A 144,179-nucleotide genomic window follows, 5' to 3' on the forward strand; every position below is an offset into this window, starting at 1 on the left:
AGGACCCTGGCTGCCCAGCGTCACTGGAGTCCAGGGTGCAGACTTGGCCACTGGACCCAGAAAGTGGCATTTCCATCCACTTGTCTCTGGGGTCCCAGGACCACTCACTTTGGACACAGCTGGGAGGAGGGGGCCGGGGTCGGGAAGGCCGCTTCACAGTGGGGGCTCTAGGGGTCAGAGGAACCAGCTCGGCGGGTAGAAGACGGGGCGCTGCTGGGCCTGGGGGTGCCTAGAAGCAAGCTTGGAGGGTGCCCACGTTCAGGGTGGAGGACGGGAGCTGGATGAGGGGTCAGGGCCATTTGGGTGGACTGTCCTCTGAAGAGCAGCGGAGTCCTCTTCAGAAGCCTGGAGGCGGGCAGACAGGCCCTGGTGGGCAGTGAGGTGGGGGGACTCCAGCCTCTCCAGCACGGCGCGTCCCCAGAGCGCTCAGGCTGGGGAGTGGAGGTCAGAGGGACACCTCCCCAACGTGGTCCAGTTTCCTGGCATAGCTTTGGGGTGGCCCTGATGCGAGCCACCCAAGGTGACTTCCTTCAAGGCTCTGGGTCCTGGAAGGAAAGCCCGTGCCAGGCCTGCTCCAAGCAGTCGCGTGCTGGGGCGGGAGGGAGGGAAGGACAGGGGCGCCCCGAGGAGGCAGCAACTCTGTGGAGGCTCTTCTCCCAAACCAAGCCTGAACTGTGACGCTGCCCCGCCCTGGAAGTGGGGAGCTGGGCTGCGTGTGGTCAGGAAACTGCTCCCACGACTGTCCCCAAGTGGCTTGCCCGTGTGGGGAGGTCAGAGGTCTCCACAAGGTGAACCTTTGGCTCAGGGTTTGGGTCAGGGAGCCAACCTCACCTCTGGTTGGCAGCTGCCACACAGGGCTGTCTACGTTGCTTCTCCACTGCCCACAGAGAGCAGGCGGGACGGGGCGGGTGCTAGGATTCTCCTTAGGGATGAACCATTGAGATCAGCTGATGCTAGGAGCATCCATGTCAACAGATGGGTGGGACACAGAACCCCTCAGCCACCAGCCTCCTGTGAGCCGAGCCCAGTGCGACCAGCATGAAAACCACGGTGCAGGAGCAGCCCTGGTTCAGACAGTCCTTCAGGTCACTGTCCGGGCCGGTCATCTGCACTCTCCGGAGGATGGCCCGCGAGGGCAGGGCGGTGTCAGCACACACCAGACACTCACAACTTGAGGCCACCTCCTGCCCCGCCTGTTTCTTTAGCCCCTCAGTCTATGCCAGCCCCACGCTCCACTCCTTCTTGCTGTAAAATTTCTCCTCCAATGTCTTTGATGCAAGTTATACATCTTCACACTGGTATGCTTTTCTGGATTGTTTGAAGTCTGGCTTGGACTGAGGCTCTTGGGAGGGAAATGCAGAATTCCACTGTCAGAATTCCAGGATGGTCTTCTGGATGCTTTGGGTATTTGGGCAGAAATACAGAGATTTACTGGGCTTCCCAGGTGGCACTAGTGGTAAAGAACCTACTTGCCATTACAGGAGACAATAGAGATTTGGGTTCGATCCCTGGATCAGGAAGATCCCCTGGAGGAGGGAAAGGCTACCCACTCCAGGATTCTTGCCTGGAGAATTCCACGGACAGAGGAGCCTGGAGGGCTGCAGTCCATGGGTTGTCAAGAGTCGGACATGGAGCGACTGAGCAGGCATGCACAGCGACGTGACACAGCGTGCCTGCTGCCCCGATACATTCTCAGCGGACCTTTGCTTCTCTGGTCTTCACCGTGAAGAAGCTACTTTTATTAATAAACCACCAAGGCCATTCTCCTGGCAGAAATCCAACGGCCCCTTCCTCTTTCTGAGTCTCAGGGCCTCTCGGCTCCTCTGCAGAGGCCGACCAGCCCCTTCTCCACGATGGGCTCGGGTCTGGTCTTCAGGGACTTCCTGCTCTGTCATCATCGCTTTCATCTTCCACTGGCATCTAACTGAATTCCTTTCCTGCTTCTCAGCATCTCCTGGCCTCATAGTACTCTTGAATCAACTCTAATCATCTGACCAAATATTTCGGAGATATTCATATTCCTGATACAATCACCCTCATGACCTTGGACCCAATGGCCTATTCTATTCTCTTCAACCAGAAGCTCGAGCCTCACTGATGCCTCGCACCTCCACCACCCCAGCCCCTCGTGCCTGAGTGCTGTGTCTTCTATGGAAAAGGCAGGTCTCGCTGCATCCCAGAATACTCTCCTTGCAGCCCGAATTCGAGCATTCACCCACAGCGCTCGACTTCGTCTTCCTGGACTGGCCCTGTCTGTCCTGCTCACCTTTAACGGGCTGTCCCTTTGCTTAGCAGGAGTTCCACCTCTGAGTTCATCTCATGTCTATGTGCATGGCTTCTAAAAGTCAGTTAATTATGTATTTAAATTGTGAACTGCTATACTGAGGTATGAATGACTTGTGAAAAGCTGTACCTACTTAATGTGTATAACTTGAGTTTGGGCATAAGCATTGTCTGGGATGCGATCAAGGCCACAGACATATCCATCACCTCCCAAAGTCTCCTCCCGTCCCTTTTATTGTCACTGTTGCGGCTGCTATAGCTGCTACTCTGCGGCAAGGACACAGCACAGCTCGGTCCCCAGCCCAGTGTGAGTGCGTCGCAGGGCCGTCAGCCGCGGGCAGTGGGCTCAACACCGACCCCAGGACCTGTGCATGTTCAGCTGGCGCCTGCAGCTGGCGGCGCTCTCTGAGCTTCCCCTGCTCTCCTCCTCCAGCCCCACGGCCACTCTCCTCCCCTCTGCTGTGAGTGTGACGGCTTGAGACTCTGCACACAAGTGAGGCCACACAGGATCTGTCCTGCATCCGCCCGCCTCCCCGGGTTCGAGGTCTGCCCACCTCACCGAGTGCAACGTCCACCATCAAGGTCCGTCCATTATGTCGAGCGGTTCCCATATATGCATATAACATATTTCCTTATTCACTCATTATAAGCATTTTTAGAAATTGTAAGACATTTTACCCACACAACAAATATTTCTGAGTACCTTTAACAATATGCAAGGCACTCCCTAGGCTGTAACGGATCAACTCCCATCTTCAAACAATTGCACTTTAGGTCGTCCCTGGTGGCCCCATGGTTAAGAATCCACCTGCCAGTTCAGGAGACACAGGTTCGACCCCTGATCTGGGAGGGTCCCCCATGCCCTGGGGCGCCTGAGCCCCGAGTGCGCCAGAACTTATGAGCCTGCGCTCTGCACACGCCCCTCAGCACGCGCTGCACAGTGAGAGGCTACCACACGAGAACTCTGCTCCCCACCCTGGAGATAGCCTGCACCCAGCAGCAAAGACCAAGTGCTGCCGAAAATACAAATGAGTAAAGTAATTTACTCCCCCCAAACCACTTGCAATTTAGAGGCTAATGACTAGAGTTAGCAGGGCTGTAGTTGACGGAAGTGTGTGGTTAATGATTATAGCATATTTTAATCTTTGATTTGTGTCTTTGTCTTGTAATGTCTTATTTCCCCCGGGGTTCTGAGGGGAAGGATCATGTTTTCTAATTCTTTTCTTTCTCCAAGGACTTACAATAGTGCTCTTCATGAAGCAAGTTCTCAGGAAGGCAACAAGAATTCAAGAATTCAGGCAGTTTTTCAAATGAGACTAAATTAATTAAAAAAATAAAAGACATCTGAGTTTGCAGTATCTTAACCATCCCTCTCCATCGGCCACACACAGGTGCTTTTCTCTCACGCCTCATTTCATCCCGACAGAGACTCTGGGGCCACGTTGCACTGGACTGGCAAGGCTTCCAGGTGACGCCAAGCTCAGGCCAGGCTCATGAGCTTCCCTGTGTCTCAACCCTCATCATCTGTTTGTTTTTCAGGAGAGCAGATCATTAGAACTTTTCTCTGGTTTCTCAACGTTTTCTTGTCTTTCATGCGCTTGGGCTCATGATCTCGTGGAAACTGTCAGCATGAGGACTCGTCTGGTGTTTCCTCAGCGCAGAGTGGTTGAGGTGATGCATCTCAGCAGGAATCCCATAGAGACGTGCGTGGTCCTCCGCGAGCATCACCGCGGGGCGCACCTTCTCCTGGAGACGGGCCTTCCTCACCGGTTACCACGGCTGCGGGTGCTCTGCACGATACGGACCGTGTGGTTATTCTCTTTCTTTTTAACTGATCAGTCTCTGGGGAGGGATAAGTTGCCTGTCTTATCATAAGAGGCCTCTTTCACAAGAGACGACTGAAACACCCTATTTTTCTCTCAAAGTGCAGTGACTTGTGTCCGCGAGCAGACCTCTCCTGTGGCGTCTTTTCCGTGAGGCTTGCCTGTTGGTGACTTGGCCCTTTCCTCGTGTCTTCCACGTTTGTTGGCTTGGATTCCTGTGTAAGGAGGAGCTGCCTGGCTCTGTCCTTTGTTTATCTGTTTATGTGTTTATATCCATCACTGTGGACTCTTGGACGCTTACTTTGTTCCATAGATTAGGACCCAGAAGTTGTAATCCATGGGTTGGAAGCTCCTGTCTGCTGGCCACTCGCATTAGGTGGGAGGGGCCGGGGATCCTGTCCCGCCACTGTGCTCTCAGCTCCTCCCTCTCTTCTTCAAGCCAGCCAGGTTTCTGGCCCCACGCATTTCGGGTTCCTGGGTAGTTTCCCCCACTTCCCCCACAGCAGGTCATCTTGCTGGAAACAGCCCTTGGGGCGGCAGGGCTTGAACGTGACTTTCTGAGTCTCATTTCACAACCACAGTTGTGCCCGATCCACACCTCCTAGAGCGAGGCCTCCACGTCCGTCCCTGGCAGAGGTGCCCCCAGCCCCCACTCTGACCCTGATCTACCCCTCACCCCCACCCTTGCCCATCCCCCTCCCCCCACTCCTGCCCGCAAATTGCTCTGGAGCCACTGCCCACATGTGAGCCACAGAGTCAGGCTTTTAGGCAGTTCCAGCTTCTGCCAGCCTGGGGAGCCGGAAACTAGGGATCAAGCGTCTCGTGTTTCTAAAAGTAGCTGGTAAGGAAACAATCCAGGAGACAGTAAATCACCCTGCAGAGCTGAGCACTGTCAGAGCAGCCAGGACTCGGGACAGCTGTGTCTTAGGACATCGGGGGCAGGGCCACTAGGGTGCTCAGGCAGCAGGTCATCAGGTCTCCTCTGCATGCTCGTGGGGGACACACCAGCCCATGGGGGAGGCAGGGGTGGTGGTGGTGGTGGGCATCCAGAGCTGGGGGCGTTGAGAGCTTGGGGGCCTCCAGGAGCTGGGGGTGTCGAGAGCTGCGGTGTCGAGAACTTGGGGGTGTCCAGAGCTGGAGGCGTCCAGAGCTTGGGGCATCCAGAGCTGGGAGTGTCCAGAGCTGGAGGCGTCCAGAGCTGGGGACGTCCAGAGCTGGGGACGTCCAGACCTGGGGGCGTCCAGAGCTGGGGGCGTCCAGACCTTGGGGCGTCCAGAGCTTAGGGCATCCAGAGCTGGGAGCGTCCAGAGCTTGGGGGCCTCCAGGAGCTGGGGGTGTCGAGAGCTGGGGTGTCGAGAGCTTGGGGGTGTCGAGAGCTGGAGGCGTCCAGAGCTGGAGGCGTCCAGAGCTTGGGGCATCCAGAGCTGGGAGCGTCCAGAGCTGGGGGCATCCAGAGCTGGGGCGGGCAGCCCCAGGAGTGAGGCGGAGGGCACGAACTGTCCTGAGTGTGGCTGCTGAATTCGCCTACGATGAAGCACTTTTACTTATATCTTTATTATTGTGAGACACTCTGATACCGGACTTCTCAAAAACAAGGCCTGAGTGAACCCTGCTCTGTGTGAGGGTGGCTCCCAGGGCTCCTGGCGGACTCCTGGGTTCCCGGCGCTGGAGGTGAGAGGCAAGCTCATAGGTCACACATCCTGCTCTGTGTCAGCCTGGCTCCCGACTCACTTCAGGAGGTGAAGGCACAGAAAGCAGAGTTGACACCCTGAGTCTCCCCTCGGCCCCCTGTTACTCCCTGCCTATCCGGGGGCATCACTTCATGGCTCAGACTCTGTGGGGCACATGTGGGAGTCTGGAAAGCTGCCTGAGCACCCCGCCCCCCAGACTAGAGGGAGCTCGGAGGCTCAGCTCCACCGGAAGTTTTATCACCCTGCCCCGTCAGTCTTTGACGGGAAGGTGACTTCTGTCTGAATTCCTTCTCTCGCCCGTGAGCCTGTGTCAGCAGCCACCACTGCACAGCTCCCTTCTAGGGGCCAGGGCACTGCAGGGCCAGCTGTGTGTGTTCTTAGCAGATCTTCAAAGGGGTATGCCAGAACTTTTGTCTGTTTTAACACAAAGTTTAAACAAAGGCTTCCCTGGTGGCTCAGACGGTGAAGTGTCTGCCTGCAATGCGTGAGACCCGGGTTTCATCCCTGGGTCGGGAAGATCCCCTGGAGAAAGAAATGGCAACCCACTACGGTACTCTGACCTGGAAAAGTCCATGGATGGAGGAGCCTGGTGGGCTACAGTCCAAGGGGTCACAAAGAGTCGGACACGACTGAGTGACTTCACTTTAGACAAATGAGCCGACTCCTCGCCTAGCCTAGAGAGCGGTAGTGGCCCCTCCTAGAGGTGAGCCGCACGGACACTGCAGAGCCCTGTATGTGGATCTGAGCAGACAGGCCCCCAAAGAACTGTTAGCAAGAGACCGTGGCTGATGGTGGCCGGAGTGAAGAGCAAGCAGACAGAAACGGCGGAGCCCCCTCACCCTGAACACAAGCCTTTTGTCCGCCGCCTTTCCAGGTGAGGGACGTGCAGTGCTAACCTGACAGAGCGGCTGTTTGAAGCGTTGGGGCCACAGGCATTCGCGTCTGCAGCCCTGGACCCCAAGGTGAAGGTGTTGGGAAGTTGGGCCTTGGGGGGTGATTAGTCCTGGGGATGGAGCCTCGGGAATGGGATTAGCATCCCCACAGAGGTGACCCAGACAGCTGCCTCGGCCTTTCTGCCACAAGGGAGGACAGAGATCTGTGAACCGGGAAGGGGCCTCCCCAGACGCCGCGTCTGCTGACACCTTGACCCTGGACTTCTGCTTCCAGACCCGGGAGATGTAAATGCTTGTCATCGCCTGGTCTGTTTATGTTGGGTACAGATTTTAAAGGCCTTTAGTACTACTTCTCTTTTCGGAATTTGTATTTAGAGAAAACTCCGTTCTGATCTCCACTACTTACCAGCTGTGTGGCCCTGTTCCAATCACTCGGCCTCTCTGAGCCTGTGTCCTCAACTGTAACACAGACTCAAGATAACTGCCTGGGGGTGCTGAGTGTGTCTCCACAGCGCTTATGGTCATTCTGAGGAATGTGTGTGTGCGTCTGGGCCGTGCCCATGTGTGCTGTGTGTGCACGCAAGTGTGTGTCGTGTGTCACGTGGCTGTACATGCAGGTGCTTGTGTGCATACATGTATGCATCTGGGCTGTGCCCACGTGCACTGTATGTGCGTGCATGTGTGTGTCATGTGTCTGTACACGCAGGCGCCGTGTGCGTACCTGTGTGCACACCTGCACATGTATGTCTGCATTTGCCCTCAGTTTACCTCCACCACGTAGTTCTGAAGTGAAGGCAAGAGGAGCTGATGAGATCCAGGGGTGATACGGAAAGTCAGAAAGCGGGCAAGCTTCCAGGAGACCCCGCCCGGCCTGCCCCACGCCCTGCCTCGCCCGTGGGGACGCAGGAGTGGCCTGAGGTCTGAGCGAGAAGCCACCCAGGGCGGCGGGAACACACCGTTTATTTGCCAGAATCCCAGAGGCGCCCCTGCTGGGGACGGCTTTTCCACTCGCGGCGCTTCAGTCTCCCCTTGCATTATTAAGTTCCACAGAACTTTGTTTCTTACTCATCACCATACAAAGCTCAAAGGGACCAAGAGACAATTCCACTTCTCGGCACCTCATCCACTTGGGAGGAGAAGTCAAGCAAGGACCCTAGTCTCAGATACAGCAAAGTATTTCAATTCTGGTTGATTTCTTTTCTCAAGAGAGGTGTTAGGCTGGGTGATAAGAACGTCTTCAGTTTTGTTTTTTGGATCTGTTTCTTTTAACTCCTGCCCTCTGTAAACTTCATTCTTTAATGTTAAGAATAACATTGAGATTCAAAGGTCTGGAGAGGAAGTGGAAAAGTATAACCAGAGTAGACAACACTGTTATGCCACAAAAATTATGGCAAAATTTTTTCCTAAGTAAACTTAATGTCCTTTATTAAATTCCTTTATTATAAGCCCCCAACGATTCTTGCAGCTCCTAGAATTTATGCGATACAAGCCACGCCATTTGCCCCTTTTCTGTCAATAAATTTTCAGAACCAAGTTCTACTGAGACCTCAACCAGGAAATGAGAACCGTGTACTCCTCTGCCACCTCTTCCTCCATGGTGGACAATGCAACCTGTCGAAGAATATTTTTGGAGATTGCAAAATTTTCCCAAATGGTAAAAAATAGTATCAGTTTTACAAATGAGTTTATATTTTAAACATACATATAAATTAGACAAACAGCACGTCAATGATACGTGGTACACGCAAAGGAAGAGTCCCTCAGGTGACGCTTGGCTTTGAACATGTGCCTTGAGGGTCAGAGGATGTTTCCTGAGGCCCAACCCAGGGAGTCTCAGCTTCGGCGCCGCTGGCGTGTTGGCAGAGGTCACGTTTGCTGTAAACAGTGTTTGATGTTTATCAGCATCACCAGACTCTCCACCAGATGCTGGGAGCAGCCTGCCTCCACACGTGACAACACGGTGCCCCCAGTCATCCCAGTGGAGAACCATGGGGGAATCCTTAACTCTGGTAAAAGCAAAACAAAACAAAACTAAAACAACAGCTGTTCAATAAAAAGGGAAGAAGCAGCAGCACAGGCTACACCGTGTATGACTCTCAAAAACTTTGTGCCAGGAAGGACACCAGACCCGGAGGCCACACACTGCACGGCCCTGTTTACACGTTCTGCAAGGCAGTTCACAGGGAACGACAGTGCATGGGTGGGCGTCGGGGCGGTGGAGACACGGCGCATCTGGTTTACGGTGACAGCTGCACAGCCAGGTCGGGGTTCTCAACCTCACTGAGATGAACGTTCCAGACAAGGGACATTTATAGTATGTAAATTTGACCTCAATGAAGCTGTCTTTTAAAAATGGAAAAAAACAAACAACAGGAGGGTGAACGCACTGCAGAAGGACGGGCAGCCTGATCCTAGGGACTTCCCTGGACTCTGGGCCGTGGTCTCCCCGGTCCGAGGCCAGACCCCAGCGTGCTGCTGACCGCAGTGATCGTTAGAGCGAGCAAGGTGTTTTTGCCGCTCAAACAGCTGCACCGTCTGTTAGCACCTGATGCAACTCAACGGGCTGTGTAGTCAGTGCTTATGTGTGTCTTTCTATGGAAAACAGTGTGTACGCATGGTCACCCATGTCCAACCCGGCCAGGAAGAAGACAGGCGGCCCGCGGGGTCTGCCCTGTAGGACCTTGTGCATTCTTTGTGTGTGGGGGGGCATTCACAATGGAGCATGCCCACTGTGATATGAGATGCAAAGGGGAAAAAGGCTTGAAACCCCCCAGAATCCCCCGTGGCAGACTCAGACCTCTGCCACAGCAAAAAAAAAAAAAAAAGAGAAAAGAAGCCTATCTCCTTTTCTATGTGTTAAACAGCAGCTACTGTTGCTATTCAAACAATTCTGGGGCCTCTTCTTGGGGGACAGAAATACTCTCCCTTACCTGGAATCCCGGTTATTCCCAGGGCTTTGGAGCCTTCCTGGTGAAGTTATAATTGCCTACTATAAATACCCAATACATATTCGACCCTCCGTGAGGCAGCACTTGACATTTCTAGAATCTTCAGCTCTAATGGACCTGTGAAAAGAGAACAGTGGGTTAGAAATGGAGGCTGTTGGGTAAATTATCCTAAGACCTCATTGTGGCCAAGTTTTGGATAAAGGTGTTGATAGTGAATTCACCCCCCTCCTCCTTTTGCTGGAAGTTGTGGGGACTTTGTGGAAAAGAAGAGATGATTTCAATTTCAATTTAAATTTAACAATTTAAATTTCCCCTAAGGCCTCTCACGCAAAAAGATAACTTTCTGTTTTAATGATTCTACATCTGATATGTTACAAGACGGTGAGATTCTGAGAAGTCCTGTCCCTGCTTGAAGGCCAGCAAACTGAGGACATGGGAACTCACACCAGCCCCGACAGAAGGCGCTCAGAGGAGACTCACCCAACGCCTGCCAGCGTCTCAGGAAAAGCAACTGAGTGATCGATCATTCTGATTAGGCCCAATCTCAAGCGAGCTGAGGGCAGGAAGGATGCTGACCTACCAATTAAATCCCACTGGTTTCCTAGAAAGTGTCATGCAGAATGTTCTCTCTGACTTGCTGATCAGCCACAACAACGGGCAGTAAAAGACAGAGGTTGTCTCACGCATATTCTGTGAAATATGCACAACTGCACAGCAGTGTTTTGCTGAGCAGGGTCCGGGCAACAAACTCATGTCAAAAATAAGCATATTCTAAGACACTGGGGGAGAAGGTGACATTGCTAGAGTAGATCCAAAGTCAGGGTCTTTTTGATAGATACATAAAGGGAAGCTTCAGGAGTAATTCTGAAAGTTCTCTTTCCAAATATTGGCAGTTGTCGAGTGCCGTGACCAGAGTGAGCAGCGTGCTCCTCACGGCCCAAGTTAAGGCAGGTTAAGAGTACAGTGGTGACTCGCTTTCTACGCTTCAAGTTTTAAACTTACAGAAACCAAAGTGGCAGGGTTACCGGTTCAACAACCCAACTAGGTTTATTCTAGCTAAGAGAGTCAGAGATGTAGTCACCACCATACTTAACCACCATCCATGAAAATATTTACCACTGCCTCTTCAGATTGGTTGTTGTAACTACTTTTCAACTGCCCCCTGGTTTCCTTTCGTACTCAAATTTTCTCTTGAAAAAGTCAATTCTTTTCCATGGACCTGGGACCCATTTTTTTTAAGTTTTAGGGTAAAAGAATTTTGGACAAGAGCAGACCATGTCTCTGGTCTTGAAGGTATGTTGAGGTACATCTGATGACTCGGTGTAGACCGAGTTGTGCTGGAGAATGTATGACTCACGCGGAGCCATCCAGCCGGATAGCAGCATGCTGCACTCCTCCTCGGCAGCCCCCAGGACCGCGGGCCATGCTCCTGGTCCGCCCCTCCCCCAGACCAGCCCCCTCCTCCCTGTCTGCCGGTTCCGGGCCAGCTCCCCGCTGCCGCTGCTGCCCCCCTTTAGCTTACGGTCTCTGCCTCTGTCTTGGTTCTCTCAGCAGGTGCCCCCGGCAGACTCCTCTCGACCTGCTGCCCTTCTACCCGCTGGCTTCTCTGGGCCTCATCAGTGGGTCTTTGACAAAACCAGCTCCAGTCTACAAGCCTCAAGACAGTTTCAGAGCCACATTCCTCGAGGAATGACACTTTCTTGTGTGAGTGGATCATGTGGAGACCAGGTAACCGCAGCCTGAGATTCTGCAATTCAATTCCTCTTTACTAAATCATAAATCAATCCGCTGGGACCTGGCTGTGTCACATGACAACACTGCCTCGACCTTTGTGCCCAAATTATTTTGGCGATTGTCTCTGTTTTGCTCACATGGAGAGCCCGTTGGTTCTGATGTGGTGTAGAGCAAAGAGCACTGGACTAGGAGTCGGCCCTGAGCTCCAGGTCAGCCAAACACGGGTGCTGGCCACTGGGCGGCTCTGCTGGGAAAATGAATAAATGTACCTGAAGGTGCTCTCTGCATGGGAGCATTTTGTGAAGCATTGTAGAACTGACCAAACCAAAGTAACTTTCTGAATGCCATTGTAGATGCCTTTCATTGGTGGATAAATTTTCATAATCTCAGGAAGAACCTGTTGGAGAGAAGACCTAAAATGTGGACTTTTCCCTGAGAAACCTGGAGGAAAGGGGTGCTGCCATAAAGCAGGCATGTCTGCACGCGGTGATGCAGTAGAGCACCTCGCAACGAGCCTGGTACGCTCAGCATTCCCGCCGCCGACGTCGTCCGCGTCTTTTCCAGAGATGTGTGTAGTGCCAGGACCAGCTGTGCTTCTCTAGAGAGAAGAAACGTGGCTTTAAGCAACCGTTTCAAGGGGTTCCGTGAACTTTGTCCAGAGCTAGTTTCACAGCAAACAATCAGCATCACCCTCTTCTGAGAAACGAATACGAATTGTGAGAAAGGCGGCGAATGAAGAAATCCAGGAAACAGAACGGGGCTCTCAGACAGCAAGCGCATGGATCAGAGTGAAAGGTGACAAGACGGCGGCCGTGACGTTGTAAGAAATGCGCGGCTGGGTTTAAGAATCCCGGCCACAAGAACGCATCTGCAGTCGGAGAAGCGGCGCCAGGCTCCGGCAGCAGAGGGATCCCGGAGGAGACCCTGGAGCAGGACTTTCTGTGCACAGAGCAGCCTGTGCCCTCGGCGGACCCATGGGCTTGGCTGGGCGGGGGCCTGGGCCAGCGCTGTGGGGCCACTAGTGGTTTTGACTGATTAACTTACATACAGAGAAGATACAAACATGTCAGCAGAATTATATTTTTACCTTGAGAAGCAAAATAAAACAAGATTCAGGTGCTAGGGGTGAGGCCTTGATAAAAATAAAGAGGCTAAGATTCAATTCTCAAAACATTTGACTTTTATGTAGTTATTGCCTAAAGAAAGGGCTCAGAAATGAACGATGTGGGCACAAGGAGGGCTTGACACTCTGGGTGGGCTGAACCGGGTCCTGCTCAGATTCCTGCAGTTCCCACGGTGCTAACTGCATGCAAATAAGGCACTGAGGGCAGTTCTGGGACTGGGCGGGCGGGAAGGAGCAGGGGGTCCTGTCCTCCAATGATGGCTCAGCCCACACTCCAGGAGCGGGGGTGGGAAGCACGGACTGTGCCCTGGGGTCTGGGGACAAGGGGGGCAGGAGCTGGGGCCTGGGGACTTGCTGGCCCGAGGGGAGCCCAAGGAGGGGCTCGGGGTGGGGAGGGGGCAGACTCAAGCTCCTGCTATGGGCCAGGCCCCGCCCCCAAGGAGCTGAGGGTCCCCTGGCCTAGGCTGGTGCCCCTACCTTAGAAATGCACCAGTAAAGGACAACGATTTACCAAACAGCACATGGAACTCTACTCAGTATCTTGTGATAACCTATAATGGGAAATAAATTTTTAAAAGCATCAATATATAAAATTGAGTCACTCTGCTATACACTTTGAAACCAACACAATATTGTAAATCAACTAAGCTTCAATTAAAAAAAGAAGAAATGCACTTGGTAATTTCTGACACAGAGGAAAGGCACGCTTTTTAAATTTTGAAAAAGATATTTATTTTTATTTCTGGATCACCAGGGAAGTCCCAGGAAAGGCATGCTTTATGACTGGTATTCATCAAAGCCTCACAAACACTTAAATTAGGTTCCAACAGCAAGCAGAAGGGCATTGTGACTTTTGCAGTAGAGAAGATAGTAAGTTGTGTGTGTGCAGAATGATTGTATGTCTGAGCCTCTGAAACGCACAGGAGAGACGGCGGTTTTCAGAGGCGCTGATGGCAGAGAGCAGGCCCTTCAGCCTCTGTTCACCTCGTGTGAAACGCACGTGTTTGTGCCTGAGCCTCTTGTGAAACGCACGTTTTTGTACTTGATTCTTTTGTGAAATGCACGTTTTTGTACCTGAGCCTCTCGTGAAATGTACGTTTTTGTACTTGATTCTCTTATGAAATGCACGTGTTTGTACACAAGCCTCTTGTGAAATGCACATTTTTGTGTCTGAGCCTCTTGTGAAATGCACGTTTTTGTACTTGATTCTCTTATGAAATGCACGTGTTTGTACACAAGCCTCTTGTGAAATGCACGTTTTTGTACTTGATTCTTTTGTGAAATGCACGTTTTTGTACCTGAGTCTCTTGTGAAACGTATGTTTTGTGCACGAGCCTCTTGTGAAACGTACATTTTTGTGTATGAGCCTCTTGTGAAATGCACATTTTTGTACCTGGGCCTCTTGTGAAACATACGTTTTTGTACATGAGTCTCTGAGTGGAAGGGACACCGCAGGAGAACACTGTGCAGGAAACAGACAGCGTTCTCTCCAGGGGCCTCAGAGAGCAACAGTACACTTCAACTATCTTTGAAGAAAGGGCCAGAAAAAATAGACATGGGAAAAGTCAGAGACTATTCAGTCTTTTCACTGAAGCCCCTATAGATAATGAAATGAAAGCACGTTGACCATGTCCCAGGTATTAGGAAACATAAAAAAGACAGATCAGAATGGACCTGGCCCCCCATGGGACTTCCACGTGAGCACAGGGCCACACAGCACAGAGGCCAGGAGTCTCCACGTGGCAGCCAGTAACAGCCACAAAATGAGAAAAAAGAATACGGGACAGAAGAGAAACATGTGCTGTAAGAACCTTCCTATTGAGTTTTGCAGCCGTTTTCATCAGCTCAGCTCAGTCAGCTCACCCGCTCAGTCGTGTCCGACTCTCCACGACCCCATGAATCACAGCACGCCAGGCCTCCCTGTCCATCACCAACTCCCGGAGTTCACTCAAACTCATGTCCACAGAGTCGGTGATGCCATCCAGCCATCTCATTCTCTGTCGTCCCCATCTCCTCCCACCCCCAATCCCTCCCAGCATCAGACTCTTTTCCAGTGAGTCAACTTGTCGCATGAGGTGGCCAAAGTATTGGAGTTTCAGCTTTAGCATCAGTCCTTCCAATGAACACCCAGGACTGATCTCCTTTAGAATGGACTGGTTGGATCTCCTTGCAGTCCAAGGGACTCTCAAGAGTCTTCTCCAGCACCACAGTTCAAAAGCATCAATTCTTCGGTGATCAGCCTTCTTCACAGTCCAACTCTCACATCCATACATGACCACGGGAAAAACCATAGCCTTGACTAGACGGACCTTTGTTGGCAAAGTAATGTCTCTGCTTTTTAATATGCTATCTAGGTTGGTCATAACTTTCCTTCCAAGGAGTAAGCGTCTTTTAATTTCATGGCTGCAATCAGCATCTGCAGTGATTTTGGACCCCCAAAAAATAAAGTCTGGTACTGTTTCCACTGTTTCCCCATCTATTTCCCATGAAGTGATGGGACCAGATGCCATGATCTTCGTTTTCTGAATGTTGAGCTTCAAGCCAACCTTTTCACTCTCCTCTTTCACTTTCATCAAGAGGCTTTTTAGTTCCTCTTCACTTTCCTCCATGAGGGTTTTATTATCATGCCATAAGTAAATGGGAACAAAATTAAAATAAACGTGAAATGGATAAAGTCAAAGTGAAAGGTAACGAGGATATAGTAAGGAGGAAACAATCACGGACGAGTGCTTTCAACTGCAATAGAAACGTCTTCTGAAAAATGGGAAACTGCATATACATCTCTGTGTTGGTCTGTCCCATTAATGAGTAATTACAACTTGTTTTAAAGCCTTAACTTTTGCAAATTTGTCGATGATTGTGTCAAAGCTGAATTTCTCTTCGTGTCAGATTTTCATCCTGTCCTTACTCATTGTTGATCACAGACTACTTTTGCTTTAATTCTGAAAATTTTCTTTCATGTTAAGTAACAAACAGGAAAAGTGTTAAAAGGATAAGATTGGGAGAGACTCACAGAAACCCCATTCGATGTCAAATTTCATTAATAGCAAGTCCACGCTTCTCTCCTGGTGGGTCAGACGGTAAAGAATCTGCTGCAATGCGGAAGACCTGGGTTCAATTCCTGGGTCGGGAAGATCCCCTGCAGGAGGGCATGGCAACCCACTCCAATATTCTTGCCTGGAGAATCCCATGGGCAGCGGAGCCTGGTGGGCTACAGTCTAAAACGTTGCAAAGAGTTGGACACGACTGAGCACAACAGCTTCTTTGGGACCAATTCTGGTGGCTTTCAAATACCTCCCAGTCCCGATGTTGTTTAGGTAGGAAAATGTACAGAGGGGCTGCCCTTGATTATTTCATATCTACTCTGCATGTTACAGACCAAATTGCCCCCATGGGGCTCAGATCCCAAGTCTTTCTAAATGTGAGGTGTTAGTGGCTCAGTCATGTCCGACTGTTTGCAACCCCATGGACTGTATAGCCCACCAGGCTCCGCTGCCCATGGGACTCTCCAGGCAAGAACACTGGAGTGGGCTGCCATTCCTTCCTCCAGGGGATCTTCCCAACCCCGGAATTGAACCCAGGTCTCCCACACTGCAGGCGGATTCTTTACTGCCTGAGCCCCCAGGGAAGCTGTTTTCTGAATTTACTGAAAGAGAGAAGGACAAACGAAGTCTGGCCTATCCTCTCTGCGCCCGAGCCGTCTGTGAGTTGGAAGTCCTCCACAGCCGCGTCCATGTAGAAGACGTTGTTAATTACAGGGTGTGTATTTAAAACGACCACCTCTGAGGTTGCCATTGTATTATTAAAACTACAGCACACACAGTGGTTCCTGAGACTTAGAGCGACCACGGCACTTTGGGAGGGGGAGTATCTTAGCACTTGTGTGGTTTAGGATTGCTGGCCCTCGGTGGGAGCGAAGGGCGATGAGCTGTGGTTGTTTATCACTACGAGGCAGTTGTCATTGGTGCTCTGCAGCCGGTGTGTCTTCCCCTCCAGTGGGAGCGGTGGGATCGCGGCCAGGGCACAAGGACCCCGGCTCCCAAGTCCCAGGGCTGGGGGCGGGGCGGGCACTCAGGTCGCCAGGGGCACCCAGTGACCACGCGGCCCGGAAGCTCCAGGACTGGAGCCTGGATTTCGGGTGACGAGTCTCGGCAGCCCTGATGGGGACTTGTGCAGAAGTTCCTCCAAGGGTCACACCTCAGCACCGGGTGACTCCAGGATGCCCCACCCTCTGTCCTGGGTGTCCCCCACCCAAACCTCTGCAGCCCAACAGCCCTCTGTCCACAGGGGCTGCCCCGCCAGTCACCTCTGGCACCCAACGCTTTCTGCTCTAGGGAAGCCAAACCAGCACTGCCTGCCACCATGTCAAGGCGCCCTACCTGCATCCGCCACCCTCCAGGTAGACTGGTCTTTGGGAAGGGCCTGTGGGGTGTGACACCCACCCCCACAACAGCCCTTGTCCCCACCTTTAGCCCACCCTGCCCAGGAGTCACAGCTTCCACACGCCTGCTCCAGGCCACCCAGCCATACCTGTGCCCCCGTCCCCCTACTCCCGCCCTGCGTGCTCTTCACTGCCCCCTCCCCTGGTTTCCATCTGAGCCAGCATACCCTGTGCTGGGGGCTTTCTTGGCCTGCACTTGTGCTTCTAAGCACAGTGTTTCTGGAGTGACTGCCTCCTGTCCCCAGCTCAACTGAAAGGCCTCTGAAGGCAGGGCTGCCAAGCCGCACTCCTCCCCTCCCCCAGGCCGTCCCGGGCACCTGTGCAGGTGGGCACCAGGGCCTGACTGAGGCCCTGCCCCACCTTCGTGGGGCGGGGCACGGTTCCCAGCAGACTGACCCCGCTGGCCTTCCCTCGGAGGGGGTCATTCGTCCAGGTGGCCATGGGAAAGTACAGGTCAGGGGCCTACCGGGAGGCACAGATGCTTCAGGGACAGTTTTTAAAGATGAGGGCGGTGAGTCACAGGCTGGTTCCCGACACCACGCTTCTGGGGCAGAGCACGCAGGCGACCAGGCTCCTCTCTCTGGGACCCACTTTCAGCACCAGCTGCCCACACTCACACTTCTTGGAAGCCGCGGGCATGTCTTCCGTCCTGTCCCGGGGTCTCCACCCTTCCCCTGAGGAGGGCCCGACCGGGGGGCCGGAGTCTGGCCCACAGCGAGCAGGACACCCGCCAGCCGGCTGTGCTTCGGGTTTGGGAGTCAGGACAGGATGCAGCCCTCCGTACTTCTGGACGCCCCAGGTCTCACCAAGCGCTGGCTGCTCCCCACATGGCCTCCTAAGAGCACTCCAGCAGGGATGCCCGCGCCTCCAGGGACGCTGGTATTCAGAAGGGAGGTGACCTTGGAGCCGCTGGTCAGGCTTCAGGGCTCCAGGCTCACACGACCACTTTCTGACTTGAGACTGGGCAACACTCAAGTTCTCTAGAATCTGGCCTCTTCATCCGAAAACTGATGATAATAGTAAAATCCATGTGACGAGACTGCTGAGAGGGTGTGACTTCAGGGAAGCACACACACGAAGGGCTCGGTGACCGCGGACCATCCAGAGGCTGACCATGCTGTCCTCCAGATGGGAGGTGGGGTGCCCAAGGGGGTCCCCAGGGCAGCAGGGTGCCGGCCAGCGCCCCCAGCTCTCCCGGGACGCCTGCTTCACGCCTGTCTCCCTGTGGAGAGGCTCTCCACAGGAGGGAGCTGCCTCCTCGGGGCTTCCCCAGGTGTCCCAGAGACTCCAGGGCCCCGCTGGCCGCTTTGTTTCCAGCCCAGGCCACATGCTCCCTGCCCCATGCCACCGCCACCCCGACTACACATCGGGACCTGCAGCTCCGAGCTCCCAGCAGCAGACGTGGCAGGAGGGGACGCTGTGCCATGGGAACCAGGACACGCCCCATGCCCCCAGGACGAAGCTGGCCTCACATTTTCCTGCCTGCCGGCCTGTCACGGCCGCTGCGAGCTGCACACACGCTGGGGGAACAGAACATCCCACAGCAGGGGCCTCTCTGGACGCCCTTCTGAGGAAGCTGGGTGCTTGCGGCCTCTTGCCATGAAGGGCACACCCTTTGCAAAGCAGAAGGTGACATTTCTCTGGGGCACATGCGGAGGCCTCTTGATTCTTATGTTCTAAACAGGCTGCCATCAGTGCCCTGGGGAAACCCAGAGTGACTGGTGGAGGACGGAGCAGGCCCGTTCGCCAGGGAGCGCGGTTCCCCTTTGTGCCGGCCTGGCCGCGTCCGGGGGCGAATGGACTCTGAGGGAAGTGCACAGCTGTGTGCAGAGCGCCTGAGCCGGGCACCTGCCTGGGTCCAGCTCACCAACCGCACCTGGTGTGACCTGCACTGTCTCCAGAAACCATCCCGCCACCCCGGGAGGGGCTGCTCCCCCAGAGTCAAACCCCCACCGTGCCTGGGTCTCCTAAACAGGCCTGGTACAAAGGACGCCGTCAGGCCCCGTCCACACACGGGCAGCCTGGCTCCCTCACCAGTTGACGCCACCCCTCACATCCTCTCAAACTGAACCAGAGGCTTCAGGAAAGGGAACTGCAGATGGGTCTCTCTTCATAATTGATGTCACCTGGAGCCAAAATACCCCAGACCTGCAGGCGTTCAGCCACGGACGGCGAGCCCAGCCCAGCCCAGCCGCCCCTGTTGAGCTGGGGGCCCCGAGGGCGGGAGAGTGTACTAACCCCGCGCCTGGGGGGCTGTCACAGCCTGTCGCTGCAGCTGGGAGGAAATGAGGGCAAGCGCGCCCCTGACTGCGGCCGCGCCCCAGAACTCAGGCCCCTGACCGCCCAGGGAGGCCCTGGCACATCCTCGGAAGGGACAGGGAACATTCTCAAGCCTCAGGGACAAGTCAGAGACCGCTGTTCTTTTTTCTCCCTTCCTCTGGGCGATGAAAAGGAAAGGGAAGAGGAACTTCCCTCCGAGGTCTCAGTGATTTCTTGTTAAGCACATCTATAAATACAGGCATGTTGAAAGCACATTCTTGATAAAATTATTAATAACTCAGTGTCAGCATGGGAGGGGTCACCTAACGTGGGATCACAGGATTTGGGGTCTTAGTGTTTCCCTGTTTCCAAGACTAGATGCTGGTGTGCAGGGCAGCAAGTCGTGAACAGCTCTGATCTCCCCTTGCTGTCCAAGCTACCTGGACTCGACACGCCCCTTGGCTCTGCACATGTGACTCCCCTGAAGGCTGAGGAGTCCTCTAAACTTTAACAACAACAAGACACTGGGATTCACGGTCTGTCTCTAAGCAGCAGCAACAGGAGCAGCCCCACAAAGTTGAAAGTGGGGGTCCCTACTGGGACAGACCTGGGGATCCAGCCACCATGAATAACAAAGCCCTGCAGGGACGGTCACCAGGGAGAAGCCTGATTAACAAAGGTTAACAAAGGCACCCTGAGAGAGCCAGTGTGGGCAGAGGAGCGGCCAGAGACCTCCGTGGCTGCAGGCTTCGCAGATGCTCCCGGGCGCTATGGCAACAGCATCTGTCAGGACCACCACCCCCGCCCCCAGATCCCAGCCCCACGTCAGGAGGGCAGGGTGATGCCTCAGGACCAGTTCACAAGATGCTTTACTCTTTTTCTCAGCTTTATTGAGATATATTTGACTTAGAGCATTGTGTCCATTAAGGTGTACAGCACATTGGCTCCCAAAAATCCTGTAATGAAAGACAACCTGGTTGGGGGTAAAATTAGTCTTTATTAACCTGGTATTTTCTCTTCCACAATAAATTAATAAATTGGATGTTAATCATCACAAGTCTAGTTCCTGGGAGTCAGTTCTGGGTTCATGGACAGACTTGAGCACCTCATCTCTGCAAAGCTGGGTCCCAGCAGGGGCAGCCCTGCCGACCCCTTAGGCTGGCAGCCCTGTTCAGTCTGCCCTCGACGCTGTAGAGCCCACTGCGGAAAAGGCCGACCCAGAGAGCCAGCATCAAGGAGCAAGCCCCCGGGGGCCCAGACCCTGAGCGGCTGCCCACCCCCAGCCTCCCTAAGCCCCCTCGCTCCTTTGGGTCTGTTCATCTCCACCCACAGCCACGCCCTGGGATCATCATCTGGACAGGACGATCACCTGGACAGCCACGATGGCTGCCCCCTGAGCGGCCCAAACCGTGGCCCGTCCTCTCTCCCCCACACCCATCACGGTGCCTGCTCGCCCAGAATGCTTGGCAAGCCCCCCACCGCGTCCACAGGATGGCGTCCACACGCTTGCAAGGCTCCACGGTGGGACCAGCCCTCCAGCTCCAGAGCTGGTTGAGTCAACCAGTTGCTGCACGGCAGCACCGAGCAGACAGAGATCCCAGGCCTGTGCCTGCAGCTCTGCCTGCCGCCCTCACTGCTGTGCACGCCACGCTCGCCCCGGTCACACAGCGGCTGCACCCTCTCTCCTGCGCGCCTGCTGGCCCCGCCAGACTCCCCTCCCTGCGGGCAGCAGCTCCCGCACCCGGGCTTCAGCCTCTGTCTCTGGGACGCCTTCCCCGGACACGACCCTCACGCCTCACCAGAATGGCCTGTTTCCTCCAGAAACGTGGCACCAGGAGTACCCACAGTAGTGCCCATGGCTCATTTCCCGACTGTCGACACCACCGACCAGCGCTTCTGAGACTCAGGGCAGGTCTGAGCATCCTGCCTGGTCCCAGAGCGCCTGCTGCGATGAACAAGCGTTTCTCAAGCGAACCGGCAAGTGACTGAACAGAGGGAGCAGCGCAGGCCTCCTCCAGCGTCGACTGCGATTCCGAGGCCAAAAGCCCGCTAACATCTGTGGTTTCTGGTGTGCGCCTTGGCCATTACCTCGAGTGAATGAAATATCTGCTCTGTGGCTTACAAGCCTCGTGGGGCAGTGCGGCCTGCAGGGCACCAGTTACCAGGTGGCTGCTGTTGGTGCCACGAGCAGCGGGTCCCAACAGGAGCCTATTTCCCTGCCGCTGTTTCCTCACAGCCTGTGCTCAGCCTGGGCCTTCCGAGGCTCTGCCCCTGCACTTCCCCACAGGCCTTGAGGCCCAGCACCTACACATGGACTACTTGTGCATCCCCCAGGCAGGCCTGTCAAGTCAGAATTAGCATTTTAACACCCATCATCCCACACCTATCAGGCCTGCTCCGGCACAGGGTGCTCTCTGAGCCCATGGCAGGAGTGTGCCGGCGTTGGACACTCAGGGCACGGGCCAAGCCTCCCGCAGTCAATGAGCCCTCGACTCCCTCCATTTAGCCAAACCTCTCCTTTAAGCAAAAATCACATTTCCTTCCCCCCTCACCCAACCCCTGCACCCCCCACCCCCTGCTAGTTAGATGAGAAAACACTGGGAAACTGTCTTAAACTGCTGTCCACACCAGTTAACATTCTTGGGTTGAAGCTGAGCTCGGAATGAGGAGAAGTCCCTGGGGAGCCTGGTTCAACTCCCTCTCCGATTTCCCTCTGCTCGCAGGGCACCCACTGTCTCAGGGAAGGGAGTTCTCGTCTCCTGTTGTCAGTACACCTCCTTCTGGAGGAGGGCAGTGGCCTTAAAATACAGCAGGGCAGCCCCCGAACCCGCCTCATGGTGCCCACGGCAGGAGCATGCGAGCTCCACACCCGGGCTGAGCATGGGGAGGTGCTCGGGGCCACGCAGGCCCTTTACCAACATGCGCTTGTGCACGAGCGAGGGCCACACACCCTGGATGAAACAGCCCGGGAGGCAGTCCCGAGGAGCAGGGTGCGCCCAGCAGGGCCCTGAGACAGCCTGGGGGCAGCACAGCTTCCAGCAAAGAAGGAATTAGGTCAAACCGTTCTCTTGTCAAAGAGGACACACAGCTCCCAACATGGAGCCACACAGGCGCACGTTCATACGTCACGTCTGCACACTTAAACTGAACTCTGGTTGCCTTTTCCTTCCGGTAGCACCTAAACTCTGGCAGTGTTTCAGGTGCGCTACGGTCTTCTGAGAAAGGGCCAGGACTTCAGAATGCCTGGTTCGGCTGTGGAGAAAGAATGTCACAGGTGACAAGCGCTGAAACAGCGTTCCAGGTGCAAGAACGCATCTGGGCATTCACACTGTGCAGACACTGAAGCGTTCGCGCTGATTCCTAAATACTCCTGTTCACATATTCACATTCCTTTTCAGTTCAAGGGAAAAATTACTTTAGAGCAAACTGTCTTGGCTGTTGGTGGGGAACTCTCAGCCAGGCTTCCCTTCCCCACTGTCCAGCTGGGGTTTGCACACATGTGGGGCCCCCGGGGCTCACTGGGCCCGCCCTCTGCATACATGTGGAGCCCAGGGGTTCAACTGGGCCTGCTCTCTGCAACGTGTGAGACCCCAGGGCTTCATCTGGGCCCGCCTCTGCACACGTGTGGGGCCCCAGGGTCTCACTGGGCCCGCCCTCTGCATACATGTGGGGCCCATGGGTTCATCTGGGCCCACCCTTTGCATGCAGGGAAAGCTGTTCTGACTCAGGGTTCCTTCCGTGGTGGGGTTCAGAGAAAGCTTTTTAGGGACAGGCTGAGCATGTTTTTTTGCACAGCTCTGAGTGCTTAAACCACGTGGGTCGACACACAGGGCCACACCCAAGGCCACACTGTGGGTCTCAGCCAGCAGCCAGCACAGCCCGACGTCAGTCACCCACGACCAGGTGCTCCCAAAGCCCGAGTCAGAAGCTTCGAGCAGCCCAGAGATGCACTCCTCTCCCTCTGGCTTCCAAGCAACTGAGACCACACACTTGCAGCACAAGGCTGCAGAGACACCTGGAAAAATGAGAAACAGCTCCAGAAACCATTTAATGAGGTAGCTGAGATCATCTCGCATCCACAGCAGACAAAAGTGCTTAATGAGTTCACAGGCATTTAAACATATTCGTAAATGCAAACTGTGACAGTGCTTAACTGGTCTTTCTTCCCAGATCCCAAAGGTGCATGCATGCCTTGCGAGGAGGCCCAGGGAGAGAGCAGCAGCAGGCCGGGAGGGAGGAGCTGGACAGGAGCTGAGGGCGGGCATCTGGGGTGCTCCCCACGCAATACCAGTGCAGGTGGACAGAGCCAAGCGGGACTCCGAGAAGGGCAGGGTTGAGCGGGGCTGGCAAGAGGGGGGCCCACTCACCCCTCCACACCCCAGAACCACCCTCAGGAGGCTGCCCCCGTGGCCACAGGGGTCTCCCCGCTGTCTGCTCGCAGGCTCAGGCTGCTCCGGAGAAGAGCTTCTCCACAGTCACCTCCCAATGCCATCCAGTGGGTCTCAGACGGGGAGAGGCCACGAGATCAGTCTGGGCAGTGTGGCCTTCATGATGATACCCCAACACGCACACACCCATGTCACACACATCCATGTACACACACACCCGTGTCACATCCACACCCATGTCTCACACACATACCTGTGTACATACACACCCGTGTCACAGCCCACACCTGTCACACACACACCACCACATACCCACCACAGCCATGTCACACACACCCATGTCACAGACACACCCAACACCTGTGTACACACACCTGTGTCCACATACACCACACTCATGTCACACACACCCATGTCACACAGACCCATGTCACAGACACACCCCACACCTGTGTACACACACCTGTGTCCACATACACCACACCCGTGTCACACACACCCACGTCACACAGACCCATGTCACAGACACACCCCACACCTGTGTACACACACCTGTGTCTACATACACCACACCCGTGTCACACACACACCACCACATACACACCACACCCATGTCACACACACCCGTGTCACACAGACCCATGTCACAGACACACCCCACACCTGTGTACACACACCTGTGTCCACACACACCACACCCGTGTCACAGACACACACACACACACACCCTGGCTCGCCCGTGGGCATGACAGCAGTGTCTGGCAGCACAGAAGCTGGGGGGCGGCTGGGGGGTCTTGAGAGGAGCCTGGATCCACTGGACACCCCCTTCCAGTCCTCAGGCCAGGCAGCGACGAGAAGCCGGTGGAAGGCGTCCATGGCGCCGGCTAAGTCTCCGGGGTGCAGCTGTCGTAGGCCAGGGGCGGCGGGCCCCGCAGGCCGGCCCAGCGCCGCGTGCCTGGCGGGGGCTCCACGCGCCGCTGCTCCTTGTATTTACCCAGAATGGTCCTGGCCTCCTCGGCATCCTGCAGCGGGCTCTCGCCATACTCCTCCTGCAGCCATTGGCGGAACTGAGGGAGTGAGACAGCGGGGCGTCACGCGGCGTGGCCCAGCCCCACGCCCTCACCCGGCCTGCCCGGCTCCGCGCCCTCACCCGGCCCCGCGCCCTCGCCCAGCCCCGCGCCCTTGCCCAGCAGTGCGGGCCCGTAGGTGGCCTCAGTGGGCACCGAGCGACAGAGTGACTTCTTCCAGGCTTCGGCCTGAGGACGTGAAAGCCAGCCTGATCCCGATGACAGCACTTGACCCCCAGGCAGAGAAGCAGAAGCTAAGCTGCGGCCTGTGGAAGGCGGGACGGCTGCGAGGGGCTGGAGGGAGTCCATGAGCCCTCCGGCCTGGGGGCGAAGGTGGAGCGCAGTTACCTGGTGGACCTGGAGCTCCTCAAACTCCTGCAGCTGCCTCTGGAAGCCCAGGTTGGGGTTTGCACACGACCTGCCTGCACGCACGGTGTGCAGGGCATCCTCCCAGCCAAAGTTGGTGACCGTCATGATATAGGCGACCACCAGGGTCACGCTCCTGGAGACGCCCGCCAGGCTGCAGGTTGAGAGCCATACGGCAAGGGGTGGTCAGGGGACTCATTTAGGAAGCCGCCTGTCCTCGGCTATGAGTGGAGAGCTAGGCAGTGCGTCCTCGGAAATCACTCAGAAGCACCCGGCTCTCTCTGCGTTACCACACTGGGGTCTTGGGTAATCCTCACCTACACGGCCTCAGTCTCGAATGGTTTTCTGTCGGTTATGGCTCCAGACACTTCGTGTTATGATTCTCTTTCTCCTGACCTCCCCTTTAGATAGTCCCCGCTCCCCAGACAGAAAAGTAGCGAAAGGACATCTGGGAACTTGAAGGCTCCAGGAACCTAGCGATAAGTCAGTTATAACCTCAGCCATTCAGATGGCTTGACACTTTTAAAGTCTGATTTTCTTAGGTACCTCTTCCCTGGTGGCTCAGACAGTAAAGAATCTGTCTGCAATGGAAGAGACCCGGGTTTGATCCATGCGTTGGGAAGATCCCCTAGAGGAGGAAATGGCAGCCCACTCCAACATTCTTGCCTGGAAAATCATGTGGACAGAGGAGCCTTGTGGACAACAGTTCGTTAGATCGCAGAGTCGAACATGACTGAGTGACTGACACTTTGTTAGGTACGTAAGGGTCAAGCCTATCACTTAAAACACTCATTAAATACAGACGCCCTTACTCTCTGCTCTCCTCCACAGACCCAAGCAGAGTACCCGCGTGGCACACTCCACGTGCTCTGGGGGGTGGGGGTGGGGACACTCTGCAGGTGACAATGGCCAGTGTTCTCCAGCAGGCTGAATAAGGGGACCAATTTTAAATGTACATGCAAATTAAGGCGGTCACAGAGAGGTTGTGCTACGTCAGACTTGGAGTGCTCAGCAACGGTTTGAGATGGGGAAGTTTAGCAAATTTCTCATTTTTAGAAAAGCTTATCTTCAGATTGACACAACCAAATGAAACACGAATTCCTAGAATATCAGCCCTGCACTTATTCAAATATAAATAACAATAAAAACCACTCTCAAGTAGTGGTTCTTCCCTTGGGCTGTGTATCAGAAATACTGATAAATCTGTTTAAAAACTCACATCCTCTTGGGGTGCAGCTGGGGAGATGCTCACCCCCCGAAACAGCTCCGGCTGCACTGCAGAGTGCTGGAGCAAATGCGAGCGAACCTCCCAAACCTGCACTTTGTGTTTAGTACACGCCCTGCTCTTTTTAAAAGCAGAATGAAAATCCACACTGTTTCAAGTGCATAAAACTGCAGAACAACACTGTTAAAACAGGCAGTCTACCCAGTGCCCTCTGCCTGACTGGGGGTTCCATGAGGCTCCCCTGGGCCACACGGCAGGCCCCTCATCCCTCTATGGGGCAGCAACAACCCCAGAGGTGGGCCGTGTGTCTCCGTAGAGCCTTCCCTGCAATGGCAACTTCCTTGGGGGAACTCAGATGACTGAGATTCTCTCGTGAACCTAGACTGAATCTTACTCAAGAGTGAAGGGGCCTGTTTGATCCGTGCTTTAATGACAGCAGCCTTCTGCCCCAGAACACCGGCCTCTGGTCCCCTAGATGTGTCACCATTATGAATATCAGCTTATGTTGTGACTGTTAGCCATGTCTTCGGCATTAAGCGCTGGCAGTGATGCAATGAGGGCCCGCAGCCCCTGAGCGCTTGGCTGTGCCAGGCGGGGGGCACTGTCTTTGGGGTCTGCACCCAGCAGCAGCCTTCGTCACAGAACACAGGTGTATGTGTTTATACCACACACATGGTGTGTGAATGCAGGCGACAGCTGCATAGGCCTGCTGAATTCTAAAAGTCTGTTCAGCTCTGCTTAGAGCCAAGTACAAGCTCCAAACACATAAAAGCCCCAGTCTGTAAATGGAGGAGAGATCATTGTTTTGGTGTGACAGAAACGCAACGCTACCCACATACGCAGCCAGAGCTCTCCAGCGAGAAACAGTGCTGTGAATGGCTACTGAGCAGAGCCAAGTTCTGAAAGGGTGTTGGGAGAGGCTGGAAAAGGGGCTCCTTTTTTCCAGTAACCTTGACAGTCCCTGCAAAAACGTAACTGAGAAAGAGAAAACGCTAAGTGACAAGGAAGGAACGACTGTTTGGCTCTCTTTGCACAAAAGCCAACCATGGCTGACATGCAGCCGGGGTGAGGCGGGCGGCTGCTGGACGTTCAGGGAGGCCCTGAGCAGGGCAGAGCAGGCCCTTGCTGTTGGGCAGGACACACGTACCAGTGAACCAGGCAGCCCTCGCCCTGGAGGCGGCACTCATGGATGAATTTAATGCTTTCTTTGAAATGTCGCGTCCTGTGGGGAGAAGAAAAGAGAGGAGTGACCTCTACTTCACTCAGCGTATGAGGAAAAGAAAAGCCCGCTGAGGCTTCTTGAAAAGGTCTTGAGTCCACAGGTCTAGATCCCAGTCACTGCCCAGGGCTTTGAATCTGACCCGCAGTGCTGAGGCTGGGAGGGGATGGCCCATCCACTGGGATTTTGGAAGTTCTCTGCAAGGAACCCCTGAAACGTGCAGGGGCTACACGGATGTTGGGGGCAGGCCCGGCCCAGCCCCACGGTCAGTCTGGGCCCCTCAACACCCAGCAGTGTGGTGACCCCACCCACCAGGTAAGGGAGGTACCCACCCAGTGTAGGCTCCCTAGTTCACGTCTGACCATCTGGGAGGAGGTCCTGACTGCTCATCCTCCAGGCTGGGGCAGGAGAACTGCAGCCCCCAAGCCCGAGGGGCCTGACTGAACGTGTGGCCGTGGGAACATCACCTGCCTTCCCTTAGCCTCACTAGGAAGTGGGAACTGGGCTTCACAGTCCAGGACAGAGAAACACACAGCAATGGGCTTCGCAGGTTCTAAGGTCCCGCGTGACCATGAGACTGTGATCTTTTCTCCTGACCCTTAGCTTTTATGGCTTCCCTGGGGGCTCAGATGGTAAAGAATCTGCCTACAATGCAGGAGATGCAGTTCGATCCCTGGGTCGGGACGATCCCCCTGGAGAAGGAAACGGCAACCCACTCCAGTGTTCTTGCCTGGAGCATCCCATGGGCAGAGGGGCCTGGCGGGCTATGGTCCGTGGGTTCACAAGATCGGACGTGACCGAGCCACTGTCACTGTCACGTTCCAGCAGCCCTCACCTCCTGGTCCGGTTCACGCCCAGCAGTGTTGTCCCGACCGTGCAGCGGGCAGAGGAAAACTCTGAGGGGAGCTGCAGAGCCTGTGCTTTCCCAAGTCTCCTGCTTGAAGTGGATTTTGCCCATGGACTGAAAGCACACCAGCCACTGAGCACTGAGCATGCAGCAGGGACTCTGCTAAGCCTGGAGAGATTCAGAGATGAATAGAACGTGGTTCGCAGCCACACATAGGTCTGCGGTTCCATGAAGGCTGACCAGGTGAACGAACCTCAGAGAAACAGGGGATTCAGGTGGGGCACACAGGCGCAGCCAAGTGTGGACTGCAGAAGAGACTCAGCGAGCTGAGTGTCCTGGATCTGGGCAGCAGGCACAGAGGACTTTGGGGCAGGTACCTCTCACACGGCCTGAGGCTGCCGTGTGCGGAGGGGCCAGGGTCCCAGCCACAGACTCGACTCTGAGCGAAGACCCAACCAGACCACAAGGCAGGGTGAGGTGAGGGGTATTTCTGCTGACCTCCCTGGGCACACGTGCTCCCAGGGTGAGTGCACATGGCGACCCTAGGCATTAAAGCGCCATCCCTAAACCAACGTGGTGTAAGACAGGCAAGGGAAGACGCTGCGGTGACCCCGACATGCAGAGACCTCGGAGCAGAGGCGTGGCAGAGGGCAGGGAGTGGTGCGGTGGCCCCAGGGGTCAGGCTGCCCAGTTCTGAGCACAGCGTCCAGGGCAGGGTGCATCCATCCTGTATCTCAGGTAAAGCCCGGCTTGAGCATGAGCTCTTCTGATGACAAGTGCCGAGGCTGGGGGCAGGGTGGGGGCTCATCCATCGCCACCCACCCAGGCTGTCGGAAACTCCCATCTTCCCTGCAGTTCCAGCTGCAGAGAAGCAGAGGGGAGGCTGGGACGGGGCTCCAGGAGGGCTCCCTTCCTGACAAAAGGAGAGTCTCTGCCTCAGGCTCCCTGCAGGATGCTGGGTGGCCAGCTGGTGTCCAAAGCTGCGCCAGCTGCCCTGTGACCACAGGCGACAGGCCTCAGGGTGCAACAGGGGCTCTGGGAGCTACTGCCCAGACCTGGAGCACTTGCCCTGGATGTCTTAGGCAGGGAGCGAAGTAAATCAATGTCTTTACAACTTAAAACACTGTCAGTCCTTCTATTTACAGCCAAGCACCATCTACCTGACATCAACAAATACAACAATTTAAGGACACTGAGCCTCTCCTGTGGCCGAGGAGCGGCTCCACCTACCATGGTCTCCCCTGCAGACAGGCCAGCAGACGGGCAGCTCTGATTATAGGTCCACAGCCGGGCCATGTGCCCAGACGCCAGGCTCATGCCCGCTGTGGCTGGCGGCTGAGGGCAGGCTCCTGTCTCTCAGGCCAGCCACACTGCGGCACCAGGGTTCCCGAGGGGACTCGCCACACTGCAGCCCACACTCTGTGGTCCTCCATGGGTGGGACGGACCTCCTACCAGCAGAGGAAGAGGGAGTCAGGAGACGGGGCACAGTGGCCCGAGCTCGTGAAGGACACGGGTGGCCTCAGCATACACCACGACGGCCACGCCAGGCCAGAGGCTTGTCCTGGGGACGTGTCGGCTCTGTGAGGTCACCGATGTCTTGCACAGATGACAGCTGAGCCCCCTTCCTGAACCCCTAGGGTGGGGGTGTGGTCAGCAGGCCAACGTGCAGACTGACCTGAGCCCAGAGCAAGTGTGTGAGGGGCCCCAGACGAGGAAGCGAGAGGAGGGTCCCGCTGTCCTGTCCTCCGTCGCCTCTGTCTGCACCAGGCGTCAAGTCCAGGAAAAGCCCACGGACGGTCCCGCCCACCACCGTGTCGGGACGAGGGCAGGAGAGTCAGGACGCTGATGGGGGGCCTGCTGGGAGCCCCGCCGTGACAGCTGACTCACGGACAGGACCGCGCCAGACAGATATTCCTAGAAGCGCCTCTTCTGAGGAAAGCCAGGAGGCAGGCATTCTCAGGGCCCTCGGGGTGGGTCACTTCCAGGGAAGCCCAGACCTGGTCATGCAGTCCCTCCCCCCCTGCGGGAAATCCCCAGGGCTCAGGCCTCACGTTGCTCAATCCCAGATCAAAGCAGAAGCCCAGATGGAAGCACACCCCCACAGGCGGCAGGTTCCCTATTCCTGGTCTCCGCGTTGTCCCTTTACTTCCATGCAGAGACGTGGGGCACACTCTGTCAGGGAACAGCCGGCAGGGTGTATCCACAGGAAGCACGCCCACGTGAGTGTGCCGCTCCGTCAGCGCAGCAGACCTGTGGGCCTGGTGAGCGCTGTCCTCCGTGGGGACAGCAAGCAGCCTGGCAGCAGCCCCCACCCCCGGCTCCTCCTCTGCGGTCAGTGCTGGCCCTCCTTATGGCCAGGGCATCCACCCGAGGCCAAGAGCAGAGCCAGTAGCGTCTTCCTGACCTTCACGGGTCCAGCACAGCCCCACGCCACGCCATGTGCATCGTCTGCACCCGAACAATCACTTCTCACTCCAAGATGGCAGGACCTGTGGGCTGTGGTCCCCACTGAGGGGTCTGTGGTGGGAAGGACCCTGCTTGGGGGAGGTCTGGCTCAGCACCATGTGGGCAGCTGGGCTCCCCCAAATCCAGCAGAGACACACCAGGCTGCTTCTCCTGACCCTCGTCAGAGTCCAAACATGTGTGTGCACAGTATGTATATAGGAAAGCAAAGGAGGAAAAGCCCAGGAAAGGCCAGCATCCTCAGGGGTTTTTCCTCAGAAAAGATGTTGGAAACAAAGCACGTGGGTGGGGCATTCTCTTGGGCGCTGGCTCTGGAGGGTGGGCTCAGATCAGTGAGCTCTTCCTCCTGTAGAGCCTTCCAGCCACCGGCGCCACCCCCGGGGCCCTGCACTGACCGTGCAGCCCTCACCGCAGCCGAGGTGAGCTGGACAGACACACTTCCCCACCCGGCAGACCTCAGGGCCTTCAACACGCTTCTGGCAAGGATTCCCCAGGTCCTACATTTCCCGCACTGTCAACACTTAAGAAAGGTCAGGCGAAGCATGTGCAGTGTACATTTCATTGTGCCAGATAAGGTCATTTTAAAAAGAATTAAACAAAATCCCTCTCTACCACCTACTACCTCTTCATTTCACAGAGAATAGTTTCACCCCCAAAAAGCAAGAAACACAGTCTAAGACTAAAAACTAGGTTTTTAAGTTGAACAGGTGAGATCTCACAAAGAAACACACATTTTCAACACATTTCTCCTTTCTGCTACAAAGTCCTCAGGAGTTACGGATGAGCATTTCTGTCTGGAAAAAGGACAGTACTCCAGGGCCCACCTACCTCTGATCTTGCAAAACTGCTTTTTAACATTAAAGAAAAATGTAAATGAGAGAAAAAGAGAGCTGGAAGTACAAGAGACATGAATAAACTAAAGAAAACAGACACAAGAAGACAGGAGGTGGGACAGGCAAGGAGGGTCTACTGCTGTTTACTGCAAACTCTCTGCATCACTGAAACCTCTTCTCCCCACAAAAACCCCAAGAAATTTAGACCCTGCTTGACTCTCAAGCCTCTGTTGTCATCAAGGCTCTGCTGTGAAGATGCAAACCTGCCAGCTCCTCAAAGAAGACAAAATGATAACCCTTCTCTTATGGTGTCTAAATAGAGGCACCAATTTGAAAAATATTAAAGCAAGAATGAAAAAGCAGTGATACCTCCAACCACTCACTCTCAAGACACACGAACACTCCTTTCCTGAATAAGAGGAAAATGGAAGCGAATTCTCTGGAGACACTTAGGGTCTGTAAACACTTTCACCACCTCACCTAAAGCTACAGAAATTGTGTGAGATAGACATTTCACAGAGGAGAGAACGAGGTTACAATGACTCGCCTGAGGAAGCACACAGAGAAAGCAAAAGCGAACATTTCCAGAAGCCTCAGTTCACTCAACCACCGCACACTGGCCTCTGGCAGGAGGTGTGTGCGTCTGAGACAAAGCCCCGATGCCTCTAATTCTGCAAATCAAGGGGTTGTCGCCACTGTGAGGCCCTGCACTTTCGCGTTTCCTGACTTTGCGAGGCAGGGTAGTTGGGGGAATCGAGCTAAAATTCTGATGTGTTAACTGTCATCTCAAAACAGGCTTCTGCAATTTAAATTCCTGGAAGATCAGAGGGGGAGTTTGTGAGGAGATGGGCAAGCTAGAAAACTGACCTTTCCGGAGCCTTTGCAGTGACTGAAAGCGGTTATTCTCCAAAGGTCACGGCCTTCTAACTGACATTAAGTAGCAAGAAGAATTCCTACAGGGATGGTTTAGGATACTAACTTAAATCCTATCCTAAGTTGGAAACAACTTTTAAATCTGTTTAAATGAATAAGCAATACAGTTTTCTAGAATGTATTTTGTCCCTAAATATAAGAACTCTTAGGCACCAAGAAGAAACTGCTCACCTGAGGACCCTGGTTCTAGCTGGGTCCCAGAACCTGAGGAGGCTTTGTGTCCTGACTGTCTTCACTGGTTGGGGATACAGAAACTGAAGGTTTAAGGCCAGCCTTCACATGCTCCCCTGTCTGGTGAGTAGTGAGCTCAGGGAGGAGGCCACACAGTCAAGGGCTCTGCCTGTCAGCGTCAGTAGACTTGCTGTATCGTGAACTCATGCTTGCCATTACACTGCAGGCTGTGTTTTCCAATGAAACACCTGTAACAGGCAAAGAGAAACTCAAGGTGTTTCATAGGCTGTCTCTTAACATACGAACTACACTCGAATTCCAAGCTTAGCTTCACTATCTTCATAGAACTTCACTAAAGCAAGACACGTTTACAGAGCCATGGATACTTATGCACCCAAAGCCTTACTTGTGTGTAAACTCTGCTATTACTAATGGATCAAAAATAAACATTTCCCCAAAGACTCACCCACATGCCTACGAGCCTATGAGCATAACTCCGTCTCCGATGAATTATGGTCTGGACCCCCTTTTCCAACTGCAGCACCCACCTGCTGACCACCCTCTCACCCAGATACAAGCAAAGAGTTAAAATAAGGCAAACCACACATCTTACAAGACCTCTGTACATGTTTGGGACAGGAGGGAACTAGTTCAAATCTTACGAGCTAGTCCTCTGGGCCCACCCAGGTTGACTGTTGCTGGGCTGGTTTTGCCAGAAGATTTGAGCAGACCCAGGAGATGCCAGAAGTCAGGGGACGGGCTATGGCAGCCTCAGTCCCCGGCCTTCCTGGGGCACATCCTCCTGGGCACCAGACTGGCCCTTCCTGTGATTCTCGGGCCACACCAATGCACTCTGAACAAAAACACACTCTTGTTTTCAAACGTGCTCGGAGGTCACAAAGAAGACTTCCACACATGGCCTCATCTCCACAAATGCTAAAGGCAGGCCTTTGCAGATGAGAGAACTGGGGCTCAGGGGCCTTAGGACAACCTGCGCAAGGCGGATGGAGCTGGCCTTGAACCTGAGATTTCTAACGTCTGCACAGGGAAGGGTCGGGGTCTTCACCCCTGGACATCAAGCCCAGTGCTGCCCCCTCCAAGGCACCAGAGCTGGAGAGTCCTGGCAGGCAGTGTGGTCCAAGCACAGCGGCCATCTGCCCTGACTACAAATGCCCAGGGGGTGTGGCAATCAGATTCCTCCAAACAGAATGCCAATCAGGTATTGACAAGTTCAACAGCATGTCAGAATCTCGGTTTGAGATAAGACCAGAGCGACCATTCTAAAAATAGCCACCAAAACATGGGCAGAAGGTTGCTGTGGTCTCGAGAGAAAGGCAGTGGCTCACTTCCTTCCGTACACACCATGCCCTCCAACCACTTCTGTTTCTTGACACGACTCGTAACCAAGGAAGTTCTCTGATACTTCTCCTCCTCCCATATACAGGCTACTACTGTTTTCCTAGTGACCCTGTAAAGTCTTTCCTCTATCATCTTCAATCTTAAAGATGGACTTTTCCTGTGAAACATGGAGAGTCAGTGTGGAAACACGATCTTGGGTGGGAACTGCTGCCCTTCACCTAGGCTCCCCTGCCCCTTCCTGGTCCGACCTGCACCACCCGCCCTGCCCCAACCCCTGGTCTTCCCCACATCAGCCTATCTGACTATGCTCCCCTTTTCTCCAAACAGATAGGATCTCACAAAATTCTTGTATAACCTGAGATGTCTCTGCTTTCCAGCAGTGGAAAACCAAGGCTGGCTGATGTTCAGCAGTGGACAATCTTACTTCAGAGGGTAAGAATTTTATGGTCTACATTTCTGTCATATAGGACTTGTAGGCAATAGAGCTTGAGAGCCATGAAAGATGAATGCTGACAAGCTTTTGGACTCCCAAATCCTCAAACTACACAGGCTTTTCTTGCTGAAACATAGCTATGTATCATCTGGGAGGGTCCTTGTGTCCGACTGAAAACAGGCAGCAAAAATGAGTTGGTCGATGGACGTTTGGGACAGTCATGTCCTCAGCTCCTGAGCCTCTCAGCTGTCTGGCTCAAATCCAGGCTCAGGAAAAGGTCAACTGGTCCACATTACCTCCAGACACCGAGCAGGGTGCTGTCACAGCTGTTACCTCGTGGGTTTCCAATCCCTATCCCCCATCCACCCAAGCCCAGTCCCACGGGCCTCGTACGACCATGGGGATCTGGAAAGAAGAGTGATTATGACTCTCTCCTTGGATAGAGATGCTTCCAGCTGTGGGAAAGAGAGGGCAGGACCTTCCCAACCAGGAAAGCCTGGTCTCTCAACTCAGACAAGCTTCCCAAGTACTCTGGCCCCTGGGGTAGCCACTGGCCACGTGGGGCTGCTGGACATTTGAGACAGAGCTGGTCCAGATGGAAGGTGCTGTAAGTGTAAACAGCACCCCAGGTTTTGAAGACTTAGTATAAATAAAATGATGTAAAATATCTCATCCTTAAACTGCTGAGCACATGTCACATTGGTAGTACTTTTGAGTATACTGAGTTAAATACAATGTATTGTTAAAATTGTTGTGACCTCTTTCTTTTTAATGTGGCACCTAGAAAATTTAAAATTACATGTGTAGCTTGCATTTTGGCTCATGTTCTATTTCTATTGCACAAAATACAACAGTTTACAGGGAAAGGTGAACATGCTAAAGCATGGTTTGAGACACCCTTTACAAAATCAGTCCCTTACACACACACCGTCAGAGCTGCTCAGTGGAAGGACCAGCCACCCAGAGCACAGACTTGGAGGGCCTCCTGTTCCCAGCAGGGCAGCTGCCAGGCACCGAGGTCCCTCTGCTCTGGTGACTGCATGTCCTTTCCCTTTAACACGTCCAAATAATACAGAAAGAAAACAACTTACAGGTTTTGAGATGGTGAATCCGCTGCTGGAATGCACAGGTATTTAACCCCCTGTGGAATGATAAAAAATATATATAAAATAAAAAGATGACACTCTGCGGAGAGAAATATTTAAAGGAACTATTTACTCAGGTTAAAAAATAAAAAATAAAAAGGAGAAGTTTTTCACTCATCCTTTGTTGCCAAGGAACTGGGGAAAACTCTTTAATTAAGGTTCCTGGTTACCTTCCATGACCATATACACACAAAAAGCGAAATAATTAGAGTACTCAGTAAGTGGCCACTTACTGAGTTTCAAAACTATCACCTCCGATGCGTGTTCTTATTCTTCACTTTTTAAATCTATTTCATTGAAGACCCTGAATGGGAAGAAAGGAAGCGCTGAGAATATGACGTGCTGTGCGTCAAGGACAGGGAGTCTTGAGCCCACAGAAGAAGTACTGGGACCTTCACACACTGGGAGTGATTCATTTTGCTTGTTTTTCAGAACAAGACTTGAAGACTTAGTATGAATAAAATGATGTGAAATATCTCATCCTTAAACTGCTGAGCACATGTCACATTGGTAGTACTTTTGGGTATACCGAGTTAAATACAACGTATTGTTAAAATTGTTGTGACCTCTTTCTTTTTAATGTGGCACTTTAATATAAAAGTTTATATCCAAAACTAATTTTTTTACAAGAATGACTCAGTCTGAAAAAAAATGAACTTCATATTGTTCACTATAAAAATCTATAAAAATGTTTACACAAATTCGTGCTATAAAAATCATGCTGAACTTGAATTTTATTAAAACCTCTTCTTTGAAGGGACTTAAGCTACAGTTCCAAAACTCTACAGTGTCAGGTGAAAGTACAGAGTCCAGAAATCTCAGCAAACTTGGCAAAGCAATATTGCTCCATGAAGACTTATTAATGAATAAACGACTCTTAAACCTTTCTCTCGTGATAGCCTAATCAAACAGAGTACAGCCCCCATGTCGTGGAAAACCAATGGGGGAACATACCAGAAACTAGAGAACACCAACCTGAGGGTAAATGAACAAGAAATACGTGGAACCATGGTGCAGACAGCCACAAGTCCCTCAGCACTTGAGTCATATTATTATTTCTAAGCTATTTGCATTTTTTTGCAGTTGGACACTAAAACTGTAGTGTCAGCTCCCACAATTAGGAACTTTTGTGTTGTATTTGCTAGTATCGCCTTGTAAGGAGCACGTGGTCACTCTGTGCTGTAGATCCCACACTCCAGCACGGAAGCTACGTGGACTGTTTCTCAACCTCTGCTGCTGGGGAGCAGACCTGGGACCTGGTTTTCGTCTGACACACCTGCTCGAGGCAGATTTGGAAACAGGACATGGGAAGAGTCAAACAGGTGAAGAGCACCTGCTCAGCAGGTGCAGGTGGCGACCTGGGTGGGGAGTGCGGGGTGGATGTGGCAGCAGGTCACAGCGGGCGGCTGTGTACTGTGGTCTGCGTGTTGTCCCTGGAGCTTCAGAAGACAGCCCGTCTGTCCAGCTCTTCTGAGGAGACCACAAGCCTGGACTTTTTCTTAAAAGGCCCCCTTCTGCTGACATGGCTCAGAGTGGAAACTGTTGTCTGCAACTAAGGCCAGGGTTCAGTTCAGTTCAGTCGCTCAGTCATGTCCCACTCTTTGCAACCCCACAGACTGCAGCACCCAGGCCTCCCTGTCCATCAACTCCCGGAATTTACTCAAATTCATGTCCATTGAGTCGGTGATGCCACCCAACCATCTCATCTTCTGTTGTCCCCTTGTCCTCGCACCTTCAATCTTTCCCAGCATCAGGGTCTTTTCAAATGGGTCACCAGGGTTAGGGACACAATCCCCTGCCTGTCTCCCACATTAGAGAGGCCAGAAACAACATTCTTCCTGCTTATCTCTCTCTCATACACATATTTTTAGTTGTGAGTCAACCAATGCATCTTTCAACAAAGGCCCCTCTGGGTTTTAAAGGTGAGTTTTATTGCTACTCATCCACAGAGGAGCACATCACATAGGGCCAAATGCCCCATAGGCAAAGGGGAAACGCAGGTCAGCTGCGGGGAAGAACATGAGCCACAGGCTGCCCACCCCCCGCAACGCCTGCTCGAGCTTCGCCTCGTTGCCCGCGTCTCCTGCCTCTCTCTGTCCCCTCTCCCTGGGCTCCTCTGCTCAACTGGAAAAGGTGAGGCAACTGCTTGAAGTTCTAATGCACCTCCTCACCACAGAGGTCTGAGAGCCCAATTTAAAGAGAAGGAAAAGGGAAAAGGAAACGATACTAGGGAGGAATCATTTCACGCCTTCCCTCACCGAGGCCACACAAGCCGTGGTGTATTTACACTCGCTGATCACATCATAATTCTCCACTGAAATGACTCACTCACTCTTTTCCTTTGGCTCCCGAGTGAGGGTTCGCTGTGGATCGGGCCCAGGAGCTTGTGAGATGCCCCCCTCCCACATGCGTCCCCCACTCACTGCTGACCAGTCCCCCAGAGCCTCCACTTGCCACACTCCTGGCTCCGCTGCTCTGAGGGGCTGGCCACCCAGCCACACGTGGAGGGTCCCTCCCTGGGGCAACAGCCCCTCGATTCCAGCAGAATCCAGGGCCAGCCCAGCCCACGCGTCTGGCAGAGAGAAATGGAGCCACGGAAGAGAAGTAGGCGGGTGAACAGCTCTCGGCCCACGATCCGTTTCTCACCATGCTGGCGCGCTGCGCCAGACACACTCTGCTTCCTCGGGGTTCTCTAACGGGATCTCCTTCCCCTCTGTAGTGCCCGAGGTACAAAGGGAAAGGGGCCGGCCCCACATGGCAGGAGAAAACAGGCAACATGGCCAGAGGCGCCCCCTCTGGCCCCACAGGGGCTGAGGAGACTGCTCTTGGCCCCGCGGGACCCAGCCGGGCCAGCAGGGACGGGTGTGTGGCCGCCACGGCATCCTGTCTGAGATGCATCTGCGGAGGAACAAGTAGCCCCGGTCACAAATCTGGGGACCCTCTGTTTCAAAGAAAGGCCCAGAAAATATGAAACATGAGATCTTGTTCTCTCAAAGACAATAACAACAAGAGTAGCCTTCCCTGGAACGATGCCTGGCACACAGCCGGTAGTTACTAATGTCTGGTGAATGATGAGAACACAGTGAAGACCAGTTAACATGAAGACCATATTATAAGCATAGTAGGAGGGAAAAAAGCTATTGTGAGATGCAGGCCTTATTCTGGTGACCACGATAACTAGAGCCACGCCACGCGGGGGGCACACCACACACATGCTCCTGGTGCCAGCCTCCAGCCTGCCTGCCCCAGCGGCTCACCGTGACCTACAATAGGAAGGGAACAAACTATGCAAATGCAGTGAAGAAAGGAGTCAAAATTGCCAAAAGGCTCAGTTGCTCACCACCCAGGACGTCTACTTATCCTGGCTTAGTCATTAACAAAGCACGAGGCGTCTCCTTGGAGGCCAGACTGCAGAACGAGGTGCCTGAAAGAAGGCTTGTGCTGCCTGCACATGTGTACAGTTCGGTTAATTCCTAATTCAGAAAGCAGCCAGGGTGCTGGCAGCCTGAAGGGCCTCAGCGCTAACAAGAAAGCTGGACACACTTGAGATTATCCAATATCAGAGGACAGGGCTCTGCAAATGTTTCAGGATGCGGTGCAATAGACTCTTCATCTGCTTGTGCCTAAACAAAGGTCCACTCTGTAGAGCTGGAGTTCGCAGAGACAGGAGTAAGGACCATTGTGTGTTTAGCTAAGCTATGGAAAGTTAGCAAAAAAGAAAAAAGAAAGGATATCTTATTGTAGGGCAAAATTCTACAGCAATCTGAAAAATTCATAAGTAATACAAACAGCACCTATGTTTCCATTACTATAGCATTCGTTAGGTAGCATTTCCTCCCTCATATTACCCCTATTATTTTAAAAACCCTAAAATCAATTATCTTTTTTGAAATAAAATTCTTACTAAATAAATAAAAATTCAGTATTTCCAAAAAGTGATTGGTGGAAAGGCAATTAACATAAAGCTTTTTTGGAACTGATAAACGTCAAGTTACAGACTCTCAGTGTAGAGAGCTGGCCCTGAAGTGCAAAGACAGAACACAGATTTCTTTGGGCTCCATGACACTTTGAATGTCCTTACATGTCCTGAGAATGGCATCAATACTGACAAAATGGGAACCAGAGGGAGGAAAAGGCAAAAAACATATGTGCTGAATATTCACAACGCCAAGTGACCTTAGGGTGGCACAACGCAGGGAAATACAAGGAAGAAGGAAGAGAGAGGCGGGATTGCCAAGGACAGCTGTTTGGATGAAGCTTCTGTGTTAGGTTTTAAAGAAGCAGGAGTTAGCACTTGACTGAGAAGAAAGTTCAGAAAGCACTCCAGAGGCTCGTCTTGAACAAAAGGTTAGAGCTTTCTAACTCTATACTCTCAAAAGTTCTAATACTTCTCAGTTTTCTGTTTCAACAAGCATAGTAACCACCAGGAGTAGAGTTTTCGCCTTTCTTGGGGCCTGAAACTAAAGACGACACTTAAAATGACACACAGGCAGGTACTTGAAAAGCACGGCCAAGGGTCTGATCTCAGGACTCGTGAAGGGATCAAACTCTCTCTTGTTTCAAGTACAATTTCTAAAACTCACTGCTTTTTTCTTTCTGAAACATCATAAGTAAGAGTCTTCTGAAGAACCTTGCTGACATTTTACTTTTCAAAGGAAAGTCAAGCGCTGCAGAGCTGTCTTCTCTCTCCCAGGAAGACTAATGGAGACCCCTTAGAGAACACAACTCCTTTGTGCCTACCTACAACCTACGAGCAAACGTCGGGGGAGGCGAAGGGGCTCCTCTGGGGCGGATATCAGGGAATACAGGCAAAACGACACAGTCAGAAAACTCAGTTTCTCATTTCTCCCATTCAGTGTCAGCAGCAGAACGGGTGTGCACGGGGTCCCCTGCAACGACCAGGTTTCCTCTGACCGCTCGTTTGGGGGCTGCTCTGCAGTGTCTGAGAAGATAAGCTGAGACCCCAAGGAGAGCTAGCTTCACCACACTCCCAAAACGCTGACTCCAGAAAAGAAACAGAAAATTAAAAAGAATTCAGCTTGGACTGTGTCACACCTGATCAGAAACAAGCCCACTTTTTAAACGTCTGTCTCCTTGAGACACGCACGCTCTCCCGTCGTGTGGTATAACACACGTAACACAGGATTAACCATTTTAAGCGCACGGCTCCCTGGCACTGTCCTCATTCACATTCCCGCCATCTGTCTCTAGAACATTTTCATCTTCCCAAAAAGAAACTTCCCCACTAAACACTAACTCCCACCCCGCCTCAGCCCCTCAGAACCTTCTACTTTCTCTATGAATTTGACAGCTTCTGAACTTTTATATAAACCTAAAGGTAGGTAAAGCCTGAAAAAATCAGTCTGGGCACACTCTTAAAGGTCACAGACCCAAAAGATGGCAACTGCTGACCTGAAATTGCTTACGGACAAACAGGCCAGGTTTGACGGCCTCGCGGACTGTTACTGCTCACCCGCCCCCCAACCCCGACAGAGTCTCACTGTGGAGAAAGCCCACGTGGATGCCCAGATCATTCATACACATGGAAGCCAGACCCAAGTCCTGGCACGTTGATTAGTATTTCTCCTCAGTTTAGAACTGTCACCAGTTAGTGTTTTAAGGAGAAAAAATACAAATTATATCCACAGAGAGACTGCATCTGGATATCAGCATAAAACACTGAGCAGGGAAGGTCCAGAGGGTGGGGGTCCCACCACCTCTCTGTTTAGTTGTTGATACCCCAGCAAAAGTTTCAAAGAAACTACTGTAGAAAACCACGCAGAAGACAATCCTCCCTCGGCTGCACATAAAATGTCTGAAGTCCAGGCTCTAAACTGACAACGCATTTTCTTAACGTCCCTGTTGGCCACTGATTGTTCTGCACTGGCTAAATTTAGGAAACTCTACCACAAATAACAACTTCCAAGAACTCTGTGGTGCCCGGTGGGTGGGGAGGGGTGGGAAGGTCAGAGTGGAGAGACAAGATTTAGCCTTCAGTTTGATTTTGTGAGAAAAAATGCAAATGAGAGCCCTCCAGCACCTGTTGGCTTCTTTCAGGTTAGTCAAAAGATGACATGCATTTGACTTGTCAGGTCCACAGATGGAGAAGCCAAGTGCTTATTTTTGCTCAAGCTCCTTTTGCTAAAGTGCGCAGTCAGTGTGTCCGAGCTCCCTGGGCCTCACGGGTGGGCGATGGCGAGGCCACGCCAGCCACACCACCCAGCCCTCTTCTGGGTTCTTCCTGCTGGGGGTGTGCCTGACGTGACTCATGAAAACGGAGCAGTTTAGGCAAAATCTCCCCAAACCGAGCAACTCTACAGGGTCACCTAACAGGTGCTAATGCTACACGGCCACGCTGGAAGTCACCGTGGATGAAGCTCTCTGGGAGTGACCAGTGAACAGTCCGCCTATAAAAGACGCAAAGGTGGAGCTTCACCCAACTGTGCATCTCGGCTGGTCAGATAGCCCGTCAGCAAAGTGAAGACCCTCCCAAGCCCCGCCTTCTATCACAGCGCCACCCCGGCAGCTCGCCGAGCCCACCGCCCGGCTGCTCGTGCCCCAGGGCCCCGTGAGCCCTCCTCTCCCTCAGGAGCCTGGGGGCGGGGGTGCTCCCTCAGAAAGCCCTCCCCGCCTCATCTCCCTGCCCCAGGCAGACTCTAGAGACGGCTCTAGCGCGGCCAGGACAGGACAGCGCTGGCGTTGGGGGTCGGGATCCCCCCGGACGCCCCGTCGGGCCGGGTGCTCACTCAGTTCTTGCTGGCCTGGCTCCTCTCTCTCCAGCCATTATCAATAAGGGGTCACTGAAAGAAGGGAGGGGGCCATCTATAGAATCTTAAACTCCTGCCTGCCTTGAGAGCCTGCGTCCACGGAGCCAGCGCCCCTGTGGCTGGCAGGATGCACAGCCCCGGCCGGGCAGCCCGACCGCCTCCGTGTGCGTGTCCTGCATGCTCTGAATGGCTCCGCGGGACTCATGGGCCGGACCCACTAACCATGGAAAGCCGTCCCCGCGGTGGGGGCAGGCCGGGTGCTCGGGACTTTCCAGGTGTGCGTTGCACTGGGGACGCAGGAGCCCCAAGCTTCAGGCCTGACGCGGGCGCCAGGAACACGCAGGCCCTGTCACTGAGGTGCTCCTGGCTGCGAACCCTGCCACCCAGCCACGAGGACCGGAGCCGACACACAGGCCCACGTGCACTGGGGCACAGCCTCGCCTGCCATCTGCATGTCACGCGCGGCTCCTGTCACGACACGGGTGGGAGGAGTCAGAGAGCACCCTGATGCACTCGCCACCTGGCCCCTGACAGACGTGTGCCAAGCCCTGCTCAGATGGAGACGCTTCCCATGTCACGTGACGACCGGGAGCTCGTCTCTCGTGCGGGAGACGTGGGGACACGGCAGGGTCGTCCGATTCTAAACCACCGCTTGTGCTCAGCCCCGCTCCTTGCTTCCTGGAGAGAGGAGCCGAGGGATTTCCCTCCAACACAGGACTCTTTTAAACAAGGAGACGAGATTCAATGTGTGACACGCTGAGTTGCTGGAGGTGCTGGTGAAGGAACAAGGCATGTGTTGTTGCCAGCACAGACTAGGCTGCAGAGAGGTCACGGGGCCTAGAGGATCGTGTGCCAGCCACCTGGACTATACGAGGCTCACCATCCTCACTTTCTGCAGGAAGGATGGTGCTGGCTCCTGCCTCGGGGAGGAGCAGAGCATTTGGGACGTTGTCTGTGCTCCTTTCACAGGTAACTGAGCACCGGAGTCCAGACTCCACCCCTTGCGATGGTACGAGACCTTCCCGCAGGCTGCCACACGCCCTCCAGCGCATTACCAAGCCTCAGAACTTGAGCAGCTTTTCCTAAGCAGCATTCCAGGTCCCTTGGGCATGACATCGCATACTCCAAGTAGGATTAGACCTCCAAAAGGGTGAGCAAACACGGACCCAGAGCAGGGTGCTGTCCCTAGCCAGCAGCGGGCCAGTCCTGCAGGGGTGAGGTCAGATCAGGACACACAAACGTGGTGCTGGCCAGTGCGTGAGCCCGTGACTCCCGCCTCCCCTGGGCATCAGGAAGTGCGTCCTCTCTCTCCGAGGGAGGTATGTGTGGGGGTCAGAGACCACTGAGCTCCCTGGCGCATGTGTCATACTGCAGTGTCGGTGCCCAGCCCCCAGCAGGACCGGGGGCTTCTTCTTCACTCAGCTCTAAGGCTGATCAGTGTCCCAGGCCTTTCTTGAAGGGCGATCTTCACTAAGCCATCCCTCCCTCCCCACCAGCTGCCACTGAAAGCAACCTGACGGCTATTTTTATTTTGACAGCTGCATCCTCTTGCAGTGGGCACAGAGGGGGAGAAACAAGCGGGGAGGCCAGCGGTCCCTGGGGTGGGCAGGACCTAAAGGTGCCTGGCAGAAAGCACTGGTCAAGAAGGCCCAGCGAGTGCAGGGGCTGCAGCAGGAGCATGGGGAGGGGTCGGTTCAGGTGCACGAGTTGGGGGCGTGAGGCAGGGTGTCTGCATGAATGCAGCCTGACCTCAGTCACTTTGGGTCCATCTGTGGATCTGGGTGTGCCTTCCACATGGAGGCTGGGGGGCTGATCTGGTTGAACAGGTAAATTCAGGTTGGACCAGGCCCACCATTGCCAGGCCCCGACTACTCTGAGGGCCAGCACAGTCTGGAATAACCTCTAAATGTCTTGGCTTAAGGACAATTCCCCAGACCAGAAGGCCGAAGCTGAGGTCCGGGCTCCACTCTGCTGCCCCGGATGCCAGGTGACCACACGGGTCAGGGGAGCATCCCTCCCGGGTAGGGGAGCAACACAGGATGGCCTATCCTTTCTCAGGCTCCAGCCGTGGTTCCTGTACTTGGGACAAGGTCCACAGCTGGCCCTCCAGAGAAGGAGGCTCCCACCCAGACCCAGACGCACCGTGTCCACTCCAGCAGCCAGGGCTGCAGCAGCCACGGCTTGCCGCCCCCTCACCACGCATTCACTGGTCTCCCTTGGACGAGAGGGCAGAGGTGGTGGAGACACCCTGCCCAGTTACAGATGTTGGAACAGCATCTGTGCTCCTGTGGTGACAACTGAAAGGAGAGAAACAGACCTGGGGCCCGACACCAGCCTCTACCTCAGGGCACACGCAGGCTCCGAACCATCCCAGGAGTCAGAGCATGAGGGGGCACGGCAGGACCTCGGCCACAGCGAGGCCAGCCTACTGTCTGGGGCCGCTGGTTCCCCAAGCTTTGGGCCAGGTGGGCCCGCTTCCCTTGCAGGCCTGGCAGGCGCAGGGCCCACGGGCAGCACCTACCTAAGAATGAATTATAGCAGCACCTGCAAGTAGCAGATTTGCTTAAACCAGTCTTCAGTAAACCAGGCTACATTTAAACCAGTATTTTTCCTGTGGCTAAAAACAACAACGGCCCCCATAGAGCCGTTTAACTCTGCTTTGGGTTTTAACCAACTAACCACCTTTAACTGCTCATTCAAACTTCTGACGATAGAGTTGAAGGCCCTTCTCCCAAGGAGCCTACAACACCCCCAACACACATGGGCCTGCCGCCAGCTGCCACAACACACGGGGCTCCCGCTGGTCTGCTGCACTGTCCTGACCTGGACCCAGAAACGTGCTGACAGTGAGGCCCTGGGAAAGTGAGTCCGCTCAGGCGATGGGCTTTCTAAGACAAGAGCGTGTGTTCCAGCAACTGCAGCAGGCCTCCGTCTTATTGCTGACAGTCCTTCAACTCTACTGACTCCCACCTCCTGGGAAGGAAACGTGAGTGTGTCACCTGACTTTGTTCGTGAAACTCTGCTGACTGCTTCACACAAGATGAAGCTCTGACCCCTCAGCCTGACGAATGAAACTTCCCCTGATCGCCCCTGTGCCCCCTCCAGCCTGGCTCCCTGCAGACATGCTCAGCTGAGCCCGCCAGGGTCCTGGAGCCTGCCCGTGCCTGCACACCTGGGGCCCTGCAGGTGCTGCCTGCGCCCCAGGTCCTGACCCTCCCCAGCTGCCCCCTCATCCTCCAGGGTCGCTCCATGGCACCAGCCCCGTGGCGAGGCCTGCAGGACCCGGCAGGGAGGTGGCCCCAGCCCCTCAGCTCTGCGGCGAAGGCATGAGTCTGCCCGGCTTTAGGATTTCCAGGCCTATCTCTTGGTGCTGGGCTGCACCTCACTTCTCACTGCGTTTCATACCCAATCCCTGCTACAAAGTATGCACTCAGCCAGCATTTGCTGACTGTGAAGGAATACCGCCCAATTTAGCCAAAAAGAGAACTGAAGATGCCACCACCCTCGTCCCACCGTGCTGACCACCCTAGCCACTTGGTACCCAGCCGCCATCCGCACGTGTCCTACAGCCCCAGGGCTCATTTCCCTCTTCCTGACCATCCAGGAAGGGCTGGTCCCACTTGAGACACACCTCCCCCGACCCGGACACACCAGTCCTGCCAGGCTGCCTCATCACTCCTCGTCACAAAGTCTTTCCAACCTCCAGCCCACGGAACGAGGGTCTTCATGAACAGACCAGCGGGCACCCTGGCCACCTGCTCCAGCTCTCGCAGGCTGTCCTGTCGCCATGTGTCCAGGCTGCTGTTCCAGCTGGAGCAGCGGGGAGAGGACATGGTCGTCACCTCTCCTGAGCCCTCGGTTTGTGAGTCCTGGCAGATCCCACCCCCGTTATATCCCCCACTGAGGACTGGGAGGGGTCTGACCTAGAAGCATCCCCAACCCCCACACGAGGAACAGCACTTGGCATAAATCTGAGGACCTGAGCACACAGGGGGCTCAGCAGGAAACGCTCATGAAACTGGGACTTGAGAGGAAAGTCTAGGAAGGAGAGTGCTGTGCGAAAGTCTTCACTTGAGTGGAGAGGCTGACCAGTGAGTGTGCGAAGTCGAGAGACCACCCACAGCTGAAGGGCAGGGGCTCCAGGGAGGCAGGCAGTTAGCACAGCACGCTCACTCAGAGACGAGAAGTCCGCTTTCCTCTCTAGAACCAACGAACCCTCGACGATTTCAGCCCCTCTGGCCCATCTGAGCTGGAATTCCAGCTCTAGACCTCCACTTGACACAGGCCAGCAGCCAGGGACGGACGTGGTGGGGGGCCGCCTTCTTTGCACTTGACTGCCCCCACACACGGAACTCAGACACAGCTGGATTTAAGAAAGAGAGATTACTAGACAGTTTTCGATACCTACCATAATCATTTCTATTTGAGTCATTTCTATTTAAGTCTGGGGTTGGCTTCAAACAAATTTACCTCAACACATGAAAGCTGCAAACCTTTGGTACAGGACGTGCCACCGATACTCAAAGACTTTAGTGGCAAGAACTGTCAGGCTGAGGACTGCCCCAGGTCCGACAGTGAGTAGCTGCCCAAGGCCCTGCGCCTCACCAGCAGTGATGAGAGTGTGGCGGTTGGTAATGCCAGCGTAGGGACAGAGCTCATCCACGCCAGCCACTCCGGTCAGGGTTTCTTGCCCAGTGTTCAACCTGTATCACCAGGGGATCTGTGAACTCTAAAAGGGTATAAACTCACTCAACTGAAACAATCAGAGGAAAGACACAACTGATGCTGAAAATAAAATATATATAGTCAGAAGGTGTGTCATGGGCTGGCTTCCCCCTCTGAAGATCAGGATGGCTGAAAGAGGCACTTTGTGGGCACTGACCACGGATGACAAGCACGCAGCATGTCTGAGGTCACACATTTACATGTGAGCCCACAGGGAACATTGTCACCAAACACAGGACCCATTCCAGCCATGCCTAGACATCCAAGTACAGCCTGCCTGTCACTGCTCTAGACTCCAAGAGGTGGCCACCCGCTTATCTTCCTCTCATGATACCTCCATCCAAAAAGACACTGTGAAGACCCTTCCACTGAGGAAAACAAGTAAGAAAAAAGTGACACTCTGTTTCCACCCTCTTCTCTTCACTGACTCCCCTTTGCCAGTCCTAGCAGTGTGACATGGTCCTTGCAAACTCTTATCTCGGCCTTTACACACATATATGTGCATGTGTGCATGCTAAGTCACTTCAGTCGTGTCCGACTCTTTGTGACCCCATGGACTGTAGCCCGCCAGGCTCCTCTGTCCATGGGATTCTCCAGGCAAGAGTCCTGAAGAGGGTTAACATGCCTTTCTCTAGGGGATCTTCCCGACCCAGGGATCAAACCCAAGTCTCCTGCATTGGCAGGTGGGTTCTTAACCACTAGCGCCATCTGGGAAGCCCCATATTGGTACACACAAGAGTACATTATTAATGTGTAATTTACATAAATGGGATCATAGTGTGGATATTATTCTACAACTTGCTTCTTTCGCTTAGCAGTTAACTGTTTCCCGTGCATATGTGTAAGCCCTCCTTTTCTTTCTCAACGGCTGCAGAGTATTTCTTTTCTACAGACGCATCACCACTGACCAGGCCCCTCCTGCCGGGTGTGCAGGTCGGCTCCAGTTTCCTCATTACAAGCAGACCTGCAGGGAGCCTCCTGCCCACAACCATGTGCCTGGGATGAGCGATGCGGTGTCCAGCAGGCTCTTCCTTGTGGCAACAGTTCCTGTGACTTGAAGGTCGTGGACAGGAGGGGGCTCGGGGTCCTAAGAGCCCAGAGCCGGATCTGCCTAGGAAGCCTCGGAGGAAGACAAGGGGGCACAGGTCTCCCTGTGAATCAGAACATGGGCCCGGAGTCTGGGAAGCCCTCTCAGCTTGCCATGGTCTGCCTCCATGCCCCCAAGGCCTGAGACGAGGTCTCAGCGAACTCTGTCCCCACCCCACCTGTCGCGGCAGTGGGAAGTCTTCTTTTAATTAATCACTCACGGTCCGTATCTAAGACCGTGCTGTCCTTGTAGGACGAGGCTTCTGATGTAGACCCAAGGCAGCTGAAGACCACTGAGACCAGTCAGAGAGTTACAGAAGTGTCACTCGGGGGCGGAAACTTAGCAACAGGCTCTTCTGGACTGCAGGCCACACCGACTGCGCACGCCAAGCATCTGCACACCGGGCTTCCTGACGGTGGGGGCGCCCGGGGAGGCGGCCCTGCACTACCTGACCTCTGACCTCACAGAGCGCTACGGTCAGTATGCCAGTGCTATGGTCAGTGAGACCTCACTCTTCTTCCACCCTGAAGTCAGTCACAGACCCCCAGAGACATGGCTTCTCACCTGGTGGTGAATCTGAAAAGCTCTCGGCACGGAGTCTGTCAGAAGCACATGCAGAGCCAGAGCCCAGCTGAGTGCTGGGGAAACCAAGAAACCCACTGCTCGCAGTGGCCTAGGACCAGCTCAAGAGGACAGAGGTTAGACAGCCATTTGATGACCACAGACATTACCGGGAAAAGACAGCAGGCCTGAGGCTGGCGGGCACTGGAGTTTCCTTCTCAGACCAAGAGCTGGGCCCATCTCTGAGGGACGGGAGGACTCGGGGCGGGAGGGGCGGCAGGAGGGAGAGCGACAGACGTAGGCACAGAAGTAAGTTTCTTAAACGTCAAGTGCCACTGCATACTTTGGATGGGCTTCTTTACATTTGGGAAGGCAGCAAAGTTTCTGAGGGGAAGGAATGGAGGGGGCCACCAGACAGACACATGGCAGGGGGCCAGGCCCCTCCAGGAGCCCCTCGGGCACTCAGGACCCCCGTCCACACAGACTGGGAGTCTCTGGGAGACACACACCTGTATGTACAGACACACAGACACAGGAAGGATCAGAGCCAGCAGAAGTAGTCAGCTGCAAACAGAACCAACAACGTTAAATTCTGAGCCTGGACAACTGAAAAAAATGTTTTTCGTGTTAAAGAAAATATAAAACAGAATCGCCAGGAATAAATGCTGGGCTATGAAAACATCCTAATCTTGAAAACAAAAACAAATGCATAAACGGTTCAAAATATAAGTCACAACTCAAAATGGGAAGAATATCCAAGCTGAACTCAAGCTCAAAATACCTATCTGGCGTGCATACAATGCCCTGTTGTGAATATATGTATGCAAACTATTTTTTTTTCTATTTAATCTGAAAATAGAAATCACTTTAAAGTTAAATTCTTTGTGTCATTAGCCCAGTGAAGGAATGAGAATACTTTAAAAGTATTTTTGTTAATAGTGAAAAATAGTTGTTTCCTGCAGGTGCTCTGGTTAAATACCAACATGAAAAATGAAACAAACTCTGAGATTCTTACATTAGAAAGACAGACCTCTGGTTCTTTTCTCAGGGGAAGGGAGAAACCTTTCATTGCTCAATATTACTCCCTCAGCACCTACAAACAACATGGGGTTTCTGATGTGAAAGAGCGGTCTCTGTGACGCCAGTTTTCACCACCCCCTCAAACCTGGAGCAACCAGTAGGTGCTGAAGACACAGCTCACAGAAAAGGGAAATGTTTTCAGCAGAAGCAGCTCCCCTGCCTGGCCCTTAACGTGGAATCAGAGGAAGGGATGTTCCTCCTTCAATGTTATAATTATGGTTTGGGCTTAATTCCTATTTGAAATTAAGCAATGCGGCAATGGCCCCTTCCCAGCTCTGCCACTTGCTAAAGGTGACGTGCTAGGCCCCGAGTCCGGTTACACCACAGCAGCCAGGACGCTGCCATCATGCGGGCTCGGCTTCCGGGCCCTGGTGATGAGCAGGTGGTCCTGTGGAGGCAGGGCCCTGCATGACTTGGCACTCCCCAAGCCAGAGTCTCCAGATCCCTAGAACTTCCACTAGAATGTGACAGGACCAAAACCTCTCAACTTTAGGCAGTAATTGCCTCCCCACGTCTAGCCCGCCCCAGCCCGGGTCTACCCAGAGAAAGCTGGGGTGCGTTCCGTAAACACTCTTGGCTTTGAAGACCCCTGAAAGGGAAGGCGGTGGCGGCTCTGTCGCCCCCTGTGCCCTATCCCCCCCTCACCCTTGCCAGGCTGGCTCTCAGCGCTGCACAGGCTCTTCCCTCTCACCCCATCGGTCCTGCTCCCCTCCAAGGGTCAGGACCAGCACAACAGGGAGATAACTTCCCAGACTCATCTCAGCCTGGTGAGATTATGGCTGCTGGAACTGAGTTTGAAATTTAAGAGAGATGACTACATTTACGCCTCAGGCAGAGGGCTCAGCGAAGATCTGGAACTCTCAGGACCCTGGCGGACTCCCTCTGTCCATTCCCTGAAGGCGAGCAGGCCCTTTCCCATCTCTTTAATGCCTCTGTTGTCCCCACTTGTGTAATCAGAGAATCTACTGCTTTAACGTTTAAAATAAGAACATACTCGTGAGTCACTCGTGAAGTTAAAAACGAATAAAAGAAAGACAGTGACAAACTGTGTTATGCTATAAAATGGAGGTCTGACTTGAAGGAGACGTGAAGTCACAGCAAAGTGATTGAATGAGACAATGACAGCACCCAGAGCCTGAAACAGGACGTCTCCAAACGAAGAGGCAGTCTTGTGGGGAAACAGGACGTCTCCAAACGAAGAGGCAGTCTTGTGGGGAAAAGGCACAGGGTCCCCTGTTTCTCGCAGGGAACGAGGAGGATATGCAGTCGCGGCGGTGAGGGACACAGTCTGCCCAGGGCACTGAGGCATCAACAGTGTTCTGTTCACACCAGGCTGCAGTCGCGTGGGCCCACTCGCCAGCTCGCCAGCCTTGCCCCTGTGTGCACAGTGCGGAGGTGGGGCAGGCGAGGGCGGGGCTCTTTCCTCCGAGATCTGAAGGCCAGCTCTCCGGGCAGAAGTGGCAGTGGCACAGACTCCTGGCCGGCTTCCTACGTGACGGCGGCTGTGGGCAGGGGGGTACAATGCCACGAGGCAGCCTGGAGAGTCCGGGTAGGCAGGACGTCAAAGCAGCTTATTAAAATAAAGGGAACCTCAAGCCTCATCTTGTGATTGAAGAGGAAGTCAATCATGACCAGTTTACGTTTAACTTATCACCTAGGCCATAGCTTGGCCATGTGTTTAACAAACTATTGCTGATACGTGGAAAACAGACACCTATTTTCAAAGGAGATGTCAGCCTCCAAAAAAAATGATGCTTTGCTGTTTCCAATAAAACCATGCTGCAGCACAAATCACGGCGCCTTAACAGAAACCAGGGGCAAAGCAGCAGAGGGACTTGTGAGCTTGGATCTGCAGAGAGTGTTCACGTTCTGGGGTCCTCTTAGGTGATGTCAGTTGAACTGCTTATTATTCTAAGTTCTCATGTTTTTGGACACTGACTGAAATCCAGCAGCTACAATGGCCAGGTAAAACGGATAACTTTGAAATAAGAATATATTACCTACTCTTGAATAATATGAATTTAAGTGAAAACTGCTTGAATGATGATTCTTTCAGAATCAGCCACACCTCCCTTTCCAATACCCCACCCTGAAATAGAAACACACACACACACACACACACATTTCACAGCCATATTCACACTATTTTTTGAAAAGAGGTACTTTGGGCTTTGTCAAGGCTAATAAACAGAGAGAGACTGTGCTCCCAGCCAACAGCTCAAACCATCCATTAGGGTAAAATTGAAGATGTTTTTGGAATTAGTGTACAGGCAGACACATCCTATTTAGTTTAAAACCTGAAACACGACAACAGCTTCTTCACTGACCATCTGCAGAGAGAAGCACTAGAAAGTCTCTAGGGACAATTTATCCTCGGAGGCCTTGTCTTCCGAAATGCAAATGATAGACAATTGAGCTCAAATGGAAAAAAAATCAGGAAATGAGCAGCCTGAATTCTTTGGGATTCTAAAACAGGAGGTAATTTTGAAAGGAAAGAAAATGGGTTTTAAATGTCCTTAAAATCTAAAGGGAAACACCGCATCAGCCTGTTCTTTGGCGTTCAGCCAAGAGAGTCAGTGACGCGACAGGAGGATGGTGAGAACAAGCAGCAGCTCCTGCCGGCCCGGCCCAGCCAGAGGCCCAGGCACAGGCGTGGCCAAGCACAGGCTTAGCGCAGCCAGGACTCGGAGCTGCTGCTGCAGAGCACACACTGCCTGGCCAGCTCTCCCGCCCAGGAGCACAGCAGAGACAGGTGCGCGGACCAGCGGCCTCACCTGCAGCATCGGCCTGGCGCTGTCGTGCACAGATAGAATATGTGTCACCTTGTTCTCGCTCAACTGCTCTGCATCTCTGGCATCTGTCACAGAAGAAAGGGGACGTTTTAGTGCTTCTGCAAGTGAATTACTTACTCCTTAAGGAAAAAACACAAAACTACTTGCATATTTCTTTCTTAAAAATTTGTAACTGAACTGTGGTGCTTGAGAAGACTCTTGAGAGTTCCTTGGACTGCAAGGAGATCAACTCAATCAATCCTAAAGGAAATCAACCCTGAATATTCATTGGAAGGACTGATGCTGAAGCTGAAGCTCCAATACTCTGGCCACCTAACGCGAAGAGTCGACTCATTGGAAAAGACCCTGATACCGGGAAAGATTGAGGGCAGGAGGGGAAGGGGACGACAGAGATGGCTGGATGGCATCACTGTCTCAATGGACATAAATCTGAGCAAACTCCAGGAGACAGTGAAGGACGGGGAAGCCTGGCGTGCTGCCGTCTGCGGGGCTGCAGAAGCTGGGCACAGCTTAGCAACTGAGCAACAAAGGCAGTCTAGTTATTGCTTTTAGGTAATCTGCAGGTAACTCAGTTTATTTCTGACTGACATGTCTTTTGATAGAAAGTGGTCATATAAAACTTGAAAAGTATGTAGACTGATAAATATTATAATGATGATAATTGCTGTTTAAAGGAAATGAACCACTAAGTCATGTTGTAGCTGATGTTTGTTAAGTTGCAGACCCTCAGGTTAGCTTTTCACATGAAACATGGAAAAAGAAAGATATTTCAAATATTTTTAATTACCTCTTAATGATTAGTAATCTAAGTTAAAATTAAATACAAAACAATCTTCTGTCTAAGATACAGGAAGCTGCCAGAGGCTAATCGACCCTAATGTCAAACAGCAGGGAATAGGAGCAGATGCAGGTATGATGTGGTTTACAACAACTGCATCCACTTACACTAAACTAAAAATGGATACTTTCTGGAAAGTCCAAACAAAGTAGTTCATAAGTCATCTGGCTATTAAATTATCTGCATATGAAACTAAGGAGATACCAAATTGTATTCCCTTCCAATGAACCCACCCAGAGAAGAAAGTCATGCGAATCCTCTCAAGCTGGAACTTCTGCTAATCTACAGAACAGGGTGCAGGAGAAAACAAGGAGGTCCATTCTCCTGGGACAAGTTTTCTAAAGTGATACAGGGTATGATGATTAAAAACCGAACGTCTGATCATTCTGTTTCTGGAGAATATTAGTGCCATGAGAAAATGCTCAGGATATAGCATTAAACAGGGGAAAGGGGGAGCAGGCACCAAACTATAAATACAATATGAACTCAACTTGTAAAAACACATAAAGACAACAAACAGTGGGGACAACTGCTGTAAGGAATCAGACAGTGATCATTGTGAAGAGACAGAATTATGTGTTTTTTCTTCATCGTGTGTGTGTGTGTGTGTGTATTCAACACAGATGGCTGTAAAAGTTCAACATGCCTAAGAACTACCCGGATTTTTTTTAAAAAGGCAGATTCCTGGACTCCAACTTAGTTCAAGGTCTATGGCAGGGCCACATTCTGAATAAGCTTTAGTGAATAAAAGTAGAAGCTAAGAAGCTCCGTTCTAAAACACTCTGTAATAAGTATATACCACTTTTAAAGACAGGAAAATAATCTTTAAAAGTGATACAAAAACGGTGGTTTTATTTCGACTCTCTTAGTTACTCCAACCACCTCAAACAGCCTCTCAATCCATGACACAGGGACTCATCCAGCCACCCAGTCCCCAACTACCCCAAGCTGTGATCTAGGTGAGCTTTGAACTTGGCAGGAGCTGGATTTATTTAGGGTTCACAGACAGGCATCCCCCACGTTTTAACTCAAATGTGATTTTCCAATCCCCACCAGGCTGTATATTTTAGACAAGTAGTGAAACAGTCAAGCTGAGCATTAGGCTCCAGACGAGGCGAGGCAGCCAGCAGGAGAGGCGTTCAGAGCCACTGGGCTGGGAGGGGTGTGGGGAGGGTCTGCACAGCTGGAGGAGACACTGTGGGCCAGGATCTTCCAGATTCTGACTCCACCCAGGAATGAAGTTGGAACATCAATAATTGTTTTGTTGTTGTTGTTCAGTTGCTAAGTCGTGTCCGACTCTTTGTGACCCCATGAACTGCAGCACACCAGGCTTCTCTGTCCATCACTATCTCCCTGAGTTTGCTCAAACTCATGTCCGTAATAATTGTTTAAATATATGTTCTTTTTTCCTTTTTTTGAAAAACAGTGTTACTGAGATAGAACAGCAGTGGATAAGCAGACGTAGAGCAGAACTCGGACACGGGGGTGGGGAGGGAGGGGTGCATGGAGAGAGCGCGGTGGAGGCGCACGTCACCTCAGGTGAGGCAGACAGCCAGTGGGCATCTGCTGTACAGCTCAGGAAACTGGACAGGCCCTGTGACAATCTAGAGGGGTGGGGTGGAGAGGGAGATGGAAGAGAGGCTCGGGAGGGAGGGGACACCTATGACTGATTCTTGTTGATGTACGACCGAAAACAACAAAATTCTGTAAAGCAATTATCCTTCAATTTAAAAAATAAAGTGGAAAAACAGGTGTTACTGAGATAGTTCACCCTTTTAAAGTGTGCAATTCAATGGTTTTCAGTATATCCAGAATTGCCTAACCATCACCACAAACTAAATTTAGAATATTTTCATCACCCCATGAATATACATTTGTAACACAGATTAAGGTAAACGACAAAAAAGGTGGTTTGAAGTCAAAATTACTTTGTTTTGAAGATAGCCACACTTGGTACCACAAATGAGAAAAACTGATTGCTGGGCCCTTAAGAACACAGAAGTGACTCGAGGAGATGCCTCTGCTCCTTCTGGTTCCCGCATTCCCAGTCCAGTCCAAGCCTTTCTATTCTGTGGTAGCGCCATCTGCACACACACACCTTGGGATGGCTCTTCCCAGGAGTGTGTGCTCTGTCCACACGTGTAAGTACACGATTGATGACGACATTCATTTCTCAGGACTACAAGTGACTGGTGGGTGGCTATCGACAGCCACAGGCACTTTGCTAAGGAGCACGAGTGCAGCTGGAACTGGCCTTGGGGGCTTCGGCTCGCCCACACGCACGCGCACAAGCTCTCCCTGATAACTTAGGGATAACTTAGTCCTCTGCTGCTCAAACCAAGGTCTGCCATCTGCAAGTGTGCTGGAACTGCTGGCAGAAGTCCTGAATTTGGTTGGTTTTTATTACAGTTTTTTGATTTGTAAAAATATTCACCCAGCAATTCTACATCCAAGAATTTATCCAAAATTCCATAGTTTCCAAACTCAAAGACATTCCCCTCTCCCCACAAAACCATTAATAATAACTCATTAAATAACCATAACGAGATTCATGCATTCCAGCCCAACTCGCCTACCTGCCACAAAGCACTCGCTGCTTTCTCAGAACAAAAGAGCTTACTAATTTAGGAACTCCGGGACTATTTTTAACACCTTCTAGCAGCGATGAGCAGCTGTCAGTCCAGTGTGCTCAGAATTCTCTTTAAGGCCAATTAGCTGCCCTCTGAGCCCACCAGGGAAGAGGACGTGAGTATCAGGGCAGAGACGTCAGAGATTGTTTTAAGAGTCAATGTGAACCTGAACTTGGAGATTTACACAACCAGAAAACAGACAGGAGTGTGTTCCAGCGCGTGTGTCCAGAAAGGGAGACGTGGTGAGGAGGGACTCTCCACCAGCATGGCAGGCTCGTTTCTGCCTGTGTCCGGCCTGTCCATGACAGCACCCCCGCCCTGCCCCCCACACACAGGGTAGGGCCAGCCCCGCTCCCCTCCCTCCCTTCCCCTCTCCCCTCCGCCCCCACTTATTTTCCCCAGGTGACTAAAAAAATAGGTCTCTGAAAATTTATTGTTAACTAGAAAATAAAAGTGATAAAGATGATAAACAACTTATATGACTGTTACATGTGCCTTTTAGCCATCCTCTTTTGATAATAAAACTCCAACATGTGTGTACAGCTAAATGAAGGTCAGAGGTCATGGTGGACCCCGCAGGGCTCTACACCACTCTTCGAGCCATGGGCTGAGACGTCGGGGAACAAGGATAAGCCTACCGGTGGAGGTCCTGTCCAGACCAGGCTGCACAAACTGAGCCCACGCCTTGCCTCCATCATGTACGAGAGCCTAAAGCTGAGCTTTAAAAATGCAAGCTCACCATTGGCAAAAGACACCCGTGTCCATCCACAGATGCAGGGTAAACACAATGTGGCTCAGTCTTAACAAGGAAGGGAATCATGACACAGGCTCTAACAGCGAGAGAACGACATCAAGCTCCATGAAGCAAGCCAGTCTCAGGAGCATCAACACCACGTGAGCCGGCTCACACGAGGCCCCGGGGCAGTCAGACCTGGAGACAAAGAGCAGGAGGGTGGTTTCCAGGGCCTGGGCTGCAGGACAGGAAGTAGTGTCTAGTGGGGCAGAGACTCAGCTGGAAATGAAAGCGTGCTGGGTGGTGGCGGCGGCTGCACAACAGCGAGAATGGACTTAATGCCGCTGAACTGCCGCTTAGAAAGGTTAAAATGGCATATTTAATAGCTTGCATATTCTACCACAATAATGAAAACAGAGAACTCACCTTTGAAGTTGCCAATATACAGGCCAGGCAGGATCTATGGGGAGAAACAGACCAGACAGAGGGTTACAGGTTTCAGTCTGATGGCATTCGACACAGAGGCTGGGCCCTCCTGAGGCCTGTGCCCACCACACCTACCTCCCAGCAGCTTATCAGACAGACCAAAAAGTCTCCTTGTCTCCAGGCCTCACAGTGTTCAACACACTCTGAGTCCAGCCCCAAACCAGAGTCTCCACAGCCCCTCCTCCCGTCCTGCCTCCTGTCCCCCAGTCCCTTCTGCTCCGGGCTCCAGCACCCGCCCGCCGCCATCTGAGGACTCACACCGGCTGTCCCTCCCTTCCTGCTCCCCATCCTTTGGGCCTCAGCTCCAACTCACAACCTGGGGAGGCCCGACCTAAGCCCCACCCCCGTGTCTGGGGGGCTCCTGCTTCAGGGCCCGCATCCTCTGTGCTTCCCTCACATGACGCTGTCGTGGGCATCGCCAGGTGGAGGGCAGTCCCCTCTGCTGTGCTGCAGACCCAGCCCAGCCCAGGGCTTGGCCCATGATGACGATTCAGTAGAGAGTTGCTAAATAAGTGAGAACTGTCTAAACAGGCAAGTTAAGAAGAACACACATTTACTCCAAAATGTCTACTTCTTCTAAGGTTCTCAAGCCAGAATCAGATTTCTGGAAAGTCCCAGGCTCGACATAGAGATTCAGCAGATCTGAGATATAAGAATGGGTGACAGCAGGTCACAGGTACCCCCCACTTTGCAGAATACGAAGCGAACCTCTTCCCTGCAGTACTCTGTACGTAAACTCTGAAATCCAAATGCAGACACCTCCCGGGAAGCTACACGCCGATGTGATTTCCAGGTGCACACAGCACACTGGCCGTGGTGACACTTCACTGCAAGCCCCGTGCCCTGGCGACACCCCCGTCAGCCACCACCAAACACTCCTCTCGGCCTGTCTGCTTCACACTCCCTCTTCTCTCCACTCCCGGTAAGAAAGCTGAAAGCAGGGGCAGTAATGTTCATCAGGTGTGTGGATTCTTCCGCACACCTTCCTGACAACCAGTTGCCTGCTAAAAAGTAACTGCGGGGACCTACTAGGACACAGGCTCAGCATCTGTGCTGGGAGCCGTGGGACTGATCGACCAAGATGGGACACTCATGAGAGTGAAAAGAGATCCTGTTAATAATCACTCCAGCACAAGAGGCAAAACCCAGAAGGGATGTGGGCACCAGGCCCTATGGTCACTCTGGCTGACTCAACACGCTGGGAGCCAAAACCGGCTTGGAAAGCACCACAGGGGACTGAGGGCCTGGGCCTGGGCCTGTTGCCACCTGAAGTCACGGACTGAGGCAGGCAGGATTCTCCCTGGAACCAGGAAATACACAACTGTGTCTCAGAGGAAACCCCGGCATCCTCTGCCAAGGAGAGAAAGCACTCAACAGGTCTCTCCTGAAGCAGTCTGTGGAGTTCTCCTGGGAGCAAGGGTGGAACAGCTAGTTCACAATTCCTGTTCTAAAATGGAAGAACAATGCAAGCTCATCCAGGAGATGGCTCAAACCATGTCTCTGGCAGCTCTTGCCTGTGCGGGGCTTTGTCATTACCATCTCCAGTCCCCCAGGGTCCGTCCTGTCTTTACGAGACATTCGAGGGCAAAACCAGCAGGGTTCTTTTCACTGATGGGGACAGAGAGAGCCTCCCTGACTGAGCAGCTCAGGCTCCTGAGTCTCCTCTGCAGGCCTGGTCCTTGGCCACACTTAGCAAAGAATCCTGCTAAGCCAGTTGTCAAGATCCACCCGCTCTGAGTTTCAGCCAAGGTCCTCTTCCTCCACCCTTGGCATCTAACCAAGTTCTGTCAGTGATTTTCCATCCACTCACCTGCCCCTGTTGTACTGGGCGTGGAACCCCATCTCTCACTTGTAATGTCTTGAATAAAATCTTCATTGTCATTTTTAATGTGTTGAAATTATTTTTCTTTCATAACATTGACCACGAAAGTCTCCCAATTCACACAGCTGACAGTTACGACAGACCACACCACAGTCGCAGAGCAGGTCTGCCTCCCCAGAGTAGCAGAATGGGCTCCAGTGGACGGATGGTTTACTGAGCTCCGGTCACACAAGGACACCCTCTGGGCACTGGGGACGCAGTGTGACCAAGAGAGACTTGGCCCTGCCGATGTCCCACTTCCCTTGTTGAGCCCCTCACCCAGGAAGGAGGAGGCACCGTGGCCACTCTGGGGTCCCCAAGGACCTTTGGGGGGCCCTGAGTCCAAGAGGAGTGGGCCGAGAAACAGGAGGATGGGCAGGGGAACGGTGGAGATGGCCAGCCCTGCGAGAGGTGGATCTCTCCTGGGAGCAGGTGTGGAGGAGGGGACACGGAGGGTGCAGAGACGGGCAGCCCTGCAGGTGTCCAAGGCTCTAGGTCAAACGCCACCTAGAAACTAGGTGTGTGGGGCTGTTAGAAGGAAGTATTTGTATTTACCGTATGAAGTATGAGTAAATGAGTATGAAGGAATGCCTTCCTTGGTGCTCACCCTGATGGGGTGCTGGGGTCTGGAGGTCAGCAAGGACAGTTTCCATATAGGGCACACACATTACTCCCATTTAGCTTCTTCAGAAATTCAAGTGGGCTGTTTGAGGAAAAGACTTTATGACCCATTTTTTCCTTCTCTTCTTTGTACTTCTACTATCTTCTCTACTAAACAAAAGCAAATACGTTTCATATTATCTTTAAATAGAAGAAACAGGAGTGTGTGAATAGCTCACCTCTGGGCTCTACTACCCTCGAGCCATGACTCCACGGTTCCTGAACGAACCCCTTGGAGCTCTCCTCCCGATGCTCAGCCCCCTGTACTCCACTACCCCCAGCCCCATCGCAGCCCTTGGCCCTTGGCTGTGGGGCCAAGGACCCCAGTCTGGAACCTCATAGGCTGCAGAAGTAGCCACTGAAGTTACCCGTTTCATCAAATTAATCTTTGAAAGTCACATTCTCGTTGGGTCCTCTTCTAGATCAAAATGTTCGATGGCAAACCCTTTCCAAAGAAAATGGAGGCCAAAACTGAAACTCTCATCGTGGCCTCCCGCCTCTGAAGGACTCCATTTCTCTTCAGTCTCCATCCAGCCAGACAACCCTATTTTCCCTGGGTCCCTGACCAGTTCCACCTCGGAATATCGCCTGCTCTGCTCCCAGCAGTCTCTCTAGAGAGGGAAGAGACCCTCACTGCTTGGGGCCCTTCATCCCATGGGTCTGCTTGAGAGTTACAAACCCTGCAACTGACAGCTGTTTACTGGTTTCCAAGACTTGGAAGCCCCCACTTTGGAACCTGGTAGGTAGCACCAGCCTCTGAGGCTGCTCCGGGCTGAAGCAGAGACAGTGCAGCACCCACCAACACCCTGCCTGGTAGCAGGGGGCGGAACCCACGGAGCCCACTGGCAGTGGCAGCAGCAGTGGTGCCTTGGGGGCAGCTGCAGAGATGCTCTCCCCAGATCAGCTCTAGGATCTGCTCCTGGAAGAGCTGCCTGAATCCGGTTCTCCAGCCCTCCCGGCCTTCTGCCCTGTTCCACCTCAAGCAGACGCATTTGGATTATGTTGCTTACAACGAGGCATCCTGATGTAGGCCTTTCAACCCAGAAAAACGCATAAATGTAAATAAACTGTACAAATCTTCAAGTAAATCACAGGGCAGCAAAGCCCTGTCCACCTGGGAGAGCAGCCCCACCAGCTCTGCAGGGACCACCAGGAGAGTCCGCCCTCCTCTGGACGCCACTCCCGCCTCGGTCAGCACTGGCTTCCATGACTCCCTGGAATCCCAACCAGTCTGCTCTTCTGGAAACCGTGGTGCAGGCCTGTGTCGAGCTCCCGTCTGATCTACTGACACAGCTTCTTAAAGATCCCCCTACCTCTGGATTTGTCCCCCAAAGGGTTCCTGAACCTGCCTTCAAGGTGTCAAGTTGACTGTGTGACTCCAGATTAAACTCTTCCCAGGGCTCCAGCTAGCTCTGGGAAATTTGATACCTCAACAAGAGCTGTCCTTCAGGGATGGAGGTTTCGACGCCTTTAGCCTCCGCCCCACACGCACCAAGGTAATGAGGCAGAGACACAAGTCAGGCTCCCCAGCTCCAGCATCGAGGTCTCATGGGAAACATCTCCATCTTCAAACACTGCCAACTGTATATTTTTAAAAACTTTAAATATTGTGATAAATGACCATGACCCCATGCGCTGCCTGCATCATATCTGTGAATGCGCTTTCTCTAAACCTGAGTGGCTGCTGCAGGATTGGCAGATCACGACTTAGGCAAACGTCTCTTCAATGAGTGAATAAGCATGAGCCAGGTGGGGGGGGCAGGCAAAGAAGAGAGAGATGGAAAACCGCCGTGGGCGAGGCCTGAGCGATCCCGCTCTGCCCCTTTCTGCTCTGGGAGCTGAGGCCAGCAACACTGTGCCCATTGCTCTGGCTGGGGGTGTGGGGCAGGTGAAAGAGATCAGCACCCAGGGTCAAGCGCCGGCCAAAACAGAGGTCTGCCCTCACCAACATCAGGGAGGCAACTCACCCGAAACCATGCAAGCTGCACATTTTATATGCATTTAAATATTTTAATTGTAAAGAGAGGGCAGAGTTGTGTGAGTAAACTTTCAACTCCATTTTCCAGACTGGGGGAATAAATTACAGTTTCAAGGGCTGGAAATAGAAAGCAAATTGCATGCTAAGTTGCTCAGTTGTGTCTGACTCTTTGCCACCCCATGGACTGTAGCCTGCCAGTCTCATCTGTCCACGGGGATTCTCCAGGCAAGAATATTGGAGTTGGTTGCATGCCCTTCTCCAGGGGATCTTCCCAACCCATGGATCAAACCCAGGTCTCCTGCATTGCAGGCAGACTCTTTATCATCTGAGCCAACTGCTCAGTCCCAATTTCTGTAGTTTCTTCCATATAGAGTTATAAAACAAGATCCAGGAAAGCTGGAGAACTGGCCATTGACAGGGAGAGAAACTACATTTCTGTTTCCAAGGAGAATCAGTTCAGTCGCTCAGTCGTGTCCGACTCTTTGCGACCCCATGAATCGCAGCACACCAGGCCTCCCCGTCCATCACCAACTCCCAGACTTCACCCAAACTCATGTGCATTGAGTCGGTGATGCCATCTCTCATCCTCTGTCGTCCCCTTCTCCTCCTGCCCCCAATCCCTCCCAGCATAAGGGTCTTTTCCAATGAGTCAACTCTTCGCATGAGGAGAACAAAAAGCCCATAAATATTTAAATGTCTACATCAGTCAGCCTCAATTCAAACTGAAAACTCTAAATATTTGACTGGTAGATTTCCCCAATATAATTGCTGCTGGTAATCCCTAAGAACAAAGAAAGAGAAAATGAAATGAAACAATGTTCCAGCAGGCTGAGGCTCCTCCTGGCTCATGGAGGACGAAGTGGCTGATCAGTGACTTCACGGAGAGTTGGGACTCAAGCCAGAATTGAGAACACAGGGGGAGTGAAGTCATCACCCCATGGCAAGAAGTCAGGACAGATCAAAGAAAGTCTATACGTGCCATGTGAGAACGTCCTAGGCTCTAAAGGAGTAAGTCCTTTCCCTCTGCTGAGGGACTTGACGCCCTGTTGTCTACCTGGATGGCTGCTTGTCACTCAGATCTCATTTGAGATGACCACTCCAGGAAATGGCAACCCACTCCAGTATTCTTGCCTGAGAAATCCCATGGACAGAGGAACCTGGTGGGCTACAGTCTATGGGGTCACAAAGAGTAGGACATGACTTTGCAACTAAAACAACGATAATCTGTACTTTGCAGTTTGCAAAAATTGTCTTCTAGTACATTCTCATCTGTTTCTCCAAGAATCTGGGTAGTAATTGGAGGAGGTAACATTGTACTCATTCTAAAACAAATAAGGAGACTAGCTAAGCAAACCACCATCCCTGCAAATCAAGGGCAATGAAGAAACCGCTGCTTAGGAACACTGAGTGACTCGTTCAAGAACACACCCGTGCAACAGCAGAGTGGTGGATGCCCCGCATCAGGCTTTCTAACAGCTCTGCCCCTTTCTCACAGCAGTGCACTGTCCACAGCAAGGCAACGCACCCAGGGAAGGGTCTGCCTCCCGCTGCCAAGAGCAAGTCTCCCATGAAAGACTAGGGTAGCATCACTTCTACCAGGCAGGCTGCTTTCAGGGAAAACAGGGCAGTGAGGAAGAAAGAGGTCCCTGAGCCAAACCTGGTCCTCACAAGCTGCCCCAGGATGGCACTGCTCCAGCCCACTGTTAGGTCATTGGTTCTGGCTGACAAGATAAAAACGTGCACATTTCTCTAATATGATGCTTAGCCAGAGATATCTGATTGCTGTTTTTAATCAGTTATTATTGTTCAGTTCAGTCGCTCAGTCGTGTCCGACTCTTTGCGACCCCATCAATCACAGCACGCCAGGCCTCCCTGTCCATCACCAACTCTCGGAGTTCTCTCAAACTCATGTCCATCGAGTCAGTGATGCCATCCAGCCATCTCAACCTCTGTCGTCCCCTTCTCCTCCTGCCCCCAATCCCTCCCAGCATCAGAGTCTTTTCCAATGAGTCAACTCTTCGCATGAGATGGCCAAAGTATTGGAGTTTCAGCTTTAGCATCAGTCCTTCCAATGAACACTCAGGACTGATCTCCTTTAGGATGGACTGGTTGGATCTCTTTGCAGTCCAAGGGACTCTCAAGAGTCTACTCCAACACCACAGTTCAAAAGCATCAATTCTTCGGTGCTCAGCTTTCTTCACAGTCCAACTCTCACATCCATACATGACCACGGGAAAAACCATAGCCTTGACTAGACGATCCTTTGTTGACAAAGTAATGTCTCTGCTTTTTAATATGCTGTCTAGGTTGGTCATAACTTTCCTTCCAAGGAGTAAGCATCTTTTAATTTTATGGCTGCAATCACCATCTGCAGTGATTTTGGAGCCCCAAAAAATAAAGTCTGACACTGTTTCCACTGTTTCCCCATCTATTTTCCATGAAGTGATGGAACTAGATGCCATGATCTTTGTTTTCTGAATGTTGAGCTTTAAGCCAACTTTTTCACTCTCCTCTTAAGATGAGAATGAGGACTTTTCTTTACAGGTCCTTCCCCAAAAGATCTGTGGTCAGACCCAGGAGAGAGCTTGGACTCAACTAGGAATTTTCAAAGGGTCCACAGAAACACATTTGCTTGCAGCAACCTGTTGAGTTTAACCTTATCCTACTTGAGGCACTTGCCAGACTGGCTTTAGCAGCTCAGCTAGGCAGTCGGTATGAAGAAAAGAGCCAGGCCACCGGGCCTTGAGTCCAGGCTCTGCCACTCACACAGTGGGTGACTCTGGCCTGGGCACCTGTAAATGGCAGTCTGGGGGTTTGATGAGTTACCCGACGTGGTGAAGTTCAAAACAGGCCTTGGCACACACCTTGGTCAGTGCCTGACCTTCCCCTCTCCTCTTTATCCATATCAAACAGGAAGGAAGACAGGAGATGGCTTTTTCCTATTTTACAACTAATTTGGGACTCTGGGGAGCTCTTTTCAGGTTATTTTCCAGTGTCTTTAGAAATGACTTAGAATAAACTGGCGTTCCAGTTTAAAGACTTCTACTATCATCAAAATCAGTGGCAGATGGGTTCAAAACCAGTTCCTCCACTTCCGAGCTTTAGGACCTGAGTCATGCCACTTAATCTGAGTGTCCATTTCCCAATCCGCACAGTCAGATAAGGCAGACTGACCTCCGAGGGCTACAGTGATAAACTGCAGGCACATCATATGAGACTCAAAGAAAAGTCAACAACTGCTGTACTCTTTGCTCTGTCTCCTCATCATTCTTAATGGCCCAGAATGCAAACACCTCTTCCCCTGCCCCTCTGGAGCTGTACAGAAAGCTATGTACGCCTAGCTGATATGGGCACAATATTCTGCCCCACAGGAGACCGGCACATGTTGATGAGAAGACCCTCCACAGGGACGTGGATCAGAAATAAAAACTGCCGTATTCAAAACAGTGAGAACAGAATCTGCATTGTTTGGTTCATAAGTTCTCTTTGGCCAAGGATGACCAATTTTTGCGAGATGGGAAATAAATCTTGTGTCAGGCACCTCAGGACCCCCACACACACTGCAAATTAAGTTTTCAGTTCCAAGGGCATTGTTTTTAATCTATAAATGTTCTTAGAAAGGCATTTCTATGGCTAGCCCCTTATACTACTTCCACTAGATCTGCAAATCAATTACTCCTTTTCTTAAAGAAGAAATGAAGCCTAGTTCCAAGTCACACAATAATACATGAACAAGTTCTAGTTAAGGTTTTTAATTTCTGGCTTCCAGCAACCTACTTTGCAACTAAACAATCTTGCAACTTTGAGCAGCTCTTCAGATCTCAGCTTAAACATCTTTACTCCACGTGATCCTTGGCCCGCACTGGACGCTGCTTCCAGGCTGTGCTCATCACACCTACTTCTGACTCTCTGTCCTCCAGGGCCTCCACTCCTCCTGACCGTGTGTTTGTTCTCTCAAATCACACACACATGCACACACACACACACACACACACATACACACACTGTCATGCAATACAGTAGCCATCAGCCACAGTGACTCTGAGTACTTAAAATGTGGCTAATCCCAAATGAGATGTCATTTAAGTATCAAATATACACCAGACTTTGAAGATTTAGTACAAAATATATATATACAAAACAGTGATTTTATCTATTAATTACATGTTGAAATGACAATATTCACAATATTTTCCGGTTAAATAAAATATATTATTAAAATTATTTTTACTTTCTTAATGTGGCTACTGGAAAATTCTAAATTACACATATATCTCACATTATATGTCTGTTGGGCAACAGCTGGTCTCTACTGAACATTTCATGACAGGCGTGTCTGTGTCCTTTACCACTGCACCCTCCCTTGGCCCCCGCAACTAGCACCTGGCTAATAGTAAGCACACAACAAAAACTCACTGATTTGATGGTGTCTCTAAATCTCTACCCATGTTTCCCCATCTCTACATTGGAGATACTGGTTCTACTTACAATACTAGATGAGTATGATAATGACATTAATAAGAAACATACTGCTTTCTTTGAAAGGTAAAAATCATGTATGAATATGACAGCTTTGGCTAAAAATCTGAAAATAATTTTGAACATTTAAGCAATGATCTGTATCCCTAAGTATGTTCTTTCAGTTTTAATAGAAAAATACTACAAATTAAATGCTGAAAAGGTGGAGAGTGAACACCTCAAGTGGAGAAAACTAGGAAAAACACCAAAATAAACCTGAGGCATATTCAGAACTAAGGGGAAGGCAAACAGAGCCCACCGCCTCGCGGAAGACCCTTAAAGGCTGTGCTCTCACTAAAAAAAAAAAAAAAAAAGTTCATGGTGCCGATGGATTCTAGTGCTAACGGAGACACAGTGCAAGTATTTATCCAAGAAAGAAACAGTCTCTTTCCAAACTTGATTCCTGTCACCCGCCTTCCCCCCAAAAAGCCCTTGCAAGGAATATGACCCTGGTTAACAAAAACCTCTGGTATGCGGCCCTAAACCGCACACTCGCCCTTTCATAAACTGAGTCTCAAAGACACGGTGAGCGTGGCAGGTGAGCAGTTAGGCAGGTGCACAGGAAGCTCCCTGGAGCACCTGCACTGTCCGCCTGGGCCGCGGACACTGAAGGAGCCCCGGGGCCCACGAGTCGGCCGTGGACCCATCCAGCAGGACCTCTGAGCCTGCACCGACCCTGGGTGAGTGGGGTGCGCGGGGAGAAGAGGCCAGAGTCCACCCTCTGGTCCAGAGCCGCTTCAAAGATCCGCCAACAGACACGGCTTTCGATGACGGCTTTAAAAAAAAGTTTTGTATTCCTTTCTTTCAGCCGGCAGTACCGGATCACAAAATCCTTCGCCGTGTCTGTCCCCGGCAGCTGGAGGCCGGTCCCCTGCCCCGCAGGAGCCGCACAGCCGCAAGGGGTCCGGGCCGGGAGAGCGCGAGCGCGGGGGCAGCCGGGCAGCTGCAAGCACCGCAGGACTTAGGCCTCTGTCAGCCCTTCTGTGCATGAGAAAGTTACCCACACGCGGCGCAAAACCCGGGCGAAGACACGAGACCAGGAGACGCTCGTCTCCTCCTGATGAGTCATGACGTGGGCGGCGATGCTTCAGAGCCGCGCGGGGAGAGGCGCAGAGAGGCGAGAAGCCACCGCCCTCCCGCCCGCCCTGGAGCGCGGCCTCGCCCGGGAGCAGGGCGCCCCGCCGCAGGGCCCCGGGGAGGGCGGCGGGGCAAGGGGGCGCGCGGGCGCGTTACCTGGCTCATCCCATTCCCCATGGCGGCCGCGCGGTCTGCGCCCGGGGCGCGGGGCGGGCGGGAGGCGCTCCCGCGGACCCACGGCGGGGCCCGGCCCGGCCGCCGCGCTGCAGCCCGCCCTCCGCCCCCGGGGCTCCCCGGCCGCCAGGCAGCGGCGCCGGCGGCCGGGCGGGAAGGGCTTCGCGACGCCCCAGGGAGCGGGGCGCCTGTCAGCCGGACCCCCGGACGGGTGGACACGACTCCTCGGCGGCTGCGCCGGGGCAAAGGGATCTGTCTCCTGGGGGCGGCGGGGGCGGGACAGGGACACGACTCCCGGGAGCGGAGGCCTCCGGAATCACGGCTCCTCGGCGGCCGGGCCGGGGGCCTGGGGACCGGGGCCTGGGGACGGGGCTCCTCCGGGCCCGGGCCAGGGCGCACGCGCGCCGCAGCCGCAGCCGCAGCCGCCGTGCGCGTTCCGAGTCTGGGCGGGGCCGGTGGTCACGCAGGCGCCTCCCTACCGGGTGGGGAGTGTCGCAGAGGCTCCCCTGGGATCCCGGTCACCAAAACTCCCGCAGGCCTTTCCCCGGGGAGACTGGGGGCCTGTTACCAGCAGTCACCGCCCTGCCTTGACTGCCTGGGTGAATCAGGTGCTAATCAGAGCCTTGGTCTTGGCAGCTCCCCTGTCTGGGTTTTCTGAGTGCGCCCGATTTAGGCCAGTGGGGGGATTCCTATGGCCCTGCCCCACCCACGAAGACCGAGAAGGCTCACCCGGTGGCGAAAGGTGGGCTCGGTGACTCATCTCTGGGATGACCTCACCTCCCGACCCCAGCGGAGCAGATGTCCGGATTTGAGACCTCATACGTGACTTTGGACGGCTAGTGTGTTCCCTTCTTCAGATTATAAACTGGCTCGAGTAGGTGCATGGGTGTGTTGATTCAAGTGCTTCTGGAAAGCCCCTTCCCTTGCTAAGCACTGTGGTAATGTCCGCATCGTGTTTCTGCCTGGAGTGGAATACTCTGTAACACAACTGTGTAAGTATTCTGCACCCCTGCTAAACTCTTGACTTCTTCCCTGCAGACAGAACCCTTGAACCAGGGGTTTCATCTTTCTTTTTTATATCCTCAGCAATGCCCTGCACATAGTGGATGCTTGATAATTGTTAAAGGAACAGATGCATCTCTCTGGTGTGGCCGAGCTCACCCCGATGACCTCATTTCATCTGCTCCTCCTCCCTCCCCGAGTCACAGCCACACAGACTTTCTGTGTCTCCTTGAACCTGCCACCCTTGGTCTCATGATCGCTTGACCTTGTCCTTAAGCCTTTGCATGGGCTGTGCTCTCTAACCAACTGTCTCACTGGCTCTTCTCTTCGAGGTCTCAGCTCAGATACCGCCCCCTTAAAGAGGTTTTCCTAACCACCCAGTCCAAACGAGATCCTCCAGTCACTGTCATATTACCCTGTGCAGTTTTCTTCATAGCACTTAACATGATTAGACACTCTCATATTTATTTCCTTATTTTTCTATATCTCACCAGAACACCCTCCAGAGGAAAAGGGCCTGTCTTATTCATATGGCCAGGAACAGTGCCTGGCACAAAACAGGTGCTCAGTAAATATTTGTTGAATAAATTAACAAATCCCAGAGGGCTGAGAAAACAGTCCTGCGATTCTAAGGAATGCTGACATTTTAAAAAGAACGTGCAGACCCCATCTTAGTTGTTTCCCTCCTTGTTGATGTTTCTGGGCCACAACAGGTACCAGAGCCCCACGTGTAGGAAATGCTCCTTCGGCGTACTCCCAGCTTGTCCCCTGTGGGTAGGACGGCACCCAGACCAGACAGCACCCTCCCTGCCCCTTGCTTCTGGAGTGTTCCTTCCCTCCTGCCTCGACATCCTCTTTTCCCTCTGACCTCCCAGTCACCTGGGCGGCTCCTCTGCTCTGCACCGTTCTCACTTGTGTAGACAGCACAGCATGGCTACTGGACTGCCTGGGGAATCCCAAGACCAGCCTCTGATCCTAAATCTCAGAGTGCTATTGGGCAAGATGATCCACTTTTCTAAACTATTTTTTTCCCCTGAAAGTTTGCAAAGGTCCTACCCCGGAATCAATGCATGACTTTCATTTTCCTTCTCTACTGTCCTGCTGTTGCTTCTAGTAGTCAGATGAACTTGTGAAATCACAAACAATTCATAAGTTAGTATTTTGCCCATCAATGACAGCTGCACACCCAATTTTTCTTCTGCCATTCACTTGGAATATTTTATTTCTCTTATTCATTTCTCATAAATTTATTTTTCTAGGTCAAATCAGCTGCTTAACAATCTCTCTTAAGCTCGGAACCAGCTCTGGCTGCCTCCTAACCGTCAGAAGTTGCACTCTGGCCTACATTCAGTATGGCCCTACAAGACTCACATGCCCAGAGCGTATTTCAAATTCTGCCTTTTGGTTAATGAGAAAAGGTGAAAGCATTAGCATCAGAAGTCAGAAGAGTCAGACAGTGTGAGTGTGTGTGTGTTGGGGAAGGTTTTCCATAAGAGACAGTCTGCCTGTACTGCATCCACCTTCTCCTTGAACCTGACCCCACCCAGTAGTCGCCACTGTCTTGCAATTCAAGCTAAAGAAAAGGAAAAGAGAAAGTCTGGTCCATTTGGACAGGTCCTGGTTCTCTCTTTTCATTTTCATAGACCACTTCAGAGATTTTCAGGTTCAACTCATGCTGAGCTGGTGTGATGCAGTTTCCAGGCTCCTTCCCGTGTTCCTCCTTCATTCTTTATGCCCCTGATAATGGAAAGAAGGGAGAGACAAAGACTCCTAGAAGAAGCTGGCTTTTGTCATATTTAAGGTAGAATCTGTTCATGTGTGTCCTGTCTCATTAATAAAACTGTTAAGGCATCATGAGCCTAGTGGGATTTCACGCCACGTGAGACTTTCCCTTGTCTTCCTGCTCTTTCCCTGTCTCTCAGCACAGCCAGCATCACAGATTTCAGCAGCAACTCCCAAACAAAGGTTTCATATGTGCATAATGTGGAAGGTTACTAGTCATGTAGGCCAACCAGAACCATGCACGTGTGGTTAAGGATAACCAGTTAGTGGTGTGTTTAGTGAGCAATAACTTTGAGCTTTAAGCTGGGAGTGGGTAAAAGACCACAAGCAGAAGTCCAGCCATTAGAGCCAGCCGAGCCCTTTGGGGTGTTACTGACAGTTCAGAGAATTGAGATAAACCTTGGTGCAAGCGGGAAGTAGTTAAGTAATGTTCCTCAGTTTTTTGAGTATAATGTGGTCCAGAGTGTCTCAGCCTTGGCACCGCTGACATTTGGGGCTGCAGCTTTTCTTTCCTGTGGGCTGTCCTGTGCGCAGTGCGGTGTTTAGCAGTGTCCCTGGCCCCCTGCGTGCCAGCGGCCCCCTCCCTCAGACAATTGTCGGAAGGGTCTCCTGCCACCACCCGCTCCGCAGCGGGTCCCAGGCGTATCTTTTAGGGATGAGACGCCTTCATCGGTGTCTCTTTCCGTCTGTTTCTCCCACTGATAACCACTTAAATACACACTAGTAGATAATGTCAGCCCTCTGCAGAAGCCTCAGGCCACACTGTCAGATTAGAGTAAACGAAGAACAAGAAGTTAAAATGAAGAGCTAATTAGCCAAAACATGACTGAAAGTTTTTTATTTGAAAGCTGGAACCTAATGAATTGTGGACAGAAGTAAAAGGAAGTGGAGTCTATAACTACTGAAGCAAAAACACAAAACATTTTCTCTGCTTCTCCAACTGTCTAGAAAGAGAGTGGGCATCCAGTTGACTGCTTGACCATGAGGATGGGCCCTTCAATGACCTCAGCCTTTAAAAGGCCACTGATTTCCAGCCCTCCACACACTCTCCTGAATATTAACTTGGTTTCCTCCTTCCACTTAAGAAGTTTGGAGACCTCAGATCTCAGGGCACTGACATCTGAAGAGGGTGGCGTCAGGGGAAGACAGCAAGAGGAATGAACACCCAAGTAGGTAAGCAGGGCAGAGAGACGTGAGAGAGAGCCTGGGAGAGGTAAGTGCAGAGACCCTGGCAAGCACACAGTCGGGAGCCTGTGGACATGTCGAGTCCCCAGCAGAGTTGGCAGAGGATGGCCAGCTGTGGAGGAATGGAGCTGTTTGGCAAGTTATAGAGCAGAGCGTCAGGCAAGGGGGAGTAAGACAGAGCCCAGGGTCCTAACACTGGAGGAAGGGGACAGTGTTGTCCGCCTATGGTCGTAGTATGTATCCCTGTGTATAGGTAGTACATCTAGTTTCCAAAATTGCAAGCTTCACAAGAGCAGGGACAAGTTGTCCTCCATCTTAGTATCCAACACCTGAAATAAGCCCTGCTGTGTGGGGAAGCTTTTAGATGTTTGTTGATTAAAGAGAGAGAATACGTCTGGGAGATTGTTGCATTTATCCAGCTGTGAGGTTCACAATTCATCCCTTTACTTGCCAGCGACTCTGTCAATGCTGTATCTCCCTGGTGGGGCTTTTCTACAGCAGCGCAGGTTCCAAGTGGGATGGCTGCGATCTAGGAGTGACTGAAGTCCTTCTGAGCTCGATGCTGTGTCTACTGGAGAGAAAGAGACAGAAGCGGGGAGGCGACGGAGGGAGATGAAGGGAGGGGAGGCATTTCCCACAGTGTCTGAAGAGCTGCTGCAGTCTTCCTCCTGATTTGCAGCCATAGCTGTGGTCGGCAGCGCCAAGTGCAGTCTGCAGTTCTGCCCTTAACATCCTTTGTTCTCTGAGCGTTGGTTAGGAAGCATTCCTGGTTTATGAACATCATCTTGCTGGTTGGCTGTGGTTCTGTTTTTTTGTCTGGGATGGTTTGCATTTCCTTCTATCTGGATGGTCTACCTGAGACAACAAACAGGTCTTTTAAAAGTTTCCATGGTGAAAAAAACAAAAAAGTCTTCACAGTTGAAGATCCCAGCCCAACGTATCTGACAAAATCTGAACAACTAGTGTCTTTTTAGATTTAGTCGAGTAATTGTCTTTTTCACCTATGTTTGACAGCTTGGGCCTTGCTTTTCACTTTAACTCATCTGGGCACACAAAGAGTTGCACTCTCTGTAGTTCTATTTTCATGGTCTCCATATCCTCATAAAATCCAATTCAAAGTGACCACATGACTGCAATCCAGTGGAGAGGGATAGTCCCTGAGTGTCCCTAGTCAGAGGATCCCATCTGTCTGCATTTACCACACCTACGTATCCAGCTGCCCTCTTGGAGGCACACTTCTGCTTCTTCAAATGCCTTGGGGGTTGGGGCAGCCCAAAGTGACAGAGAGAAGGAAAGGGCTGCTCCCCTTCAGAGAAACTGACCCCCGTCTGCTAAATGTTGCTCTACAGTTCTTGCCTACTGAAGAGCTCATGCTGGTCAGTTTTGTTTGTTTGTTTTCTTCCCCTTTTATGTGAAACAGAAATTGAATGGATCTGAAGACATTAAAAGGTGTCTGGGTAGGGGGCTGGAGGGAGAAGGGGGGTTTCCTCAGAGGATGGAATGTCCCAAGAGAAATTTCACTTATTGTGAGGGGGAAGTCCATTTCATATTACATAACAGTGTCACTGTTCAACACTGTGTTGACAGTTTATTAATATTTGTCAGTATTTTGATTAGTCATTCATCTTTAAAGCCCTGTGCATTACGGAAAGACCTTTATACATAAAGCGCTCCTTGAGCTAGATGACAGACCAGGATCATTTTCTTACCCACAACAAGGCACTGGTGACTTCGCACTGACCACCTCTTGGTCTGCAGGAGGCTGCCTGCCTCCACCCAGACAGAACAGGTTCACTCAGCACGGCATGTTGCTGTTGGAAGCCCACACCTCCCAGTGCTGTCACCTGTGCTCTTTACCAGCCCTGTCACACCTGCGTGCCCTTTCTGTGCAGGGCTTCCACTCCAGATCACAACCACTAGCACAGGAGTAGCTGCCGCAGGGAGGATAGGGTTACTGCAGAGCGGGCTGTGCTCAGTTAACAGGAAGTGAGGGTGTGTTTCTCTCACACTCAGTAACCCCTGAACGAGGGCAGGGGGCCTGTGGCCATGCACGCCCCGGTTCACCAACACACAGCTTGCACGCTGTATAGGCTGCAGCAGGTCTCCATCTAAAAACACTTGTACTTGACTTTATGCTGACGTCCATTTCTCTCCTATTCTGCTCCAAAGCACAAGGGAGGGCTTATTTTACCACTCTTGTGATTAAAGCGTCCCTGATGGTGCTTTAACCCTACCAAGGGCACAGTGTTGAAGGGGATATAGGATCTCTGTCTCTAAACAGAGAAAACGTTATGACTTTTAAATGGCAGTCCCCTCCCGCTTGCCACAGCTCTGCGGGGCAGCCCGAGGACAAGTGCGCTGTCTGTTAGAGACGCACGTACCTGACCCATGGTGTGATCTGTGGCCATCTGCCCTCGGTGCCGTGCCTCCAGACGCTCGTGCCGTTGTTGGAAGCACAGAAGTGACAAGACTGCTGTGGTTTCAGGTGCACAACAAAGTGATTCCGTTTATACAAAAGTTCAGATTGTTTTCATTACAGCCTATTACAAACTATTGAATATGATAAAAATGTACAATATAAGGTGAACTTTTGCTTTTAAAATCTCACTATTTTCATTGCAGTCATAACAACCGAGCCAATGGGGCAGGAAGCTGTCTGCTTTGTGGTTGTTTTATTCAAGCCATGTATGAAGTTTCTTTCTGTTATAAAGGTATGTGTGTGGTTTTTTCCTTGAGTAGTAGCAACTCTGGAACTTCAGAGTCAGTACAAGTGTTGTTCTGATCACCAGAATCGCACATCTGACTGTGATAGGCTCGGAGGTGAAGCGCCTCCTCTGCGGTAGGCAGAACCACCTTGAAGCAGACCGTGCTCTCTTCTAGTTATTGCATCAAGTTTCAGAGTGGAGGTAATAATCCCTTAGCCCTCTGTGCTTAGTTTCTAAAGAAATACTTGGTTTAGTTTGTATCAGTCATTTTCTGTTCCCTTAGTTTTGAACATTTTCTTATTTATAAAACGTTTAGTTGTCAAATAAGAGGGAACTTTGTTCCTTGCACTCAGTAGAGAGTGTCTCTCATAAGCGGACCCTCTTGTCCAGTTTGCCCAGGGTCTCCTTCTTTCTGGAATAGGATGTCTTGCATCCTGGGAGCCCTTTACTCCTTGGCCTCGGGACAACTGGTGACCCTTGATCTGTGGTGTGTTTGGGAAAATATACATTCGCTTTAAATGAGAGACAATACTTAATTGTTGTTTAAGCAATTGGTTTAAATTGTTTACAAATGGCTTCCTATTTGTTTACAAATGGCTCCAGGCATGCCACGTTGGAAAGGAGCCCTGCTCCCTCCACTGCAGGGCGGGTCTGGCGGTTTCCAGCTGCTTGTGCTCCGCAGGCACTGGTCTCTCCTCTGCCCTCATCACTGGCAGCTGGCACTTGCCAGAAGGGAAGTATTAGTTAAAGAAAAGTCAATGTTAGTATTTCTCCCTGAAGAAAAATACATATTGATCTTTCCTGAAACAAATCAATAGCTGTATTGGGTTCAATTTTCCATAGAAACTGTCTCAGAGCAACCATGAAAGGCTAATAGATTTTCCTTAAAATATTAAATCAAAGAGATCACAATGCTTGAATGAGTATTTATTTCAAGGGAAATAGACTCCTAAAAGTGGTTAAAGTGAAAGTGAAGTCACTCAGTCGTGTCCGACTCTTTGCGACCTCATGGACTGTAGCCTACCAGGCTTCTCCGTCCATCAGATTTTCCAGGCAAGGGTACTGGAGTGGGTTGCCATTTCCTCCTCCAGGAGGTCTTCCCAACCCAAGGATTGAACCCAGGTCTCCCACATTGTAGATAGACGCTTTACCATGTGAGCCACTAGGGTAAAAGTGGTTAGATTTTCATAAAGCAGGAGGTGAGGGTACAGAAGTGTTTTAATTCATAATCTTCTCTCTCCTCTCAAACCCCGTCACTGCTTGCTGTCTGTCCCTCAGCCCGGCTGCTGATCTGCAGGGAACATGGTCTTCCATGTCCTCTGCAGCCCCATTTCCAAGCACTGAGGTGGCATTCTTATTCATTCGACCAACATTTGTTGAAAACCTACGATGTTCTACATATTATGCCAGAAGCTGAGGATACAGAAATGAAAACAAAACTCCAATCCTTAATTCACATTCATTCATAAGTTATTCGGAAATAGGGACTTGGCACATAAATGATTTCCATGTAACGTGATGTACTCTGAGCTTGTAAAACTTGCTCTTAGGAGATCAGAGGAGGTGCTCAGAACTGCCTCAGCTGACACTTCCTTTCTGTGAAAGTAGGTGTCCTTCTCCTTCCCCATTTCTTGTGTGTGAGTTCTCGTCAAACACACGCATTTGTGTGCGAGTTCTCTTCAAACACACACACTCGTGTGCAAGTTCTCTTCAAATATATACACTCATGCGAGTTCTCTTCAAACACATACATTCATGTGCAAGTTCTCATCAAACACATACACTTGTGTGCATTTCAAGCACAGAGGTTCTGGTTATTTAGGGCTTGTCTTATTGCCATATTCAGGAACTCTCAGTTCATCAAACATTATTTTCACGAGTGTTGGAATGCATGGAACGATGCGCTTCCCTCATGGCTGGACATAACAAGGGCAGCCCTAGATGGTGTTCTTGCTTATGAGCTGAAACTGACAGGTACCATTCTCAAGAGAAGACTGGACCTACAGAAACTGCAGATAAATAAAAGTGGCATACGACACACAGGTTTGGGAGACATTCGGCCTGTGAAGAGAAAGCTTTTTTCCTTTTTCTTGAGGGAAATGTGACCTTAACAGATAGAAGGTTATCATGAGCTAAATCAGCAAATCAAATCTGGTGTATATTGAAAATCGAATTGCAAAACTTGAAGGGCCTTTGAAGACCATCAGATTCTAGTCTAAGCTGCTGGACGACTGAGGCACCAAAATAAACAGTGGCTTCAGTTCAGTTCAGTCGCTCAGTCGTGTCCGACTCTCCGCGACCCCATGAATCACAGCACGCCAGGCCTCCCTGTCCATCACCAACTCCCGGAGTACACTCAAACTCATGTCCACAGAGTCGGTGATGCCATCCAGCCATCTCATTCTCCGTCGTCCCCTTCTCCTCCCGCCCCCAACCTTTCCCAGCATCAGAGTCTTTTCCAGTGAGTCAACTCGTCGCATGAGGTGGCCAAAGTATTGCAGTTTCAGCTTTAGCATCAGTCCCTCCAATGAACATCCAGGATTGATCTCCCTTAGAATGGACTGGTTGGATCTCCTTGCAGTATAAGGGACTCTCAAGAGTCTTCTCCAACACCACAGTTCAAAAGCATCGATTCTTCGGTGATCAGCCTTCTTCACAGTCCAACTCTCACATCCATACATGACCACGGGAAAAACCATTGCCTTGACTAGACGGACCTTGGTTGGCAAAGTAATGTCTCTGCTTTTTAATATACTATCAAGGTTAGTCATAACTTTCCTTCCAAGGAGCAAGCATCTTTTAATTTCATGGCTGCAATCAGCATCCGCAGTGATTTTGGAGCCCAAAAAAACAAAGTCTGACACTGTTTCCACTGTTTTTCCATCTATTTCCCATGAAGTGATGGGACCAGATGCCATGATCTTTGTTTTCTGAATGTTGAGCTTCAAGCCAACCTTTTCACTCTCCTCTTTCACTTTCCTCAAGAGGCTTTTGAGTTCCTCTTCACTTTCTGCCATAAGGGTAGTGTCATCTGCATATCTGAGGTTATTGATATTTCTCCCAGCAATCTTGATTCCAGCTTGTGCTTCTTCCAGCCCAGCGTTCCTCATGATGTACTCTGCATATAAGTTAAATAAGCAAGGTGACAATATACAACCTTGATGTATTTCTTTTCCTATTTGGAACCAGTCTGTTGTTCCATGTCCAGTTCTAACTGTTGCTTCCTGACCTGCATACAGGTTTCTCAAGAGGCAGGTCAGGTGGTCTGGGATTCCCATCTCTTTCAGAATGTTTTAGGACCCCACAAATAAGCAGTAGCAGAAAACACTTGCTGTTTCAGGGTTTCCCTCATTATCCGGCCCATCCTCAGATACCCGCTCACCTTCCCCCTAACCAGTAACCAGAAGGGTAACTCACCACAGCTTAGCCTTTCAGCCCTGCTCCCACTCCAAGCTGATCTTGTTTGGGTGGGCCAGTACTTATGATACAGTGATGTCCTGAACGTCCACCCTAGAAGGCTGGGTGAGATTCCAGTTGAAGGCAAGGAAGGTACCCGCTTCAGGTGGAAAGAGGTCTGTGAGCAGCAGCACAGAGTTGGCAGTAGAAGTTTTTTCTGGGTCGCAAGGAGGGTGGTGGTGACGGGCAGAATAGGACGGTGTGGACCCCACTGAGCAGCGCTGATGGAGGAAGGGATGGGGGATGGTGAGACCCACCCGGAAGCTGTTTCTGTAGCCTGGGATGATGTACTAGAGCTCTAAAGAAATAAGACTGCGAGAGGGTTAGGGGAAAGCTGGCAGGGGAGCATAAGCCAGTGGTTAAACTGCACAGCAGACTGTGAGCACATACTGTACAGACCCAAAGATACAAAATTTAAAAGGAATGGTTTTTATCCCTGAGGAACTTGCAGTTCTGAAGGGAACATGGACAGGGGTCAACAGTTGCCGTACCGTAACCTAAGTGCTGGGGGTAGGTGAGGGAAGTCTTGGAAGAGCACCGCATCAGTGTCCCAGCAGGAAATGGAATCCAGTTGGCTAGCTCACGCGACCACAGTGAGGAATTAGCTCGTGACAGTGCACCCAGGCTGAGGGCCACAGCAGATGCTGGCAGCAGGGGCGAGCTCGGGGGAGCCGCTGCCACACCTGCGCCTGAAGGGGAGACCGCCAGAGGCCTAGTGGAGGCTGCAGCCGTGACACCAGGACATCCGACTAGTGCTGAAGGCGGGGAGTGCTGTGGGCTGAGTTGTGTCCCCCAAGTGTATGTTGAAGTCAACCCAGCACCTCAGAATGTGACTGTGTTTGGAGAGAGGGTCTGTACAAAGGTGATTAAAGTAAAATGAGGTCCTGTGGGAGAGTCAGTCATGCCTGGTATCCTTATACAAATGGTGACCAGGACACAGACATGCAGAGGGACGACTTCGTGGGGAGGATGCAGGGAAAACTTGGCCAAGGAGAGGACGCAGAAGGCACCAGCCCAGCTGACACCTTGGTCTTGGACTTCTGGCTTCCAGAACTGTGGGACACAGATGTCCTGCTGTTAGGAGAAATGACAGTTGTTGCCTGTCCAGGCTGTGCTGCTTCAATATGGCAGCAGTTCTAGCAACCTGGAGGCTGGCAAAGGAGCCCAGGTGACTAATACAGAGCAGGAAGCAGCCATGGCAGAACCATGACTGTCAGGGAGGCCATGGGGAGAGACCCTGGTATTTACTATTCCAGTGTTCTTTCCTGGAGAATCCCAGGGACAGAAGAGCCTGGTGGGCTGCCGTCTGTGGGGTCGCACAGAGTCAGACATGACTGATGGGACTTAGCAGCAGCGGCAGCAGCAGTCCAGAAAGGCTGGCGTTACTCTCCCTTCTTACAGACAAGAGGCTGAGCGAGCAGCTCATCCTGCCTCAAGCCTGCCCAGCTCAAGAGCGGCCCATCCAAGTTGCATCCTGGTAGCCGTCAGCCAGATGATGAAGCCTGGGTGAAGGACAGTCTGAAAGAGGGCATTCCAGACAAAAAGTCATGTTGACAAGAGAGACAGTGGCACACTGGGGAGCTGAGGAGGTTTAGCAAGGTGACAACATGGAATGCACAGTGGAGAGAGGCTGGACACCAGTGCGAGGCGGGCGGGCAGGGACATCTTCCTATGCCGTGCCAGGAAGCGCCAACTGCTCAGAGAGCTTGGGGACCCTTTGCAGGATCTGGAGTTTAAAATGAGCATCTTGAGGGCTTTATGGAGGGTATTATTTTAGCAAGTGAGAGTGAAGATGGGGAGATCTCTTAGAAGGCCATTGCCAGGTGACAAATAATGAGAACCTTCAATAAAGATTGGCAGTGGGGTGAAGGGAAGGGGCCTGGTTGGGGAAAGGGGAGGAGGGAGAATTCGTAAGACTTGAAGACTTATTGGATACAGGAAATTGGAAGAATTGAAGACCAGAGGTTTGCCCCCAGGTTCCTACTTTGGGTACATGCACACATGGTGGTGCTATTCACAGGGTGGGAACACAGGAGGAAGAGGGCTGATGGAAGAGTGACAATTGTTGTCTGATATGCTGAGTTTCACATGCCTCTGGGTCATCCAGGTAGAAAACATAGAGCTAAATTACACCGGGAAATACAGAAAACCCAGTGGTAACTTAAATTTTGTTGCATCTTATAAATCACAATATTTTGGTTGCTCTAAAAAGTGATTATTTTTCCTACCTTTGTTGTGAGAGATAAGCAGATACCACCATGATTAGGTCATAGTTATAAGTATATTATTTCAATACTTTTAAAGCATGAAACTATTGTTCCAGTTTTATGTGAAGTACTAAAATAGGTATTGGGAGATGGGAAGATAGTAGTGAAAGTTGAACAAAATAGAGTCTTCCAGGAATAGCAGGTGGAGTTACAGAAATGAAACAAGAGTGACCCGAAGAGGATGGAATAAATGTGCACATGATATGTCTCAAGTTTTCCAACTGAACACCAGCGTGAGCACTGAGCTACTCAGAAGTCACATTCCAATTATGTTACAGAAAATAACAGTGAGGGGACTTCCTTGGTGGCTCAGCGGTTGAGTTCACCTGCCAATGCAGGAGACGTGGGTTTGATCCCCAGTTCAGGATGATTCCACATGCCCTGAGGTGGCTGAGCCCGTGTGCTGCAACTGCTGAGCCCATGTGCCTGGAGTCCGTGCTCTGCAACTAGAAGGGCCACCACAGTGAGAAGCCCGCTCGCCACAGCTGGAGAGAGCCCTCACACAGCAGAGAAGACCCAGCACAGCCAAAAATTTAAAGAAGACAAAGGAGTAGTATCTCTATAAAAAAGAAAGACACTAACGGTAGGCATTAGGGCAGATAAAGGCAACGCTTAAGCCCACGGGTAGAACAAATCATACACATCATGCAGCAGGTCTCTTTCTAGTGTAACATTTCAAATTAGTCAGCTCAGAGAGGCAGCGCATAGTGAGGAAGGGAACTAGGCGACACTGAAACTTGTAAAGATAATAAAAATGCCTGTGTACTCTAAATAAAGAGACTTCAAGGATGGCTTTCTGAGATCTTAATTTGAAATCGTTTATCATCCACCTCAACCTCAGTGGTTTGGTAGTTCTGACAACCCGAGTTGTGGTCAGCATATGCTCCTTGGAGCCAAGAAGTGTGTGTGAGAGAAATGGCTTTCAGTGCTCCTAAAAGCCCTTGGCAAAAGCTTTTGTGTGGTTACACTGTTGGTGAAAAAATGTCCCTAATATATAGTTGGGTAATAAAAAAGTAGGCACTAAGTATTGTATTTTCTTTACTACAATAAAATGTTGTGTACTTTTTTATGTCCTGATAAAAACAGAAAGACAGGGAGTTGTAAACATCCAGAAAACAAGGAGTGTTTCTCCTACTCTAACAAGTGAGATCTAGATAAACTGTACAATTATAACTTTCCTTGAACCCATCACAGACCTGAGGTTATAGGTTAACCGAACAGCTCCGAATCCGAGGAAAGGTAGGCCCTTTCAAGGGTAGAAGGACTCCAGCACTTGCCCACCAGTGGTGGGACACGGTGGAAAGACGAAGGTGCCAGACAGGTAGGTAAGAGAAGGCACCAAAGAACATGAGGAGCATCTGTGCCCTTCCACAGGCTCATCCCACAGACTTTCACCACTTTCCCATCAGTGCGATTGGGGGCGGGAGGCGTAGGAGACTGAATAGAGCCCCCTCTCCCCGGGGGGGTGCAGACATGGAGGAGGGGGTGCTTCCACTCCAGGAGAACTGTGAGCCCCATCCAGATCTTTTTTCCTTGTGTGACTAAAGCTCTACGTCATGGGGAGAGCTTTGAAACATTGTCAGCCCTGGGGCACCAGTGAACATGCATTGTGTCTGAGGAAAGTTTAGAAATAAAGCCCTCTATCTTTGGGGGAAGGGCAGAGACAGTCCTGCCCAGGACCCTGTACCAGGATCTCCTGCCACTGGGAGACGGCAGGGACTGCAACACACGGGGCTACCAGATTTAGCAATAAAAATAGAGCTAATTTGAGTTTCACATGAGCAATACAAAGTTTGTGTAAATATGCCACCTCCCAGTGGTAGACAACTCTTTCTTGTTCCTTAATGCTTGCTGTCTTTGGATTCAAAACAGGGGAAACTCTGACATCCTGGTTCAGTGTCAGTCTCAGAAGGTGTGCCTGGGGCTCCAGGACTGGGCTTCTCCCCCTTCCCAGGGAGTCACATTGTTTTGCATATCTTTGGTAGGTCATGTGTGGGTAGGGTTGTCAGAAAAAATAACTTTTTACATACACAATACACACTTTTTAGCATTAGTATGGGTTATTAACTTGATGGCTATAGGTCTATGATTCGCTTATCGTACTCCCGTTTTAACTGATCGAAAACTAAAGTTAAAGGAGGGTGTGTGAGTGCGAAGTTGCTTCAGTTGTGTCCAACCCTTTGTGACGCTATGAACTGTATCCTGCCAGGCTCTTCTGTCCATGGGATTCTCCAGGCAGGAATACTGGAGTGGGCTGCCATTCCCTCCTCCAGGGGAATCTTCCCCACCCAGGGATTGAACCCGCGTCTCTGATGTCTCCTGCACTGCTAGGTGGGGGCACCACTAGCGCCACCGGGGAAGCCTTAAAAGAGACTAACCCGTAGCATCACGTGCTGAGGAAGAGGAAAGAGTGGCATTTGTATCAGGCGGTATGTCTTCGAGGGGCCAGCACTCAGCTGGTATTCCAGTGTGAACTCTCCGTACGAGGCACGCTTACTCTGCATTTCATTAGAGACAATTACTGAACAATCCCACATGGAATTCGAACAACCATTTTAAAATAATAAAGTTATTTTTAATAATATTAATGAATTATCCATATGTTGAGCTGAATAATATAATCACGTATTAGAATTTATTGTTTTTAATTTCATACACATATTTCTAGACATCTACTGTGATTCTAATTAATTCTGCTAAATATTTGTTTCTGATTGGCTGAGTGTATCTAAATTGATGGAGGAAGTAGCAAAGAGGAACCACAATTCCAGATATAATTCTGAAGAATAGCAGAGAGCAATATAGAAGTTTCCTTGTCTTAGAATACAGACTAACGACAACAACAAAAGCACGATTATACTGGGCACATGTCTGAGAATACTGGGAGAGCATATTTTCTTTTTAACTCAGAGAACATATAGGCTTAATTTAATGAATCTAAATTCTTGAATTACAAAAATTTTTTTGTTCTAGGGGAGATAAATTGAATTTACTGAGATGTTATGTGTATGTACTAATTTTCTCCTGCTGCTTTAACAAGTCACCACTTATATAGTTCTATAGGTTAGAGTTCCATCTTGGGTTGCACTGGGCTGAAATCAAGGTGTTGGTAGGAGGCATTCCTTTTTGGAGACTGTAGAGGAGAATCAGTTTCTTTCTCATTGGTTTGTTGGCAGAATTCAGTTCTTGCAGTTGTAAAACCTGTGTCCATGTTTTCTCTCTGGCTGTAAGTGAAGTCGCTCAGTCATGTCTGACTCTTTGCAACCCCATGGACTGTAGCCCGCCAGGCTCCTCCGTCTATGGGATTTTCCAGGCAAGGATACTGAAGTGGGTTGCCATTTCCTTCTCCAGGAGATCTTCCTGACCCAGGGATTGAACCGGGTCTCTTGCATTGCGGCAGATTCTTTACCATCTGAGCCATCAGTGAAGCCCCTCTGGCTGTAAGCAAAGGGGCATTTCCTCTTCTGGGGATCGCGGGATTCCTTCCCCCATCTTCAGAGCAGTAGTAATGTCAGTTCTCTGCACATTGCACTTCTCTGAAATGCTCTTCTTTCAGTTTTCCACTGTGAAGGGTTCACATGTTTAGACTGGGTCAGGATAATATCTCTATTCCAAGGTTCTTAGCCTTAATCATAGCAGCAAAGTACATTTTACTGTATAAAGCAACATATTCACAAGAGGTTAGGATGTGCACATATTTAATTTATTCTGCCTACCATAGAGCATCAGTCAAAAATTTTGAAGCTGCAAATAGAAAACGTGACTAATAGCAATTTAAAGAAATAGAAATTATTTCTCCGCAATAAGATGAAGTCTGGAGACAGTGAGAGTAGATTTGGGTGGTCCATCAAGGAATTAGTCTCTTTCTACTCCAACATCTTTAGTGTTTTGACTTGCTGCTGTTGCTGCAGTCCCAGGCACTGTGTCTGCTTTCAAGGCCATAAAAAAGAGGGAGAATTATTATAGAATCCCTCCTTCAAACTTTCTTATGTATCTTTAGTCACTATGGGGTCAAATGGCCACCTTTGTTGCAAGAAAGGATAAAAAGTAGAGTATCTGGTAGAGATAAACTACATTGTCTGGAAAGTCTTAGAACTAAATCATCTCATGAAACAGTCATGAGAGATATCTAGGGGGTTTAAGCAAAGAAGAGAGAGGGAGGGTTCTTGATTAGGCAGTGAACAATGAGTTATCTCAGACTCAAAGGAAAAATGAAGCAACCAATAGTCAGGAGAGACATATCCAGCGTGTCTCCAAGGAACAGGAGCATTCCTGAGCAATGGGAATTTGTGAACTTTTCCTGAGATAGTGCAATAATGTAACTCTCCTCCAGCAACTCTTAACATCTGGGTTTTCATTTCCAGATTTTAAATGCCTGGGAGAAAAACTTTGATTGGCCCATGTTAGGTCAGATGCGTACCCTGGGCTTATTAATTATGACCCTGAAATCAGGAACATTTAGTGTAGACGAAATATGCCTGGAAATCTAACCTTGTGTTTTGACTATTCTAGAGAAATGTTAATTATGGGATAAACCTTTAGTCAACTGATGTCTGTTACATTTAAAAAGTAAACATGAATTAAACTTAAACTTGAAATTCTAATTCTAACTAGATGACTGTGTCATGGTTTTATGATGTGATATTGATGGCCAACACAATGCAGTACCAAAAGTTTTACCAAATGACATTGAAATATATTCAAAGTTATACTAGTGTTTATCTCTCGTTTAACTCACTTTGAGAGAACTACAGTTACTCTGCTGGAAATGTATAGTGATGATGCTTCCAAAACTATGAAGCGTGTGAATAACGTGTTACACTAATATTTCAGAAGTGGAAACCTTTACAGCTACCTATTTACCTCTCAAAACTGTTTACCTGTATGGGAGTTCTATTAACATCATACTCAGTGGTGAAAAGCGGAAAGCTTTTTTAACTAAGATCAAGAACATAAAAGGACACCTTGCAACCCTGGGCAGTTTACTGAAGAGAGTCAGTCATCTCAAGCACGGTGCGTGGCAAGATACAACCTCACACAGTTACGAGCATTAAGAGATATGGATGAAAGTGGTCGGTGTAGCTGGGAGCTCAGGAATCCACTGGGTACCTGCCTTTGGCTCAGCAGGTCTAAGCCTAGACCTGGGCATCTGAGTTTTAGGGTTCCCTGGGTGGCTGCACTGCATATGCAGGTCACAGAGACGTGTCAGCAGCTCCGTGCCTTGCGCGTGCCAAGTACTTGGTAGTTGTTTTCATGCACAGAATGTAAGGACTCTGTTATATTTATTGAGGCCACCGTGACTTTTTAAATTAAGCACAGTGGTAAAACTTGTCCTAAATAAGCAGCTCAGATTATTTTAACTGTGAGAGAAAGGAAGAGAGATGGTGGTAAGAACAGAAAAAATGGAGGGAGAGAGACAAAGCTAAAATGAAGAAGGAAAAACTATAAACACTATTTATGGTCAACATTTGTACAATGGGACTTAAAGATTAAATATGGGAGATGTCAAAGGTCTTCAGCTCATGGTCATGTATAATTTTTTTGAGGGAAATCTGAATCATTTTTGCTTTACAATGTGTAGAACCAAGTTACTCAGTTGATATGTGTGCTTTACCACTGATAAGCACACAAGTTTCATTACCAGTTTGTTGTACTCTACTTATCACCATAAATAGGTTAGAGCTTTGCTCTTTGTGAGATGACCTCCAGAGAAATTCAACTGCTATGATACAAAGATAGTTGCAAATTTGGGGAAATGAAAAGTATCTCAAAATAATCTAGCAACTGTCAAGGATTTATTACACTATACGTTTTTTAACATAAGGAAAAGATCTCATTCCATTTTGCAAATAGTTTTCAGCAATAAAAAAAGTCATATGTAAAAGTTGCAGTGCTTAGCATATAGTATTCCCAATATTTCAAAAGTTTGTCTGCTTTGCTTTGTAGGGAAAAGACAAAACAGCAAGCCTTAGGGAATGGAGAGAATCTACTTTCCAGAGTCACCATGTAGTAAGACTCAAATATCCAGGTGTCAACAACAACAGCAAATCACAAGGCATACAAGAAACAGGAAAGTGTGACCCAGGCAGAGAGACAAAATAAATGGACAGAAATGATTCCTGAGGAAGGCCACATGCCAGACTCACCAGACAGACTTTAGAGCAGCTTTCTTAAAGATGGACACGGACAGGTCAGGAAAAGCCATGTACGTACAAAGCAGAGACATCGATAAAGAGACAAAGCATGAAAGGAACAAAACAAATGCTGAAGCTGAAAAGTGTAACAGAAGTGAAAACCCACTAACGGGATTCAAAAGCAGATTTGGGCCAAAGAAAGAATCAGGAGACTTGAGGAAAAGACGACTGAGAAGATCAGGTCTGAGGAACGGAAAGAAAAAGGTTGGAGAAATGGGATAGAGCCTAAGGGGTGCGTGGGGGCCGCCAAGAAAAGGAGCAGAGTCCTCCCGGAGGAGGAGAAAGAGAGGGGCGGAGAGAGAGTTGAAGAAATAATGCTATAAAACTTCCTAAACCTGAACTAAGACAAGAATCTACAAATCCAAGAAACTCAATGGACTCCAAGCAGGATCCATTCAAAGAGACCCACACTGAGGCAAGTTATACTCAAACTGTTGAAAGATAAAAACAAAGAGAGTATCTTGAAAGTAAAGGAGAGAAGTTATTCATCACACACACCCAGCACCCCCAACAAAATTAGCATAGTTCTCACCAGAAACCTTGGAGACCAGAAGACAGAGTTCAGATAATCAATGTGCTGAAAGAAGAAAACTGTCAACTTAGAATTCTACATTTAGGAAAACTCTTCCTCAGAAATAAAGGAGCAATTAAGACGTTTCCAGATAAACAAAAGCTGAGGGGGTTTATTAGCATCTGACCTCACTGCAAGAAATGATAAGGAAATCCCCCAGGTTGAAATAAAAGGATATTAGACGGGAACTCAGAACAGAGTTGTATAGGAGCAGAGGTTTTGCTTTGTATTAAACTCAGATGGGTATAACCTCAAATTAGAATGTTAAAACTTTAGGATATTAAATGTAATCCCCATTGTAAGTACAAGGAAAATAGCTATAGTGTGTGCACAGAAGGAAACTGAAAAAGGAAGGAAACTGTTTCAATCAAACACAAAATAATACAGTAATGCAGGAAATGAAAGACAAAGAAGCAATAAACCCTACAGAAATAATAGCAAAATGACAGAAACAAGTCCCTCCTTATTAGTAAATAGTTTAAATGTAAATGGATCAAGCACTCAAAGGAAAGACAAAGATTGGCAGAACGAATTTTTAAAAATAATCCAACTGTATGCTACTTACAAGGATTCACTTTAGATTCAAAGACATAAAAAGATTTAGAGTGAAAAGATGGAAAAAGATATTCTATGTATAGAAACCAGGAGAGCTTGGGAGCATATGCTAATATCATACAAAATAAGCTTCAATCAAAAATGCCTGTAAGAGACAAAAATATCTCTATATAATAATGTTTCAGTACAGCAAGATTATATAACAATTATAAATATTTACACACCTAATAACAGACCCTTAAAATATATATGAAGAAAAACCTGCCAGAACTGAAGGGAAATATAGACAGTTCTACAATAATAGTTAGAGATTTCATTTCCCATGTCAATAAAGAATAGAACAACCTTATAGGAGATAAGTAAGGAAACAGATGACTTGAACATCACAATAAACCAGCTAGATCTAACAAACATAATATACAGAACACTTCACCTAACAACAGCAAAAACAGAACACATATTCTTCTCCAGTGTGCATAGCACATTCTCCAGGATAAACCGTACACTAGACCACAAACTAGTCTCAATAGATTTTTAAAAGATTGCTATCACACAATGCCTTTTCTAAACAAGTTGAAATTAGAAGTTAATAACAGAAATAAAGTAGAAAAAAATTTACAAATATGTAATCATGTAAAATTATAGTCTTAAATAAGAAATGAGTCAAAGAATAAATCACAAAAGAAATTAGAAAATACTTAGAATTGCATAAAGATGAAAATATAGCATGTCAAAATTGATACGATGCAGTGAATGCACTGCAAAGAGTAAAATCTATAATTGTAAATGCTTATATTAAAAAAGAAGAAAGATCTCAAATCAACAATCTAAATTTATCCTTTAAGGAACTAGAAAAAGAAGAACAAACTAACCTCAAAGCCAGCAGAAGGAAGGAAATAATAAAGATTAGAACAGAGATAAATAAAATAGAGAATAGAAAAACAATAGAGAAATTCAGTGAAGCAGAAGTTGGTTCTTCAAAGAGATCAACGAAATTGAGAAACCTGAAGCAAGTTGGAGTAAGTCAAAAAGAAAGACTCAAATCACTAGAATTAGAAATTAAAGTGGGGACATTACTACCAAACTACAGATATACCAAAGAATATAAAGGGCACATGAACAGCTGTGCATCATCAAATTGGATAACCTAGATGAAATGGACAAAACCTGGAGACACAAAACTTAGCAAGACTGAATCATGAAGAAATAGAAAATCTGAATAGAGTAGCTAGTGAGGAGCCTGAATCAATAATAAAAAATCTCCCAACAAAGAGAAGCCCAGGACCAGACGGCATTTGAAGAACAAATAACACCAACCCTTCTCAAACTCAAAGAATTTAGAAGAGAGTACTTCCAGATTTATTCTAAATGAAAGTGAAAGTCTCTCAGTTGTGTCTGACTCTGCGACCCCATGGACTATACAGACCATGGAATTCTCTAGGTCAGAATACTGGAGTGGGTAGCCTTTCCCTTCTCCAGGGGATCTTCCCAACCCAGGGATCGAATCCAGGTCTCCCGCATTGCAGACGGATTCTTTAGCAGCTGAGCCACAAGGGAAGCCCAAGAATACTGGAGTGGGTAGCCTATCCCTTCTCCAGGGGATCTTCCCAACCCAGGAATCGAACTGGGGTTTCCTGCATTGCAGGCGAATTCTTTACCAACTGAGCTTATCAGGGAGAGTCTAGCAATGCTCTGATACCTAAGCCACAGAACACTACAAGAAAACTACAGATGAAGCTCCCTCATGAATATTGATCCAAAGCTCTCCTAGAAAATATAATCAAACCGATCTTATCAGCATACTGAAAGTGTTATACACCATGGACAAGTGGTATTTATTCCTGCAATGCAAAGATGCTTCAGCATATGAATATCCTTCATGCAGTACACCCATTAACACAATGTGGGGAAATTACATGATCATCTCAATTAACATAGAGAAAGCATTTGACAAAATCCAGCACTCTTTCATGGATCACTCAGCAAACTAGGAATAGGAGAAAACTGATGCTGCTGCTGCTAAGTCACTTCAGTCGTGTCCGACTCTGTGTGACCCCATAGACGGAAGCCCACCAGGCTCCCCCATCCCTGGGATTCTCCAGGCAAGAACACTGGAGTGGGTTGCCATTTCCTTCTCCAATGTGTGAAAGTGAAAAGTGAAAGTGAAGTCGCTCAGTCGTGTCCGACCCTTAGCGACCCCACGGACTGCAGCCTACCAGGCTCCTCTATCCATGGGATTTTCTAGGCAAGAGTACTGGAGTGGCTTGCCAACTACTCAACATAATAAAGGTCATATATGAAAAATGCACCGCTACCCTCACACTCAGCGGTGAAATACTGAGAACTCTTCCTCTGAAATCAGAAACAAGACCAGAATGTTAATTTTTACCATTTCTATTCAACAGAGTATTGAAAGTTCTAGCCTTTTAAATTTTTCTTTTCAGTTTGAGCTGCTAGAGCAGAATACCATAAATCCAGTGGCTTAAACAACAGACATTTGTTTCTCACAGTTCTGGAGTCTGGGAAACCTAAGATCAAAGGCAATTTGCGTCCTGATGAAAACCCTGTTTTTGGTTTGCAGATCACCTCCTCACATTGCTGCGAGAAAGAGAGAGAGAATCTCTCTTGTGCCTTTTGTAGAAAATAAGGGTATGCATTGCAGTCATGAGGACTCCACCCTCATAACCAAATTACCTCTCAAATATCAGAAGATCAAGGATTAGGGCTTCAACATATGAATTTGGGGGGAGCATTTTGTCCATAATATAATCGTAGCTATTAGTTAAGAAAAGGAATAAAAATAATCAAATTAGAAAGGAAGAAGTAAAACATCTATTCACAGATGATAGGATTGTTTTTGTCAAAAATGCTAAAATTTTAACACATAATACAGAGAGAGTGAGAGCAAAGCCGATTAGAATTAGTACATAATTCCAACAGAGTTGCAGAATACAGAATCAACACACAAAAATAATTTGCTTTTCTACACACTTGTAATAAACAATCCAAAAAGGAAATTGAGAAAACAATTTGAAGACATTATGTAGAGTGAAAGAAATCAGACAGAAAGGGATAAATATTGTATGAATCAATTCACATGAAATGTCAGAACAGGCAAATCTACAGACCAAATATAAATTAGTGGTTGCCTCAGGCTGGGGAGCAGGAATTGGGAATGGGGAGTGACTGCTGATGAGTTCAGTTCAGTTCAGTCACTCAGTCATGTCCGACTCTTTGAGACCCCATGGACTGCAGCAAACCAGGCTTCCCTGTCCATCACCAACTTCCGGAGCTTTACTCAAACTCAGGTCCATTGAGTCGGTGATGCCATCCAACCATCTCATCCTCTGTCGTTCCCTTCTCATCCAGCCTTCAATCTTTCCCAGCATCAGGGTCTTTTCCATCAGGTAGCCAAAGTATTAGAGTTCATCTGATTTCGGTATTGACCATCTAGTGATGTCCATGTGAGAAGTCATCTCTTGTGTTGTTGGATGAGGGTGTTTGCTGTGACCAGTGCATTCTCTAGTCAAAACTCTGCTAGCTTTTGCCTGCTTCATCTTGTACTTCAAGGCCAAACTTGCCTGTTACTCCAGGTATCTCTTGACTTCCTAATTTTGCATTTCAGTCTCCTATGATGATAAAGGACCTCTCTTTTTGGTGCTAGTTCTAAAAGGCCTTGTAGGTATTCATAGAACCATTCAAATTCAGCTTCTTTGGCATTATTAGTTGAGTCATAGACTTGGATTATTGTGACATTGAATGCTTTTCCTTGGCAATGAAGAGAGATCATTCTGTCATTTTTGAGATTCCACTCAAGTACTGCATTTCAGAATCTTCTGTTGACTATGAGGGTTACTCCACTTCTTGTAAGGGATTCTTGCTTACAGTAGTAGATATAATAGTCATCTGAGTTAAATTCACCCATTCCAGTCCATTTTAGTTCGCTGATTCCTAAAACGTTGATGTTCTCTCTTGCCACCTCTTGTTGGACCGCTTCCAATCTACCTTGATTCATCGTCCTAACATTCCAGGTTCCTATGCAATACTGTTCTTTACAGCATCAAACTTTACTTCCATCACCAGTCACATCCACGACAGGGCATTGTTTTTGCTTTGGCTCCGTCTCTTCATTCTTTCTGAATTTATTTCTCTACTCTTCTCCGGTAGCATACTGGGCACCTACTGACCTGGGGAGTTCATCTCTCAGTGTCCTATCTTTTTCCCTTTTTCATACTGTTCATGGGGTTCTCAAGGCAAGGATACTGAAGTGGTTTGCCATTCCTTTCTCTAGGGGACCAAGTTTTGTCAGAACTCTCCACCGTGACCTGTCCGTCTTGGGTGGCCCTATACGGCAAGACTCATAGTTCCACTCAGTTAGAGAAGGCTGTGATTTGTGTGATCCGTTTGGTTAGTTTTCTGTGATTGTGGTTTTCATCCTGTCTTCCCTCTGATAGAAGAGAATAAGCGGCTTGCGGAAGCTCCCAAGTCTCCTTACCATAAAGTTACCCCTCCCTTTTCTTAGTCTTCTCTCTGGAAGCAAGCCATCAAGCAGAGCCCATGCTAAAGAGGAGTATGGGGCAGAGAGGAAGAATTAGTCTGTACCTCCTGGAAGGCCAAGTGTCTCCATAAATTTTTGTCATTCTTCTATGTGTATGTAAGATTCTTTTCCTTTTCTCCTTCATTTATTTCTTCAGCTGTTCATTCATTCAACCACGTATTTATCTTAGTGTGGAATCACAGATATTTATTTTTTTTTACACTTTGGGTTATAGTCCAATTCTGTGTTATTTATTCTGTTGCTCGGCATACTCCTTTCCTAATTTTGAACCAGTCAGTTGTTCCATGATTGGTTTTAGCTGTTGCTTCTTGACCTGTATACAGGTTTCTCAGGAGGTAGGTAAAGTGTTCTGGTATTTCCATCTCTCGAAGAATTTCCCACAGTTTGTTGTGATCTACACAGTCAAAGGCTTTAGTGTGGTCAATGAAGCAGAAGTAGATGTTTTTCAGGAATTCCTTTGCTTTTTCTAAGACCGGGCAGATGTTGGCAATTAGAATGGAGATAAATAAAATCAAGAACAGAAAAATAGAAAGTCAACAAGATAAAAAATAATTTTTCCGAAAAAATGACAAAATTGACACACATTTAGCTATACTGACAAAAAAAAATGGAGAAGACACATATAACTAAAATCAAAAGAAAAAGTGGGGAAATGTATTTTACAGAAATAACAAAATTATAAGTGAATACTCTGAACAGTGGTAACCAACAAATTAGATAACCCAGACACAAAAATTAATTCAAAATAGGTCATGAGCTAAATATAAGGGTGAAAATAATACAGCTTCTAGAAAGAAAACATAAGAATAAATCTTTGTAACCTTGAATTTGTTAATGAATCCTCAGATAAGACCCCCAAAATGCAAGCAACAAGAGAAAAATAGATAAATTGAATATCAAACATTTTAAATTTGTACATCAAAGGACATTATCAAGAAAATAGAAGACATGCTACAGTATGGGAGAAAAATATTTTCAAATTAATATCTGATAAGGGATAGATATACAGAATACATTAACAACTGCTACAACTCAACAACACAAAAACTAAAGAATAAATAAAATGAGTAAAAGGCTTGAATAGACATTTCTCCAAAGAAACACAATATAAAGAAATACAACTGGTCATTCAGTTCAGTTACTGCAGTCACGCAGTTGTGTCCAACTCTTTGCAACCCCATGAACTGCATGCAGCACACCAGCCTTCCCTGCCCATCACCGATCCCTGGAGCTTGCTCAGACTCATGTCCATCCAGTTGGTGATGCCATCCAACCATCTTATCCTTGGTCTTCCCCCTTTCCTCCTGTCTTCAATCTTCCCAGCATCAGGGTCTTTTCCAATGAGTCAGTTCTTCACATCAGGTGACCAAAGTATAAAAGAAAATCAAAATGAGCTACCACTTTACACCTACCAGGATGACTGTAATTTAAAAAATAGAAAATTACAAATTTCAGCAAAAATGTGGAGAAACTAGAACACTTTTACATTGCTGATGGTAGTTTTAAATGGTTCAGTCATTGTTGAAAACAGTTTGGTAGCTCTGCAAAAGGTTAAATAAATTATAGAATTATCATATTATCCAGGAATTCCAGCCCTAGGTATATACTCCAAAGAATTGAAAATAGAAACACAGATAATTTATGCTAATGTTTATTGTAGCATTATTTACAATAGTAAAAAAGTGGAAACCATTCAAGGACCCACCAATACATGAATGGATGCATGAAATGTGGTATATACATTAAGTAGCGTATTATTTGAGCATAAAAAGAAATAAAGCTCAGATTCATGTTACAACACAGATGAACTTTGAAAACCATATGCTAAATGCAATGTCAGACACAAAAGGACCAAAAAAGATCTCGTGATTACTCTTATTTGCAATATCAGGAATAGGCAAATTCACAGAGATAGAAGTAAATTAGAGGTCATCAAGGGCTGAATCAGGATGGAGAGGCAAAAAGGGGTTATAGCTTACTGGGTTCTGTTTGGCACAATTGAAGAAGCTTGGGAAATAGTGATAATGGTGGAAGAAAACTGTGAATGTAATCAATACCGACAAACTAAATGTTTTAAATGACAAATTTTATGTGTACACTTTCCACAATAAAAAAAGGAGAAGAATAAAAAGTGGACTCAAAACAAACAAACAGTGGTTAATGTGTCACTTTTCCACTTGTAAATCTCAGCTGCTATTTGTAGTAGAGGTTTTAAACAAGCAGCATGTTTGCTTACATATGCATATGCAACTAAAGCGTATCTGGGGCGACACACAGAACCTGAGGACCTGGGTTGTGTTTTGAAGGGAAGCAGAGTAGAGATGAAAGGAATGCTTTTCATTCTAAACTATTTTGTTTCTTTGAATTTACTCTTTGTTTCATTTAAATACAAGTGGATCACAGTGAAACTTTTCAAAGAGAAGACTACCTTCTGAGCAGTAAAGCATTAACTCAGCAGGTCTGGGTACTTCTCAAAGGAAGGTCCAGCTACAGCTGGCCTCCTGGGAGATAACTTCTAAGTCCTTTCAGTTAAGACTGCCTGAGGCCTCACCAAAGGGTTTATGTTGATACTCAGATTTATAGCTGGTTCCTATACGTGTGGTACTAGCTTGGCCTCTGGAAGGTATGGTCATCTGAGCTAAATTCGCCCGCTCCAGTCCATTTCAGTTCATTGATTCCTAAAGTGTCGATGTTCACTCTTTCCATCTCCTGTTTGACCACTCCAGTTTATCTTGATTCATGGACCTAACATTCCAGGTTCCTGTGCAATACTGTTCTTTACAGCACTGGGCTTTACTACCATCACCAGTCACATCCACAACTGGGCACTGTTTTCACTTTGGCTTCGTCTCTTCATTGTTTCCGGAGTTATTTTTCCACTCTTCTCCAGTAGTATATCGGGCACCTACTGACCTGGGGAGCTCATCTTTCAGTGTCGTATCTTTTTGCCTTTTCATGCTGTTCATGAGGTTCTCAAGGCAAGAATGCTGAAGGGGTTCACCATTCCCTTCTCCAGTGACCACGTTTTGTCAGAACTCTCCACATGACCCATCTGTCTTGGTGGCCCTACACGGCATGGCTCATAGTTTCACTGAGTTAGACGAGTTTAATTTAATTCAAATGACCATTATATCAACTACTGTGGGCAAGAATCCCTTGGAAGAAATGGAGTAGCCCTCATAGTCAACAAAAGAGTCCGAAATGCAATACGTGGATGCAATCTCAAAAATGACAGAATGATCTCTGTTTGTTTCTAAGGAAAACCATTCAATATCACAGTAATCCAAGTCTATGCCCCAAGCACCAATGCCAAAGAAGCTGAAGTTGAACAGTTCTATGATGACCTATAAGACCTTCTAAAACTAACACCAAAAAAAAGATGTCCTTTTCATCATAGGGGACTGGAATGCAAAATTAGGAAATCAAGAGACACCTGGAGTAACAGGCAAGTTTGGCCTTGGAGTATGAAATGAAGCAGGCAAAGGCTAACAGTTTTGCCAAGAGAACACATTGGTCATAGCAAACACCCTCAGCCAACAACACAAGAGATGACTCCTCACATAGACTTCAGTTCAGTTCAGTTCAGTCGCTCAGTTGTGTCAGAATCTTTGTGACCCCATGGACTGCAGCACACCAGGCTTCCCAGTCCATCACCAACTCCTGGAGCTTGCTCAAACTGATGTCAATCAAGTCGGTGATGCCATCCAACCATCTCATCCTCTGTCGCCCCCTTCTCCTCCTGCCCTCAATCTTTCCCAGCATCAGAGTCTTTTCCAATGAGTCAGTTTTTCGTATCAGGTAGCCAAAGTATTGGAGCTTCAGTTTCAGCATCAGTTCTTCCAATGAATATTCAGGGTTGGTTTCCTTTAGGATTGACTGGTTTGATATCCTTGATGTCCAAGTGACTCTTTTTATGACCCCATGGACTATATAGTCCAAGGAATTCTCCAGGCCAGAATACTGGAATGGGTGGCCTTTCCTTTCTCCAGGGGATATTCCCAACCCAGGTATCGAACCCAGGTCTCCCGCATTGCAGATGGATTCTTTACCAGCTGAGTCACAAGGGAAGCCCCACATAGAAATCACCTGATGGTCAATACCGAAATCAGATTGATTATAATCTTTGCAGCCAAAGATGGAGAAGCTCTATACAGTCAGCAAAAACAAGACTGGGAGCTGACTGTGGCTCAGATCATGAACTCCTTACTGCAAAATTCAGACTTAAATTGAAGAAAGTAGGGAACACTACTAGACATTCAGGTATGACCTAAATCAAATCCCTTACAATTATACGATGGAAGTGGCAAATAGATTCAAGGGATTAGATATGATAGACAGAGTGCCCAAAGAACTATGGATGGAGGTTTGTGACATTGTATAAGAGGCGGTGATCAAAACCATCCCCAAGAAGAAGAAATGCAAAAAGGCAAAAGGTTGTCTGAGGAAGCCTTGCAAATAGCCAAGAAGAGAAGAGAATTGAAAGGCAAAAGAGAAAAGGAAAGATATATCCATCTGCACGCAGAGTTCCAAAGAATAGCAAGGAGAGATAAGAAAGCCTTGCTCAGCAATCAATGCAAATAAATAGAGGAAAACAATTGAATGGGAAAGACTGGAGATCTCAAGAAAATTAGAGATACCAAGGGAAACTTTCATGCAAAGATGGACACAATAAAGGACAGAAACAGTATGGACCTAACAGAAGCAGAAGATATTAAGAAGAGGTGGCAAAAATTCACAGAAGTACTCTACAAAAAAATCTTAATGATCCAGAGAGCCACGATGGTGTGATCACTCACTTAGAGCCAGACATCCTGGAATGTGAAGTCAAGTGGACCTTAGGAAGCATCAATATGAACAAAGCTAGTGGAGGTGATGGAATTCCAGTTGAGCTATTTCAAATCCTAAAAGATGGTGCTGTTAAAATGCTGCACTCAATATGCCAGCAAATTTGGAAAACTCAGCAGTGGCCACAGGACTGGAAAAGCTCAATTTTCATTCCAATCCCCAAGAAAGGCAATGCCAAAGAATGTTCAAACTACTGCACAATTGAACTCATCTCACATGCCAGCAAAGTAATGCTCAAAATTCTCCAAGTGAGTCTTCAGCAGTACGTGAACCAAGAACTTCCAGATGTTCAAGCAGGATTTAGAAAAGGCAGAGGAACCAGAGATCAAGTTGCCAACATATTTTTGGATCACAAAAAAAAGCAAGAAATTTCCAGAAAAACATCCACTTTTGCTTTATTGACTATGCCCAAGCCTTTGACTCTGTGGATCACAACAAACTGTGGAACATTCTGAAAGAGATGGGGATACCAGAGCACCTGACCTGCCTCCTGAGAAACCTGTGTGCAGGTAGGAAGCAACAGTTAGAACCAGATATGGAACAATGGACTGGTTCCAAATTGGGAAAGGAGTACGTCAAGCCTGCATATTGTCACCCTGCTTATTTAGCTTGTATGCAGAGTACATCATGTGAGATGCCAGGCTGGATGAAACACAAACTAGAATCACATTTGCTGGGATAAATATCACTAACCTCAGATATGTAGATGACACCACCCTTATGGCTGAAAGCAACAAGGAACTGAAGATCCTCTTGATGAAAGTGAAAGAGGAGTGAAAAAGCTAGCTTAAAACTCACTCAAAAAAGTAAGATCATGGCAACCGGTCCTATCACTTCATGGCAAATAGATGGGGAAACAATGGAAACAGTGGCAGACTTTATCTTTTGGGCTCCAAAATCAAACATGAAATTTAAAGACGTTTGCTCCTTGAAAGAAAAGCTATGACAATCTAGACAGCACATTAAAAAGCAGACATTACTTTGCTGACAAAGATCTGTCAATCAAAGCTGTGGTTTTTCCAGTAGTCATGTTTGGATGTGAGAGCTGGACCATAAAGAACGCTGAGTGGCAAAGAAGTGATGCTTTTGAACTGTGGTGTTGGAGAAGACTCTTGAGAGTCACTTGGACTACGAGGAGATCAAACCAGTCAACCCTAAAGGAAATCAGTCTTGAATATTCATTGGAAGGAGTGATGCTGAAGCTGAAGCTCCAATACTTTGCCTGGTGCATAGCCACCTGAGGCAAAGTACTGACTCTTTGGAAAAGACCCTGATGCTGGGAAAAACTGAAGACAGGAGGAGAAGTGGACGACAGAGGATGAGACGGCTGGATGGCATCACTGACTTGATGGACATGAGTTTGAGTAAGCTCTGGGAGTTGGTGATGGACAGGGAGGCCTGGCAGGCTGCAGTCCATGGGGTCACAGAGTTGGGTACAACTGAGCAACTGAACTGAACTATTAGTTATATATTTTATATGATGTTAATAGAAAGGCTTATTTATTTTATAACTAAAACTTTTACCTGTTAATCCCCTTCATCTTTCTCCTCTATCTCCCACATGCCATTCCGTTCTGTCAACCATCACTTTGTTCTTTGTATCTATGAGTCTGTTTGTGTTTTGTATGTTCTGCTTTTTAGATTCCACCATATAAATGAAATCATACGGTGTTTGCCTTTTCCTGTCTGACTTGCTTCACTTAGCATAATATCCTCCAGGTCTATTCATGTTACCTCAAATGGCAAGACTTCTTTTTTATTGCCGAGTAATATTCCAGTGTGTGTGTGTGTGTGTGTGTGTGTGTGTGTGTGTGTATGACATCTTCTTTATCCATTAATCTGTCAATGGACATTTAGATTGCTTCCATATCTTGACTGTGGTAAATAGTGCTGCAATGAACTTCAGTTCAGTTCAGTTCAGTTCAGTCGCTCAGTTGTGTCCGACTCTCCGCGACCCCATAAATTACAGCACGCCAGGCCTCCCTGTCCATCACCAACTCCCGGAGTACACTCAAACTCATGTCCACAGAGTCGGTGATGCCATCCAGCCATCTCATTCTCTGTCGTCCCCTTCTCCTCCCGCCCCCAACCTTTCCCAGCATCAGAGTCTTTTCCAGTGAGTCAACTCGTCGCATGAGGTGGCCAAAGTATTGCAGTTTCAGCTTTAGCATCAGTCCCTCCAATGAACATCCAGGATTGATCTCCTTTAGAATGGACTGGTTGGATCTCCTTGCAGTATAAGGGACTCTTAAGAGTCTTCTCCAACACCACAGTTCAAAAGCATCGATTCTTTGGCGATCAGCTTTCTTCACAGTCCAACTCTCACATCCATACATGACCACGGGAAAAACCATAGCCTTGACTAGACGGACCTTGGTTGGCAAAGTAATGTCTCTGCTTTTTAATATACTATCAAGGTTGGTCATAACTTTCCTTCCAAGGAGCAAGCGTCTTTTAATTTCATGGCTGCAATCAGCATCTGCAGTGATTTTGGAGCCCAAAAAAACAAAGTCTGACACTGTTTCCACTGTTTTTCCATCTATTTCCCATGAAGTGATGGGACCAGATGCCATGATCTTTGTTTTCTGAATGTTGAGCTTCAAGCCAACCTTTTCACTCTCCTCTTTCAGTTTCATCAAGAGGCTTTTGAGTTCCTCTTCACTTTCTGCCATAAGGGTAGTGTCATCTGCATATCTGAGGTTATTGATATTTCTCCCGGCAATCTTGATTCCAGCTTGTGCTTCTTCCAGCCCAGTGTTTCTCATGATGTACTCTGCATATAAGTTAAATAAGCAAGGTGACAATATACAACCTTGACATACACCTTTTCCTATTTGGAACCGGTCTGTTGTTCCATGTCCAGTTCTAACTGTTGCTTCCTGACCTGCATACAGGTTTCTCAAGAGGCAGGTCAGGTGGTCTGGGATTCCCATCTCTCTCAGAATGTTCCACAGTTTATTGTGATCCACACAGTCAAAGGCTTTGGCATAGTCAATGAAGCAGAAATAGATGTTTTTCTGAAACTCTTCTTGCTTTCTCCATGATCCAGCGGATGTTGGCAATTTGATCTCTGGTGCCTCTGCCTTTTCTAAAACCTGCTTGAACATCTGGGAGTTCACGGTTTACATACTGCTGAAGCCTGGCTTGGAGAATTTTGAGCATGACTTTACTAGCGTGTGAGATGAGTGCAATTGTGCGGTAGTTTGAGCATTCTTTCGCATTGCCTTTCTTTGGGATTGGAATGAAGACTGACCTCTTCCAGTCCTGGAGACGCCGGCCCCGGCGGCGCAGACATGACGCGAGAGACGCCGGCCCCGGCGGCGCAGACGTGACGCGAGAGACGCCGGCCCCGGTGCAACGAACCACGCAAAGAGATGCGGCCATGAGGAGCTACCCCATGCCTGAGGCCAGGCCGGCGGCCAAGAGGAGCTACCCCACGTCCAACAGGCGGTGGCTGCGCGGGCGCAGGAGGGCCGAGAGGAGCTACTCCTCGTTCAAGGTCGGGGGGGGCGGCCTTGAGGAGATACCCCTTGTCCAAGGTAAGGTACAGCGGCTGCACTTTGCTGGAGCGGCTGTGAAGAGATTTTCCACGACCAAGGTAAGAGAAACCCAAATAAGACGGTAGGTATTGTGAGGGGGCATCAGAGGGCAGACACACTGAAACCATAATCACAGGAAACTAGTCGATCTGATCACATGGACCACAGCCGAATGTGGTCCACTGGAGAAGGGAATGGCAAACCACTTCAGTATACTTGCCTTGAGAACCCCATGAACAGTAACAAAGGGCAAAATGATAGGATACTGAATGAGGAATTCCCCAGGTCGGTTGGTGCCCAGTATGCTACTGGAGCTCAGTGGAGAAATAACTATAGAAGGAATAAAGGGATGGAGCAGGAGCAAAAGCAAAACCAATACCCAGCTGTGAATGTGACCAGTGATAGAAGCAAGGTCCAGTGCTGTAAAGAGCAATATTGCACAGGAACCTGGAATGTTAGGTCCATGAATCAAGGCAAATTGGAAGTGGTCAAACGGGAGATGGCAAGAGTGAACGTCGACATTCTAGGAATCAGTGAATTAAAATGGACTGGAATGGGTGAATTTAACTCGGATGACCATTATATCTACTACTGTGGGCAGGAAACCCTTAGAAGAAATGGAGTAGCCATCATGGTCAACAAAAGAGTCCGAAATGCAGTACTTGGATGCAATGAACTTAGAAGTACATTTATCTTTTTGAATAAACTATTTTGATTTATTTGGGTATATACCCAGAAGTGGAATTAATGAATTATATGAGCATTCTAGTTTTAGTTTTTTGAGGAAACTCCATACAGTTATGTTGCTCCACAGTAGCTAGACCAATTTCATTTCCCCACTAACCGTGCACTTCTCTCCACATCCTCACCAACATTCACTTCTTGTCTGTTTGATAATATATGTTTACTGACAGGTGTGAGGTGGTAGTTCACTGTGCTTTTGATTTGGATTTTGCTGATGGTTAGTGATGTTGAGCATCTTCTCTTGTGCCTGTTGGTCATCTGCTTTCATTTTTCTTTGAAAAATGTCTATTCAGATGTTCTGCCCATTATCTAACTGAGTTGTTTGTGGTTTTGATGCTGAGTTGTATGAGATGTTTATATATTTTGATATTGACCTCTTATCAGTCATATCATTTGCCAATTTTTCTCTCACTCAATAGGTTGTCTTTCATTTTTTCGATGGCTTCCTTTGGTGTACAAGTGCTTTCAAGTTTGATTAGGTCTCATTTATTTATTTTTGCTTTTATTTGCCTTGGGAGACTGATCTAAGAAAATATTACTATGATTTATGGTAAAGAGTGTTCTGTTTATATTTTCTTCTTGGAGTTTTATGATTTTCAGTCTAACATTTAGGTATTTATTCCATTTTGAGTTTATGTTTGTATATAGTTTTAGAAAATGTTTTTTGTGTGTATGCTGTATGAAGTTATAGGGCGCATGGCTGAAAAAAAGACGCATGGCAAGGGTGCACCCATAAAGATGGCGCCTGACGGATGTCAGGAGGGCGCGGCCCCAGATAATCACAAACAATTGTGACTGGCCCCTTGCGTGAACGGTGCGTGGTCACCCTGGACCTCTGCTGTGACGTCAGTGCGTGACGACCTGACCTTTAATGTGATTGGAGCCGCCGCAGGAAGTCCCTTGCAAAACCCCCGCTCGCCTTTGTATGTGGAGAGCTGGCAGCAGTAAAGCGGAGCTGCCTCGACAGAACCCCCGCCGCGTCTGCGTGTCCTTCTCCGGGCGAGGAGGGCTGTGGGGCCGCGGCCCGCTCACCCTTCCCCTGGGGTTTCCTCCCCACCGCTCGGGCGGGGAGGCAAAACGGGCTCCGCATCCGAGGCCGAGGACTCGCCGGCGCCTTGCTCTCCCCTTAGCGCCACCGGGGGAGAAACACGGGGACCCCACATGAAGTCCCTTCAGTCGCGTCTGACTCTTTGTGATCCTATGGACTGTAACCCACCAGGCTCTGCTGCCCTTGGGATTATCCAGGCAAGAATCCTGGAGTGGGTTGCCATGCCCTTCTCCAAGGATTCTTACCCGCCCGGGGATCAAACCCGAGTCTCTTATACGTCTCCTGAATTGGCAAGCGGGGTACTTACACCAGTGCCACCTGGGGAGCCCCAGAAAGTGTTCTGATTTCTTTCTTTTGTGTGTGGCCATCAAGTGGTCCCAGTGCCATGTATTGAGGAGACTGTCTTTTCTCCATCGTGTGTTCTTGTCTCCTGTGTCTAGATTAATTGACCAAAAGGAGGTGGGTTAATTTCTGATATCCCTACTCTTTTCCACTGGTCTATATGTCTGTTTTTATGCCAGCACCATACTATTTTGCTTAATGTAGCTTTGTAGTATAACCTGAAGTCAGGGAGTGTAATTCCTCTACCTCTGTTCTTTCTCAAAATTGTTTTGGCTATTTGGGGTCTTTTGTGTCCCCATACAAATTTTTAAATATAATTTTTTCTAATTATGTGAAAAATGTCATGGGTATTTTGATAGGGATTTCATTGAATCTATCCCAAGATTTTCCTGAGTAGTATGGTCGTTTTGATAATACGAATTCTTCCAAACCATGAACACAGTTTATCTGTTTGTGTCGTCTATCAGTTTGTTTCATCAGTGTCTTATAGTTTACTGAACACAGATCTTTTACTTCCTTATGTAGATTTACCCCTAGGTATTTTATTCTTTTTATGTGATTATGAACAGAATTGTTTCCTTAATTTCTCTTTCCTATTAGTGTACATTAGTGTTCATTATTAGTGTACAGAAATACAGTGTATTTTTGTATATTAATTTTGTATCCTGAAGTTTTACTGGATTCAATGTTGAGTCCAAGTAGCTTTTTATGGAATTTTTAAGATTCTATTAGTCTAGTGTCATGTCATCTGTGAACAATGATGGTTTTACTTCTTCCTTTCCAATTTGGATGACTTTTATTTGTTTTTTCTTATGTGATTGCTATGGCTAGGACTTCTAACACTATGTAGAACAAAAGTGGTAAGAATGGACATCCTTTTCTTATTCTTGGTCTCAGGGGAAATGCTTTCAGCTTTTCACCATTGAGCATGATATTAGCTAAGAGCTTATAATGCATGATTTTTATTATGTTGAGGTATGTTCCCTTTAAACCCATTTTCTTGAGAGTTTTTATTGTAAATTGATATTGAATTTTGTCAAATGCTTTTTTTTCTACATTTATTGAGATGATCAAATGGTTTTTATTCTTCAACTTCTTGATGTGGTATATCACATTGATTGATTTGCCAATGTTGAACCATCTTTACATCCCTGGAATGAATCCAACTTAATGATCATATATGGTTTTTAATGTATTGTTGAAGTTTAGTTTGCTAATATTTTGTTGAGAAGTTTTGTATCTATGTTCATCAGGGATATAGGCTTGTAATTTTCTTTGTGTGTGGTTTCTTTGGTTTTAGTACCAGGTAATGTTGGCCTCATAAAATGAGCTTGGAAGTGTTTCTTCCATTTTTAAATAATTTTGGAAGAATAGGTATTAGTTCTTCTTTAAATATTTGGTAGAATTTACCTGTGAAGCCACCTGAACCTGGACTTTCATATGTTGGGAGTTGTTTTTTAATTACCCATTCAATTCTGTTACTAATAATAGGTCCATTCAGATTTTCTAATTCTTCATAATTTAGTCTTGGAAGATTGTATGTTTCTAGGAATTTATCTATGAATTTATACATTTCTTCTAGCTTGCTGAAGACCTGGGGTTACCTGATTTTCTAGTTTATAAAGAGCAGTTGGATTATGTGAAATCTTTCAACTTTTATGTGTTGACAACTGTAAGGTCGGACCTCAGTGGCCATTGTTGGACTTCTCCTCCCCCTCTTCCCTTTCCTGCCGGCGGGACTCTGACTGTTGTGCTCTATTCCCTCATTCCCTCCCCCACTGCTGGAGTGTCCTTGAGGTGTCGGTTCCTGGTAGAGATCAACCCTCTCCTAACCTCCCGCTCTTAACCTCCTGTCCAGAAACAGCATTCTGCCCAGAAACAGCAAGAACTATTCCGCTGTGTCAGCACAACCTTGAGCAGACCCGGCAACCAACCCAGGCTTGCCCCCCGGCTAACTGACCTATGAGAGACCACCACTCCAAATCTTGCCTAAAGTTATATAAGTTGCCTCTTGCCTTTGTTCGGCACGGACCTCCCTTTGTTAGGTCTGGGAATCACGCCCGGGGGCGCCTAGCCATTAAAGCCTGTTACATTATCTATTTGGTGTCTGGGTTCTTTTATTAAACATCATTGGGCCGTTTCGACCTTACAACAACTATTCTAAAAGTTAAAACCTTATGCAGAAAGAATAAAACATCCAACAGTGCCAATTTACAACCTCTACTGCATTAAGAAGGGTCCATATGCTCAAGAGAACATAGATCTGAGTTAATTCACATGTTGAAGCTGCATGGCCATTGATTCTAATCAAAGCATATGGAGGAACTTCCTAACAAGTGCATCTAGACAACAGTGGAATAGTCCTTCCCCTCAGAAGTGCAGCTGCTCCCTGGGGACCTGCAGCCAGCACGTATGATAGATCTCTCACCTGTGCCACAGGTGAGATTGGACTTCATAAGTCTCAGGCTCCTCCCATGTTGAGTGTATAAGTCTACATACTCACAGCAGGCTGCGATATGATGAGTGTCTTTTCTTTGGATTACAAAATAAATTGTTTATAAAGAGCCAGTAAGGGCAAAAGGCATAGACAGCAGGAGGAAGTGAGCTCCAAGATGCAGCTGTCACTGGACAGAGATCAATACCGTGACTTGGTTATGAAATAAGTTTGAAACATCTTCCTCTCAAACTTGTCTTTATCTGAAAAAAAAAAAAAAAAAAGCCAAAATCTTTTACTATTCCCTTTTGGTTATCTGATTAAAACCAAGCAGAGATGTGAGCTCAAGCTTTCTTGTCCACCATTAAAAAGGAACCAGTCTGTGGTTTTCATATACTTCCCGAAATATAGTAAACTTTAAAATGAAACTGTTTGTTGCACAGCCTGAATGGCCAATAACTTAACTGTGTGTATCCGTGTTACTGTCTGTGATTTGTCACTCATGCCTCCTTACAATAATCACTCCTTGAAGAACTCCCAATGAGTATCTTCAAAGTAAATGAAACCTGTCTTATTAATGTACTGCTTTATGTGAAAGTATATGAAAAGCAAATGTATACAAGCAAAATTATCTCCAGGGATTAATCTCTTGTTCACTGCTGTTTTCTTGTACTAGAATGCAAACCATTTCATTTAGTGTAGCATATCTGGCACCTAGACTAGTGCATGGTAAGTGCTGAAAGAATTCTAACATTTGAATGGAATTCTTCTACTTTCAGCTTCTGAACCACCAGTACTGATGCTAGAGACAAGCAACAAGGGAAATTCTTCAAAGAGTCATCAGGGTGTACAGCAAGGAAAAGGCACAGAGAGGAGAAGAGGGACACTCTCCACGCCCACAGGACACTGGTCTCCAGCCCTGTTGTCTTTGCTGGCTCCCAGGCTGGCCCAAGGCTGGATCTGGATTCATGACCCCTTTTACCGGGGCCATAGTGTGGGTGGCAGAATATTTATTGGGGAGGTAAGATTTAAATGCATCCACAGTCTTTTCCAATCATTATTTAAAACTTTTGCTGGACTCTCAATTTTTGGTACAACATGAGCAAAGGAGTATTAGGCAAAGCCTAGTTTCAGTTTTGGCCCAAGATCACATTCTTGGCCCAAGATCACATTCTCAGTGACCTACTGAGATCATCAATCAAGAGAGGCGTCTCCCTGGCCCAGCCTATCCCTGCCTCAGCCCAGCTCTTCAGAAGTGCTGGGAAGGACCCGCCCCCGCTCCTCCTTTTGCTCTCCTGACTTTTCAGCAGTGACAATTGCTGGTGCCGCCCGTTACAGATCGCGTCCAGCGTGTGCAGCGTATACAGATCACGCCCCTTACAGATCGCGGCCAGCGTGTGCAGCGTATACAGATCACGCCCTTACAGATCGCGGCCAGCGTGTGCAGCGTGTGTAGCGTGTGCAGATCACGCCCGTTACAGATCGCGTCCAGCGTGTGCAGCGTGTGTAGCGTATACAGATCACGCCCGTTACAGATCGCGTCCAGCGTGTGCAGCGTATACAGATCACGCCCTTACAGATCGCGGCCAGCGTGTGCAGCGTATACAGATCACGCCCTTACAGATCGCGGCCAGCGTGTGCAGCGTATACAGATCACGCCCTTACAGATCGCGGCCAGCGTGTGCAGCGTGTGCAGCGTATACAGATCACGCCCTTACAGATCGCGGCCAGCGTGTGCAGCGCTCTTCTTCTCCCCTCTCCTCCCCTTGGGGTGCTCTCGCTCGCTCTCCCTCCCTCCAGCTCTTTCTCTCTCTCAACATCTTTTAAAACAGCCCAGCCACAGGATGCACCTGTCCTCCCCTCCTGGGGCAAGCCCAAGGAGCCAGGTGCTGCCCCTGCGGGCGGAGGCTACAGCTGTTCTGCCTGTGGGTGTGTGGTAACTTGAAGACCATTTGGGCTTTGGGTGCAAGCCAATCTTTTTGATCTGACCTTACCAGTAGCAAAGCCAACATGTTGACCCACATCTGTTTGTCAATTGAGTGTGATATAGTTACCATTCTCACACATCAAAAACAATAGTGGATTCAATTTTGCTCAAAAATGAAAGATATTTAAAAGCTGGCACTTTTAAATAATAATTCTACTAGGCTTTCAGTTCAATTCAGTTCAGTTCAGTAGCTCAGTCGTGTCCGACTCTCCGCGACCCCATGAATCACAGCACGCCAGGCCTCCCTGTCCATCACCAACTCCTGGAGTTCACTCAAACTCACGTCCACAGAGTCGGTGATGCCATCCAGCCATCTCATCCTCTGTCGTCCCCTTCTCCTCCCGCCTAGCAAGGCTCAAATCCAGCATGCCAGCTCCCCAGAGAAACGGAGAGGTTTTCATCCATCTCACCTGGAAGACAAGTGTCAGGGGCCCTGCAGGAATATGATGATTGGGACATTTCATTCCCACCTGAGGCTTGAGCCAGTTAAGAATTAAGATAGAGGAGCTGATATATTAATAAACAGTTTGTATTTGCAGGCAAGTCCGGACCCCCAGTCCAATCACAGGCAATGTCGAGTCCTCTTGTGGCAGGCATGTCCCTGCAGGACCGTCAGTAAGGAGGGGCAGGGGTGGGGCGGCATGGGGGGTTAGGGGCCCCCAGTGAGCCCCTCGCGCCGAGGAAGGAGGAAGAAGGGGCACAGTGCACACGGTCAGAGCCCCTTCCATCACCTGAGGGCGGAACCAACTCAGGAGTGGGTGAGAGTCATTTCCCCTCAACAGTAAAAGTAGAACAAGAGCAGTGCAGACCCTACCAGTTGCCTTCAGACAACTGTCAAAGTGGAGTTGCTGCGTACCTGGGTGGTTTGGAGCCGGGAGCAGAGATGAGATGGGCTTGGTTAAAGCTGATCCTAAGTGTGGAGAGGAGCTCTCTGCACAGCTCACTGGCTGGCTTACTAGTTCCTTCTGCCTTTTTAAATGAGATACAAATCACATACTATGTAATGATATAAATTACATACTATGTACATACAGTCAAGTACATAATACTGTTGGCCTTTTACATGTCGACACTCTTATAACAATTTAAGACATAGAACATTTTCTGGGCTGCTTTCAAAAGATGTGGCCCACGCCTTTTGCTTCCATTTCCATAAAATTTGTTTTCCATGCTTACCTTACAAATACAGTCTTTGTTTTGTACCTACTTTACTAATTATAGCAATAGTTTCAGTTTCTGAGCATTGAAAAATTAAGTTTTAAGCCAACAAAGTCAACTGAGCAGTAGATGATATTCCTTCAGGGGAGTGATTGTCCTGGTCACTTGCTCCCTCCCTCCTAGAGAGAAATTAGAAGTTTTCTCCCCTGTGGTGACAACATCAGAGTTAGAATTACCTCACCAATGGGAGATTTTTCATACATTAGTCAACTAATGTCAGTTGGAGCAAAATAAAATTTGAAAAGGAAACCGCTTCTCCAGGACATGTGTTTTTTGCGAACACTTTCGGTATTCTAGAGGAAAACACATCGGCTTTGTAAATGGGTATATTGTCCTTCAAAAATACAGGTAGCATTCTCATGCTGACACATTTCTCATGAGCTTCCTTCCCCAATGAATTTTAGATCCAAGTTAACTTTGAGATTATTAGTTTAAGGTGATTAGCTTTAAATTTTTAAAAATAAAATGCCAAATATTCCTTCCCTTTAAAAGACTCCATGAGGTACAAAAGATACATTCTAGGGAAAGGATACCCTGTCACAAACTGTATATCTATACATCTGTGTATCTATATATCTATCTATGTTTACTATCTACACCTATATAAATATGTAAGCATATGTCTATATACACTTCTATATCTATCTATAAAAATAAATACAAGGTAACATACAGTATTGCAGCTCTCCTTGCACGGTGTGTTCGTATGCTGACTAGCTGGCTGACTGTATGCATGCTGACCCATGACCCTCTTTGGGCACCTACACAGGGGCCCACAGGGCTCAGGCCTGGCTTTAACAAAACATTTGCTAGACAGGCCAGGGAGAATGGGAGCACTCGAGCATGAGTCTGAGTGCCGAGTCACTTGAGTAGTGTCCGACTATATCATAGTAGCACTCATATAGATAATACACAGCAAGTAACTTGATGCAAACATGGCGCTTAGCTCTGAGCATGTCCAGGTCAGGGCCTGACTTCTGTCGACTGTGTCAGCAGCAACCGAATCGCTGACAGCCGCCGTTTGTGCATTTCCCCTTGGTTCTCTTCTTCACTCTGAATAGTAGGACAGCTGTTAAGTACTGGACACACATAAAACCAGTGGCTGCTGAAGACTAATTCTCTAGAAAACCAAGCTGGGTCACTGCACTAGCTGGCAGTCAATTTTTGAGCCTCTTCTATAAAATTGGGTCAAAGAATGAGATGTGGGTCCAGGCTCCTTTCACTCTGAAGTGCCGCAGGTCTCCATTTGCAGCTTTCTTCAGGCTTTAAGGTCATAACCACTAGAAGACACGCTGTAAGACTTCCCTGTCTGCCTTGGCTGTTCTTTCATCAGTATCTGCGTTTTTAAAGGAATGTAACGATCTTTGAGAAAGAGCTTCAAATCACTGAAATCTCAGGAAAGATGTCATTCTATTCCCACTTCCTTTTTGTTTGATGCCTTTAAGACAATACGTGCTCATCCCAAGGGTCATGATCAGCCTTTCTTTCCATCACATGGATTCATACAATAGTCCACGTGTGCAGTGCCAAGTTTCACTGCCTTCTGCTGCTGCTGCTGCTAAGTCGCTTCAGTTGCATCCGACTCTGTGCAACCCCATAGATGGCAGCCCACCAGGCTTCCCCGTCCCTGGGATTCTCCAGGCAAGAACACTGGAGTGGGTTGCCGTTTCCTTCTCCAATGCATGAAAGTGAAAGTGAAGTCGCTCAGTCATGTCCGACTCCTAGCGACCCCATGGACTGCAGCCTACCAGGCTCCTCTGTCCATGGGATTTTCCAGGCAATTCTAGGAACTTCTAATTCAGAATCATATCGCTTGCTCTCTTAGGCTGATATTCTTTTAGTTTCATTTTAAAGCCAAAAAAATGAGGTTTTCTTGGTGAGTTTTTCCTTAAACTTTTACTTTTATTTGACAGTATTCATTTGTGAATTCATTTAAAAAGCATGTGGTGAGTACCCATCCTGGGCTGGAACCCCATGGAGACGTGCGTGACAGCACTGATCATGGACCTATCTCAGAGCTGACGCCAGAAGGCCTTTCTCAGGCGTGTCTCCATATCCCACCCTTGTGGAGGAAGAACTCGAGGCTGGGTGATATAACCTCCCTAAGCCCCACTCCAGTTTGGCACAGTAGATTGGATGGAAATGGGCCACCACAGTTCTTTCCTAGGAATTCAGAATTGAGACCCAGAGGAAATAGGCTTGTCTCCTTCCGCATAAAACAGGGTGATTGTCAAAGCTATTCTCTGTCAAGTGGCAGCTACTGGAAAAATGAAGAAAGAAGCCAGCTGACAGGAGAATTGGAGATAAAGATGGACAGAGGTGGTGTCCTGGGTGTCCCCCACAGCCAAGCTGATGTCTCTGGTCTTTCCTGGCTCCCAAACTGTATTTCTGCTGACGACTTCATGTGGCACCCACGCCCCTTGTTCTTAACATAAGCATCCTCTTTTGATTAAGGTGGTGCCAGTGTGCTTCTGTTGCTCACATTCAGTAGAGTCTTACCATGACGTTCTGCCCATGAGCAGATCTTTGCTCAGTAATGCAGATTGGAAACTACGTTTTATAATACCTCCCAGTGCGGCCAGACTCTGAGCTCCTGAGTCAGGAGCCACAGAGCTTTATTCTTCCCTGTGCTCCTGTGCGTTGCTGGAACTCAAGGGACGGAATGTTGACTGTGTAAGGAAGAGCCTCAAGACTCTCAGCAACTTACTTAACCATTCCTTCTCCAGGTTCCTTCCCTGAAAGGGCCCTTAGAAATCATCTGATGTAAGTGTTGATTCTACAGAAGAGGAAGCTGAGGCCCAGGGACGTAAAAACCATTTGCCCAAGGTCACACAGCTAGTGAGCAGCAGAACTGAAACTACAACTCACATCTCCAGGCTCTGGAGCCGCTGTTCTTTCCACAGCTCTCTGACACTCCCTCCTGTTGATCCAACCTCCATTGGCCTCAGTGGATGATACAGACAAAAGCCCCCCAAATCAGCCTCCCTTTAAAACTTCCTCAGTGTGGGTTCAGAAGTCAGCCATCATATAGAAACTCTCCTGAAAAGGAAACTCATGGTGTTGACCATCTCTGAGCTTGGATAGCCACAGATACTGTTCAATGGGGGAGGAGGAGCTGCCCAAAGCTGGCGTATGAAGAGCATACCCAACACGAGGTAACAGGACAACTCACAGAAGCACTTTCTGGTTTTGTCGTCCAAAGATGGGGTTTTTCCTCTACCCTTGCCAGTCATAAGAATAAATGAAGAACTGATTACTTCAACAGTTATGAACAAAAACATTTTCTCACACACAATTACGTGACGGCGTATCTGAGTGAAACCTAGGAAGAACTCAAAAATAAGTAAAATAAGTTGACCTGCTAATCAAGAGAAGGAAATAAAAAGTTTCCTTAAAAAGAAAGGCAAGGGAATGATAAACAAAGAATTTAGAATTGTGGCACCATTCCTAAGAGGGCCAGAACACTAGGATTATACTATTGCCAAAGTACTGGCTTCTGTACTGGTGGTGATGGGTAGTGGGACCATGGGTGTTTTCATATAATTAAAAGTACATAAATGAGGAAGTTAACAGAAGAGAGCCAGATATGGGCCAGGGCTTCCCTGGTGGCTTAGTGGTCAAGAATCTGCTCGCAGTGCCGGAGACGCAGGTTCAGTCCTTGGGTTGGGAAGATCCCCTGGAGAAGGGAAGGGTTGACCCCTCCAGTATACTTGTCTGGAGAATCCCGTGGACGGAGGAGCCTGATGGGGTATAATCCATGGGGTCTCAAAGAGTCACACATGTCTTAGAAATTAAACAACAACAACAATATATGGACCAATGGTGACTGTGTCATGAACCAAGGATTATGAATTAATCTAATTCTGTGAAGATAACGTCCATGGACAAGAAAGAAAATGGAAAAAAAAGAGTAATTATGGTCTCCAAATAGTGTCCTTGTTTCCCTCAAACTAGGAAATAGACATATTTTTTTCAATCTAAAGGAAAAGAAATTTACTATTTGCATTTTTATTAGCATATAGTTGCTTGAAAATAAACATCTTAAGACATATCAAATATTTTTGCTTTATTGTGATTCTAGCTGTTGTGACAATCACTTTGTCACTGTCAGGTAGAAAATAAAGGTCTCTTTATTTTGTTTAATATCTGAGTTAAGCTCTACTTGCTGATAAATGAGTATTAGCCTTATTTTGTAGAATACAAGAAGCAATAACACCTTGTTTACATTCCACAATAAATGTGGGCTTCCTGTGTGTAGCTCACAATGTCAGCTTGACAGGCTAAAACTTGCTGTAGTTTCAGTTGTGAAATAATTGAGGACAGACATTTTCAGGTCCTACAATGTTTATTAAATGAATGAGAACATATGTTCTCAGACTTTCTGAAACAGGGTTCAAGAAGCAAACAAAGAAGGAAAACAAGAAAAAAAAAACTGATTAGGAAAACTGGAGATGAGTTCTGAATAGCAGCCAAACTGCCTTGTTAATGCTTTACATTTTGTTGGTAGTTGATTGTTGCTTGACGAAATGAGAACCTTTGTTCCATAATCCATCCTAGAGTTCACTGCTTTTTAAAAAACATGAGCATAGGCAAAATACATTGGTAAAATATTAACACCTGGGTACATCTGGTGGAGGAAATATGGGGGTCCTTTGAGCTATTTTTGCAACTTTTCCGTAAATCTGAACTGATTTCAAAGTAACATCTATAAGTCAATAAATGAAGCAAAATTTTAATACAGGCATCTGAATGCCAAAGGAACAAGACTGAGAATCAATTTGAAAGTTTCATTCAAAGATTTAGACACCACAGTAAACATTATTTTTATAACTGTAAAAGAGTGGCAGCTTTAAGAAAGTGTAAGAGAAACTATGGAATTGAGTTCAAAAATGAATATGTATCTTAGGGTCACACACAATTAGTCTCACTGCAGTTTAAACACAAGTTTAAGGAGTATTTGTTGGTGGTGGTAGAGCTTAGTTTTTGTTTTTTAAGGTGCAGTAAGGGGAAAATAATTCATCTCCTTCTAATAAGGCCTCTTTGCCCAATTACCTTGGTATTATATGAGAACTGTAATCTTTTTTACCTGGTTCTTTGTGAAAGTGATTCACCATCAATAAATGTGACATTTCATTCAGAAAGAAAGGAAAGGAACTTACAATTAACTTTCATAGAAGAAGCACTGTTCTCTTCCTCTGGACAATTCTAAGGAGGAAGGAAACATAGAATTTCATGTTCTCAATTCTGCTGAAATTATGAATCATCACACCTTCTCTAACAGTTACTCACTGTGGGAGCTTTAAAATGCCCGTGTGGGCTGCCCCATTAGTGAAATCTGACGTGCCCATTTTTTACCCACGTGGCTAAGGCAAATAGGCTCAAATCTTACTGGGAGCAGTCTCTTGCCCACCATGGGTTCCCCCTCCCATGCCCCAATTTTTTTGTTTCTCTATAGCTGAGTAGTTTTCAAGACAAGAAACAGTAGCTAAAAGGAGGCCATGTATATGAAGAGAAACCACAGCAAAATCTAAAGGAATTTGCAATATTTAAATAGTATTTTTTCCTTCTCCTTTTTTTCTATAGTCACTGTAGGGGAGATGAACCTAATCAACGAGGTAGATGGGAGGGAGGGAAAGAGGTTTCAAATTAAATGTTTTCTTTTCACAAGTGTGCACCAGAAGCAAACTACCAAAACTGACAGAAGGGACGCGAAATCTTAAAATACATGTGATAAGTAAAGAGACTGAATTAGTGATTAAAAACCTCCCGCAATGAGCACATAGGCTCTGATGGCTTCAGTGATGAATTCTACCAAGTGTTAACGCATGACCATCTCCAACTTCTCACAAACTTTTCAAAATACAAAATATGAAGGAACTTTAAAGTTATTCCATGAACCCAGTAATACACTTGTACAAAAAAACACCACAAAAAAAGAAAACAAAACTATAGACCAATAATTCCTCAAGGATACCGACACAAAAGTCCTCAAGAAAATACTAACAAAGTCCAGTAACATATTAAAAGGATTAATTCAAATAAGGTTTATCTGAGGAACCTAAGATTGGTTTACATTGTAAAAGCAATCAGCAATCAGCATAATAAAAAAATAATTAACAAAACTTCATGGTAATCTCAACAGATAGAGAAAAATAATTTTACAAAATTCAGCATCATTTCATAAGAAAGCATCCAAAAACCTAAGAATATAAAGGAAAATTTTCAATGTTATAAAGAGTTTCTATAAACAATTCAAAATTAACATTACACTATATAGTTAAAGACTGAATCAGTTCAGTTCAGTTCAGTTCAGTTGCTCAGTCGTGTCCAGCTCTTTGCGACCCCATGAGTCACAGCACACCAGGCCTCCCTGTCCATCACCAACTCCCGGAGTTCACTCAAACTCATGTCCATCGAGTTGGTGATGCCATCCAGCCATCTCATTCTCTGTCATCCCCTTCTCCTCCCGTCCCCAATCCCTCCCAGCATCAGAGTCTTTTCCAGTGAGTGCTTTCCCCCAAATTAGAAACAAGACAAGAATGCCCACTCTTGGCACTTGTATCCGGCATCGTACCGGAGGGTCAAGGCAGGACAGCGGTGCAAGAAAGAGAAGTAAAAGACATCCAGATTGCAAAGAGAGAATTAAAGCTATCTTTATTTGCAGATGGCATAATCCTATATACAAAAATATTAAGTAAGTCACAAAGCAAAATATTAGAGCTAATAAATGAGTTCATCAAGATTATAGGGTGAAAGATCAATATATAAAAGATATTTGGCTTTATACACTAGTAATTAACAATCTGAAAATGAAACTAACAAAATCATTCAATTTATAGTAGTCTCAAAAAGAATAAAATGCTTAGGGATAAATTTAACACAAGAAATATAAAACCTGCAAACTGAGAGCTACAAAACATCATCCAAAAAATGAAATAAGACCTACATTAATGGAAAGACATTGCATGCTCATGGGTTGGAATACCCAATATCTATTGTTAGGATGAAAATACTCCCCAAATTGATCTACAGATTCAATGTGATGCCTATCAAAATCTCAGCTGGCTTTCCTTTGTGGCAGAAAATTCACATGGAAATCAAGTGACACAGAATATCCAGAACAATCTTGTAAAATGAGAACAAAATTGAAAGACGATCTCATTCTTGCTGATTTCAAAGCCCATTACAAAGCAGCAGAAAGCAAGAGTGTGTGCTACTGGCATAAGGATAAACAGAGAGATGAATGGAAAGAACTTGGAGTCTGCAAATAAACCCTCACTTTGTGGTCAACTGATTTTTAGCAAGGGTGCCAAAATTATTTAAAGGAGAAATCTTTTCATCAAATAACGTTGATAGAACTGGTTATCTACATACCAAAAAATGAAGTTGGCCTCCTACCTTATATACAAATGCTAACTCCATTTGGGTCAAAAAGCTTAATGTAAGAGCTAAAACTGTAACACTCTTGGAAGTAATTCTAGGAGTACATTTTTATATCCTTGAATGAGGCAAAACCTTCCTAGATACAACACCAAATCACAAGTGAAAAAAGAAAAAATAGGTGAATTGATCAAATTTTAAAACTTTTGTTCTTCAAAAGGCACCATCAAAGTGGAAAGACCATCCGTATAATGAAAAAATTGTTTGTAAACCATATGTCTTATATCAGACTTGTGTTCACAATAAATACAGAATTTTTATAACTTCATGATAAAAAGAAAACTAACCCAATTTTTAAAACTGGACAATGGACCTGAATAGACATCTCTTCAAACAAGATCTGTAAATGGCCAACAAGCACATGGAAAGATGCTCAGAATCACCAGCCACCGGGGAAATGGAAATCAAAGCCACAGTGGGAGAGCACGTCACACCCATCAGCATTACTATAATCAAGGAGGCAAATCATAATAAACGTTGGCAAGGTTGTGGAGAAATTGGAACCCTCCTGCTTCACTTATGGGAATATAAAGTGGTGCAGCCATTCAGGACAGTTGGCAGCTCCTCACAAAAGTAAATAGAGTTCTCACGTGACCTAGAAACCCCACTCCTAGATAGATGCTCAAGAGAAATGAAAGCATACACCTACACAAAAGTTTATACACAGAAGTTCATAGTAGTAGCATTTTAAAAATAATAGCTGAAGAATGGAAACGGTTCAAATGGCCTTCGATGGATGAACTGATAAATGAAATATGGCTTATTCGCACAATGAATCAGTATTCATCCACAAAAGGAATGAAGTGCTCCTACGTGCTGCAGCATGGGTGAGCCCTGAGACGAGGCGAGAGAGAGAAGTCAGACCAAACAGGCCCCGCGCCGTGTGAGCCGTTGTATCGACGTGTAGAGCAGGCGAACCCCCGGACCCAGAACGCAGATGCGCGGTTGTCCAGGGCTGGGGGAGGAGAACCCAGGGCGCGGCTGCTAATGAGTAAGAGGTTTGTTCTAAATGAGCGGCCTTCCAGCGCACCAAGGTCACTGGGTATGCTGCTTGGTTGATTCTCGATAAAGCCATTATATGAAAAGTGCTTCCCCTTCTCTTTCGTCTGACCCTCGACCTAGTCCTTCTTCTAAGGTCTGTGCTGGAAGGTCACACGCACTGCTGAGCAGAAGGTGAGAAGGTGCAGATGACTCAGTGGGTCTTTGCCGTGACTGAGCCGAGGCCACTTGTGGTATCCGAGCAGGACATGGTCCTCCCCTGGCACCTGACTCACTGTCGTGTTGAGTGGCACACTCACCGCGATGGGTGTGGGCGAGCGTGGGTTTGTATGGGGTAAGTGTTCTGTGAAAGGAAAATACAGGAGCGTCAAACTCAGAACCACCGCAGCCCTGCTAAAAGGAGCCTCGGTGAGCGCCTGTGCTTGCTGCTCTCTCCTCGGGCAGAAAGAATTCAATCAGAACAAAAGTTCATACGAAGAATCTTCTTCAAAACCTGAGGCAAACCAACCAAAAGTAAAGCAGAGTTTCAAGCTCCAGCTCTATTTACTTCCTGTTCATTCCAGATGGTCAGGGAAAACAGATTATCAAAATGGTTTTTTCTCCAGAGAAACTGCAAGATCTTTCAGCATCACAATTTTTCTAAGGTAATGTGTCCTAATGGAATGAGTACATTTTCAAGCAAGAGTTAGACTGAAAGTCTTTTAATTCCTGGATTAATAAGTTTCTTACAATACTATCCTGCCTCTCCTCTTGACATTTTACTGAAAGTTTCAGAAATAAGAGCTTAAACAAACGGAGAAACACAAAGACATGTGGTTCTCTGCTTTTTCCTAAGTCAGCCCAGGAAATTCCATTGCCATTCAGGGCTTTACTCTGTATAAATGTGTGCTGTGAGTACCTATGTGTGTACATAGATATGAGACTGAATGCCATACATGTGCTGATGTTTGACCATTTCAACCTATAAGGTAGAAATTTCACATAGTTCAGCCAAACACACACATACATTTAACATTTATCAAAGCAGAGTATGTGTATCTGATGATCTCAAACCAGTAATCAGAGGTTGGGTTTCCAGACGTCTTGTAGTGAGGTCGTTCCTCTTATAACACTTATTTTATTTGACATCTTTTCCTTCTGTCAGATAGTCTAGGCCTATCATGGGCCTATGATTTAAAGACCTTGTTCTAGGCTTTGGTCCATGTCAGAATGTGATAAGATTGTGTAAAGAAGGCAAGAGTTATTTCATCAATGGTGATTAAATATGTCAATAATTTTACAAAGAGGTAAAATGAGACTCTCATACAATATAAAATGAACATGTACCAAAATCTTGTTGTACTCATTAATTAAATAAGGGAACCAGTAAGATGTTACAACCAGTTCAAGGTAGAATTCTAAGAACTAGATAGGGAGGGAATAAGGAACCATAAAATAAATAGCATATAATGTAAATAGTCTTATAACTGTTCTTCTCTTGGGAAATGATCAATTACCTTGTAGTAAGGACTCAATTAAACTGCATTTGTGTGAGCAAGAATCCCTTGCACCATATATTCACCCACTTTTCCCACATGAAAATCTTTCACAAATGTTTATGACAAATGAATAGCTGAGCAAGACAGGCCTCAGGATACTACAGAATGTATCAATCTTGATTATTTTCACCACTAATTGGACATACATTTCTCCTGTCTCTCATTGTTGAAGCAACTCTGTTATGTAGCTAATTTTTAAAAAAACATGCTCAAGGTGGATTATTCTATACAGGATGTTAGCTTGTGTTTATGCAAAAATCGGGAGACATGAAATCCTCTATGGTGAAGTGGCCATCATCACAGGGAAGTTTTAGGGATGCCCTGAACGTGCTGACAAGAGCAGTTGGAGGAAAATGACCTGATACCTAGAGAGGCAACTTCTGCTAACAGCTGTGCCAGTCGCCAGCAGTTTGTCTGTCATCACAGAAGGGAGAAATCCAGGACAGATGCTGCAGACCAGCCTGCCAGGAGAGGGGAGGAGGGGAGGGATGAGGTGGGGTGTTAATCCTCTTACATGTATTTTCTTCTGTCCTCTGTAGCCCCGAGCAGAAGATTGTTGATCATCCCTGTGTTAGAGAAAAGAAGGAGACAGGGGCTTGGGGAACTCATGATGCCACAATGAGGAAGCCACGGGGCAGGACTGGGCACCCAGGAACTGTCAGGGTCTGGGACTGGATCCAGGCCAGCACCTCTTCCGATTAAGCACAGGTTTCCTCTGAGATGCAATGAAGGGCACTGTGGCCTTTGTGGCTCCCTTACGTATAAGTGCTTGGAAAATTATTTTATGGTTGTGTTGATGCAGTGATGAAGTCCAGGTTAGAGTCAACATGATACACTTGTCATTACTTATTGTTTCTTCTGATTTTATTTTTGTGGGTCCTCAAAGTATCATGGGCCCTGGGCCCCGGGCCTCCCAGGCCTGTTGGAGATTGGGTTCTCATCAGAATTAAGTGGGCTGAGGGAGATCCTGACCCTTGACTTCCTCTCTGAGGTAGTATGAGTTCCCCAAGCCCCTGCTTCCTTTTCTCTAACATGGGGATGATCATCATTTTTCTGCTCAGGCTGCCGTGAGCACAGAAGAAGAAAATACGTGTAGGAGGAGCATGTCCCTCCATCCCTCCCCTCCTCCCCTCTCCTGGCAGGCTGATCTGCAGCATCTGTCCTGGATTTCTCCCTTCTGTGATGACAGACAAACCACTGGCCAGTGGCACAGCCAATAGCAGGAGCTGCTTCTCTAGGGCTTCCCTGGTGGCGCAGACGGTAAAGAAACCACCTACAGTGCAGGAGACGCAGGGTCGCTCCCTGGACTGGGGAGGTCCCCTGGAGGAGGGCGAGGCAGCCCACTCCAGAATTCTTGCCTGGAGAATCCCAGGGACAGAGGAGCTTGATGGACCACAGTCCATGGGGCTGCAGCTGGGTCAGAAAGAGTTGGATACAACTGATGAACTAACATTCACTGCACTCTCAGCTCTACTAGGCCAAAGCAATCCCCACTAATTCTCTGTTCTGGAAAACACATTTCTTGGAATTGGTCCAAGTATAAGAATAACTGTCTCTAATAAGATTTTTTAAAGATAATTCTTTTTAGCTTTATTTATTTATGGCTGTGCTGGGTCTTCATTGCTTCTCATTGCTGTGGCTTCTCTTGTTGTGGAAGACAGACTCTAGGCTCCAGGCTTCAGGAATTGCAGCATGCAGGCTCAGAAGATGCAGCTTGCGGGCTCTAGAGTACCAGCATGGGCTTAGCTGCTCCATGGAATGTGGAATCTTCTCAGACCAGGGATTGTCCCCTGCGTTGGCAGGCAGATTCTTATCCATTGGGACACCAGAGAGGTCCTTTAATACCAGTTTTAAACTCCAGGTCAAAGGCCACAGAGAAATCAACCAGGGGAGATCAATAGATGGATTTTAAAATAACAGAAAACTATAAGCCATTGTTCATAATATTGCCCAAAGAAATGAGTCACTGAACTGGAGGCTGAAATGATGACATAGTAACTCAAGGTATGTGGGGAAATTATTATGTTCACTGAGACCCCTCAGCACTCCAAGTTCTGAGCTGCGATGGTCTTCTCTCTGAGTCACTGCACATCCTCTGCTGGGCAGCAGTACTTAGTCAAGAGCCTCAAGTGCCAAGGTGATGCAGGGGGGAGCATTTCCGGGTACTGGGAGCTGTGTCACTATTCTGGGATGTGATCTAGGAGAGGGTGGTGGAGGTGAGGGTTTCCCAGCTAGAAATTAGAAGACTCAGACCGTGGCTCTGGCTCTGAGGTTAACTGACTGCTTAGCCTTGAAATACGGGCTTCTTCACTTCCCCGAGCCTTGGTTCTCAGCATTTCAGTTATAATGTGTCTAGGTGTGGGTCTCTTTAGGTAAATCTCTTTGAAAATCTCTGGGCTTCTTGGGTCTGGATTTCTGTTTCTTTGTTCAGGTTAAGAAAGTTTTCAGCCACTCTTTCTTTAAAGGAGTTTTCTGCTCATTTCTCCCTCTTCTCATTCTGATGTCTCTAATGCAAATGTTCGTTTGCTTGATGTTGTTTTCACTGTTTTTTCCCATTCTGCTTTCTTTTTGCTTCTTTGATTAAATCGGGTCCTTTGCTCTGCCTCTGAGCTCACTGATCCTTTCTTCTGCTTCCTCTAGTATATTGTTGAACCCATCTGGTGATTTTTTGTCATTTAGTTATTGCATTCTTCAGCTCTGTGACATGTATTTGGAACTTTCTAACATTCTCTGTCTCTTTGTTGACATCCCACTATGTTTATCCATTTTTCTCCCAAGCTTGGAGAGCATTTGTGAGGCCATTGTGTTGAGCTCACTATCAAGTAACTTGGTTATGCTTGCCTCACCAGGTGCCCCCTAAGGCTCGATCTCGCTCTCTCACGCAGGGTCTACTCCACTGTTTCTTCGCTTTGCTTGACTCCCCGTTAGTCTCTACACATTACTTAGAACAGCTGCTTCTCCCAGTGTTAAAGGGTTGGCCTTGTGCAGCAGAACCCGATCATTTGATCATGCCCTTGGGCGTCTTTCAACCCTTTGTGACTCTCCGCGCAACCTATCCTATTTTTAGTATCTCCAAGTAGTTGAAGGTGTGCCATGACTGCTCAGTGTGGACTTCGGTCAACACTTAGACCAGGCTGTCTGGAAGCCAGACCATCAGGTAGCAGCTTTGAAATTATGCAAATATATATGGTCCTATGCAACCACATGTGTGAACTCCGCTGGCCCTGGAGCCAGGTGATCCGGAGCTGCTCCTTGGGCTTCAGTTGCCAAAGCTGGGGCTCCAGGTAGGTGCACAAGCTCCATTCTGGGTGAGTCTGATGAGCTGTAGGGAGGTGAGCTCCAGGTGGGTGCACAGGCTCTCTTCTGGGGAGCCTGTTGAGCTTCCGTGAGGCAGAGGGAGAGCACACGGATGGCACCCCGCACCTGAGGTCCCCTGCAAGCATGTCCATAGATCCAGGTGTGCCTGCCTCTACAGCTGAAGCTTCAGGACAAAGAAGTAGGCCTCTGTCATTTTGTTTTCTGTGCAGGGCACCAGTGATGTAACCTTCTTGGAACTTTCCTTCTGATTGTTGCAGTCCTGTGAGGCCCAGGAATGCAAGCCCTTGCCTTGCATTAGTGAAGTAAGAGGGAGCTCTTACTATGTATCATTACATTGCTATTAATGAACTTTAATTTTTGGAAGAAGGCACTTCACAGAAATAAAACCACTTGATGCTGCAAAATGGAGAGACCTGATGAAGCAGCATGTGTGTCTGACCTGAGTGGCAGCGTCTCTGCTCCCCGCTCTGCCGCACCCCTGCGCACCAGCGTCTCCAGGAGAGGAGCTTCTGTATGCCTGGTGACCGACTGTGCAGCTACCGCCCCGAAGGCACCCCTGATCCCCTGGCTCTCCTGAATAAGGCAAAAGGGTGTCTCCTGAGTGGCAGCTGCAAAAGCCAGGGTGTAGACATAAAACCTGGGATACCTGACATGAGTCAAAGCTCCTGGCTCTCTGGCATTCAACAGAGGGCAAGTATGTCGAGTGCCCGTTCTCGGAGGTATCAGCAAAGCTCTACAGTCAGCCCTTGGATGTGTGCTGAATTAGAAGCCCCTCCAGCTGCAGCTATGAGGATTAGCTAAAAGGCCTCCGCCTGGAAAGACTGAGCTCCTGAGCTTGCTGTGCCCTGGGGGTGGTAGCTGTTTAAGTATTCTTTGCTATTGGTTACAGTCCTGTGGCACCTGAAAGCAAAAGTCCTGCTGGACATTAGAGCCAGGAAAAGCACAGGTGTCCCCTGGAAGTAGCCACAAAAACCGAGGTTCTGGAGAAGGGTGTAAACTCCTCTCTGTGAGATGCTGTGACCTGGGGCAAGGCAGAGTGTGAAGACTGTATCCACCCGTCTCCATTCCTTGGGCACATCTGTGCAGCCCCCGGTGAATGTTGCAAACCAGAGCCCACCCCTCAAGCTGAATAGGCCTCCTTCTCAGAAGGACTGGGCTGTGTCTCAGCCTAAGGTCTTGATAGTGCCCTGGGAGCAGTGTCTGCCGAGGACTGCCCTTCCAGCTGTCACAGTCTCATGGGACCCAGGAACTCGAGACCCCCTGGCCTACAGGGCCAGGGGATCAGGGGTGCCTTCGGGGCGGTAGCTGCACAGTCGGTCACCAGGCATACAGAAGCTCCTCTCCTGGAGACGCCGGTGCGCAGGGGTGCGGCAGAGCGGGGAGCAGAGACGCTGCCACTCAGGTCAGACACACATGCTGCTTCATCAGGTCTCTCCATTTTGCAGCATCAAGTAGTTTTATTTCTGTGAAGTGCCTTCTTGCAAAAATTAAACTTAATTAATAGTAATGTAATGATACATAGTAAGAGCTCCCTCTTCACTAAGACACTCTAATGATGATTGTTTTCTTAGGTGTACATGCATGCATATGTATACACATGTATGTAAAGAATCTTAAAGAAAAAGTATATATATAGTTCATACTTTGAAGTGACGCTTCTGTACGTATGCAGTTCCTTTGGTTGGCGTCCTCTCAGTTGTCCTTTGCAGGTTTGGTTTTAGGTTTGTGCAGTTTCTATATTCTTGGATTTCAATGTTGCCAATCATCAGTAAAAGCTGTCCAGTTTGAGTGATCATTTTACAGGAAGAATCATGGCGAGAAATTGGACAATCAACTAGAAAAAATGAATTTCACGTTCACTGAAAGAGTATGTGGTAGATGGTGGGGGGTTTGTTTGTTTCTTAAGGAGATTGTTTTTGTTTTCTGCGAACTTATTTTGAATTCAGCAGGAGCTGTTATCTTTAGCCTCCAGTTTGCAACAGGTGTGTGAAACACAAATGGTTTTCATTTCTGTGAAGTGTACTCTTCAAGTTTGAACAAAGTCTGTAGAACTGAGCACTGTGCTGCCTTCTATGGGTTTTATGTTGGAGAGAACATTGTGATGAAGAACAAAATACTAAAAACTATTTAAAAAATAAAAAATATTGTAACTGGCCCTCCAATGAATTTCTTTTAAAAAGTTATATTTAGATACAATACAGACACAAAATACATTGTGAGCATTTTAGAAAAAGGAAAAAAAGTTTCAGTTCAGTTCAGTTCAGTTCAGTCGCTCAGTCGTGTCCGACTCTCCGCGACCCCATGAATCACAGCACGCCAGGCCTCCCTGTCCATCACCAACTCCCGGAGTACACTCAAACTCATGTCCACAGAGTCGGTGATGCCATCCAGCCATCTCATTCTCCGTCGTCCCCTTCTCCTCCCGCCCCCAACCTTTCCCAGCATCAGAGTCTTTTCCAGTGAGTCAACTCGTCTCATGAGGTGGCCAAAGTATTGGAGTTTCAGCTTTAATTGCTCATAATCTAGGAATACTAGTGATAACATTTTAGTCTTTAAGGGAATTTTTTTCTTTGCTTTATTCATATCACATAATATAAATTTCTGTAAAAACAATACTATAAATAGTATTTATAACATAAACTTTACAATTTATCAGTGACATTTTTATGTGGTTAAGTATTGATCTACAACAAATTTTAATGATTGCATACTTCCTTCACTGTAAGAAAATACCATAAAATATTTAGTGAGTCCATTTTTGGATTTTCAAATGGTTTTGAATCAGTCACTATTTAAGCAATACTTTAATAAATATTGTGCACACATATTTGGGGGTATACATGTCATTTTAAACATATAATTAAATTTTTTTCCCAAGTAGAATTGATGAGTGTTCAAAACATGTAAGATTTCTTTGACACCTACTGCCAGATTACTCATCACAGAGGCTGTGTACCGTTTATATTTCTACCCAGAGTAAACAGGCGCCCACGGGCCTGTAGCGCTCAGCACTGAGAGCTATTGTGTGTGTGTTTGCTTTTCCATATTATAGGGAAAGTTGTCTTCTATTGGTTCTGTGACAAGACTCATTTTTAGCGGATGTTTTGGAGTCCTGAAGTAACATGAAAGACAAAAGAATCAAACAGGCTGGCAGCAACTTAGATTTCTTTCTCTTTATAAGATCAAAAAGCTAGATTCACATACAGTTTCCACTGCATTTTGTGCCACAAAATACTTTCCTCTGAAACCCTAGTGACTTCTAGGGAGATTGAGAGGGTAAAAGGGAATCACCAAGAAAGCAAAAATAGAAGTAGTGCATCTGGGAAGACAGAGAGAGAAACCAGGCACCTGCAGGTCTCTTTGTCCTGCGGCAGGGTGACCGCCTGAATGTGGAGGGTCCCGGGTAAGCAGGGCTGGAAGGAGAGCTTTGCTTTGTGTCTGAATCAGTCTTGGGGTGGGAGGGTTGCGGGCCTGTCTTGCCTGAGAACAAGGTTCTCCCAGCAGGCAAGAAACATGGACTTTGAAAAAGAAATTGTTTTTGGTTATAGTAAGTTCTATTTATTGTCCACACACAAAACTCTTAATTGTTTGTTTTAACAGTTCTTCCGAGAACCCTATTGTTTCCTTACCAACAGCCCAGATAAAACTCCCAGAGATCTGGGCTTCCAGGAACCTGGAGAGAGGGGAGTGGGGCTGTGATGGGCGGGCGTTGGTGGGAGAGTCTATGTCGCTGTTAGCTGATTATTTCTCTGACCCTCTTGGTCTTATGGACCCCGATTCTCGAATTTTATTTTGTCGATCTCAAGTGAGTAAATATTTCAACCTCTTCTCTCTCTGCTCTCCCCAGAAAGAGGTTTCTCTCTGTGAAATGATTAACCACATTCCCCCTTACAGCCTTTGGTGTGTGGGTGGGTTCCTCGTCCTGGATGGGTCTATGTGAGATAAGTTTCTTTTTTGCTTTGTGATGTCTGAAAAAATGGAAAATGAGGTCTTGAGAAAGAGAGCACAACAGGTGAAGGAAAATCGAGTCACCAAGGAAGTTTCCAAAAACTTTTTCCTTCCTTTTTTCTTTCTTTTTTGAATGGGAAATTATTGACGTTCACTGATCAGAGTTTTGATTTAAACCTGAGTTTAAAATCTCTTTAGGCTTTCCTGGTTTCACTGTGGAAAAGAAAAGAAAATTTATGAATAAAATTGTCTTTTTAAAAATTTCTTTTTGTTAGAGGATTATTGCTTTACATCATTGTGTTAATAAGATCTGATGAGGACGCGGAGCAAGCTCTGGCACACTGGACGGCTGGCCCGGGACCCCGGCGAGGACCGGCTCCCCCTACCCACAGGGCTCGCTCCACCGGCTCTAGTCCACCTGCCCAGGAATCTCCCTCCCACCCCTGACACCAGCCTTACCGAGTGTCACCTATTTATGTGACATTTAGCTTTAGAGGAATAGGGAAGAGGAGAAAAGAAAATATCGGGTTACTTGGTCCCAAACGACAAACCCCAGATATTGTGGAAGGAGGGGTGTTAGGGACTGGTCATCATTAATACGGATGCTGGCGGCGGGGAGGGCAGGGAGGGGCACTCTGCTCCTTCCTCCATTGCTTGCCTCAGGCCCAACCCCGCCCTCTTCCCTGAAGGCTGAGGCCCCTAGGGAAGCCCCCAACTTGTCACAGCCTCTTTCTTCTGGTCGTTCTGGTTACCAGGGGAGAAGGGTGTGGGGAGGTACAGATTCAGAGTTTGGGACTGACATGTACACACTGCTGTATCTAAAATAGATAACCAACAAGGACCCACAGTATAGCACAGGGACTCTGCTCAATATTCTTTAATAACTGATATGGGACAAAATTTAAAAAGAATAGACTTGTGTGTATGTGTAAGTAAATCACTTTGTTGTACACCTGAAACCAACACAATATTGTTAATCAACTATACTCCAATATAAATCAATTTAAAAAAAGATTCCTGGGCCAAGAGTCTGAATAACAAATGCATCTTCCCCAAGAGCTGATGGCAAGACCTTAGTCTGGAAGCCCTTGTAGAAGTGGCCTTATTGACCCTTGGTGCTCTCTCCTATGCTCAGCCCTGACAACAGCTTTCCATCAGGTCAGCACTTGGTATAGAGTCAGTTCATGGGGTTAAAAGTCATAGCCCCAGCCCTCTGTTGTGTGTCTTTAGGAAAGTCACTTATAGTCCCTGGGACTCAGGTCTCTCATAAGAGAAACACTGACAGGTAGGGTTAGCTAGATACAGTAAACAGCATGGTGTTTGCAAGCTCTCCACCTGAACTATTCTTCTACCACAACTATTATCATGATTATTATTAAGGCTTTTCTAACTTGATTTGAGGCCTGCGTGCTGTGATTCATGGGGTCGCAGAGAGTCAGACACGACTGAGCGACTGAACTGAACTGAACTGAACTTGATTTGTATTCCTAAGATAAATATTTCTTAGCCAGATTGTGGAGTTATAGTTATTCTAGTGTGTCAGCCATTGCTTTGAGAAAAAGCCTGCTTGCAGGATTGCCAGGCTCAGAAAAGCAGTACCACCCTGGAGGCGCTTTCTCCTCCCTGCCTCCTTCCGTGGTGTCCTCAAGTGCAGGGGAGGCAGGCACACCATCCAGTCACCACCACCGCTCGTCCAGCCCTGTGGGGAGAGTGGAGTAGAGAAAAAACATGAGTATTTTCAGGATCAGGCATACCTCAGTGTGAGTCCTGGCTGGGAGGATTTGGTCAAACTTTCTACCTAACGAGCCTGAGTATCTATATTAGCTTCCAGGGCTGCCACAGCAAATTGCCACAAATCAGGTAGATTAAAGCAACAGAAATGCATGGTCCCACACTCTGGAAACCAGAAGTCCAAAATCAAGGTGTTGGCAAGGCCACTTTGTTCCTCCACTTCTGGCGGCTGCTGGCCACCCCTGCCGGCCCGTGGCCTACACTGAAGTCTCTGCCTCAGTGGCCATGAGGACAGCTGACCACTGGGCGTCCTTAGGGACGCTTGTCAGCGCATGTATTCTCACCCTCCCATGTTGGCTTCAAAATGAACTCTGTTCATCCAACAAGAGTTACATTTCTACACTGTTGTTATTTAACTTTCCCCCACATCCATTATCTTTTTAAAAAGTAAAATTAATACTGGTTCGTTACATAAGGGTTGAAATTATGGAAAAGCAAATGAAAAAATAGCGCAGCATCGCTGTGAGCGACTGAAGAGCCATCCCTTGTCTGATGTGTGGTTTGCGTTCCCACCAAACAGCCTTTAGCACGACCTGCACCATCTCTGAAGCACCAGAGCCACAGCTGTGCTCCAAGGAGGGACGCGTGGGCCCAGGGCATTGGAGAGGAGCTGAGTGCAGACTCTGCTGCCCAGCCGAGCCTGTCCTCCCGCTTCCTTCCCTCAGTGTACCCCTAAGGACCCTTTCAAGGTATTTCAGCAAAAGAAATATCACTCCAATTAAAAATAAATGACACGACCATTGAATAAGATACAGTGTACATTCAATTAAGACCATAATAGCCCAGGAATCTTTCATAATTAAAGAAAACTAGGAAACTTGATAGTTGTTACCATGAACGTCCACATAACTATTTAACTGGCATTTAGCTTCCTCAGAAAGTCAAGGTAGGAAGGACAGGCAGCTAATGGCATTTGACTTTGTCATCCTTGAAAAAAGGTCACTTAAGACACAAGCTTGCTTACAACTGCTAAAACTTTCACAGGAACATTGCCCAGGAACCACTGAGATTATATAATCACCTTTAAAAGTTTTGTGATCTGTTAAAATTAGTTATAACTGTGAGTTCTAAGAAAAGATGACTGATTTCAAAAATAACCTTGATAAAGGAAGGCCAGAATTAATGAAGAAAAATATTGATTAATTTTGCAAAAAAAATGTTTTAAGCTTTTATTTTAAAAATACACAAAACTAAAAGATAAACAATATACTGGGGAAATTTTGAGAGCTGTTATATCAGTAAAAAAAAAGTTAATAATTCTACAGAAAAATAGTATATCAACATCCAGTTCATAACAATAAAAACATATACAGCAACCAAGCATGGGAGAAATTTCTCAATTATACACATAATTAAAGACATAAATCAAAATAGCAATGCAATATAAAGGGTCATCTGTGTCAACAATGACACCAAATAAAGTTTGATAAAGTCCAGTTTTGGTGAGGGTTACCCAGAAGTCTCCTGCAGTGCTGCTGGGAGGGTCAATTGTTACGATAATTTTTGTGGGCAATTCCTGCTAAATTTAAAAAGCAATGTTCTTTTCAAGGCAAATCCATATACCCCATGGATATATATTTTTAAGTGAATATCATCTATCTATCTATGTACCTATCTGTAGATATCTAAGACTGTTTATTGCAGCACTATTTATAAGGCTGAAATAAAGAAGGGGAGGAAGAAATCTCCTATTTCCTAAAATAGAGGACTAGATAAATTGCTGCATATATATACCATGGAGTATTTTGCAGCTATTAAACAGAATGAGGTAGATCTAAATATGACCATATGGAAAATTCTGCAAGTCATATAATTAAGTGAAAAAGCAAGATTCAGAGCCATATATATGTGTGTGGACGTATATGCTGTGTGTGTATATGTATGCTGCTGCTGCTATACATATATATATATGTACTGTTACAATGATTTCATTTGGGTATAAGTTTGACAGACGTATATCATCTTTGAATACTGGAAATCTGTTAAAGCGGGCAGGGTCTAGAGTAAATGGAGTTTGTTCTGGGGTCCAAGCTGCCTTCACCTGAGTTAGCACTAAGCACAAAGTTATCTTGTCAGCTCCGAACTCCAGGAGGTCACTGGCTGAGAGGGAGTCCTGTTGGGCTGGGAGAGTCCCCCTGTTTCAGGTGATGGGAATTTGAAGCACACGTTGCATAACTTATAAGGGTCAGCCTCTTATAAGGCACCAGTTTGAGGGTTTCACTTTGACCTAGGGGAGCATCTAAACCTGACGGGCGAATGAGGCCCAGCCACATACACCCAGGTGAGTTTCGCTCCAAAACCATTGAAACTGGTCTGGACCCACCCGGCGGTGTGACTGGGTCCACACACCACCCCTCACCGCCTGGCTGAGCCTCTCTGCTTGCAGACATCGTGGGAAGGGACGTGATGGGTACCTTTGTCCTCTGGTTTCTGGAGAACAACTGCTGGTGTGAATCTTCTGTCTTGCCCTTCTTCCGACACAAGCGCCATGGAAGGGCTGTCAGTCTTCCCAGGGCGTGGTTGCTGAGACTCCACCAACACTGCCCGAGAACTGAGGGGGACTTCAGCAAGCACATCACACACTGAGGGCTTGGGAGAAATCTCTCCTTTAAAAAATATTAAATCTGCAGAAGTTTATTATTTAATTCTGTTCTGTATCCTTGTCAGTCTCCATGGAAAGTGCTTATCTTCACTCTGAAAGGCAAGGAACATTCTTTCCCATAAGCAAATCAGGTGAAGGAATGAATGGGAAACCGCTCAGTTGTGTCTGACTCTTTGCGACCCCCTGGACTGTAGCCTACCAGGTTCCTCTGTCCTTGGGATTTTCCAGGCAACAATACTGGAGTGGGCTGCCATCTCCTTCTCCAAATCAGGAATAACACTAAAAGCTGTGATGCAAGTCACTTCCACATGGAAAATGGATTGTCTTTGTCTTATATTGACTCACAGAATTTTTTAAATGATATTTTATTTATTGGATACAAAAGTTTGCTTGCTTCAAAATGTTTGAAAACTGTCAAGCCATAGTTAAGTCATGATGATATGTTTCAGTTCAGTTCAGTTCAGTTCATTTCATTTCAGTTGCTCAGTCGTGTCCGACTCTTTGCGACCCCATGAATCACAGCACACCAGGCCTCCCTGTCCATCACCAACTCCCGGAGTTCACTCAAACTCATGTCCATCGAGTCAGTGATGCCATCCAGCCATCTCATTCTCTGTCGTCCCCTTCTCCTCCTGCCCCTAATTCCTCCCAGCGTCAGAGTCTGTTCCAGTGAGTCACCTCGTCGCATGAGGTGGCCAAAGTATTGGAGTTTCAGCTTTAGTATCAGTCCTTCCAATGAACACCCAGGATTGATCTCCTTTAGAATGGACTGGTTGGATCTCCTTGCAGTCCAAGGGACTCTCAAGAGTCTTCTCCAGCACCACAGTTCAAAAGCATCAATTCTTCGGTGATCAGCTTTCTTCACAGTCCAACTCTCACATCCATACATGACCACTGGAAAAAACCCCCAGCAGCTATTAAATTCCCACTGGGGTAAATGAGCTGAAAGATAGAAATCAGCACCTGGGAATCTTTCACATCATTTTGCTTAGAGAACACTCTTTTTCACCTTGACACCTCCTCTCAGCAGGAGGGTGGGTAGTGTCGCTGCTGCAAGGCTGGCAGAAGATGGGCTATGAGAGGTAGCGGGGGTACAGTGGCTGGCACAACTCTCTGCACATCGAGGGAAATCACTTGGGCATTTGGGGTGGAGGGTGAAGGGATGAGCAGGATACAGTGACCACGTGCTGAGTGCCTGTGGCAGAGCCAGCTGGCCTTCAGTTAGAAGCTCTCACCTGTAATTGTGGGATGAAATTTCTGAGCCCTATTTTACATATGAAAGAGACGAGGGTCAGTATTAAGCAACTGTGATGAGGTCACTCAGATACAGACTTGCAGGAATGAGACATTTTGTTTGACTGACACCCATGGCAGTGGCCAGGCTTCCCGAGGGCATCCACTCCCTAGCCCCTGCAGCGCTGTCCTGCAAAGAAAGTTCCAGCCCCACATCCTCTCTTGCTGCGTCACCCCCGTGAACCCTTTCTGGCCTGGCCTTCCTCTTCTGGAATGGGATGGTGATCTTATCTACCTCTTAGGCTCATTGTAAAGGTTTAATGAACGCAGTATCCACAGTGTCTAATCTGGGCCTGACACATGGCTGCCCCTCACTGCAGGTGATCAGCCTGGGTGCACACAGAAGAAAGTGCCTCTGCTTCCTGAAGACAAGGCAGACATGCCGCCTTCAGGGTCTGACTCCCAACCCTGCCCCTCCCATTCGGACGGCATAGGGGCCACATGAACCTTCTAGAGCCTGCACTGTGGTCAAGGTGGTAATTTCCCACACTGAAGGTGGAGAGACAGACAAAGTGAGACCCAGGAAACTTAACGCTCACTGTGGAGACAGGGCAATGTGACAAAACCGTTTAAAGTTACTCGAGTTAATCCCCAAGTAAGCCTAATAAGGGCCATATGGGCTGGAAGACATCCTTCAAACCTACCTCCAGGAGAACCGTCATCTCTTACAGTGAATATTAACAAAGAGAGTCTATGTTTGAAGTAGGAACATAAGTTTGCTCTGGTAACTGGACATTGTGTTTGGCTGTGGAGAGGCTGCATAAAGCACCTGGGATGGAAGGACTCATCAAAGCCAAAGCCGTCTTCCCCAAATTCTGAGCAAACTGACACAGGAGAGGGAGACGACTTTGTTACTGTCATTGTTGTGCAAAACCCAGCAGCTTCAACTCTGACAACAGTCAGTTAGGAACCAAACCACAAGCATGAAAGCATAAGCAGCTTAATTCCAATGTGCTTTTTATCAAACCACTTTTGTGCAGGCTTTCCCCCAAAATAACCAACATCCTCACATTTATAAGAACATGCATGGGATAGAAGGTCCTTTCAAGAGCCAGGCTAGTGAGGCTGCAGGCAGCACCCTGTTCTGGCTTTGGGTGTGAGGTGGCGGGAGCAAAGGGGACTCCCCATGTGAGGCCTCTCGGAATTTACACTCCCTGGACCACACAGGGACATGGGAAGTCAAATGTGTGAGCTCAGACAGATACTAGAAAGAAAAAGAGTCAGCAGAGGTTTGATTGGACGTGTCATCATGACATTTTCCATCGTCAGATAAAAGGAAGACCATTGACCCTTGACGCACATGGAGAGAACGCTGGAAGCACATGTGCACCTCCCGAGCCTCAAATACAGCTGTCTGTACTTCCTCAACAGATCCATTACATTTAAAGGTTCTTAAAACTTTGCTTGTCTGCTGAAAAGGTGAGCCTGCAGTGTGGGCATCAATGCGAAGTTTTCAGCTTGCATGCATCATTTGATGTTTCTGTTCTGACGATTACAAAACACTGTTTCCTGTAGTTTCAACCCTAACAGACGCCAGCTACCTTTCTTTGCAACCTACTTACATGTTTTTCTTTTGAGGAAAATATTGGGACAAATTAAAACAACTTTTAGGAAAGAAGCCCAAGTGGAAGTTTCATGTTTGTTAGTGTGCATGCGAGTTCATTCATTTTTTCTTGTTATTGTTAGTCATCTTACAAATATGGGACCACAGAGTCTTCACTTCCTTTTGTAATATAGCTCTTTCAGCTCTGGGAATTACAAACTTGACAATTTTTTTTACCAGTTTCAGAAGAAATGGGTTTCCTTTCTTATCAGAAAGCATCTTCTTTCCCCAGATGCCACTCTACACATTTAAATAACTGAAATTGAGGCCTTCGATACAGTGGGTAGAAAAGCCAGTGGCTGATCCAGCGGTGCACTGTCAGTTGCTCCTTAAACCCTCAGGAACTGAGCAACTCAGTTCCCAAAGGCAGCATATTGTGTGCTCTGACTTCACCAGAGCTGTCCTTTCAGGAAGCCTGGAGATGGAGGCATTCTAAGGGCCCTGCTGGAGGTCACCAGCTGCTTCTTTGTGTCTTTGGTAACTCTGTTAAATTTTTTTAGAAGTTTCTAATCTCCTTTCTCAGGAAAGCTCTGGACCTGCTCCACATTTCTCGTGACTCTTGTCAAAATGAGCCCCACGGGTGCTCTTCTATCAACGCCCGCTCATCCTCCTCTGCGTCACCACGCCGCCCTGACCACTCAGCAGCAGGGCCACACGGGGCTACATGGGGCCACGGGGGCGTTGACACGAACCTGGTGCCTGGCTAGCACCCCCGAGTAGAAACGCCACCTCAGAAGGCAGAGCCACGTGGGAAAGACATGAGTGCAATGCTCTGCTCTGAGGGAAAGCAGGAGGCTCCATAAATGGAAATGAGCCATGACTTTCTTCATCAGGATTCCCAGATATTTTCAAGCTAGCCTAATACTAATATTTCATGACTTTAATGGTGGAGCCTAGAAGCCAGCTCCCATACGAGAAAGGAGGCAGTCGCCTGTTTATTTGGCGCCCCTGTGCCTTAGGTGTTCAAGGTCAACAGCATCAGTTGGGTGGGAAGGTGGTGGAGGCCGTGGCAGAGCCAGGCTGGCAGGACACTTTGTTGATTCAAGTCGACTAGGTAGCAGCAGCGTGAGCTTACATTTCTCAGAAAGTGAAATGAGGCTGTAAACGTGCAGTTTTCTCTCCACACATTCTGGTCCAAATTAAATCACATTAAAAGCATGTACATCTTCATATGTTAAAATTCTCGGGTGTGACGGTGCTGCTGTGGTCATGTTGGAGAACGTGCTTGTTCTCAGAGAGGACAAACAGAAGTCTTCAGGGGTGAAGTGATCTGATTTGTGCAACTCACTTCCACATGGTTTGTCAGAGAAAGAGATGGAGAACCCAAATATGGCAAACTGTTAACAATTGATTGATCCAGGGTGAAAGGTAAAATAGTGTTTCTTTGTATTTTCTGTGTGTTTGACACTTTTTTTAAATTGGGAAAACTACTTATGAATAAATATAACTAAAATATAGGTCTTATGTGGAAAAATGTACAAAATAATATTTAAGGATGTATGTATGATCTGAATATGTGAAAAAAGTTACTTGAGAATGAACAGCTGTGAAATACTATTTTCTTGTGTCTGTATTTTTGAAACTCATCCATTTTTGTTAATTAGGAAAGGTACTAACTTAGGTTGTAAAAAGGAAGTGTAGACCATTCACTGCTTCACTCTTTCATTTCGTATCTGCTCAGTTAACTCGTGAGGGCACAGTGGCTGTGCCCTCAGCACCCACCCCCTCACTCCCAGCAACGTGCGGGCTTGACAGAAGAGAAGCGAGGCTGGGAAGCCCCGGGGAAAAAGCAGACGTGGGTGGTCTCGAGGGCGCTGGCTCCAGGCTAGAGGGGACGGACTCAGACTGTGAAGAGGGTCTGGGGTCTGCAAGCTGCTTCGGCCTCCACCCTTGCCACCGAGCTGTGAGGCATTGTTCTCTGACTCCATGTGATGCAAAGTGTGGAACTGCAGCTGAGAGAATGTGGCTCCTGTGTTGGTGGCTGCCACCTCACCTCTCTGAGCCCTGGTCTCTTTGCACGGAAGGTGAGAGGTTGGACTGACAACCTCCAAGTTTGCTTACGGGTCTGTTGTTACTGCTGTCGTTGTTGTTGTAGCTCAGCGGCTGAGTCACGTGTCTTTGCGACCCTGCGGACTGCAGCACACCAAGCTCCCCCGTCCTTCACTGTCTCTCAGAGTTGATTCAAACTCATGTCTGTTGAGTTGGCGATGCCCTCCAGCCATCTGTCTTTCTGTCGCCTCCATCCTCTGTCGCCCCCTTCTCCTGCCTTCAATATTTCCCAGCCTCAGGGTCTTTTCCAGTGAGTCAGTTCTTCACATCAGGTGGCCAGAGTATCAGAGTTTCAGCTTCAGCATCAGTCCTTCCAATGAATATTCAGGACTGATTTCCTTTAGGATGGACTGCTTCGATCTCCTTGCAGTCCAAGGGATGCTCAAGAGTTTTCTCCAACACCACAGCTCAAAAGCATCAGTTCTTTGATGCTCAGCCTTCTTTACAGTCCATCTCTCCATCTCTCACATTTATACATAACTACTGGAAAAACCATCGCTTTGACTGGATGGACCTTTGTCAGCAAAGTGATGCATCTCCTTTTTAATATGCTGTCTAGGCTGGTCATAGCTTTGCTTCCAAGGAGCGAGCATGTGTGCACCCCATGTGTGCACCATAGTCTCCTCTTTCTTCCAGCCTGGTCCTTTCTTCTGAGGTAAACCCTCAGAATGTAAGCCCATGAGGAGCCTAAGGATCTTCAAAACTGAAAGGCGTCCCTGTCTCTCAGATCGACATCCTCCCTCAGGAGGATCCATGATCGGACTCACCTGCCCCTTTCCAGCCCCTCAGGGCAGGAAGGTGCTGCTGCCTCCCTTTGGTGAGCTTGCTGGTGATGAAAGGGAATTTCGTTTCAGGAAATCAGATACCCATACCAAACAGCACCACACACACTTGGCACCTCACATGATGGTGTTCAGAAATCTCTCAAGTTGCTGTGATTAATTCAGAAGCAGAACCTCTCTCCAAAGATGCCGGAAAACAGACCAAAGGAGAGGCTTCTGCCTGGTCCTCGCACAGCTCCCCTGTTCAGAGGGGAAGAGAAAAGGGTGGCTGGAGTGGAGAAGGTAGTTGATCAGGAAGGCATCTGGGGGGTTTTGAGGTTTTACTTTTGATCATTAAGGGCGTGTGATGCCTCTTCCTTCTGGTCACATCAGTTAGTTCCTTTCTTCTCCGAGAGCTGGGATTAGACTGTGAGCTTCCCAAACACTGGGCCGAAGTCTCCTTCATCTCTGAGACAACATGGCCTCGAGGAGGGAGTCTGGTTTTGAAGGCGGACAAGCCTGGATCTGAGGCTTCCTTCAGTGTTGGACTTCACGGCTCATTTCAGTCTCTAGTACAGTGGACCACAGCCCGTGTCCCCCGCACCCCCCGCCCCGATGGGCACACCCTGCATGCAGGTGGTTGTGACACATGAAGCACAGCTCACTTCCAGTACTTGCAATCTGTGTTACTCGCCCATGGGAGGGCAGGGACCAAGAGGGGGTTTTCCTACAACCAAAGAGACGGTGTAATGCGGTGGGGTTTCTACAGGATCATCGATTAGATTAATCCTGCCCTTTGGACATTTTCCATCACATCTCTCAGTCATCACAGTCAAAGATGAAAATCTGTTTGTGAGGCGTTTTGCACAGAATTCATTTTCTCAAAACTCTCTGGAGATAGTCGTTGTATTCTTATTCCCCGAAGGAAAGCGAACTGAGCCTCAGGGAGCAATTAGGGGCAGAATCCAAATCTGAATCCAAGCCTGGGTGACTGAAGCTTCTCTTCCTTCTGACACATCACATAGCACTGTATAGCACAAGCCTCTCATCCTCCCGAGGAGGCAAACTGTGAAGCTGCCACATTCTGAAAACCCCTGACCCCAGCCACCCTGGGTCCCTCCCCTGTGTCTGTTCTCAGGCTCTGAGGTCTCCACTGCTCTGTCTCAAAGGACACTGCCCCCCTCCTTGCTTGCCTAAGACTCCTTTTCCTCCTCAAATTTAACCAAATCCTACATTCCTGAGGTCTGTGTGCCAGGCACTTTGCTAGCCTCTACAACAGATGCAAAGATAAGTAAGAAGTGGTCCCTCTTCCAGCCTTAGTCAAAGGAAAGACAGTCTTAAAATAAGAGAAAGATATCTTTCACGGCAGAGAAAGATAAGGCTTTAAGGGAGGTGCAAAGGGCCAAGAGCAGTGATCACAGTAGCCGTATGGGAGACGTTATTAGGCAAGAAACAAACTAAACACAATAGAACACCACTGTTGGGAGTCATGTACTCAGCACTCTGCATTTGTTAATTCTCATCCTCTTAAAACTTCTCTAAAAGAGGTACTCTTGTCCTCATTTTTGCAGGTGAGAAGATAAAATTATAAAGAATTGAAGACCAAACAATTTACCTATGACCATGCAGCTAGCAATGGTTGGAGCTAAGATGGAAGAAAAGTTGTGACCAACCTAGACAGCATATTAAGAAGCAGAAACATTACTTTGCCAACAAAGGTCCGTCTAGTCAAGGCTATGTGTTTCCAGTGGTCATGTATGGATGAGGGAGTTGGGTCATAAAGAAAGCTGAGTGCTGAAGAATTGATGCTTTTGAACTGTGGTGTTGGAGAAGACTCTTGAGAGTCCCTTGTACTGCAAGGAGATCCAACCAGTCCATCCTAAAGGAGATCAGTCCTGAATATTCTTTGGAAGGACTGATGCTGAAGCTGAAACTCCAGTACTTTGGCCACCTGATGTGAAGAACTGACTCATTGGAAAAGACCCTGATGCTGGGAAAGATTGAAGGTGGGAGGAGAAGGGGGCAACAGAGGTTGAGATGGTTGGATGGCATCACTGACTCAATGGACATGAGTTTGAGTAAACTCTGGGAGTTGGTGATGGACAGGGAGGCCTGGTGTGCTGCAGTCCATGGGGTTGCAAAGAATCAGACATGACTGAGTAACTGAACTGATCTGAACTGAACTGAAGATGAAGATTTAAATGCTGTCTTCCTGGTGGCTGAAGCAGCCTGGTTCCCATTATTCCACTTTTCACCCACCATCCCATTTCACTCCCATTCTGCAGAGTGGCTTCTCTGTGACCACCCAGATGCTAAGCCCTGGGTTTGGATCCACCTCTGGTGTCCTGTCCCCAAGCCTGTGGTTCTTTCCGGGACAGAGCAGCAAGAGCCACTGGCAAAGGCCCTGGAGAAAGTGTGCCTTGGAAGTGTCTTAGTAAAAACTCAGAAGTGTTCGTGTGGAGAGAGGGCATGCATGTTCCAAAGAAGAGAACTGGGTGAGCTGTGGTCGGGCAGGAAGAGCAGGAAGGACGTGCCGGGGTCTGGAGAGGCTGGGAGGGGCGTCACCCTGTGGACAGCCTGCAGTGATGCGCCTGATGGTGATACTTGGGGAGCAGTGCTGTCATCAGAGCTGTGCTGGTGTGGGGAGGGCCCACAGTCCTGAGCAAAGAGCTCCTGAACCAGGACAAAATCACAGGAGTGGGAAGCAGGGGGAGAGGCTTCCAAGGAGAATCTACAGGACTCAGCTGGTTCTCTCATGTCAAAGGGAGAACCAGGAGACTGGGGTTTCCAGCCTGCATGGAGAAGACATGGTGTCAACACTGACTGGAATGGAGAAGTCAGAGAGGATTAACAAAAAGTCTGACTCTGAGGTCACGGAGTGGCTGAGGGAGAGCTGGGTGCAGACGCTGTCTGATCACCAGAAGGTGAGCATGGAGCTCAGGATGGAGGGAGTTCTGAGTCACCTGCAGGGGAGTCGGGTGAAGCAGAGATTCTAGGACAGAGGGCCTCATACCTGAATGTGCCCCAGTGTCACTCAGGAGCTCTGACAGGTACTGGACACGTAGCGCCTATTTAATACACACCCTTCCTGCCCTTGCAGGTAATGTTTGCACAGAGTCTTTTTAAAAATATTCATTTGTTTATTTATTCAGCTGCTTGGGGTCTTAGTTGCAGCCTGTGAGATCTAGTCCCTGGGTTGATCCCTGGTCCATGTCTCGGGAGCATGGAGTCTTAGCCACTGAACCACCAGGGAAGACTCTGCATAGAGTCTTAAGGCGTTGATCTAAAGAGATGAGAAATGTAAGGATTTCAGGACATACAGATGATGTTTCAATTGTTGCTTGCTTGTTTTAAATAACTACTTACTGCCATTCAAATCATCCCAGATATGCACTCATTTAATCTGTTAAATATGGTGCTGACTCTCACCATACATTTATTGGGCTGAGATGTGTCCAGTCTCCTTGTCCAACAGTTAAGAATGTGGACTGTGGAGCCCTGGAGCTCAGAGTTGCCTTTCACTACAAATGAGATGTGGGGCAGCTCACCCAGACATCACCACCTGGCCTTCTCTGCTATAAAAGGGGGTAACGGATGCAGGCTTCTCATAAGGTTGCTGGGCTGATATAACAACACAGCTATTGACATTTAGCACACGTTTAATAACTGTTGGTTATGAGTTTTATCATTGGTTAGCCCTTGGGGGAGGGAGTCTCGAATCGAGAAGCTGCAGGAAGGGGTGCTGGTGAGTCAGAAGGTCATGAGCAGTTCCCTGAGTCAGGTCAGAAGAAACATGCCAGCCTGTGCTACCGAAAATGCTCATACTGATACCCACCCAGGCCGCCTGGGTGACAAGCAGAGGCCCCTTTGAGCCTTCTGGCCACTGGGTCAAGTTTTCTGTTTGGGGAATTACAATGATCTGTGGAAGAATTCCCCTTCCATTCCAGTTGGCCAGTGAACTGATCATTGTCATCACTTCCTATTCTTACTATTGGCCAAGACTGGCCTTTGCAGAGTGGACACACTGTGCTCTTCACAGTGACTGGACGATCTCCCAAGAAGCCGCCTCATGTGCAAAACATGCCATCACAGCCTGGAAAGCTAAGTCAAGCTAAGAGCCTGGCTTCCTTCTGACCCACAATAATTCAGATAGTTTCCTGGGCTGGCGTGCTTCCCCTGCCAGATTTCTCGGCCTTGCTCAGGTTTTCTCCATCTGCTTCATCCTGCTCATCTTGACATCCTGCTTTTGTCTTGATCGTCACCCATAGCCTAATAAGCTGGTGTTTAGGAAGAATTTCTCATGTGTTAACACCATGCATAGTTCTTTGAAGCACAATCTCATTTAATCCCCACAGGAAGGTACTATTTTCATGTCCGTTCTGCAGGTGGACGAACGGAGTTATATACCCAAGGACACATAGCTGCTGGTGGACATCTTTGAAAATGATCGCAAGGCTTAAAACTGGTGAAGCCTTGCGCAGTGCGTTTGAAGGCAAGGAGAGAAGACAAAGCCGTGTGAAAGCATGAGACGAAGACTCTAAGGAGAGGAAACACAGGCCAGGAGCACGGGCCTCACGTGCTCACACCGCGAGCTCCGTGTGCCGGGGCCCGGGGGGCGGGGCCGGGCCGCCGCTCTCGTCACCAGCCCAGCCCGGGAGGCCGGGCGCTCCTCTCAGAGCTGGCAGGACGGGGTGCTAATGGCTGAAGAGGAGAGGCAGACACCGCCCGCGGTGGAGGTGGAGAGGCAGACGTGGAAAATAGGGGCTGAGGAGGCAGAAACAGTAAACATTCAGGTGAATTGTGACACAGCAGGCGTCAGTTTAGGAACAAGAAATGTGATGGTGCATTATTTAACGGGACCCATTTTCACTTACTGAAGAAGCAGAAAAAATATTGGCTGTTCAAAACTAACGCTTATTTTTAGGCATTGTAGGGAGACTGGCACAAAGGTTGTCACCAATGGGAGAATGTCCATATTTTCCCTGCATCTAGAGAGCTGGCTGGGGAGAAAGGAAAACCTGAAATTTTCAAAGGATCTGCCAACCTCTCTGTGTTACTGAAGGATAAACCATTCGTTTTAGCAAAGGCATGACTGGGTATCTGATGAAGAGAGGGAAGGCCTGAGCTGAGGCCGAGGCAGGGGTGCCAGTCTGAGAGGTGTGAGAGTGGAGAAGAGGGCAGGGGGACGTCTGCGGTGGTGGGGGTGGCCTGAGCGCTGGCCTGGGCACAGGCTGGGCTGGTGATGAGAGCGGCTGCCAGGCCCCATCCCCTGGGCCCCCGCACACGGAGCTTGCGGTGTGAGCAGCACGCCTGACGTCAGGGGCCACGTGTTGGGGTGTAGGACTCACAAAGGAACATGCTCCACATTGGGTCTGCATGGGGAGAGGGGTGAGGGCGGCTGTGGGACTGTGAGCTCAGAGCAGCCAGGAAGGGGATCCAGCACTGGCCAGGAGAGGCCCCGCACCCCGCGGGACCACTCGGCCTCCCACAGAATGTGAGATGTGGGGAGGGAGCTATGAGCATCTCTCCAGGCCAGGGAGACCCCAGCTGGCACGTGGCCCACCATGCACACCAGTGTAGGAAACGTCCTTTCATGTGCAGTTATTATCATCCCCCAAAGCGGCTGCTGCCTTGGTCTCGCTGTTTTCCCTTTTACCTGTCTCATCTAACAAAACGTCAGTTAGAAACAGGGAGTAACTGGTACTTTCATTATTTATGGCTTAGTTTCACGATGTATGTGGTCTCCTTCCCTTTCTCTTTTTACTGATCTCACCAGTTTGAAAATTGAATGCGATGTAGCTGTTTGCTCAGTGGTCAGTTTTGTGCTTTCCCCTTCCTCAGAGACAAGCTCCCTTGTGGGCCGCAGAGAAAGTCCCTCCTGTTCGCCTTCTTTCCCTGTGTTCCTGAGGTCCCTGCTCATCACTACCCGCCTGGAGCCTCACCTTGCCCAGCTCTGCCCTCCCAGGACAGCTCTGTGGTTGCGCTTCTCACACACCTCTGCTGACAGTCGATGAGACAGCTCCAACCTTTCTGCAAAGTTCTAAACCATTGATCAGGCTCCCCACCCCTCCCCTACCACACACACCCAAACCTGAATTATTCTGAGAACTGTTGATTCAGATTTCAAATGAGGGACTTAAGTGGAGAATGAAGCTAAAGATAGTTAGGCTCCGTTCTCAAAACTCAAAGGAAAACACCACTGAAGTAGGTTATTATTGCTCCCACTTTACAGATTAGGAAACTAAAGCTGCTTCCACCTGGGAACGGGGACACAGAGGGCCAGTGGCTGCCAGGAAGAAAGGATGCTATGAACATGCCACCAAGCTCCCTGATAGAGACCCTGGGATGTGCCTCCCCTCGCCCCCCACCCCAGCAGCCGTGGCTTAATCACTCAGGCAGAGAAAAGCCCTTGCCTGGTGGAGAGCACTTGAGGTTTCTTTAGAGCTCCGCTTCTAAAGAAGTTCTTCTAAGAAGAATTCTTTCTTCTTCCTCGAGGATTCTCAGCAGGCTTCACACATACTGGTTACTCTGAAAAGGGATCAAGGAAGGGGCCTGGTCAACTGAAACTAGCCAGGCTGCTGGTAGAGGCAGGGGCCTGGGAGAAACAGGCATGGAGGCACCCCAGCTGCCTGTGGAACACAGGCTCATGTTCCTCATCTAGACGCAAGCCAAACGGACACAGGGGCGTCGGGTGAGCTGGTTCCCAGCTGGCCTCTGGGCTTCCATTAGGCACCTGGCTTGATGTCACTGCTACCTGACAGTGAGCAAAACACAAAGCCACTTTGGGACAATTTTAGCTTGTCTACCTTCTAAGTAATTGATAGGGATTTTCAGTCTCAGAGAGGGAGTATAGGGAAGAAGCACCCAATTTTGTCTTGGGGGCACTGTCTGAGTCCCCTCCTTGCATGACCTTAAGCAAGTTGCCCTTCCTCTTTGACTGTGTTTTCAGATCTGCAAAACAGGGACCAACTGTCTGCCGGAGTGACTGCGAGCATTACATCAGGACCTGGAAAGAGTCTGGAAGCAGTAAGGCATGCATCAAGTCGTTTCATCTGTCAGGACTGAAGGAACAGGGCTCAGACCTCGGGGCCTGACTGAGGCGCAACTGGGAAGTTTGTCTTTAGCTTCCCTTTTCTGAAAATTTGTTCCCACTCAGTGGTTTCTTCTGCCCACCTCAAGCCCCACGAGTCCGGATATCTTGCCTACTGCACTGGCTGTCAAGAAAACGTCAGAAAAAATTGTTCCCATGTTCTGCCAGAGAAGGAAGAGTCCTGCTTCTCAAGGTGGAGTGTCTTTCTGACTCAATGTGTAGTCATTGGATAATTAAGGCATATTTTCCAAGAGCATGATTTTTACTCCTTGATAAATCACTTTAAATGTTGTTTTTATATTTCAAAGCACTTGGACATATCAGGAAGTAAACTGCAGAGCTCATTACAATTTTAAAGATAAAAAAAGGAAACTTGAAGAGCTGTTCTCACTGATTCAAGAGGAGGGGACATATGTACACCTATGGTTAATTCATGTTATGTATGGCAGAAATCAAACCAATATCATACCCAATCAATCAATTAAAAATAAATAAACATTTAAAAAAATACAAGCATTTCAGTGATTTTTCTATCTGAAGAAGTTTGATTTCTGGTCCAGCTTCCCCAGTTCATTTGCTTGGGAGCAATGGAGGGAGTGCCCGCCTTCTTCCCTCCTCCCCCTGGGAAGAGCCCCAGGACCTGCCTGCCACTCGGATCCCTGTCATGCCGACAGGTATCTGGCAACAGCAGTTGGCACTGAGTAAATATTCACTGAGCAACTCGGATAATTCCAAAGGGCAGGAGGACTGAGGAATCTTCTGAGTCTCCTGGGGGGACGTTAAGTTAGCGCATGAACAGTAACTTAAGTTAACCTATGTATGTGTGTATCATGAGCATTAAGTTACGGGGTGGAGCGTGCCCTCCCCAGGAGTAGGAGAAGATGGGCTCTCTGAACCTGTAAAATAAGAAGGGTCGTTTTCTTGGGTAAAAGTGACCGTAAGCATTTCTCTTCCTTTCTAAGCACCCTCTTCAGAGCAGAAAATGCAGTAAAATGTTCAGAAATGATTTCTCCCAGCGAGGGTACGACGAGCTTTACTAATCACGACCCTTATTCTGCCTCACTGAGCGCTTTTTGTGTCTGCAAAAGCGAGTTCTGCCCAGATGGTGTGTTTGTCTGTGTTTCTTTAGTGTGAGCGAAGTTTCTATCTGCATCCCTCCCGGGGGCGCAGGTGTGGCCAGGGGCACGTTGGCTGATTCTGAGGGCCCAGGGGCTTTAAAGGTGTCCCCATCCCTCCAAGGTGTGGACAGAAAGAAACTCATCGTGACACACAGTGAAGCTGTGAGAGCCATCCCAGCAAACTCTCGCTCCTCGGGTCAGCCCACCACATGTGCCCATTCCAGCGGAGCCCACAGGACTGTCCCCCAACTCAGGCCTGTGTCTGCGTGGTGGTGGGGGCAGAAGGCAGGAGGGCTTTTTAGGACAAGTTGTGTTTGCTTAGGGTCAGACCAGCCTAGCCCGTGTGGAGTGCAGAATTGTTGGCTGCTCTGCAGAACTGGTTCAGAAGAGTTGGAGGATCTTAGGAAAAGGACAGAAGGCAGAGAAGGTCGACAGACTGACTGAAGTTTGGAGCCAAAGGCAGGTCTCTGGGAAACTCTTGGACTGGGTTTACTGAAGCACTTTTAAAAATACGGCTGTCCGAAAAAAATAGCAGTAGGACTTTCTACTATTTCATTTTCTGTCTGTCTAACCTTCCCTGAAGAC

At 48.4% G+C, this 144,179-nt stretch overlaps 1 protein-coding gene and 1 long non-coding RNA gene across 2 annotated transcripts; both read right to left on the bottom strand.

Annotated features, from left to right (window-relative positions):
- Positions 1–8,230: 8,230 nt before the first annotated feature.
- On the bottom strand, positions 8,231–11,586 carry LOC129543170 (uncharacterized). The gene is made up of 3 exons (XR_008683257.2): positions 11,161–11,586; positions 9,621–9,755; positions 8,231–8,696 (listed from the first exon to the last, which is right to left on the bottom strand). It is a non-coding gene; the product is annotated as an uncharacterized LOC129543170 (long non-coding RNA).
- Positions 11,587–23,230: 11,644 nt separating this feature from the next.
- DUSP22 (dual specificity phosphatase 22) lies at positions 23,231–68,027 on the bottom strand. Its single transcript, XM_055406582.2, has 7 exons — positions 67,595–68,027; positions 57,285–57,318; positions 52,640–52,722; positions 35,592–35,641; positions 27,389–27,463; positions 24,999–25,170; positions 23,231–24,650 (listed from the first exon to the last, which is right to left on the bottom strand). The coding sequence occupies exons 1-7, from the start codon at positions 67,613–67,615 to the stop codon at positions 24,468–24,470; spliced, it is 618 nt and encodes a 205-aa protein (XP_055262557.1). The 5' UTR covers positions 67,616–68,027; the 3' UTR covers positions 23,231–24,467.
- Between the last annotated feature and the right edge of the window lie 76,152 nt (positions 68,028–144,179).

This window comes from Moschus berezovskii, chromosome 23 (assembly GCF_049115385.1).
Source record: "Moschus berezovskii isolate FMDL1 chromosome 23, NW_MosBer_1.0, whole genome shotgun sequence".
Taxonomy (NCBI): Eukaryota; Metazoa; Chordata; class Mammalia; order Artiodactyla; family Moschidae; genus Moschus; species Moschus berezovskii.

Bases quoted from the DNA above. Each gene is read 5' to 3' on its own strand.
- DUSP22 (XM_055406582.2), bottom strand. From the start codon at position 67,615: ATGGGGAATGGGATGAGCCAG. The intron at 57,319-67,594 runs GTAACGCGCCCG...TTCTCCCCATAG, and splicing joins TGGGGAATGGGATGAGCCAG to ATCCTGCCTGGCCTGTATAT. The intron at 52,723-57,284 runs GTGAGTTCTCTG...CTTCTGTGACAG, and splicing joins GTATATTGGCAACTTCAAAG to ATGCCAGAGATGCAGAGCAG.